We start from the raw sequence: 127,262 nt of genomic DNA, 5'->3' as shown, positions 1-127,262 counted from the left end.
AATGCTGATATTTAAACCCGTATTTATCGCGTAAAATGTCGCTGTTTTGGCATGACTTTATCGGACTGATCTGTACACAAGACTGATGATCTGTTACTGATGGTCCGATCATATTTTTTAAAAAGATTAAACATATGTTCCGATTTTACTTGGAGAACGTGGTTTGTTAAAATAAATAAACGTGCTATTTTTATGATAATACTCAATATATATTATTAGTAAGTTGACATAAAGATCTAACATTGTTGACCAGAGGTGGGAAATAGGCTAACTTGTATACTCAAGTACTGTACTTGTGATTTAGAAATAGCCTACTTGTGCTTTAGTTGAGTATGTAAATGGTATGTTACGTAGTAGGCTACTTACCCCACTACAACTCAGAGGTAAATTGTGTAATTGTAGCCTACTCCCCTACATTTATTTAATACGCTACCTTTAGTTACTTACTACAGATTCTGATTAATGATGATACATATAATCAAGTCTTAAATCAGACTTTATAGTTACTCCTGGAGTAAATTCACAAGATACCCTACTACAGTATACACAGTCATTAAAACTAGCTGCACCTTTACCAGCTTTGAGAACACTTTCATGATCAATCATTATAATGAAAACATGTAATATGCACTTTAAGTATATTGTTATGCTAATCATTTTTGCGCTTTTACTTGTGTAACATTTTAATGCATGACTTTTACTTGTAACAGAGTATTCCAACATTTAGGTTGGCTACTTCTACTTTTACTTCACACTAGAACCACAAGGGGTCGCTGTATAGCCTACCTAAAACCACCAACGTGTCAAATGAACGAATGCATTGATTTTCAAGGTACAATGTTATTTTATTTATCATACTAGAACACAATGAGTGTTGCCACTACATCGCCGTGGCATGTGCCTTGGCATTTGTGGCATCTCCCACAGAGGCCACTACTCTGTGGCATCTGTGGCAAGTATATGCCACAGATGCCACAACTTGCCGTGGCAAGTAGGCTATATGCCACAACTTGCCGTGGCAAGTATATGCCACAACTTGCCGTGGCAAGTAAATGCCACAGATGCCACAACTTGCCGTGGCAAGCATATGCCACAACATGCCGTGGCAAGTATATGCCACAACTTGCCGTGGCAAGTAAATGCCACAACTTGCCGTGGCAAGTAAATGCCACAGATGCCACAACTTGCCGTGGCAAGCATATGCCACAACTTGCCGTGGCAAGTATATGCCACAACTTGCCGTGGCAAGTAAATGCCACAGATGCCACAACTTGCCGTGGCAAGCATATGCCACAACTTGCCGTGGCATTTGCGCATGTTGAACGGGAGTTGCCACAAGATGCCAGAGTTAAGAGAAGTTTTACGGTAGCTGCCACTCGCCTTCAGTGGCAAATGCTGATATTTAAACTCGTATTTATCGTGTAAAATGTCGCTGTTTAGGCATGACTTTATCGGACTGATCTGTACACAGGACTGATGTGCGATCTCTATTTTTCAAAAAGATAATAAATTATCATTTATATTCAATTTTACTTGGAATAGCCTACGTGGTTTGCTAAAATAAACAAACGTGCTATATCTATGATAGTATGCTAAACATAGGCCTATATTGTAATAAAAAAAGAAATATTGGCAAGTGAGCGTTGCAACGCAAGCCCTTGGCAATTGTCGCTTCTTGAGGGGAATTTCCACTGCTTGCTACGATAACCAGGTGTATTGTTACTAGTAAAGACAAATAATTAAAAATAAATATCTGTATTGACACAGCAACGTGTACAATGGTGTTATTAGACTTGGCTACAGACTTAGGGCAGCTGTAACTGATTGCAGTTGCCACTGCTAGTGAGATTCTAAGATTTATATTTTATAAATGAGGCAAAGGACAGTTATATTTGATTGTACACATGTATAAATGTGTTATTTTAAATCCAGGCATATGTACTTAATTTGTATTATTTTCGTTGTTAATAAACAGATTAATGTCATTGTATCTGTTTTGTTGTTTAATATTTTAATTCTGGTTGAACATTTTTATTTAAATGCTTCAGATTATTCTTATTAGATATTGATATCGGTGAATCCAAACACACCATGTTATTCCGTTAAGACAATCATGACAGTATATTAAAATTCAAGACACAATGCATGCTTTTTTATCCATCCTTTTATCGCGTTTTGAAAGTGGTGAACAATTTATATTTTGTTCGAGTTCTTGACAGAACGCTGAGTCATGCTCATCCGGCTCCCCTTGCCAGCTTTGCAGTGCTTCTCGGCTTTGCGCTTGGTTGTCCTTATCCTTATCCTTGTCCTCCTCAAAAACTGTGTTTTGGCACCAAATAGCAGCAGCCTTCAGATGTGTTATCAAGATGTTTCCTGCAAGAATGAAATACATTTACTTTAACTAATGCTTAAAAATGTAAAATGTAAATCTAGTAAATAACCAGATTTACCTCAACTTCTAATTTCATTGAATAGTTCAAACAAACCTTTGCATCAAATATAACCAGAGATTGCTAATCAAGATTGACATATCATTGCTTGCTTTACATTCAATAACATTATAACCTAAGAAATGTTGTTGTTGTTGTTGTTGCTGTGTGTTGCATTTGAATTTAAATGAATAGTAGTTCCCTACCATTTTTATTGTGAATACCAGCAAATATACCATGATCTTTTAGTGAATGTAAGAAATCAAATCACTCCTAATCTAACTATAACATCTTCCTGTATCTTTGCCTACAAAGCACACACACTGCTTTTATATATATAAAAAGGTTGCCGAAATTCACATAATAGATTTGTTGAGTTAATCTTTTGTGGGTGCTTTGTAAAATCCTTACCTCTTCTGGTATGTGAGCCTCGTCTACTGTCATGTCAGCTCTGGAAAAAGGAAAATTATTTGTCAAGAAACTGGTGCCATTCCTTCATTACATTAAGGTAATCTTGATATGCAAAACCACTACATGTCCCTGGCAGAATGGATTTATTGATGTTGCACATAGGCATGTTTGCCTACAATGCAAGTGGGCTATACCTGGTCCTTCTATTGGATGTGCACTCCAGAAGCACACTTTCTGCCTGGTAGCGGCAGATTTTTTTTTTCCGTGACATCCACTCAATAAAAACCTTGAAACAAATATATTTGTAATTAAAAGCATGTTGAAATCTGACATTGAAATGAGGCTTATGCTGTGTTTTATGTTATTTAACTATAGTTATTTTACCAATACCTATCATCTCACCTCTGGCAAAAGGACCCCTGATATATAAAGCTGCTTCTCAGCTACAGTTCCAGGCAGTGAGAGGATATTTTCAATGCGCTGGATGATCTCCTCTGTCTGAATATAAAAAAACATAGAGGAAATTAACAATATGAGACCTAACAATGTGTGAAACTTGCTAATTGTAAACTAATAATGTTCCTTAATTGTTTTATGTATTTCTCCCTTGACCCCCTCTGTGAAAATATATGTATACAGATTTTCATGTCTGCCCGATTTTCACTGCGCAAGTGCGAGTTGGTCTCCCATATTATTGTACAGCTACGTACGGCAATCCAAGCAGGACATATGACAAAGCGGCATTTGGCAAAGAAGCAAAAAAAAAGACCACATTAATCTGAACGAGAGAGATGAGTTATTGAAATTACATCATCTTGTTAAGGCACTTAAAGACCTGCTTAAACCAAATATCCAAATGTATTTATATTAAGGACCAAAGTGCCTGTTTATGTGTAGCTGGCAATTGTGTTTGTTAACTATATTACATAAATCAGCTTTATCTGTCTGAGGTAATCATCATATATATATATTACACTGTGAAAAACAATGCGCTGAATGAATGTTACATTTGAGGCTTTGCAGACATACAATAACTTGCCAAACATACTGTATGTATTTGAAAATGTTATATAACATTTAAAATAACATGATTTAAAGATACATTTTAATTGAATCAAAGGCTATTGTTTGCCATGCTTGAAATATCAGGAATGATATGCTAATGACATAGAAATAGAACTCTACATACCTTCATGTCATTGAACAAAGTGAAATGTTCGCTGTAATGATGACGTAGGACTGGATCCAATCCTTTGTGTTTCCACAGATACATTCTGTTGGAGAGAACAGTCCCACTCTGCAGGTTTCTCTCCAAGTCCTGTAAAGATATATGTTTATTTAGATGTAGATAAAGTTGTGCCCAGACTACAAGCATGAATATTGAGTGCCATTTAGGTGACTCTTTGTAAAGTCCACTATAGAAATTGCATAATACAGGACTGTCTCAGAAAATTAGAATATTGTGATAAAGTTCTTTATTTTCTGTAATGCAATTAAAAAAACAAAAATGTCATACATTCTGGATTCATTACAAATCAACTGAAATATTGCAAGCCTTTTATTATTTTAGTATTGCTGATTATGGCATACAGCTTAAGAAAACTCAAAAATCCTATCTCAAAAAATTAGAATAGTTCCTCAGACCAAGTAAAAAAAAAAGATTTATAACAGCAAAACACAATCAAACATTTGAAAATGTCCATTAATGCACTCAGTACTTGGTTGGGAATCCTTTTGCACGGATTACTGCATCAATGCGGCGTGGCATGGAGGCAATCAGCCTGTGGCATTGCTGAGGTGTTATGGATGCCCAGGATGCTTCAATAGCGGCCTTTAGCTCATTAGCATTGTTGGGTCTGGTGTCTTTCAGCTTCTTCTTCACAATACCCCACATATTCTCTATGGGGTTCAGGTCAGGGGAATTTGCAGGCCAATCGAGGACAGTAATGCCATGGTCAGTACACCAGTTACTGGTGGTTTTGGCACTGTGGGCAGGTGCCAGATCATGCTGGAAAATGAATTCCTCATCTCCATAGAGCTTTTCAGCAGACGGAAGCATGTAGTGCTCTAAAATCTCTTGGTACACAGCTGCATTTACTCTGGGCTTGATGAAACACAGTGGACCAACACCAGCAGCTGACATGGCTCCCCAAACCATCGCTGACTGTGGGAACTTCACACTGGATTTCAAGCAACTTGGATTTTGCTCCTCTCCAGCCTTTCTCCAGACTCTGGCGCCTTGACTTCCAAATGAAATACAAAACTTGCTTTCGTCTGAAAAGAGGACTTTGGACCACTGTGCAACTGTCCAGTGCTTCTTTTCCTTAGCCCAAGTCAGACGCCTCTTCCGTTGTCTTGAGTTCAGAAGTGGCTTGACCATGGGAATACGGCTATTGTAGCCCATTTCCCGGACACGTCTGTGAACAGTGACTTTTGATACCTGGACTCCAGCTTCAGTCCACTGTCTTTGAAGCTCCCCCAAATTCTGGAAGCGACTCTTCTTCACAATGCTGTTAAGGCTGCGGTCATCTCTCTTGGTTGTGCAGCGTTTCCTGCCACATTTCCCCCTTCCAACAGACTTTTTGTGGATGTGCTTTGAAACTGCACTCTGTGAACAGCTTGCTCTTTGAGAAATTTCTTTTTGTGTCTTACCCTCCTGATGGAGGGTGTCAATGACGGTCCTCTGGACAGCAGTCAGATCAGCAGTCTTCCCCATACTTGTGATTTAGTTTACTGAACCAAGCTGAGTGTTTTTCAAGGCTCAGGAAACCCTTGCAGGTGTTTCGAGTTAATTAGACGATTCAAGTGATTCGTTGAACACCCTACTAGTATACTTTTTCATGATATTCTAATATTTAGAGATAGGATATTTGAGTTTTCTTAAGCTGTATGCCATAATCAGCAATATTAAAATAATAAAAGGCTTGCAATATTTCAGTTGATTTGTAATGAATCCAGAATGTATGACATTTTTGTTTTTTTAATTGCATTACAGAAAATAAAGAACTTTATCACAATATTCTAATTTTCTGAGACAGTCCTGTATATGTTATTACCTGGATCTCTTCATCTGTCATAATATCTCCTGACATGCCTTCCAGTGCCTCCAAGATGCCACTTCTGTACAAGACAAAATTAGGTTTCCAATAGCACAGACATTTTAACATATTTCACTTTAAAATGAGAAAAAAGCAAATGTCCAAGGCCTTACATTGTTAGACAATTTTTTATTATTTCTATTGTTTATTCGTTTAAACGTAATGGAGTAAAACATATTCTTTAACCTTTAATATGAACAAACTGAAAATGATTGACACTGACATGTGGGCATGTAAGAAGATGTACTTACAAATCACGTGTGTCGCATCCACAAAAGAAACTCTTCAAACTCAATTTCCCCTTTAAAGAAGCACATTGAAAATGCAGCCATTGTTTACACATTGTGCACTGGACCCATTTGTAGAGCTTGATGTGTTCATGGAAAAACCTGTCAAAAGGCAGAATTGGGACAACTTTATAAATATTCCACAATGCATTAGAAGTGCTTTCAATTAGTCTAGTAGTAACTATAGATAACTGACATTGTCAAGTATGTTGTGTGTAAAGTGCTATATAAAAAAAGTACTTAGTTGTCCCGCTTGCTCTCTGGAATAAACATGACTTGGTTTTCCAAGCCAGGCAATGGATGCTGGAGTGTGTTTGGTTGGCTTCAGCTTCCAGCAGTTCGATCTCCTTCTGCTTCATCTTTGCCAATTCTTCCGTGGTAGGTGGGAAGTCCTTTGTAAAAAATAAGAACTTGAGTTTGACACAACACTTCTCTTATTGCCAGTATTGAGTGATCTCAATGAATTAGTCTAACCTCAACATTCACAGTTTTAATCATCTGCGAAGCATGGTGCAGATGAAGAGTCCTGCACTGGTTGAGTGTCAGAGTCTCTGCAGTAACATCCAGATTTCTGACTTCATTTTCAGCTGCCTGGTTGGGAACCAAAAAAAAAACAATTGACTAATTGACTTTAAGTATTCAGCAGATAGCACATGAATTTAACAGGAAGACAAGCTAACTCACAGCACACACAAAAACTCCACAATTAACAGAGTCCTGCTGCTTCCACTGGGGAGGACATGTGACAGTCCATCCGTGAAGACCACCAGAAAATCTGAAGACATTTCTAAAAAAGAAAGTCAATACCTCAATAATAATATGTTGTCAAATAACCAGACCTAGTGAATTACTGTTGTATGTTAGGCTTTGACTGTCCCTTTACCTGAGTATGTCCATGTCTCTGTCACTGATCTTTGGGAAAAGCATCAGTGAATCGTAGATTTTAATCTGTTTAGCTTTGAAGTCCAGCACCTACGATGAAAAATAACTGTCACCACTTCATTGAGAATTCTAAGAAAAAAGGTTAAAGTGACATGTAAAGTGTTAAAGAATGTCATGGTCTGGGTTATGGCATTTGCATTATATGCAACATTTAATCTGGCCCTCTAGACATGAACTTGCCTGCCAAAAATGTAAATCTGCTATCTTTAATTATCCAGTTCCATAAAAATTTCATTTTTGAAAAATAATAATAAAATATTACTGATGGCTCACCCAAAGAATGAAGTGGTTTCCCCTCTCTGGAGAATAATCACCTACAAGTCTTGGAAGGAAGATCTTGTCTGACACCTAAGGCACAACAATAAATGGTAACATAATACATGTTAAAAACACATGTGTATTGTTGTTGTTCTTTTGTAGTATGCATTAAAAATAGTAAAAGGACCTACAGGGATGGACTTCAAAACCCTATCAGTGACTGCTCCACTTCGAGTCCATTCACGATGCCACAAAATGAAGTCGAAAGTACTGCACTGTAACAGAAAATGTAGCATTGATATTATAATAATCCTTAATAATATTTTTATAACATTATATTTAATGGGGAAAAGTTCAATCTATTACCTTGTTCTCTTGAGCCAGTTGTGCCACACGATAGTTAGCTGCCTGTCAAGGAAAATACATGTTATAATAAAAAATCTTTTTCATTGTTTCGTTTTTCACACTTTTTTGATCAGCATTAGGTAAACATTTCTGGAGCTTCCAAAGCAAGATTATTTATCTGCACTTACATCATCAGTCAGCCATGGCATGTTTACTGAGGACTGTCCCAACAACTCTGGAGGGCAAACACTCTGAATGTCCTTTCTGGATACTGGGAAACGCCTTGAGATTTCTGCCAGGTGTTGTTGTTCATTCCGACATCCAGATAACAATTCCATGAGTTTTTCCTTAAATACAAACATTATTACAAAATGACGAGTGTTAACTGCTTAATTAAAGTTATTTAAAGAAAAAGAAATGGTAGAGGGGTGTGTTTATTCACCTTGTCCTTTAAATCTGTTGCATATGACTGTGCCAGAAATGAAGATGTAACAGTATTTTGAAGATGGATTTTAGGATTGCTGGCTGGATTAGCATGAAGATTATCCTTCCCCTCTGTAAAAATAGCACAAAAAATATATATTAGTAATTGTCATAAAATAATAACAAAATAATATGATGAACATGTTTACTACCATGTAAGGATTATGCTTTTACACAATAAGATCCAGTCGAAGGTTATGGCACTTTTTTTTAGCACTTTCACAACTCGGAAATTATTATCAATTATTATGTTATATCATCATTTTCCAAAACTTAACAGCAGATTGCAATCCCAGCATTCCATGCAGTCCAATAGACAGCTGGGTGTTGCACATGGCCTCCATTTGTGCCTTAAAACTGTTGTTGATTTTGTCGTTGTGCAACTCAAACAAAACCCTCAGAGTTTGTTTGAATTGTGGCTCTTTCATTTGGCACAATGAATATTTAACAGCTGACAGTTCACGATTCAGTTGCTCTGCCACTGAAGAGTTCACCTCTGTACGGAGGGTGGGGCAAATGTTCAGGCTTCTCAACTTCTCTTCTGGGCGTTTTAGATTTTTCTGATGAAATCTGTCATACAGAGAGAATCGTTCACATATTCCTGTTATAGGATGTACTGCTGTGAATCTGTCACTATCTGGGCTTTCTTGCAGTGGTAATGGAGACCTCAGATTCTTCACCCACTGCATGTCAACGTGTAGTTGCCTGTTGGCTGCCAGTTTGATGTTATCAAGGGTTCGTGCACAGAGTCTTCCATCGTTTGGTTGGAAGAGAAGCTGTTTGGTGCGGTTGTTGGTGTGTCGAGCAACCTGACCTGCTACATCCGAAATGTAGCAGGTCGGAAAGTGCTTGAAACTAAGAAGACCATCAGTATGGTCTCTTGCCGACTCCGTCCAAAACAGAATGTTCATGTAGTACACTATGCCATGTACACAGGAGAAATGAAGGACACCACCTAAAGAATAGGAACAAAAGACACATCATGTTATTGGAAATCAAACAATGTTTAATAAATGTTTGTATTTAAAAATATCAGTCAAGCTCTTTCTCACCACCAGCTTTCTGTAACTTCACAAAAAGCTTCGGGTAAATGTCCTTAAAATTAAGGAGTTCCAGAAGCCTGTTCATCAAATCCGAAATGGATCCCTCTGAGGACACACCCAGAGCATCACAAGCATCCTGGAGTTCCTTTTTTTGAGGCTAAAAGATTGAAAGGGACCATTTAAATCAATTCAAACCACAATACATATTGTATTATCTTGCATGACAAAACCCAATTTCAATGACAGAACTGCATAGAGGGCTATGTCTACATTGTCTAAAGTCTGAGAGAAAAAAAGAAACATTAGCACAAGGTGTACCTTCTTTGAGTCAATGATTCCCAGTATGATGTCTTCATTTATGTTGATGTTGGGATGCTTGATGTCATCTTTTTTTTTTTTTATTGCCTTTTTGGCCTCAGTTTTAGGTAAAATGTTACCAACTCTTGTTTTTTCTCCCATCCATGGTGCCAGTGTCGAGTGGCGAACAGAAGTAGAAAAGGGATTGGCCACAGATGTTCCTAGTAAAACATATAAAATTGCAATGCAGGTATTAAAATATTTTATATATATATATATAAGTATCAGCTTGATGTCATTATACAGTTTACTATCACAGTGTAGTCCAAACCTGATATGAGGCCTTTGGCTATATGTGACTTGTCAAGCTCTGACCATGCCTTGACAATATCGACTTCCAGGTCACTTTCAGAAATGGTATCTGGATCAGGCCTTTTAAATGTCCCAACTGAAAGTTTAACATGATTTGTAATGCATGCAAATCATACAACCTATTGCAGAGTAGTACAGTATCTACTTAGCACAAAGTGTATATGTATATATATATATATATATATATATATATATATATATATAGCATTCAGGGCCCCCTGACACAATGCACATAGTCTGGAGCTCGCTGGGGTCCTGCATATGCTTTAATCACACTTTTGTCCATTTGCCTATCACTTTATGAAAATACAAAATAAATTATTAATTCACATATTATTATAGGCTAAAATAATATGAATCATTGAATTACATTAAGCAACAACACTTACGCGGGACATCAAAGGCAAGTTTCCAGTTGGCATCAGCTACTACCACAGCTGGATTGTGCCCACACTGGTGGCAATAAAAGTCAAACTTGAAGTTGGTCAGTGACAGAAAGTGATGGAATGCCCTCCTTACAATTTGGTGGTGGTACCGGTTGTCGTTGAACAATGACAGAGTGTCCAGCATGCGTCCAGTGGTTGTCTTGTTCTGTTTTTAAACAACATAGCAGGATATCTTCATTATCAAAAATGATTGCCAAAGATATGATTTTGCAAGATTGAACATCATGAAACTTGGATGTATTTATTTAGGTTATACACAAAGCTTACCGCCAAACCAGACAGGAGAAGCTCACAAAGTGGCAGTGTCAAGATGACCCGGTTGTTGAAGTTGTGGAAACCAGTGGAAAAATCTTGGAATCTGACCAGATTGGCACATGTTGGGCACTGTTTTACAGCAACTGAAACACCTGTTGTTTCAAAGACATATTACACATACAAATTACTTTCATGTGTTATTGTTACAGTTGTCATTAAATAAATATATTTATAAGATATCAGGATGGATATACCATGCTACGTATAAGGAATCTTTTTTTTAATGGTTTTACCTTTTTTGATATACTTAATCCCATACACCGTTGTTTGTGTGGTTACAATTTGTTGGGAATTAAGATCTGGAGGGGTGGGCCCTGGACAGTAGGGGCAGGTTTCTTCTGACGGGACAAAACAGGGGGGTGCTTGTCTCTCCTTAGTCCTCAGCTCCAACGGTAACTCCTGCAGGCACGGGATGCGCTTTTTTGTTGATAAATAGTCTGTCATCACAGTTACTTTTTGAGAAGTGAGATTGTGTGGCTCACAGAAAGGGCTGCTCTCGACCATATGTGTTTCCAAGTCGTCTATGTCCTCAATTTGTAAGTCAGAGGTGACTAGGGTGCCTGGAGACTCCTGGAAAATCCACCAAATTCCCATCATTCGATGTATACATCGATGTGATCTTCCAGTTCCCTGACACTGACAGTTCCACTGTCCTGCCACTGTGTCAAAGGTCACTCTGGTTCTTCCAAACCGGCACCAGTTGTCTCTTTCATCAGTAAAAACTGAAAAAAAATAACACCGTTTGGAGTAACCCTCGTCTCCAAAGAAAACAGGAACCACACTGTCCACACCATTGGTTTTTGCAGCAGTGTTTAGTCTTTCACATTTTGTCCCCCACTCAGAGGACATCAGCCCTTTGCTTAACATATCCTGCAAGGACGTGGATGTGAGGACTGCTGGCTGTGAATATGGTTTGGCACTTTTTGTTCTTTCAAGGTGTACACATTCTTTTCCAGGATTTCCTGAACACCAAGCAATCTGCATGAAAGTACGACAGTTCTCAACCTCACAGTCAATATTTGGTGGCTTTGTTGACTTGATGACATGAATGGGGAAAACTGGACTATGGTCATATTTTGGAGTGACATAGATTCCATTTCGTACATCTATGCATGTCATGGGTGTAGCATCAAGGTTGTGCACATCTTTGATATGCCGTCTTAAGTTTTTTGGTGCACTTAGCACAGATGTGCAGTGGGGACATGAGAAATCACTAGGATTAGAACCTAACCTCTTCTTGTGTTCCGCAGTGTCATCAGCTTTACGTTTTTGGATGCTTGGTGTCGCTGCAAAAGACAACAACAACAAAAACAGTTATTAACATTGGTCCAAATGTAAACTTATAAGAAATGCTTATGGGGAACAGCAATCTATGACAATGCTGGTGAATCCCCATCACTGATGATGACATGATACACCAATTTCAGGGAAAGATTTTAAGGAGAAGAATTCACATACATCATTAATATCTTATTTGAAATAACATTTTCATTAATCAACAGTAGTGCAATGGAGATGGTTCCAGCAGTATGACAGTGAAATCGTAAAAATTAATATCATGGCAGTATATTATCTTTCAGTTCACATGTAATTTTCTGAATTACATAGCAATGTCATCACAAGGGACTTCTAACATTTGTTATGAATGCACAACATAGCACTTACTTGTCATAAAAGACTCACTTCATAAAAATTGAATAAAAACACAGCAGATGATTGGAAAAAGGTGACTTGTATTACCTTTTTTTTCAGAAGTAAGAGCTGTAGGAGAAAGACAATGTGAATACAAATAATTAAATATGGCGCACAATAGCATTATGAAATTGAATAAGTAAATGCAATGCTTATGTTATTTTTGTGCAGAATGCAGTGATTTTATACAAAAATGATAAAGACAGAAATATTACTTATATTCAACATATTGGAAAACATTTGTTATGATATGAGTTTACTGCATCTAGCTGTGTATTAGTTTTGTTTTCACCTGACACACTAGGCACTATCATTTAACAGCATATAGTTGGATGATTAAGCTGCTTGCCATAAAGATTACATTTTTTTAAATGCAGAAAATCCTACCATGTTTTCTTTTAAAATGATTGATGATGGTGGAGGAGCGTGTGAAGGTTCTATAATGGCAAAATGGGCAATGGTAATGACTTCTGGATGCATTTTCAACGTCCTTGCAGAGGCAGGCGACCACACATTTCTCTGAAAAAAGTGAAATTGTTACCATGATGCATTAAACATTTTTCAAATATTAATGAATCAAAATGTACTGTTTAACATCTTTCTTTTATACTTAATACCTTGGTTATTTTCAAAAAAATAAACTGCTTCTCTGATATGCTTTATCTGAAGGTGATCCTTATTTGCAAGTTCATTTTGTTGACAGAAGACACACTGGCCACCAGCACTGGCCAATAAAGAAGTAACATCAGAGAACGTCTGATGTGAAGCTGTGAAGAAAAAAAACAATGGAGGTGAAAGAATCAAAAAGCCACCCCCATCCCCCATTGCCCACCGCATCATCTACTGTATGTCACACAAATTATACTTTATAACTTGAAATAAACCGACGAAAAGTACTTTAAATAAATGCCTTAAATTAAGAAAAAGATAAATCCTTTCACTATTCTCTGTCGTTTAGCCTTCTTGCCAAACGTTGATTTACTTTACACCATCCTCACCTTCCATTTTCCTTAAGATGGCAGAAGAACCATCGACCAAGTCCGGAGTCTGTTGACATATAGAGAATAGTCAACAAGAATTGACACTAAATATATTACGGTACTAAACTTTCTAGCTTTCAATGTTTTTTTTATTAATTTAACATAGGCTATCCAGTTTTAGCGTATTATGTGTCATGTGTAAATAAAGTAAACATTTGTTATTGTTAAATAAAAACTGAAATGAAATCATATTTTTATTTTTCCATTACATTTATCTGCAAAGACCGCTGAGTTTTTGGTAAAATTCTCACATCTACATTTTCTCGATCAAGTCAATGAGGAAAACAGCAATGGCGCCCCTGTAAAATAATAACAGCCGATGCGAAGTTTGCCATGCTAAAACACAACTTTCTTAGTTATTAACTTGAGTAAGAATCACTACATTGGTATAAATCTTATTGTCAATAACATTCATAACAATTAACACCATCTTCAAAAAAAGGCTAGGCTGAATATGTTAACTTATCTAGGTCTCACCTTTGGTTAATGACGACGGCAGCGATCTTCTTGTGCTAGACGCGTGGGTTTCCAGTTAAGGCCATGGTAAACAAATTCCATTTTGCTGATTTTTTTAAACTTTCAAAACTGGGCCGGATAGTGTTGTATTTGCAATATGTAAAAGGTTCTGCACCTTAATTCATAAGTTTAATGCGTAACCCTTTAATTGCCAGACTAAGACAAAATATATGGAACAATTAGTTATTTGCATTTTTTTATCAAATGGTATACACCAGGGTTGGAGTTATGTGGGAGCCAATGGGAGCTGAGCTCCCATAAGGAGGGTCTGAGCCCGCACGGACGCATACATCATACATCTGTGGGGGTTTCTAATACATTACCAACAACCATTACTTTAATCACAAATGAAATAACTCTCTGTTTTCAGTCTTGTTCAGTTGTATGTTATTATGCATTAGTAAGCACTCTTTTTATGTAGTTGTTAGAAAACTAAGATGGTGTTTTTTGTTTTGTTTGTCTTACACCATGAGAATGATAAATACTTAAAGAAACATGAAAAATGTTCTCTTAAGCATGATACTCCAAGCAATCCTCATTTAACCGTATAAAGTTGATTTAATATGTTGAGGAAAGAGGGTTACAATGTAATATAATTACACCCTTGTTAAAACTTTTTTTGTGCATCAGTAAAAAGGTTATATGTCATGCATGCAAATATCAAATCATTGTGTTGCTAATTAACATAAACAGATTTTGATATGATACGTTGTATTTACTTTATTTATCTAAAATGTTGAAATCTTTGCGTTACAGCAAATAATAATAATAAAAAGAAACAGGAAATAATTTACACATTATTAGTAGATATTTATCTACAGAGTATCTAAAGAATAAACAATATAGCCTACTGAATATGTAAGAATACACTACAATAAAAAAACAATAGAAACATATATTTGTCTTTCTTAACCCTTTCATCCATGAATTATGAAAGCCTCACTCAGGATTTTTTTACCAAGTGTTTTTATTGCTCTTGGGGCATGAAAAACAAGATTGTAACTTTAGTTTATTTTTATCTATTTTTTTCAAATTTTGAACATTTAAAAATACATTTAAAAAAATAATTTTAAGGATAATGTTTTCCTTATTAATAAGTCACAAATCACAAACTCAGTAAATGAACACTGACATAACAAAAACACAGAAAATGACCACTAGTTGTCATAAAGTAAAACAGTAACAATAGGAAATGACAGTCTTTTCAAGTGAATGTATATATTTATATATAAAACAAACAATAGAAGCACACTTACTGTCAAGTAGCCTATACCAACATTAACATAAGATAATCCTTATGTGTATTATGTATGATGGAAATCCATCAAGGGTGAAAGGTTATCATGTGCACAGCTATTGCTTATGGCAATGAAAATCGTATTGGTATTGGTTTTAGAAGGGGGATGATTTTAACCGTTTTTATTTCAGGGGGGATGCCATCCCCCCTCAACTCGAGTACCGACTATTATCATAAAAATAGCACGTTTATTTATTTTAACAAACCACGTTCTCCAAGTAAAATCTATAGAACATATGTTTAATCTTTTTGAAAAATATGATCGGACCATCAGTAACAGATCATCAGTCTTGTGTACAGATCAGTCCGACAAAGTCATGCTAAAACAGCGACATTTTACGCGATAAATACGGGTTTAAATATCAGCATTTGCCACGGAAGGCGAGTGGCAGCTACCGTAAACCTTCTCTTAACTCTTAACTTGTGGCATTTACTTGCCACGGCAAGTTGTGGCATATAGCCTACTTGCCACGGCAAGTTGTGGCATATATAAGTTGTGGCATATACTTGCCACGGCAAGTTATGGCATGGTTGTGGCATTTACTTGCCACGGCAAGTTGTGGCTGTGGCATATACTTGCCACAGATACCACATCTGTGGCATATACTTGCCACAGATACCACGGAGTAGCGGCCTCTGTGGCAGATGCCGGAAGTACTTGCCACTGCCCGCAGATGCCACGAAATGCGCTTGCTGTCTCTCCCGCCGGGTGCGGCTGGGCCTGGGGCCGCCGAGCCGGGGCCGCCGGGGCGGCCGAGCCGGGGGCGGCCGGGGGCCGCTGGGGCAGCCGAGCCGAGGGTGGCCGGGGCCGCTGGGGCAGCCGAGCCGGGGGCGGCCGGGGCCGCTGGGGCAGCCGAGCCGGGGGCCGCTGGGGCGGCCGGGGCCGCGGCAGTGGGACCCGGTCTCGCGGGGGCTGCTGCTGCACCCGCCGGGGCCCCGGTGGCTGCGGAGGAAGTAGGGATGAATATCGTGAGAGATGAAACAGGGACTGTAGAGAGTGTGGTGAGTGTGAGAGGAAAAAATGTGGAAACAGGTAAACGGGTGAGAGATAATGTAGCAGGACAGGTGAGGACTGGTGCTGTGGGACAGGTGGAGGCTGTTGGCACACAGAAGGAGCTGCCGTCTGGCTCTGGGCGGCAAAAAGAGCTTCAACAGGCTGCAGAAAATAATGAGGTGACAGAGATGGACACAGACGGTGAGGGGGATTCTGACTGTGGTTCAGTTGCAGATAGTCTCTCTCAGAACGCAGAGATATATTCTTTGGAAGAGATTAATGTCTTTTTAGAGGAGTCTTTTGGCAAGTCAGTGGAAGTGAGAGATTTTTTCCCTGACATTGAAAAGTTTCTTCATACAGTGAGAATTCTTCAGAAAGTTGTAGGGTTAGACCTGCTGGATGAAAAGAAACGTTATCGTCTCAGGAGGCATGTAACTGCTATGAAAAAAGATACGAAAGGAAGCAAAAGAGGGAAGAAACTGAAAAGGTCTAAATAATTTCAACATGATCATGCAACACTGGGTGTCTCCTCTCTGCTGTGTGTACCTGTCTGTTCTTTCTCTCTGTCTCCTTCCTCTAATGCAGGCTTTAAGGGTTGCTTCCTTGAACATGAACGGGGGTAGAAGTGCACAGAAAAGAGCTATGGTGTTAGAGGTCTTTAATCAGAAAAAATTAGATGTGATATTTCTGCAGGAAACGCACAGTGATAGCCTGAATGAGACGGACTGGGGGATGTGGTGGGGGGGTCAGTGTACTCAGTCATGGCTCAAACCTTAGTGCTGGAGTAGCTCTATTCTCCCCCTCTCTAAATGTAAAGATTTTATCCAGCACTGAGATAGTGGCAGGTAGAGCCTTGATGGTGAAAGTGGAACTGTTAGAGTTCATTTTCACTTTTATGAATGTGTATGCACCCAATCAGGGCCCTGCACGTGTATCTGTGTTTCAGCTATTAAAAGACAAGCTAGACACTAGTGTACAGGGGGAGTGTGTTATTCTGGGGGGGGACTGGAACGTTTGCACTAACGTCACTTTAGACAGAATAGGACGGGAGCCTCATCCTCAGTCGTCCCTTTTACTGTCACAGGTGATAAGAGAGGCTGACTTAGTGGATGTGTGGAGGATGAAGCATCCCTCCGTTAAACAATACACCTGGATGAGAATGCTAGATGGGGGCGTCAGTGCAGCCAGGCTAGACAGATTTTACATGTCTTCTTCTTTTATTACTCGTGCAGTGAACTGTCACATCCAACCTGTTGGTTTTACAGATCATCAGCTAGTTTCTTTGGATTTGGTTTTATCCAACACAGAGAAACCTAGATCGTTCTGGCAGTTTAATGTTAACATTTTACAAGATTTGATTTTCTGTGAGAATTTTAATTTGTTTTGGATCAACTGGAAATCAAAGAAAGAGTCTTTTCCCTCCCTGAGTCAGTGGTGGGAGGTAGGAAAGGCTCAGATTAGAGTGTTCTGTCAACAGTATACAGCCTACTCCACTGCAAACATTAGGAGAGCTATAGAGCAGTTAGAGAGAGAGATCAGAGAGTTAGAAAGTGTGTCTGCTCGAAATATAGAACAGTCCCTCCTAAAACAACAACAGCTTAACTGTTTTCTTCAGGAGAAAGCCAAGGGAGCTCTGATCAGAGCCCGTTTTACTTCCATGAGAGACATTGATGCACCAACCACCTTTTTCTTCAACCTGGAGAGGTCTGTGGGCCAAAGGAAGCAGATGGTATGTCTGCGTCTTCCCGATGGACAGGTAACCTCTGAACCTGCTGAGATGAGGAGACATGCAGTGTCCTTCTACACGGACCTGTTCAAAGCCGAAGGTTGTGACTTGGAAGCCGCTGATGAACTTTTTCAGGGTCTTCCACAGCTGAGTCCAGCCGAAAATGACACCTTGGGCTCTGACATTACGCTGGAGGAACTGACCTCTGCGGTGACACAGATGGCCTCCGGCAAGGCTCCGGGCATAGACGGTTTACCTGCAGACTTTTAAAAACATTTTTGGAGCATTTTAGGACATGATTTGTTGGATGTATTGATGGAGTCCTTTGGGAAAGGGACTCTTCCAGCTTCCTGTAGGCGTGCAGTGATTTCACTGTTGCCTAAGAAAGGAGATCTAACCCTGCTGAAGAATTGGAGACCTGTGGCTCTCTTATGTACGGACTATAAGATACTGTCAAAGGTTTTAGCTAACAGACTGAAGTGTTTTATCGGACTTCTTGTTGGTACTGATCAGACATATTGCATCCCTGGCAGATTAATTGTGGACAATTTGTTTTTGATGAGAGACACTTTTGATGTTTGCAAACTGTACAATATAAATGTTGGTATTATTTCTATTGACCAAGAGAAGGCCTTTGATCGTGTGGATCACACTTTTCTGGCTGCCACATTGCAGGCTTTTGGTGTTGGGGAGCTTTTTTTGTCCTGGGTGAAGTGTTTGTACAGTGATGCATGTTGTGTTGTGAAAGTGGGGGGAGGGCTGAGCAGACCTGTACCAGTTAAAAGGGGGATCAGGCAGGGCTGCCCTATCTCAGGCCTATTATATAGTATTGCCATCGAGCCACTTTTGTGCAGACTTAGAAACCGGCTGAGGGGCCTGAGTCTGCCAGTGTCAGCTCAGGCCCCCCCGGTGGTTGTATCAGCTTATGCTGATGATGTCAGTGTTTTTATCCAGGGTCAGCGAGATATCCAGGAGCTACAGGACAGTTTAGTTTTGTATAGGAAGGCTGCCTCAGCCAAAGTTAACTGGGAGAAGAGTGAGGCAGTTTCGGTGGGTCAGTGGAGTTTAGAAAATAGGCCCAGTCTTCCTGGTAACCTCAGCTGGGGAAACGAGGGTTTAAAGGTCCTGGGAGTTTGGTTGGGGTCTGAGGACATGGTGGCACAGAACTGGGAGGGATTGCTGGGAAAGGTGCAAGCAAAATTAGCCAAATGGAAATGGCTGCTACCCCAGCTGTCCTACAGGGGAAGAGTTCTTGTAGCCAACAATCTGGTTGCCTCATCTTTGTGGCACAGACTCCAGGTGTTAACCCCACCGCCGGGCCTCATGAAACAACTGCAGCGGCTCCACGTGGATTTCTTCTGGTCGGGTCATCACTGGGTGCCAGCATCGGTCCTGTACCTCCCTGTGGCGGAGGGGGGGCAGGGCCTTGTGGACATTACTGGGAGGACTGCTGCTTTTAAACTGCAGGCAGCTCAGCGGCTGCTGTATGGTGCCTCTCCCTGCTGGCTGGCTATGGCCCGGCTGTTGCTCTGGAGGGCAGGGGGCTTTGGTTTTGATAAACACCTGTTTCTGCTGAAGGCCCCTGCGTACAAGATAACTGGACTTGCACCTTTTTACTGCTCTGTCATCAATGCCTGGAAGATTCTGAGTTTTACCAGACCACCCGACCCCCGGCCTGGGATGTGGCTGTTTGAGGAGCCCCTGTTTGACACTGGTTTTCTTTCTGGAACCATTTTCTCTTCAGCCGCCCTAAAAAATGCGTTCATTGAAGCGGGAGTGGTAAAACTTGGCCATTTGACAGGGATCTCCACAGAAAAACTGGCTTAGGTGACGGGCATTCGATCAACTCGAGTTCTGGAGAACCTGGTAGAAGAGGTGTGGCAGTCGCTGTCGCCATCCCACCGGACTTTTGCTCTGGATGCAGATCTGGCCGACCAGTGGAGAAAGGGACATGATTATGTTTTTCCTGCCTTGAGTGTGGGTCCTGCGGTGGGGGAATGGAGAGAGGAGGATGGTCTCCTGCTATCACTGGGGACTCTAACACCTGGAATGTTCTGCTCCTGCAATGGGAAGAAGCTATATCTTAGCTGCGTAAAGGTGCTAAACCTCAGCTCGCTCGCAGGCGTCAGAGAGTCGAGGTGGACAGATGTGTTTGGTTTGGGCTCTTCCCCTCAGGGCAGCTGGCGGATCCTGTATAAGTCTCCCGTTGAAAAACGGATGGCTGACATCCAATGGAGAATTATACACGGTGCAATAGCCACTAACAAATACAGGGCTCATTTTGACCCAGGCACAAGGGGGGGCTGTCCGTTCTGTTTTTTGGCAGAAACATTGGAGCATTTAGTGGTGTCCTGTCCCCGGTTGGCTGGTCTTAAAAAAATGTTACAGGAGTGGGTGGAGGGGTTCGGGGAGGTTTTCTCCATACCACTTTTTGTCCATGGCCCCAAATACATCCTGAAAAAGAAGGAAATCCTACTATTGATGAATTTCTTGTTTGCTTATGCAAAATTAGCAATCTGGAAAAGTAGGAAGAACCAACTTGCTGGAGTAGGGTGGACGGATGCAGTGCTCTGTCTGAGGGGGCTGGTGGCAGCGCGTCTGAGGGTGGAGCATGCGTACTATACGCTGATCAATCATCTACAGGGGTTTCTGGATGTGTGGGCTGTTGGGCAGGTTCTGTGCTCACTGGGGGAAAATGACTCTCTAATATTGAAGTTTTAAAGGGTAGGTGAAGTTTTTTGTTTTTAAAGTGTGTAAAAGATGATGTTTTTAAATGGGTAAAACGTTTTCAAATGACATTTATTTGGTAGACGTGAAAATCTGTTTATTTATTTGATTTGTGTAATGGTTTTTGTTTTTTGTTCCGGTGTATAGTTAAAACAAATGGAAATAAAATTTGTTTTAAAAAAAAAAAAAAAAAATCTTCTTCTTCTTCTTTGCCTTCTTCTTTGCCTTCTTCTTTGCCTTCATCTTCTTCTTCTTCTCTCGGATTTTGGCGGATTGCAAACCACTTTAAGGTGCATACCACCACCTCCGGAGTCGGCTTGACTCGGTTTGCATTTATAAAGAATTCACACATGTGTTTAATCGTTAACGTCAGATATGTACTAAGTAAATACATTTGTTCCTGCTCAAGATTAGATTAAACTTTATTGTTATTGCACATATTACAGGTACTGAAGTAGTTATAAGACACCAGCAAATGTTCGATTTTGATTCATGACTGATAAGGAATGATTTATGACCCTATAAACCGGAAGTCCCGCCCCTATAAACCTGTGTAGTGTAACATGATTTATGTATTTATAATATTACTATGTGTTGCACTTTCATATTGGCATCCCGGCTGTTCCCCAGAGTTTGCCGCTTGGGTATACTACGAATCTAGTTCAACCTATCCTGGATATGTTTTTGAGTTATCCGGTTGACTTAATCCAAAACAAAGCCGTTCTCGCTAAACTGTCCTACAACGCTGGCTATCAACTCGTTCGCTCAAGCCAGCCATGTCCTATCTAGTTAGGTGCGCGTTCACATAAAAGGGGTGGTATCTGGAGCATTTGACCTATCACAAACATGGAGATGCGTACTGACAGCGCAGCGTCATACTTCTTGAATGAAAAGTCAACTGATATTAGTCAATTATGAAGAAGTTAAACTTTAAACATCCATGACTTAAACACTTTATCCAGGATAAAAGCCACATAGCTGCACCTGCAAGGTGAATACAGCTGGTAAAAGAAAAAGTGTTTGAATGCGTACATGAACAGGTTTATGATATCACTGCCCCGTCCAAGACACGAGTGGATCTGACTTTAATTACATTTGACTCGAGTGTTCGTCAACTTAATGTGTTGCTTAAAATAATACTTATGCATACAGTAGGCTTTGTGACACTGAGTGTTGCACAGCCAGATACGGCTCAGCTGACTCAGATAAGGAAATATATGATACATTATGATGTGATATTATGTGATATGAATGATAATGGGACACATCGACGTCTGCACTCACAGACTGTAGGCAACATAATGTTACGTTGATCCGGTTTCTTATGTTGTGGCAGATATTTAATTAAGCTTTGTTAACATAATAGTATAATAGTTATAATAGTCAGATTGCTCTGAAGATGGGAGGTGATGTTCTATTAATTTTCACGTTCACACAGTCGGTGATTTTGGCCGGCTGTCTTTCCTGCAACGGCAATTTAAACTGTATTTCCTCCGCACACTGAGCTCTGATTGGTCAGCAGGCGTGGTGCTTTCAGCGAGTTGATCTCTTATCCTGGAACCTATCCTGCTTCGGAGCACAGACTAGGTTCCAGGATAAGTCACCATGGAGATCTAGCCCACTAAAATGTAAACAAGCTTCGTAGTACCGGAAATCCCAGAAGTTATCTTGCTAAACGAAAATACTGCTTCGTAGTATACCCCCCAGGTTAGCCGCACAGCATAAGTTACCATGGAGGTCTAGCCCGCTAAAAAGAGAACCAGCGTTGTAGGACCGGAAAGCCCGAGTTTTCCCTGAAGTTAGCCGGCTACGCGAAAATCCTGCTTCGTAGTATACCCCCCAGGGCTCCGTAGGATAGCCCCCGTTGTTCTGTGTGTCAAAATGAAAGACAGCCCACACACCTATCAATCATCAAAACGTGGGCACTTATTTCATTACGTGTTGATTTATATCAACACGTAATGTTGTTTTGATGTATATAGAGATGTACTACAGCAAAAGTATTCTCCGTCGGGACTTCCTGTGACAACACGACCACGCCGTTATCTTGATTCTGATTGGCCAGAAGACATTATCAAAGATTCTCAAGTTCTATTGAGAAGACGATCACTACGTGACAAACGTTTTCAAAACCGTTTCTAGTCTTTGGTATTTCCAGACAAGTGGCTACTGAAATCAATCTTACTAACTGCTGTCTGTGCAATTTACTCCACGCGAGTTGGCGGACTTTATTTTGCTTACTTTAACATCATTTTTCATGGTGGGGCTAAGCCATTTTTTGGTATGGCTGTAGCCTACCCCAGCCATACCCTGGCACCGCCACTGAATGCCTCATAAACATTTATCCACGTAAACTACATCGTATTACATTAATAATAGGTATGTGCCACTCAACACGGTGTGTATACCAAGCGGCAAACTCTGGGGAATAGCCGGGACGCTAATACGAAAGTGCAACACACTGCAGTTCATACATGGGCTGCTAGGGACTGACTGCAGAAAGGAGCAATTTCCATATACCCCCATGTTAAAATGCCCAACTTTACAGCAGAAAAAAACATGTTTCTACCCATGGATGCAATAAATATTATTATCGATATAGTTAGATTCCACCTTCATGATTATGAATCTGTGAGTGAATTGTTTTCTAACACGACCCTTTTATTTATATTAGGTCTTAAAGTTGTTACATAAATTAGGGCGTGGTCACTTTGATGGACATGTCCATGCCTCCCTGTCAGCTAACAGCAACTTTTCCACTATGCTAGGCTACAACCATAGAGGCTACAACGTTAGTTAGTCATAGTAATGTACTTGAACCTTTAGCTTTAGCCGTGTTTGTGGTGATTGTGCCTTTTAGGGAATATTGTTACAAATACCAGACAATTAAAATGTCATGCTGTGCGCTTGAATGTACTAACAGAACTTCCAAGAAGTCTAAAATGATAATATTATACATGTTAATCCCGTTCGCAGGTGTTTGTGTGCTTGGTAGCTTAGCTTGTTACTTATTAGCAAGCTAAGGACGTAACCCTTTATACATACATATACATTTTAGTTTATGATTCAGCCTTGGTTAAGACTTTTATAGTCTATGGCTATGACGCCCATAATGCTAAACGGGAGCAAATGTTAATAGGGGAACCAATTATCCCAGTGGTGGCCACCGGAGCTAACGGAGCCGCAGGGGGCTAGCTCCAGCCGGCGTCCCGGAGCTAGCCCACTGCGGCTCCGTTAGGTCCGGGCGATGGAGTCCTTCGTTGTAACTGGAGATCAAGGAATGCAGCGAAACGCAGACTTGGTTCGCCTGCTGTAGTATTAGCTAAATAAATTATGTTGAACAAGACTTATTAAGATGAACATCGCCACAATTGTTCTGCTATGCATCGGTAGGCTACTTCTTTTCTTAACGTGTGAATGACAAACATTAAGAATGACAAAAGATAGCAAATTCTCTTGCAGATTGTCTTTTTGATTATGAATGTAACGTTTATATAGGGGAACTACACTGTTAGCAGTAACTTGGTATGCATGTATTTCATGTTAGCTTAGCTTCTTAGCCTGAGCTAGCTCTGTTTACTTCCAGTTCGGAGGCAGCAGGTCCCGCCTCGGCTCCGCCACTTTGCCCTTATTTGGAGCAGGCGGGATTAGACTCTGACGTCGCTGTCAAACGTTAGTGGCCGACTCCGCCTACTAAGGGCTTCTCGGGAACTCTGCAGAATCCTATGGGTGACGTCACGGACACTACGTCCATTTATATATACAGTCTATGGTATATACCCCTAACGGCCCGTCCACACAGCAGCTTTGAAAAAATCTTGAAAATCTTGGAGCTGGGCGTGTCTGAGAGCTTGGGGATTTTTTGCGAGCAACGCGACCAACAACCAATCACATGAATCACCCCCGCCCCCGACATACAAAGCAAAAAACCCCGGGGATTTTATGCGAGCAATATATATATATATAAACTCCCCAAACAGGCGAAAACCTACCAGTTTCACCCACTGTCTCTGCCACCTCCCTCCATGCCTGGTTCCTCCGGTTTGTATCCCGGTAAATAGTGGTCGTAAAGAACCGGGTGATTTGCTACCATAATTTCTCGTTTGGAATATGAGGAAATGAACTGCGGTCTGGCTCTCCCAGCTTGCACGCGGTTTGATTGGCTAGCGCTTGTACTTTCAGATTTGCATAAACGGGATTTGATTGGCTGACGCTTCCAGCTCAGCTTCAAAAGTTGAACATTGCTCAACTTTGGAATCCTGAAAATCCTGAAAATCCTGGAAATCTTCGTTTTGCTTCCCAACAATGCAGTTCGGCGAAAAGCGAGGCAAAGTGACGTCACCCCCATTCAAAGTCAATGGGCAGAGAAGCGTTGGAAGCTTTGGAAGATTTTTTTAAAGCTGCTGTGTGGACGTACCGTAATTTCGAGACAGGAGTGCAGACTCACTTGACGAGTGACTTAATGAGCAGCCATAATAAATATGCACGCAGCATGCACAGATCGCATGAGCACGGAGACTCTGTCTGCATTAAGCCACATCGGGATAGAAGTTATCACAATAATAATAAAGTGTAGAACAACATATTTAGGCAGCACTGTGGACAAACACAACACTTACGTTCATTTACATACACAATACGAAACTTTAGAATTGATATATATATATATACTTTATATATATATCAGTAACTATAACTTTGGGGCCTTTTCTACATTCAGCCTTCAGACCAAGGGCACCGGAAGCGGGGGGGCCATAGGCCCCCCTACTTTTCAGCCCTGCCCCACATTTTCGCAGCGGCGGATTCAGCGGAACACTGTACAAATGCCGTTTCAATAATTCCCCTCTACTCTAAAGTCGCGATCTGATCTAGCTGTGTATATTTTGTTATTTTTGATTGTTATATTCAATCTCATTAGCTACAGGCATTTTTGAAGCTTGTAAAGGGAAGATGACAGCTCGCCTCTCACTCCTCACTCTGCTCTTCCACAGCGCCGCTTCCCCTCCCTCCGCTGAAATTATAAATGTAAGGCATATAGTAATCATAGATAACACGGCAGGGTCCATTACAGTTTGTTTTTATCTGATGTAAAATAAAAAAAGTCTTGGCTTTCAGAATATTAAACTTGTTTCGGCAAATTCAGATGATAAATACAACTTTGAAGCTTGTAACGGCAGTTACAAGCGGAGAACGGAGTAACTTTACGTCACTGTAGGCATAACAACGGCCGGTGTTTCTCATGAGTGTTTTCCCCGGGAAACAAACACAATACACACAAATGCAAAAATACATAAACACACACACGTACATACACACACACACACACACACACACACACACACACACACACACACACACACACACACACACACACACACACACACACTAATGGGCTTCCCCCAGATCCAAACGAAAATATCTTCACTCTACTATTTTGATCATTTGCTCCACTAATAATCAATCAGATCGATCCAGAGAAGAGGAAACTTTAAAGGCTTTTTTCTCAAAATGATGACTCTGTAACAGTCATTATATAATGTGATATATTTTGCTTAACATTTGGAGTACAAAAACAATCTTGATATCATTAGAAAGCTAGGAATCTCCTCTTTCCAACAGTGTATACAACTCAAAATGCGTCTTCGGGTCAATGCGACTGATTTCGATGGAGCAGGTCACTTTGCATTAGGTAAAATAAAGGAGGCAGACATAACAGGAAGAATATGTACATTTTAACCCAATCAAATACGACATTGTCACACCATTCAAATGTATCCATGTAAATACAACCAATAAAAAAGCTTAGATTTGTTTATTTGTTATGTTGTTTACTTTATTTGTTACGTTGTTATGTGTGTGTCAGCCGTTAACAGTCTGTTAACATGTTTGCAAGTGTATATATTCTTTCTATATAGATAGAAAGAATATATACACTTGCAAACAGGTCAGAAGAACCAGTGCAGAAGAAAACTAAATACAGTCAATCTAAACTTAAATTGAACAACTGGAAGGTCACATCCCTGACATCCACATCTCTGGAGCCTGGACCTTCATCAGTCATAGAAACAGCGAAGCCAGATGAACCCAAAAGCAGCAGCTCTGCGGCCGCAGAGACTGTCAAAACCACCGCCGTCGTTGAACCGAAACAGGCTGGTTCCGACTGCATGAAGGTTTGTTGTCGGGACATTGAGATGGGTAAAGCTGTTGAGCTAACTGTCGAAAAAAAGGAGACCGCTATATTATTTGGGTAAAGAGAAAGGTACTTCAACGCAGAATGGTACAAAAACAGAGTGGTTAATTCTTTGCAAAACCACTAAACGGGCCTTCTGTGAAATATGCAGATTTGCTGCTGTCAAACGGCTTGTAACTTTCTCAAAATGTGGAGATGATAGCTTTGTTAATACCGGAGTTAATAGCTTGAAAAAGTGCCCAAGCCTCCTGGACAGCCACGAAAAGCCTCATTTCCACAGAGAGTGTGTTCAAAAAAAGTGCGCTTTCTTCAGTCAAACACCAGTCAACATAGGCTACAGCTTGCTATACCTGTGTTTAGTCTAGAAAAAGGTACATGTGGGCATTTTATTATAAAGTTGTGTATATTTACAGACTGTTGCAAAAACTAAGAAGCTTATAAACATCAGGTTTAAAACTAAAAGAGCTTTACAAAAAAGTAACACAATTAAAGATGTTTAGAGTTTTATTTGAGTTATTAATTTACATTCTTTGTCAAAGAGATGCTAATTTGAAACCGTTACATACAGTTGCGGCATTTCCTGTTTCTGCCGGAGAGAGGGGAGTTTGTCCCAAAGCTTGCCGTTGTATTTACCCCCTCCATCTGACAGGAGGGAGCCTCATGTGTCACTCCAAGGAGTTCACTCCATCACGGAGGCGGAGTGTGTAGGGTAGGTGTAGGGCGTGGTTTGGGATTGGGCCATACAAACGCATTTTTTTGCCCCCCCCCCCACTTCTAAAATGAATCCGGCGCGCCTGCTTCAGACATCTGTTTATTTCCACTTTTACAATTCATACTATGCCACTGGCCACTATTATCCATAATACTTTACAGGAATGGACACTGCTATACTTACGAGAATCCACCATTAGCTCACTTCCTGTAGCTAATAACTTTTTCTGGTGACTGTTAGGTTAGTTAATCTGTTAATCTGTGTTGGCAGGATCAGCTTCCTGCCAACACAGATGCCTTCATTAAAAAACCCTGATCACTCATTGCTGTCTACTTCTTTTATTTTTTTATATTACAAATGTTAACCACACACTCCTATCGTAATGGTTTCCAAACAACAGTGTTGAGCTCAGAGTGAATTAAGGTCAGTTTACCCTCGTATTTAATGAAGCTCAGCGCAAGTTCAGGCAGGAAGACCTATCACTTCGTATTGCACGTCATGGCAATACTTGCTCCCTTCACTAAATGAGAGGGAGCGCCACTTCTCAGCTAACCTATCACTTCCCTCCATTCACAAGCCTAATTATCGCACCTGTTAATCCCTCTATATATGCTCTCCCCTTTTCCATCAGCTGTCTTCCAGGTGTCAACGTGCAACCCTCCTCCACCCCTTCGCCTCCTGCTTCCAACTCAGGGCCAAGCTTAACCTTCTCCCTTCCAACCGGACCTAACCACTTATCACCACCACCAGTGTCTACCCAAAGGGGTTCATCGGAAACGGTTCTTCCCTTCCCGAATGATATCCTACAAAACCTGGGCGTAATCGCCAAACACCATTTCATTCACTTGTTATAACTGTCATCATTATGTTTCATTTATATAATGTGACCCGATAATAAACATGTATTCCATACAGCTCCTGATTGAACTGATATGCATGAGTGGGCGATTACTCACTGTGACGTTTGTCAAGGGAACAACTGATCATTATCGAAATAATAAATTGGTCAGGTGTGTCTTATTTACATTATATGAGACACACACTCTAAAACAAATGTTATACCAGGCAGTTGGCCATGAAGAACAAACACATACGTTTGTCAATAGTTAAAGACATCCGTCATGTTCTTTCCAATTTGAGTGAATTGTCCTAAACTTAAAACACCATGAGATGATAAAGTTGTGCCGCAATAAAAAGGAAAAGCTTATGCAAATAGTCATCACCAATCAGCATTAAATACTGTATAAATACAAAAGACATCTGTCGTTTTTCTGAATTAAGTTCATTTTGTCTGAAACCTAAATCATATCAAACCAAATAGAAATCATGACAATAAATTAAAGAATCATAAAGAATTAAATAAAATACAGTGCAAATCTGATCAGATTTTCTTGCCAAAATGTTATACACAGGAAGATGCAGTATGTTAAAGACAAAAGGATTTGGTGCGTGTGTTTTCCTATTTCAGCATTTATCAATCTGTACCATTGCCATGACATGCAGGCAGTTATCTGTTCAGGTTGTAACAATAGCAAAAAACCTCAATACCATCTTACGGACACCCATCTTCAAACGAAAACACTTACTCATAGAATTCATTATAACATAGCATATTGTTAATTTTGAGCTAAAACAGCTACCATGCAGTGGTTAGTATGTTTAGAAGAAAATGATCATGTATTATGCAATCCAGTACTACATACTAGAGCCAATGCAGTATTTAAAGTATTTTTATTACAGTATGTTATTTTCTCCATCCAATATATGAATGTGTCCTACATTTTTCACTGTGTGTGTAAAATGTTCCTTAACAGTTACTGTGTCAGCACACTCAGACCGAGATAAACCTCGAAACCGTACTACTTTTGCATGAATGATAATCCAAAGGGTGTGACAGACCAGAGCGGGGGGGGGGGTGTCACAGGGTCCGTTCTCACTGGTATCAATGCAGGGCTCTCACTGTGGCTGCCAACATTCACCGAATTGCCTCAGAATTAACAGATGGTGCCTGTTGTACGGTGGCTGAGAAGTGCAATCGACAATTACAAATCGTGACACACTTTAACAAAGCTTGAGAGTAATTTACATTTTATAAAACAAATTTACATTTTATAAAACAAAATTACATTAGCAAAACACTTTTACGAAAGAAAAAACTATTTAACATTAACAAAAATGAATTACCAAGATGCGAAACACTTTTACAAAGCTAGAGACACATTTACATTTTATAAAAACAAAATTACTTTTTATAAAAATTACATTAGCGAGACAAATTTACAAATGTCGAAACACTTTTTTTTTTTTACAAGTCTTTTTATTTAATTATAGTGTACAGTAATCGATGCCATTTCATTTATATTGTAATATTACAGTACACTCACTACACTCCCCCCTCCCTCCCTCAACAAAAAAAAAAACCACATCAAAGTAAAACAAAACAATAATTATACAATACAGCGACAATGTAGACAATGACAACACCACAACTAGTATTTCCGGCCGTCAGGAAAAATAACCACAAAATGCACCATTCTATCACTGGTCATATCTCAGATATATTTTCGAAATTAGAAAACAATGGCAACCACAGAGCTTGAAAAATATGTCCACGATTATATTTTTCCAATGTCATTTTCTCCAGAGGTAAAAAACGTGTTATCTGATCAATGAAAAGTTTAAATGTTGGGGGACGTTCATTCTTCCCGAGTAAAAGTATACATTTCTTGGCAAAATATGTTATTGTGATTAGTATTCTGTAATGTTTGGGGTTCAGATGAATGTTTGGCATGTCATTTAACAGGAAAAAAAAAAGGATTTAGGCTAATTTCGATATCTAAAACGGCTTTTGTGAGAGCATGAATCAAATCCCAGAAATGTTTCAAGAGATCACAGTCCCAAAACAGATGCATAAATGTTCCTTCTTTTACTTTACATCTCGGACATTTTGGAGAGTTTTCTTTGGAAATGTTATGCATCTTTATGGGTGTGAGGTAAAATGGGTTGATACATTTAAAGTTTGCTTCTTTGATTTTATTGCTTGTGAATGGAAAATGTGTTCTTTCACAATATTCCGCCAAGTAGTTTCATCGATCTGTATCAGTCTTTTTCCCAGATCTTTTTTAAAGTTAGAAAGGATGACTGAGCTCTTTTAGAAAAAACTGCATTAAATTCACAAATGTTACCCTTGATCGTGCTCGATGACATCAATATCTCCTCCTCTTCTAACAATCCCGATCTCAATGTATTGCCTTTAATAATTGATTGGATCACGTTCCTAATTTGCAGGTATCTGAAAAAAATCCTTATTTGAAATGTCAATATCTGCTCTTCAATCATTAAATGATTTCAATGTTATATCTTTGTGAAACAAATGTTTCAATTGCTTTATGCCTGATTTCTTCCATTTGTTTATATTGATTGACAACAAATGTTTGCTAAGATCAGGATTGTTCAAAATAGGAGAAAAGATTGAAATACCAGAGTTAACATGAACTTTTTCTGTACAGTCCCTCTAGGCTAAAAGTGTATTGACTACTGAAAAACATTTGTCCATATTTTTCACCTTATTGAAATCTCTAACAAATATAAGATGTGTCCTTGCGAAAAACGATTTCCACATGTTTCCCCAATCCCGATGACAGTTAATTGAGAGTTCGATTATGACTTATAACCGTTGCAACATGGGATGATAAGAAGAGGAGAACAAAGAAAAAATGATGTACATCGTACCTCCACTCCGGTAGGTTAGAAAAATAGCGACTTACTGCAGCTGCTTGACAAAGGTGTTGGCTTCTTTGGGGTCTTCAAAAAAAAAATCTTCTCTTTGTGAAGAATAAGGAGCCGATGAGGGTATACAAATCCTCTGAACATGCCTTTTTCGAGGAATCATTTGATCACCAGGTGGAACTCCTTGCGCTTTCGGCGTACCTCTGCAGACAGATCCTGGCGAATGGTGAGTTTAGCATTACCCTCGTGCATTGACATTTTCTTCGTAGACTTTCTTACTTTCTTGGAGGCTTCCCTGGGATATGGTCGTAGAGAGCGGTGAACCCGCTCCAACTCTAGACTCTGATCGAGGGAGAGTTTGAGCCAGCAAGGTAGTTTTTGTTGAATGTATTGAAGTAGTAATTGGCTGCCTTCTGACTTCTCTGGGAGCCCTAGTAAAACAAGGTTTTTACGTCTCCCTCTATTTTCGAGATCATCCGTCTTAGATTCCAGCGTCTTTATCAACTTTTTGGCTCGGTGAAGGTCCCGTGCTGTAGTTTGTAAGGTGTCTTCTAATGTTGAAATTCTTTGTTCAGCTTCATCCATACGCTGAAGTTGATTCTCAAGGGCCTGGTTTGTTGTAGCTAGTGCTTCTTTCATTGTTGAGACTTGACTAGTCACAATCTAAAAACGATTATCAATTCCATCGACACGATGAAGTATCTCAGAACGTTGAGATTTTAACTCGGACATTATCTCAACAAGCGAAGGATTTCTATCATCCCTTTGAGACTCAGCCTCCGGTTCTGGTAGGCCTTGTTTGCCTCGTGGGTTTTTTCTTGGCATCCTTCCTTCTTTCTTTTTGTAGCAGGAGTCTTTCTTTAGATGTCGACTCTTAACTATAGTCAATAAAGATGTTAAGCTTTTTCTCTGAGTGGAGGTAAAAAACTTAAATTAATCACTGAGGTTGTGCGGAGCTCTCAGCTCAGGCTGCCATCTTGTTCCTCTCGGCCCTCACCTCACATTGAAACACTTTAACATTTGCCGAAACGCTTTAACATTTGCCGAAACACTTTAACATTTTCCGACTAGAGACAACTAGAGAATCAAACCGGAAAGGGAATGCCCATCATACCAGAAGTGACGTGCAAGTGATTGTCACAAACTTAAGTTTGTTTTGGTGGAGAGACAACCGAGTGTCTTTATGGTCGTTAAACATGTTTTGTCCATTCTGTGGAAACCACCTGGGCCAAGTGACATGGTTTTGCTCATCACAATATACTTTCTTGTGTGCACGAGAACGTATCTCGTGCGCACAAGAAAGTTACAGGTTCGCCAAGTAGGAAGTGGAGCTGTGCCTTTTACACACAGCCTTCGCTGTGTTTACCTTCATTAGACAGCTAAAGAGTGACTGCAGGCTGCTTCGTTTTAACCACACACACCTCTACACACACACACACCTCTACATACATCGAACTCCCAGATGATTCCCTATTACTCGATTTATGAAGGAGATGTCCGGTCCACAAGGCGCATGACGTGTGTGTGTGTGCTCTGTCCAACATCAATTTCATGTAGAAATGTTTGCAAAAAATCATTTTATCCCTCATCAAATATACCAGAATACATTAATTATTGTACTCAGGAGGAGAGTTTGACAGAGTATTACTCAAAAAGTACCCAGTAAAAGTACCTCATTAGTATTTGTGGTAGTAGTCTAAGAAGTACTGAGTCCAACACATTTGATCAAGAACTTATGTCTAAAAATCTTTTTATCTCTCATCAAATACAGCAGAAGTGGCATGATTTTGTTGGGCATACTATATCATGACTTTTTAGTTATATTTTCTATACCTTTTTTCACATTTTCTGACGTTCTCTACTATTACTTTTTCTGACAAGGTATTCTATGACTTCATGATATTTCAGACGAAATATGTTTTGCCATTTTTCATATTTTTCAACATACTATATATACTATGACTTTTTATCCATATCAAATGTGACATGGAATTCATCAACTTCTTTCATGACATTTGAAACATACCATACTGTGATTTTAAAAATAATAATTTTCAACATACGGTAAAATGACTTTTTCAACAGAGTATACCATGACATTTTCCATATTTAACAAAAACCAAACTATGACTTTTTCCTTGATATTTTCAACATACAGTACTATATTATGTTTTTAAAGATTGTAAGCCTAATTTCAATTAGTTTTACACAGAATGTCTTTGAAAATAAAACCATTTTAGAAAGTATCTACTTAAATAAAGACTCACATATTATTCATGTGATATCAAGTAAAAGATAAAAGTTTGTTTAGGAGCGCCTCCTAGTGGTCAGTGGTTCACTCTGAACGATGTCAGTGCATCACACTTAACCTGTGTTTGTTTTAGGACCAATAAGGAAGTAGATACACCATCACTGCTGACAGGTGTTTTAAACAAAGACATCTGTATTGTACATGCAAAGCAAATATCCTCATTTAAATCAATAGACAGATTGAAACATTAGACCTTATGGGTATTTTACCTAAAATAACACCAATTGTTTTACAGATTCTAAGCACACCTAAATCTGAACAAACAATAATTATCAAAACCAGTCTACATGCAGTACGGTTTATTCAACACTGTGCAGGTCTAATAAATAAATCTGATTCAGCAGTGCTACATCCTTTAGTTAGCAAATGTCGCATAATAACGTTCCATTAATAAAGACAAACAGAGTTGAAGTTTTTATATCAATGTATTAATGTTTTATTCTAATTACAATAAACAGAATATATCAGTCCCTTATTTGTACAAAAATACCTGAAAAGGTTACAATTAAAATGTATAAGCCATTCAACTATTTACAGAATTAAGCAAAGCACATTTCGAATACAGGAGCTCTCTCTGAAAAAACGAGATAAGTTACTGTTTTCTTTTTTGCATTCCCTGAAATACATAATAGTTTATATTTTCATATATAGATATCTTTTTTCTTTACTCATTTGTACAGCCACAGTATCTTGCAATGTGACAACATAGTGAAAATGCATGAGTTGAGATGATAATTGATTAATCCACTTTTGCAGGATCGGGGCTAATTCACTTCCAACTCCAAAAACAAACTGAAACCATAAGGGGGGTGTATTTGTAACCAGAACTGATTGTGCCCTTCTCTATTAGGAATTGTATTTACATTTTTTGCATGATTAAATCGATCAGATAACATTATAATTTCGCCTGATTTAATTGAAATATTAAGATTTCTTAATGAATAGGTCACCTGTTGTTGCCATATGATAACTGTGGTTAAATGGTCAAAAATGTTAGAGATAGGGTTTAAATCAGCTCAGGTAACCAGGCAAGTGTTGTAGGCGCTTTCTTTTATAAACAGCCTAAACAATCAAATGAACAACACTGTCAAGTGTCCTTTTTAAATAGCACTGGATTTACTCCATTTTCTGCAAGGATATTTTTCAAGTATTCACAACTAGCAGAATGGTGGTGCATTTAATGAAAGAGAAGTATGTTGTGACCACAGAGTTTACCAAACCTAAGGTAATTATAAATCCCTCATCATCTTGTACACAACAGTCCAAGAGAGCTGATGGACCAGTAGTTTTAAAACGCTCCAAGTCAACCCTGAGCAACCCAGTTACATTCATTTCTGTTAAGTATAAAAACGTGGAGCTTTTTTTTTTACGTGTTCGAATTGAAGTTACTTTCTGTCTTTTTCATTCAGAGTAAGTGGATATGCAAATACTCACTCATCCTTAAAGGCTACCTTTCCCTCACAGGTTTGACATCTGCTACCATTCACGTCATTCAGTAACAATAATAAAATATTGGGACTTTAAAGATGATTGGGCAGGCTGAATCAAATCTTAGGGGATTTTAGACTACATCATTATTTATGTATTATTATGTTGTTCAGATTCTTAAAAAATATCAACAAATCAAACATCAGTGACATTATATGTACATAAAAAAAACTCAAAATCCACATTCATGCAAATGATAAAACCTATCTAGCAGATTAAGATGCTTCATTCTGCTGAAAGAAGGTTGACAGCGGTGCTCTGGTGTGGTTTGATGTATCGGTGTGGAATATCCACTTCCTGTTCATTGCAGTTTTAAGGGGATTAAAATAGTGACTATGCCTTACTGCGCCCATATGTGAGTAGGGACTGCTGTTATGCATTTCTTTAATTATATCTAATCTAATCGAAAGTTTAAATTGAAAGTAAAGGTTTTTTTTTCTAAATCTAAATTTCTACAAATCTTTTTTCAAGGCAAGTGGTTTAAACAGTGCATTATGAGAATGTTGATTGACCTAGTTTCCCAAAAATATTTGTGACTTCACTACTTTAAATAATTACTATTGTTCTAGTTTAGGTCACCACAATCGAGTGACGATGAGAGCACTTGAGGCCTTTTAAAGTAAAGGGGTTAAACATTTTAACAGAAGATATTTGAAGGTCTGAGAGAAATGAGAAAAGCAGGAAATACAATATTTTTCATGCTTTGGGAAACTTTTCAGTTTAACAACATTCCACTTGACATCTATTGGAATGATGTTTAAACTATGGATGCCAGTGTGCTTTTAAACACCAAGTATTTATGATGAAAAAATAGTTTTTGAATGAACCAAAACAAAAAAACAATAGATCCTATTTCATTACATCTAAACATTTCAAGTAATCAGTCACATGGAGATAAATAAATACATTTTGCTGCAACAATACTTTAAAAAAATGATTGAGTCATTGCATCTTAGATAAATAATGGTGACCATGCACAGAGTCAATATGGTGAGGCTATTCTGCATCACAGAAGACCAATAAACCTTGAGATAACCTGCAGGTCAATAAATCATGACTGTTGAGTTTGCACTACAGGTACGTAAAAACGGATATCTAACGGTCTGCTGGCTGGTGGCCAAATCACAGCTGACGCCAATGTTTTGACTACACACAAATTAAAATGTGAGTTTCTAGAAATATCCCAGATTGAGATTAAAAGTGTGTGGTGCAACTTTAAAAGACAGTAACTATGAACCGAATTGTGACAGACTTTGAGTAGGAATATCATCAAAAATACTTCCAATAACTGAGGCTATTTACTCCTGTCATCCTCAACCTAACTCAGTAAGAGTTTTGCCAAAAACACATCATGTACCAGAGGTCCATTTTCACAGCATGCCGATGAGAGTGTGATAACACCAGGTTAGACAGGCTGAGGAAAGAAAGAGATGACTAGGGAGAGGCAGATATCTTTTCTATCCGCTTCTCTTATTACATATTCTTCCCAAACCTTTAGCTTACTTTCTAAAACATTCTGCCTGATTTCATTAAGAGGTGGCGTGCTGAGGGCAAGAGGCTTATATGTGATGTGTCAGTACACACAGGTAATGCCAGGCAGACCAAGGCCGCGTTACATGTAATGTAATGAACAGTCACACTTAACCATGTATATCTAACTCTATCTCACAACTCCCAGGAGGTACATTTGTGGGACAACATTTGAATCAAGGACAGGAAAAACCAGATCTGATGTAATTATTTTGTTTCCTTGAAAAACACCTGAGGGAAATGCTAGTGGTTATTCTCCCCTTTGCAGGAGAATTGAATAACATATTGATACTCTCACCATGCCTCTTCCATACACATTTCCCACCAAATAAATACCTGATTCACTTTCCAACCTTCCACGCAACACATCTGTCTACATGGTTATAAACATCCTCTAACTTTATTAATTGTTTTTTCACCCTTCGATAAATGTTTTTCTATTTTTGTGGAAGTTACATCGGACATACTTTAGGGAAATGGAGCATGCAAATAATGAAGAGTTGCAAATATCCAGAACGCAAAAGGGGCAATTAAAAAAGAAATACTATTAAAGAGACTATTGATAGCAATACAAAACAACGAATGCATCAATAAGAAAAGAAACCCTGTGTGCTGAGAGATGAGCCTTTCTGTGAGGGCCGCGATGCAGCTTTTGTGTTGTCCTCAAATAAACAGTTCCAGATTTTTCCTCCAGCTAGTTTGACTTTGACAGACTTCTGTGTCTCTTTCTGGTGCTTCTAAATATCGTCCATGTTGAATTCTGATATGTCCTTGCATGCCTATGACACTAGAGGGCAGTGGCACCATCTCACACTTAAGACAGCTGAGAAGTCATGCACCATCAAAGGCAACTCCCAGTTCCATGAGTGCAAAACTAAAGAGAAATCAACTCTCCATCAACAGTTTATGTTTTGAGGACGTGTGATGAAGACTTGAATGCGATTACAGTCTGTTCTCGGAGAACAGAGAGTGGTCCTGCTGATTGTCCAGTTGAAAGGAAACACAGTCTACACTTTGTGAAGATAAACATTGAGGTTCACTGTGTGTCCAAGCTTATTGATGACTATGGGTAGCAAGATTGTAGAAGAATTTGCAAGAGCATTGACACACAAGGGCAGTGTTCATTTCCTTTATCTGTTCTCTTCTCGAGCGAGGAACCTTGTGAGCAATCTGTCAGTCCGACTCCTCCAACATTCATGCAAAAGGATTCCAACAATTCAGCAGTCTTCAGAGGACTCACAACAGAACAAAATGACTGCGGAACATCAGTCAATTCACCAGCTTCTTGTTTTGTTTGTTTTAGGCAGAGTCAGATCAAGTGACGGGGTCAGGTGATCTGACGATGTCATAAGGCCACGAAGGTGCACGGGTGTCTGAGTTTACAAGGCAGCACTCCTCTGTTGAGCTGGTAGAACTCCACCAGCTGAATCAGGTCGGTGAATTTGGTGGAGCCGTCGTCAAGGCTGAAGAAGATTTGGCTGTCCTCTTCACACTGCAAGCAGGGACACACCAAAGAAACAGAAAGAGAATATAAGTATTTTTAAAAGGACTGTAACAATGCATTTACATTATCCGACTCATTGGCAACAAATCAAGTATTGAAATATACAAGTATTGAATTTAAATATATATTTTAATATTGATTTCCTACATTGTAGATCCTGGATACAAGCAACCTTATTCATTCAAGTTAGACCAAATTCACAATATCCTCCTTTTGAAGGTTTGCCATTTTTGACGGACATAGCTCACAAAAAAATCTGTCCGCTATAAAGTTAGGTTAATGGGCTAACAGATGGAAGATTATTATACCTTTTAACAAAAATCATTTTGATCAGCACAACCGTCAAAGTCTAGGCTGCTTCTATTTTACATTCACTTGTCTCAAGATTTATTAATACCTAGAAAGGTTCTCACAATAACAAACATTCACTGTTCAAGGACCATTATTTATTAAAAGAAAAAGGAAATCAAAATCGAAGCAATGCATACCGGTAGTATCTGGAAATGTTTGATTTTCTGGTGATGGCACAACGTGAGCACGAACGCCTTGGGATTACTCTGACTGACTCTGAGCAGAAACAACCTGTGAAACAAGAGAAAGGAAGACACTGTGAGAAGGATCCACGGACTTGATTTTAAGTTAGGAAAAATATAAATAATAACTATTCAGTAAGGGTTTTTTTTCCAGATTCAGTTAATAGGAAAAGTGTGTAAAATCTGTTTTAGCTCCAGATCCCTTACCCATCGACTTGTCCCTGCTGGTGGATAATGCGATGCGATTCTTCTCTGGTTATTCTGCCGTGGAACCACAACTGAGCTATGTGGATGACTGCAGAGAATAATGGAAAACATATATCTAAATACGCTTTAACCGACAGAAAATGTGTAAAGAACAAGATCAAGCATTATGTAAATGCTTTTGCGTTTACCTGAGCTTAGTGAGGAGTGGTGTAGAGGACTGTGGGAGCCTAATACGTTCATTCGTTGACTCCTCTTCTGAGAGCGATGCCACAAACAGACAAAACAACTGGGATGAGTTCATGATCTGGTGTTCTTGATATTATATGAAAAGTCAAATATGTTATGGACACAAAAAAGTCAACACCTACAACCAGAGGAAAACTAAACCTGTATGAATAGTTAAGCAAACATAAATGGTGTCATCTGTAGTGACCATTAAAAGGCTGGCTCCATTTGAACAGAAGCTGTGTCTCACCCTCCATGCATGTCCCTCCTCCATGGCAGCGCTCTGAGCTTCTACAGGGTTGTCAATCACCCTGCCTATCCTCCCTGAGAAATCCATGGCCACAAGGGAGTTTTCCGATACACTCCGCTAGGGGGAGACAGAGTTCAACAGTCAAATGTTGGACAAAGGCAGGGAGAAAAGTGCAGCGATGTAAGACTGCAAACACAGGCAGAGCAAAAAAGTTTAAATTCTTCTTTAAATTATCAGACAAATATCTGGAGGTGTTCCTAGTGCTTGCATAACAATAGTATTCACGTACAATTCATGTTTTGCTTATTTCAGAAATCTGGGAGTTAGTAAAAGCAAAGTTCATCAGTAAACTTACCACAGGTGCCGAGAAGTGTGAAAGTAATGTTTTCCTTTGTTGGGGAATCTTGTAGTTCTGGTACAACAGAATTCCATACTGTAAAGGAAAGGAGAAAGCTGGTTAAGCAAGACTATCACAATTCTTAATGACTGTGGCGTACACTTCATCAAAAACGTTATTATATAGGACATTTATTATGGCTTATTTATTATGTTACCTTTAGGGCTGCAACAAACGACTAATTTGATAATCGATTAATCTATTGATTAATGAAACGATTAATCGACTATTCGGACTATTACTGTATGCCTTGCACAATTTCTCAAACGCTCTGATTTAGCCATCAACTTTTAGATTTAGCTTGAGGTTGTTTTAGGCACGTGGAAACTAACAATGAAGACAATAAAGATGAATACTTGATTAAAAAATATATATATTATTAAATTAACTAAACACATTTTGAACAAAATTAAAATTGCTTTTTATTTAAATAAAATAAATAATGTTTCACATCAAAAGAAACAACAGTGTTTTAACAAATCGTATTAAATAATCTGATGACAGAACTGGAAACAGAATAGCTGAAACTTTAACAAAATAAATAACTCAGTTACCTCTAATCATTAACCCATGTTTGTATAATTGTGTTAACTCTGTGTGTTGCTGCTAACATACATAACACCTGACGTGGAAACGTTACTCGTGGATGAGGCTACAGAGCTTCTAGAAAGACAGTCGAACCCGGTGCATTTCTCCGTCTGAATGTGGTGCACTTTTGCTAAATGTTTAGACAAATCACTCGTGTTACCGCCCTTACATGCTAAACTCTTATTGCACTTTTGGCAACGAGCATTGTCCACATCGAGACGGGTAAAGTTTAACCACACCTCGGAGCGCGTTCTCTCCGCCATCTCCGCAGTGTGTTGCTGCATGGAGCAGCTGCGTGTGTGTAAACTGCCCCGCCCCCTCGCACACAGACGGGGGAGAGAGATCTCGTCTGATCGAAAATACATCATAGACGCATTTGTTTTTCTTTTTGCATGTTAGAAACGAGTTGGCGACACTAAGACTGCGATATAATGTTTTTGTAGCAACAATACATGACATATCTTTTTTAAATGTCTCCAGTACCGATAAAAAGACCAATAACGTTGGAGCTTAACGGCGCGTAAAACACACGTGATGATGTCACCAACGAATCGACGACTGAATTAGTTGGCAACTAATTTGGTAATCGATTCTAATCGATTAAGTCGATTAGTTGTTGCACCCCTAGTTACCTTAAAGAGCCGGAAGGCCATCATCCAACACGTCCTGCCCTGTTCATCGTCCGCACACAGCATCCTCAACTCCTTGAGCTCCCCTCGACATTTATTGGGCTGTAAGTTAACATTTGACAGAATGAGAACACAGATCATTCATAATAATCGCTACCAGCACCCCAACAATAATACAAATGTAACAAATTCAGGGGGAGCAGCACAGGATGTCAATCATTCCTCACCCCATAACATTTAATTGGACATCAGCTTGATGTCACTCACCCTGATACAGAAGCCGTAGTCTGACGGTGCTCCGTGCTGCTTTCTGCCTGTGTTGACAGTGAAGATGTTACTGTCGTCAAGGTCTGCTAGAAACTGTAGATGTCTGGGCTCCTGGAGACAGAAATAATGAATAAGTCAGGAGGTGATAGAGAGACACAGACCAGAACAGGGACCTCCATCGATAAAAGGCGGATTTAAAGGTTATAACATTTCACATATTTATGCTGTTGAAACTTTAACATTGAGGTTAAGACTGTAGTTACAAAGTTAAAATAAAGAACATGCTAAAAAAAATGACACGGGAAAATATTCAGATTTTGAGTTTCTGTCACCTTTGAGGTTCCTTTTGTCGAGCAGTAGAGTCCCGAGCGCCGAAGGAATATGTAAACTTTCTTCCACGACTTCCTTCCCACCTCCTTCACATACAGATACCCCTGGATCTCTGGACAGCTACTGGTCGCTAGGAAGTTCTGAGGGAGGAAAGGAAGGGAGTAATGATTACAAAATGCATCTACAGTATATACACATTTGGAAAATATTATTGTGTATGTATTTTGGCCAAAAGCTGAATCAATGTGTTTTTCTCGACATGGAAAACAATAAAACAAATTCAGCTCAAAACATCAACCCATCCCTAGACATCTTCACCCCAAAAGTGACAAATGAAGATAGGGACCAACAGAAATCAGATAGGAGAACTTACAACATATACATATAATACATCAGTAAAAAGACATGCGAGATGTGAGACCTGGTGTAAATTAATCAGGTCGGTCTGATTCCCTCATGTCGGACTATGTATTCTCTCTAGAATGTCCTCCATCAAGGGCCCTCAGCCTCCGGAGGGCAATGTTGGATCACATCTGAAGCCTATAAGCTCTGTGTCCCTGTCACACTCTCAGATACTATCAGCTGTAGCGGACACCATCTGTAGAGGCATCACAGATGGTAGGCAATTGCTTTTTGTCAAAGAACACAGTGTCATTTGGGCTCCTTGCATCAGTGCAAAACTGACAGATGATGGTCGAGATGGGCGGCTGCTTGAGTGCTTACACAGAACGGTATTAACCACTATGAGGCAAGACATTTTGCTGTTGTCTGAACAATCTTAGGGTGTAGAGTCTTGAAGAGGGCAGAGGAAGGTAGACAGGATCTTGACTTTGGCATGTGTGTATACATACACAACTTAGTATATAGTTTAAGCAGCAAACAATCATAGTTTCTATTTTAAAAACTAAAGACAAAGTGTTGTGTTATACAATCCAGGAGAGATACTGCACATGCATTAAATCAACATACGGTGTATTCCGATTGGAAACCCCTTAAGCGTAAATTGTTGAGTAGGTGTATGAAATACTTTGAAATGTGGTTTCTATTTTTCACTAAAATATCACACCATGAAGTGGTTGAGCTATTAGAGGTGATTTGGAATCTGCGGCTTGTGGCTTGAAGGCAAACTGCTCCAGAGGACTCAGTATTTAAAGCACATGTTCCCCAGTGTTTTGGAAACACCCCACAGAGGGCCTCATGCATGAGCAAGTTCCGAGATTTTCGGAGCGCACGCTCACACGCGACGTTCATTCAAACCGCTTTCTTTTTGAGGTTCTACAGCCTTATGCTTTGCGTTCACAGGTGTTTCTTGCATAAATGGCAAATATTGCTAACACCTGGTTGAGCTCGGGTCAGAACCCTCTCGGTTTGGACAGCACTCTTACGGAGTGCAAAGATCTTGTGTTTAGAATAAGTCAAACACTGGGGATTCCTGCACAACTCAGGCTCAACACATTCCCCATTCATTTATTGACTCCTCTATGTAGAGCATAACGTATGTATGATCAGCAGGGGACTTAAAAGCTTTCTGTGAGTGGCAAGGATGAAGGGATGGATTCCACTTGTGGTTCTGTCTCTGACAGCTCCATTACTAGATACAGGAGAGAGCCAGACTGCATGTAAACCCTCCGTCCATTAAGAACAAAGCTCCTCAAAATCCAGAGAAACCTTTTGTCTGGTCTCCTCCCAGACTTTTCTTCATCTCTTTTGTGAAAGCAGTGGACGGCTCATGAGTGGTCTGTGATAAGAAGCATTAAGATACACAGGTGTGAATTTGTGCTGTGCAAACATACATGAGGTATGTTGTAGGTATGTTCTATTTCTGACTGCCTAATTCCATGCATCGCAAGTGTGAGGCCTGCGGTGCGTGTGCAGAGACAGCCGTGTGTCAACAGGGGATCAACGGTAGTTATTACTGCAGGCTCTGACGAGACACCCTGTCTCAGGGTCAGAGGTGAGGTATGTCAGCCTGATTGTACCGTATGCAGCGGGTGCTGACTCGGAGGTAAAGTAAGCTTTGTGCGTGTCAGGAGGAGGAGAGAGACTTAGAGAGTGACAGAGAGGGAAACGTGCGTGTGCTGCTCATACCTGGAGGAGCTGAGATGGTGGAATCGTACGGTTGGTTTCCTGGCACCATGCAACCATTTGCTCAGGGAAAAATGTCTGGGGGAAGAAGAAAGACGAGAGAGATGGAGACAGACAGACGGAGAATATTAGTGACTGACAATAACAGGGTATATGCAGGAATCCTGAAGTCAAATGTAAGACCTTTCAAGACCTTTTTTAAGACCCTTTCCATACATTTTAAGACCTCATCGCCACTTAGAGTTTTAACCGGTTACATTGGCGAAACACTTTACCTCCCATTGACTATATACAGTATTGATTGTCCTTCCTCCTTATCTTCCAACCATTTGGACGCAAACTTGCATTTCCTCATAACGATGTTGTTTAACAACCGGCGTAAACGGGCCTTCGCACGCTATCAAGCAGTGAGCGCGCGATGTCCTGTTCAGATGAAGTCAAATCCAACGGGATGCCATAAATAAACTACACAGAATCACACTGCACACCTATGCAATGATTACATTCAGGCACACTGTAGAATACAACCTCTTTGGACAATTGATATACTTATTGAAAACAAGCTACAAAATGTAATACCTTGGAAAATGCCGTTTAATACTTTTTAATAGCCTTCCTTTTCGCTAAATTGATTTATCAACTTGTGATACTTTTTAAGACCCAGCGGACAGCCTGAATAATTATAGGTTAATTAATAGGTAGGAATTTGTGAGGGGGAAGAAAACGTTGCGCAAATCTCATTAGTACGGTCAGCTGTCATAATATTTCACAAGATCCCAAAACCAAGTGAGACACTCGGTCCAACGAAATGTCTTTCTTTCCTTTGGACACTCTTTAGAGCAAATTACACGAGTAAACTCCTTACTTGAATCTTTAAAAAATTACAAAAATGCAAAGACACAGTCCACGAATACCTGCATTTTTTAAATGTAGGAGTATTGGTTTAACTTATATCAAAAAGACAACGCTGAAAGTGACACAACATGATAAGAAATGTTTTTTAAAAAGGAATGTACCAGGGGGTTTCTGAAGAATTCATATTTGGCATAGTTCTTCCTGAAGAGGAATCTACTGTCGCTGTTCATAGAGGCCTGGACCTGAACCACCAGCTCGTGGTCTTCTAGACAGCGCTCTGAGGGGACAGGCAGAGAGAGGACAACAAGGAATGAGGTTAGCCTTTATTATTCTATATACAATATATGATTACTATTACAGAATTGTCAAATAAAATGAACATTAATATGACAGTCAACGGAGCTAATGCAATATTTGAATATGTGTATTTCTCAATATACTGCAGTCTTAAATATTACAAATGTTCTGAGTAAGCAACACAAGCACCATGGAAAATACATTTGAAGATTTTAGAATTAAAGGACCAAAAAGTCAAGAAACACAACCAAATGAAACGGAAAGAAAAACCACACTGACAGCTTCGCAACAAGTAATTTTTACTTTAAAACATCAATACGGTTGATCTAATACGGTCCGAATAACACTGAAACAACACTTAAAACCAGTGCATTGTTTTGTTCAAAATGTTTCATCTTTCCATGTCAAGTCAGATATTTGTTCCATGTGTTGTTATGCCAACAAGATTCAAATAAGATTTTGGTCACAGTTAGCGACATTTGCACTTGGAAAGGGCAGACTTTAACAACACCATGTGTGGATAAGCCTGCTTGTGCCATAATAACATTGGCCAATAATCAATTCAACATTCTAAAACAAAATGTCTAGGGCTAATCAATGAATCTGAATTTTATGAAAAGCACACAATTGTTGTGCCAAAATACCATAAAAAAAAAATAAGTATGGTTGTGCTGCAGAGATGTCCCAGCCTATAAAATGAAATGAACAGACCAAACAAAACACAATCACGTTTTTTACAATATATTTTTCAAAATAGATACGAATATTTCCCCCAAATAATCAACCGTAAATGACCGTAAATTACTAAATGCTCTAAACATATACTTTGGCCAGCTCAGTGGTGTGACAGAATATTTAGAAATGCAGGTTGCTTTTAATGGCATGCACTCATTACACAAGTTGTGACTGATGATCACACTGGCCTTCCCCTTTCAAAGTGAGCAAAAGAGGCTGTGATTCCACTAAGAGTGTGTCCTTGTATGGACGTGTTCAGAGGTCCTGGTGATTTATATTCTGTGCCTGCCAATGCTTCGACCGGTCATGACTCACTCAATCCCAACAGCCTAACAAGTCTTCTCTGACACGTCTTTAATAAAAGACATCCTTCCTTTCCCCAGTAGATCTAATTAAAATGCTTCAGCTTAACTAACTTCTGCAATATCAGTGTTTTCTCTGATATTGGTTTCCTGATGTGGAATAGAGCACTTCAGAGATGTGTGAGTGCACAGCTCTCATCATTATCTCATTTCATGTTTTCCCCCTCTGTCACAATCTCTTTGACACTGTCACGACTCTTCTCTTTCTCTCCATTTCATCTTGTCGCCTATCTGATGAGTCACTCGTGCTCGTGACAGTGACTCACCCTGGCAACACTACCTCACTGTCCCAGAGCTGTTAACCTTTTTGGGGTTGACAAGTGGAGGTCAGTGTTGCTTATCTCAAAGGGCCATTTCATCCCATTCAGCAGCGAGTGGGCAGCGATGTACGGGAATAGGCTTCTCTATTCAAACACGCTATTGTTCGGGTCTCTCTGAAACTTCTATTCTCGTCTACCACCCAACCACATGTGCACACATGAAGGATCACATAACATGTATGTGCAGTGCAGACGTACAGTCTGCACACACGTTGGATCATGTACATACACAAGCAGTACTTTCAAAAAACTGCATAACTATACAAATATCTTTGAGAAGATACAGCATGTCAGCAGATACAGTTTGTTGATATCAACTATGATTCAGAAGATTCCTTTAACTTACGACAACTTTTATCTTTTAGGTGGCTCCGTGAACATACTGTACAGTATACACACTACTAGAATAAAAACATCAGTACTAGACAAATAAATAGGTTAACCTAATATCTTAGAATGGCAAATAATATGCCATACAATGCATTCAATGCACAAAGGGTTAAAAAATACCATTAAATAGAATTTGACATTTACAAAGACATTACAAATTGTGTAATGAGCATCATTTTTAGATGTTTTTGATAATTTTGTTGTGGACACAAACTCAATGCAAATGGATAACCTTTTGAAATTGAACAGTCAGCACACTGTTGCTTTATCACATCCCATCTTCTGAAACTCCTGAACATCAAATACGGCAAGAATACGGGTGCAGAGCAGGTGCCCCGGAATAGAAGGAGGGCTATAATAGAATAAGATTACTCAGAGCCAAAAGTGATGTCATTTACAACAAGCCCCGGTAACTGTGTTTGGCAGCATCCTTTTGGCAGCATTGATGAGAAATGTAATCAGATCATGATGGATGGTAAAATATTAGGCGAGAGTGTTAGGACCTGCACTTTGAATAATGCAAATATATTTTCAAAAAGTTTCCTGAGGTGACAGCACATCAGGCAAGAAAATTATGTTAGTCGTGACAGCAGAATTCCACTTTTTTCCACCATGTCTCTTCCTACAGCATGTACAGTAACAGGAAAACTGCTCTAAATAAAGCTACACCCCCTCCTCTCCCACATCTGTTAAACTGTAAAGACATGAGCACAGGCTCAACTTGTCTTCCATAAGTGCTTTATAATCGCCCTCTCCTCAGGGGGAGGTTGGGTTTTCTAACGTTCAGCTGACCACAGCTTTTCCAACGTACAGTTATACTGCCAAGTCTAACACAAAATCAGCCCGACAGAAACGCAAAACACTCTTCCGTGGTAATGAAGCAACACATAAAAAAGATGCTCTCCTCTAGGGATTGGTCAAGGGTTTTTAAGACTACTTTTCCTTACAAGCTGGTACAAAGACACCAAGCTCAGTGAGCGCCTCCACTTTCTCAAATATCAAACAGTATTCCTGAATCCATGAAGAATCTACTGTGTAACTTTCTACCCAGTGCTAATGTCAGGCCAACTAAAATGCAACAACTACATCTGTATAATCAAATGAAATGTTCTGCATAGAAAACGGTTCCTCCTTCCTGAGTATCATGGCTTTGATCTTATTATGCTGCATTAGTCATGAGGTCTGTGTCTGATGCACTGAGGGCTTCTATTTTAAGGAGAGTGTTGATAGTGGTATTGTTGCTCTTGGTCTGAAGAAACTTTGACTTGAAACATGGCCTTTTAAACTCTCCATCAATCTTTTCCATCACCTCTCTGCAGTGTCATTTATAGAACTGGATCGATAGCATTACACCAACTCTGAAACTCTGAGAAAGGCACAAGTCAGCCAAAGGTTTTGATACTATGTTCATCAGTTGCATCGTTTTATCAGTAATGCATCTCCTGATGCATAACCCTAAATGATTACCTTTACTTGAGTATTTCAATGTTTTGGTACTTTTTACTTCTACTCCACTACAACTCAGTGGTAAATCATGTACTTTTACTCCACTACATTTATTGTAGTCCTACACTCTGGTACTTCTTCTTTTACTTAAGTACACAGTCTGAGTACTTCTTCCACCTCTGTAGGAAAGGCTTTCTCCACGTATGGAAATTGTGCCAGAGCAATAACTTTTGGAAATAGATAATTAATTAACATAATTGTTCATGCTGCTTCAAGCATATTATACACAGGAGCCAGAGACTGGATAGGCAACACTCAACTCAGGCAGCTTGCACGTCATATTCACTTTACTCAACTAAAATGTTCTCCTAAATATTAAATCAGAAAATCATCCCTTCAACCCTGAACCCATGTGCAATGCCTCGTCCACCTTCATAATTTTATCCTCTGCACATGCAGATTTGACGTTTAACCTACATATTTTTTAATGACAAGCAGCTCAATATTTGTCTCGGGTTTTTCACAAGAAACTGTTTCCCTTCCTTGTATGCTTAATACAGCACTACTCCATTGACCTTTTACACAGCCATTGTGTTAGACATGATTAGATCACTGGACATTATGGCTCTGCGCATTTGCTGTAAAGCATGTGCATGCACTTGTGCTTGAAAACATGCCTGCGTGAGAATATGCGCCTGTCTTCCCAAGTATGCAGACATGCATACATTTATGTGAGTGCACCTGTGTAAGTCAGTGATTGTATTGCATGTCTCAGCCCACCCAAAAATCCATGATGTGCTGTGTGAGTTTGTGAGAGTTTGTCCATGTTCTTTGTGTGCGTATGTGTGCGTGTGTGTGTGTGTGTGTGTGTGTGTGTGTGTGTGTGTGTGTGTGTGTGTGTGTGTGTGTGTGTGTGTGTGTGTGTGTGTGTGTGTGTGTGTGTGTGTGTGTGTGTGTGTGTGTGTGTGTGTGTGTGTGTGTGTGTGTGTGTGTGTGTGTGTGTATTTGAGCCAGCAGGGCTCTGCCCCTTACCTAGTCCTAGCAGCGGGTGGTGTTCAACAAGTGCCCAACTGTTGTCGTCCACACAATGGCTTTTATAAACCAGGAGCTGGCACAGGTCCCTGGCTGTCATGTCCGCTGGGATCTCCACCACTTTACCCATGCCGTCTTCACTGAAGATCTTCACAATCTAGGAGGAGAAAAAATAATTTGAGTTAACTTACATTAAGAGGGATCATTTCAAGGAAGTCTGGTAAACTAGAGACGGAGGTGTTTCAAAAATGAAATCTTAAAAAAGGACAAGAATGCTGTCAAACCGGTTACAAGGATGTCCTTGATGTGAGGGAAATGAAGCTTAAGATTAATAAACTGTTACATCTGTCAAGGATACATTTAGCATGAGATGGTTTGAATTTACATTGTTATGGTAACCCCAGAAGGAACTCGCGATAAAGTCATTTAACACAAACCATTTTTTGAACACTCGGCCTAATAGGTGGGTGAAGCCAGCAATTTTCTTCAAACACTAGCACAGTATTTATCATATAGCGTCCCATACAATATAGAATACACAGGCCTGTAATTATAGCACACAATAGAAAAGAACAGACATTCAAAACTATGTAGCAATTGTGGTGTTAGAAATCACAGGCAAGCAGTTCTTATAGCAACTTGTTGGTGTAATATAGAAGCAAATAAAGTGCAGTGCATAACAAGCGTCTGCCCTTGTGAACACAAAGAAGGGCAGTCTACACTGAATGGATACTCCACTGTAGCTTAAGAGGAAGTTAGCATGGTGTTTCTAATTATAGCTTATTGGAAAAGTGTTTCTTTCTTCCAACTTCATAAACACAGGTATATGTTTTGAGCCAGTATTAATCCAATCCAGGAATTACAATCATTTTTATTTCAGTTTACATTAATAATACTGACTCAATACATACTCAGATACATATTTAGCCACTACTGACCTGTACACTGATAAACTGTATAGCAACAGTGCATCAGGCTCGGAGTAGGTTACACTCTAAGATCTCATCCGTGTAAGAGACATCAATTTACATCCAGATATATTATTTTATATACTGGGAGCCTTGACTTGTTGGAGATCAAGAAAACATCAAGGAATTATATTTCCCATAACAAATTTAAAGTGGTAAATTATTCCTTAATTTCCTTATCTTTGCTTTTCAAAAGAAAACTATATAATCCCATGTCCCACAGAAAACACAAACAGCCTCCCTAACCTGCAGATAAATCCAGCCTTGTTAGCCTACACAGGAATCCAGCCTACTAATCCTACGCATGTCATGTATGCACACTACTTCCCACATAATATATGACATTACAAAGAAATTCTGTTCCCTTGGAGGGCAAAGAAGAAGCCTGTAGCCTCACAGTTTGTACAAACCAGGCCTGAGGCTCCTAACATGTCCAACATGTTCAAGAAGAGAGGCAAAGGAGCCTCAATCATTGAAAACCGCTGTCCTATTTGACGCCTTATTTAAACTGCTCTGCTCACATCTCGAAAAAAGACAAATTGTCTTCAGCCTTTAATGTATTTACACATTCCATGTCTCGCCCCTGGCAGTACTTCAAAGAGAAATGGAAAGAGAGAAGGAGGCAAGGAAAGGCAGAGACACACAGGGAGAGATAAGAGACACAGAAAGAGAGCGGTCTTACCTCGGCCCGCAATAGGCAGCAGTCCGGGGAACACGAAGGCATTTTTGGAGTGAGCCTGGCTCCCCACACACACACACACATATACAAACAGTCACACTCACAGTCACTAATACAAAATCCGTTCAGTTGTGTAGCCCTGTGTCCTCCAGAGATACAGTGGCGACAGATGACAGTTGTGCTACCTGTCACATAGCCTGCAGACAGTCCTTCAGTCTATGTAGGCCGCCGGCTCTGTCTTTAAAAAAAAAACTGTCTGTGTGACCTAAAGCTGCAGCTCACAAGACAGACACAGAGACAGTCAGTGATTGGATGGCAGCAGGTACAGTGCTTCCAGTGCCGGTTGAGTCTGACAACTATCTTTCTTTTTCTCTCTCTCTCTCTCTCTCTCCCTCTCCCTCCCTCCCTCTCTCTCTCCCTCACAAAGGGTTACAGCCTCAGCCACGGGTTCCGAGGCACACTGAATCAAACCACACGCTCACCAACCAATCATAAGGCAGCAGCAGGCTGATGTAATCATTCCCACACAGACCTAGACACACACACAAACACACACACACACACACACACACACACACACACACACACACACACACACACACACACACACACACACACACACACACACACACACACACACACACACACACACACACACACACACACACACACACACACACACACACACACACACACACACACACACACACACACACACACACACACACACACACACACACACACACACACACACACACACACACACACACACACACACACACACACACACACACACACACACACACACACACACTCCAGCAGACACACAGACGCACAGTCATGGACAGGCAGAGCCAACTTTTTCAGACCTCTTGCAAGCTTCTCTGCTTCAGTTTCTGTGCAGAGCTCTGAGCGAGAGTTTTCATTTGAGAAGGGTGCGGGGCAGTGAGGAGGAGGAGAAGCAGGAAGAGAAAGAAAGGAGAAATGAAAGTTTCTCTTTGTTGCACTTCTTGTCTCCAAAATGTTCAGAAGTTTTCAAGTGAGGGCTAGTAGGTTTTTTCTTTCTCTTCCATGCTTCTCTTTTCCTCTCCCTCCCTTCCTCCCTCCTTCCCTCCCTCCCTGTGGCTTAACTTTGAACTCCCCAGTCAGATCTCTCTGCCTCTTACAGCAGTAACAAGACTCATTACAGAGCAAATGAAATGAAACAAACCTGGAGCAGCACTTGAGCACTCAGACCTTCTTCTCCTCCCCTGGTGGCAAGCTTCGTGCCAACATTCTTTCTCACTAAAGAACAAAAAACCTTAAGACCTTTGCACATGCACACTCACACAGACCCCCCCCAGCCCTCCTTTTAACTCTGATATTTAATACGGCATCTGAGAGACAAAAGCCTTGACACACCCCGTCTGGGAGAGGCGAGAACAGCTTTACTCTGTCGTTGAAGCAACTTTTTCTTGGTTTTCCTATTTTTTTTCGGAAGAAGGAAGAGTATTTGTAGATGTGTGGGTGAGGTGTAATCCAGGAATGAGCAAAGTTCCACAGAAGGAAGGAGGAAGTAGTGGTAAAAGTGGTAGCAGTCAAAGAGATACTACTTCATTTACTATAGCGGGAAACTTTGGGGAGGGATGAAGGAAGGGAAAGGGGGAGTCTGTAGCTGGGGGAGGGGAAAGAGAGACAAAAGTGTGTGTGTGTGTGTGTGTGTGTGTGTGTGTGTGTGTGTGTGTGTGTGTGTGTGTGTGTGTGTGTGTGTGTGTGTGTGTGTGTGTGTGTGTGTGTGTGTGTGTCTGTGTGTGTGTGTGTGTGTGTCACACACGTAGTCACACATGTGAGTGTGTGTATGGGATAGGGAGAAACAGGAAGATGAGAAAAGTGAAGGGAAAAGAGTGGGAAGCAGCAGCAAGAGGGAAAGAGAAAGACTGTCTGGTGACACACTGCAGCAGAATGTGTAGTGTGAATGCTTCCTACTGTTAACTACAGATCTGGCCTGCACAGCTGTCTGTCTCTCCCACCCACCCCCCTCCTGCCACTACACTCACACAGACGCACACCCAAGTGTACGTCACAGTTAGTCAGCCGGAGGGGAAAGCCCCAGGAAGGCTGCACACATCACAAATGCTGCAATACATGTTTTCACAGTTGCTCTATAGGGATAACCCTTAACCCTTTTAACATACAGTTGAATTGTCAGAAGGTTTTGGAAATCTTTTGATGATTGATGACGATGGGATTGTCATCCCCACAATTTATGTTTTGTCATAGTTGTTTTGGGGCATTCTGGACACTGTCATGTTTTCCATTGATGCATATTAATCAAAACACGCTGGCCTGGCTTTATTATGACAGGTTTCTATTCAAGAAAATGTCTGCAGGATTATCATAATCCAGAGGTGGGTTCAAACGTTTGTTTTGCCAAAACTGTTGTGTTATATCCAAAGTGAAGTTTCAAGCCCAAAAAGTCTAGCATTACGGGTTCAGTGTGGCGGGGTTTGCAAGTTGTAAGCCAGTGAGGGATCATCATCTTGTCACTGGAATGGCAGCTCTTACTTATTAGTCAGATTAACACTGCAAACAGAAGTGGGATCATGGAGACAAAATGAACCGAAAGTCACATAATGCACTCGCAGTAAAGTGCAGGGAGAACTGAGTATTCGATATTTGAAAAAACTGAAAAGGGTTTGTGAACAAATACATAATCATAGGAGATAAAGATACACATGGACATCCCCACTGTCTGCCATGTCCAAGCGAAGTCCTGTTTCATTTGATGGATGAGTAGAGACTTATACTTTCCATCCTCGTCTTAAGTGAACAGGGACAGTCAGATCTTTGCACACATGTCAAATGTTATCCCCTATCAGAGGTAAGGCTTTGTGTAAAAAGGAGATACAGTAAGAATAACTTGTTGCAAGTTATGAACAAAACTCAGTGCAAGTATGGTGATAAGAAACACAAGGAGGCTGAGCTAGTGGAGATGCACATCAGGACAGAGTGTAGGAAGCGGAAAGGAAAAGTAGCGTCTGCCAGGAGCAGCATGAATCAGCAGAAAAGTATCTCTTTGTGACATTATTAGAAACACCTGAACTGTGACACTCAGAGATACTGATCAGCTGAGAGTGTACATGGATAAGGCCAATGACTAAGTGTAGATGGATTTAGATGGGAACTGATCTTTCATTAGCTGTGGAACTCGTATCTTGCTGTGTGGCAAAATCATAAGACTGCCTCGTGAGAGGAAGGAATGAGAAAGCAGACAGAGATGAGAGCTGAGTGAACCATTTTAACTGGCCTACTCTAGTTCTTGGTCTTCTACTTAAAGGCAAAGGATAGTTTTGTCAGTAAAAATACGAGGTACATTAAAGGCAGGGTAGGCAAGAATGGAGAAACCAGCTCGAGTGCGCTAGAATTTGAAAGTACACAGCCGAAGAAAATCTGCGCCTTCCATCAGACTTCCTTGCAGAGCCCCTCCTCCAACACACAGGAACGCGCACATGACCAATGAGAGCACGAGATAAGTTTGTGCACAGATGGAAGGCTGACAGGCAGGTAGGCCATCCAGTTATTTTAGCCGGGCCAGCTCAGATGATTGGTCGTGCTATTTACAGTACTACGGCTTCCACAGATGACATTTTTTATGTATTTTTTATGTATTTATTGTCAAAGCATTTAATATATTCATTGCTATCGGGATGTTAAGAGCATTCCATGGAATATAACAAAAAGTGTTTCTGAAGTGAATTACCTACCCCACCTTTATGTAAGATAATATATTTTAAAAGAGAGAAGAAGAAAGAAAAAAGAAAGAAACATAAAGAGAAATAGAAAATGAAAGAAAGAAAGAAGTAAAAAAGAAAGAGAAATTGAAAATGAAAGAAAGAACGAAGTAAAAAAAGAAAGAGAAATAGAAAATGAAAGAAAGACCCTGATCATGAACTGTATATTATAATGTTGCATACAAAGGAGTAAGTAGTAGTTTTACTTTGTTAATCGTTATAAGACTTATACAGGGCCGACAGTACAATGAACTGTATTGGACAAGAGAACAGGCCAGCTCAGTAATAAAGACAACTAGTTGTAATAAGAGCACTTGTCATATAGAAATTAAACAAGATAAAAAGTAGAAAGAAAGAAAGTCTTTATCTCCAATGTGCTGAAGTGTGTCTTCATTTAGATGGAGGCGCAGAGAGGAACAGGGCCTCTCAACCTCTCTGATGACTCAGGTCTGATAACTGCCCTGTGATGTAATCCCCCAGGGAGAGACTGAACACACACACACACACACACACACACACACACACACACACACACACACACACACACACACACACACACACACACACACACACACACACACACACACACACACACACACACACACACACACACACACACACACACACACACACACACACACACACACACACACACACACACACACACACACACACACACACACACACACTATACAGTTCTAAATTACTATTAGCCATTAGGCATATAGAATCCTGCGCACACATCAGGATCCATTTAATGCGGGTAATGTTTTTGAACCAGTTAAACCAGAATAACAGGAAGAAAGTTAGTGATCAAGCATCATGTGGAAAAAAAAACTCAGGTATTAGGGCTCAATGCTAACTTTTAAAAGTGGCAACCAGGCATCAGCTTTAGGTTGCCAAAACTGAAAATACGGTTGCCATTTTTAGTCACCTTTATTTTAAATAATTAAGATACTATACAGTTATACATCAACTTAATAATGAAAATGAGACACAAAATAATGTTCAAAGGCTTTACAATAAGTAATTAACACAATTATTTGAAACCTAAGTGGTAGTGCAGCTGTTGTCATGTTCTTCACAGATCCACAAATGAATTGAGCAAGTCACTAGTTCCTTGGTCATCTGTTTCTCCCTTTCAAATGTGGGTTTTCTTGACCTTTGTGCTGATCCCCACCATAGATCCACTGGCCCTTCAGCATTGAAGTCTTGATTGTGGTTCTGTCATTTGCCAGACTAATACATTTCTAATGTTAAATAAATGAAAACCATTCACAGTTAAGAATTAGATATTAATTATTAATGCTGTAAATTACCTTTAATATGTGCAACTATATTTAAAATGTGTTACCTTTTTATAGAAGTTATTATATGTGCATGCCAATATTTTCCTATGGTAAAGTTTCGTTTTGCACTTTTATTTTGGTAGTAATAAGATCGGGACTCTTATTTTGAAGGAACTTTTACTGGAAGTGAATGGACAACATTCCTCTTTGCTTTTCGTTTGGGCTTTATCAGTTGAATCACTTTGAACATTCTTTTGAGATGCTGACGGGTTGGCCGAACTTTTTACCCCACAGTCAAACAACTTAAAGTGGACCTATCATGCTATTTGAATAATATGGTGTAGGACCATACCTATATAAGGCATATTTATACTTTTTACTTTTCAAAATACCAAACAGATCATGCATTTTAGCCATTCCTCATTTCGCTCAATTTAACAGTCTTTGCATGGGCTGATTCTGAGAGAACAACACCATCTACAGGCCTGGCATATGTACTACAGCGTCTCCAGCGCTTTCGAACGGCATTGTCCGTGGCTGTCTCCTCCTGATTGGTGGAGTTGGCCGTAGCCGTAGCGCTACTTCTGTGACGTCAGAGAAGTGTTCGAATCTGGATCAGTCTGTATCAGATCCGTTGCAGCCCCTTTTTAAGAGATTTGGGTATGGAGGAAAATAGAGAGGGTTGTGTTTTCTGACACTTGGTGAGTTCCCTGGAACACCGGGGACACATATTCATGTATAAAAGACGTACAAAAGTGCATTTTGCATGATAGGTCACCTTTAATTTGCTTCGCCATTTGTTGTAAAAAAAACACACCACGCACCACGCACGCGAGTAAACGTGCACCACTTTCTGGCTCTGTAATCACACCAATGCACGTGCAACTTAAGTATCAGGTTCCGACTGGTCACAACAATAATTAAATATCACTCTTAATACAACAAATAATTAACATTTATCTGTTTTGGGGTGCACATTTAGCTGTTTGCTGTCCTTGTTTCTTTATGTTAAAAACTGGTTGCCACTGATGGCAACCAAAGGCCAAGAAGTGGTTGACATTTTTTCTGAATGGTTGCCAATGGCAACCTGGCAACCGTTACTGTCGAGCCCTATTGCCTTTCACAAACTATGCATATGTAAATTCTAACCTGTTTTCGAACTCTACCTTAAATATCGTAGCAACAAAGATAATATTTTCACCCCAGTGCGTAATATTATTAATGTTCTTGTTCATAATTTAGCCTTTAGGCTGTGTACAACTATGGCCTACCCCCAACCAAACCACAGCCCTCAAATGAACCATAACCATTTATAACCTCAATATCTGATTAAAAGGCTTGTTGGTAGCAGCATTCTTAATATTTTGAGCATACTGAAATTAAATCGATTGGTCCCTGGAGAGAAACTTGATTGTACAAGCAGAAATCAGGATAAATCAGGATTAAATAGTTGTTGTTTTGTTTTTTTAAATACAAATGAAAATGGAGTTGAGAAACAGTACATTGTTGATTACTCTAATAGAAACAGCTCACAAGGAAATTTGAGCTATCAGTTAATTGGAAGATCTACGTAAATCTTTACATTTCTTATTCACATTTTCTTTTCCGCCTATGCTTTGCCAAGGCCTCACAGTTCCATTGCACAACTATCTACTTGTCTTTCTAAGTAGAGGATTACAATGGGCTTGCTTTTTGGAGGTCATCAGTCTTGCCTAGACAAACCGCTCCACTTTCAACATTTAGCTATATCTGCTCTGTCTATGTCCGACTAAATCCCTATTGGTGTTGCCAAAAAAGAACTGTAGCCATTGAAAAGCTGATTTGGCTCACACGACCCACCCCTGCTGCATATTCCCATTAACAAGTACTTTCTATAAAGCCCATCAGACTGTAATGTGGTGCTGTGTGTGGTCTCGCCCGCCCTTGGAAACTGATGTCCGGATGATGAGATGGAGACACAAAAACCTGAATTGGCCTCGGACAATTGGCCGTCCCAACTCAGCGCCTGTAGTCAGCAGTGGTGGGAGGCACTAGCCAAGAAAACTCTGCTGACTCATGAGGAAGAGACGGTGAACTGTCCCTTGTCATCCAATTACCGTGTCAAATTAAGTCCCAAGACATTGAGGCCTATCTGGGCTCAGCGAAGCAAAAGAAGGCAGAAAGGGATTTAGTAGGCAGGGGACAGAGGGGGGCGAGGGGGCAGAGAGAAAGGGAGGGATGGTATAGAGAGAGAGAGAGAGAGAGAGAGAGAGAGAGAGAGAGAGAAGCATAGGAGGTAAAGACTCCCAGAGCACACTGACAATACAAAGTCATGTATGGTGGCAGACTGCCATCACTGCCACTGTGTAGCCATGCATCAAACCATACGCTGTGTATTGGGGAGATAGTTATCCCACAGAGCTGCTCAGTCTGTAAATAATGGAGTCTTAACAATGACTCAGGGTTTTAAGACTCATCGAAGATTCAAAGTTATTTGAGCAGAGCAAGGTCAAATTCAATTAGAAATGCAGGTCAGGATATTTTAAGACAGACTTTTGGCAAAGCCACAACAAATAATGTATGCATATATTAAGGGTAACAGTCGATTTTTATGCTAGATGTGAGGTTAAATGTCTGGTTTGGTTTTATAGGGCAAAGTATGCTTCTTGGAAAATACCGCTATTTCATTTTTTTCTCAAAAGTCTATGCTCCAACTTATCTAGCTTTTCTCAACTTCCATTTTCAATGTTCTAGAATCTAGAAAAACCACATCAAGAACTTTGCTCAGTCATCCCTCCACAGCTGGACTGTTATCTTTCTAACTTATTCATGTATCATTTTCATTTCAAAGGATCACTATTTGTTAAAATGTTATACATATCCTTGTTATTTAAATGTGCACATGCAGAGTTTACACACACTTCTCAAAGGCCATCTAGACAGGGTTAAGATGATGCAAGAACAATCTCTTCCCCATATATTGAGACTACCTGCTGAGAAACATCCCGCATGGATCCAAATATTTTACCAACAGGAGTAAAAGTGGGGGCGGATGCTTAATTGTGTACCAGGGGCGATTGCCAGGAAACCCCAGGCGGCAAATGTCCTTTCCTGATTTGGAGCCATTGTCCAATTACAGCAGGGGGGCAGAAGCATGGGGCAGAGGAAATGTGATTGGGCAAACAAAGGAGGAAATCAGTGGCATGATTTTGGCAATACACTGGAAGTAGTCCACTGGTTGTACGGCAAGTTGACCAAAACTACCGAACTACAAGATATATTGTATTGCTTAAATGTTATACTTTATTCAAAACGTTCAGATTGCAGAAAAATATCAATGTACTCATAAGTAAACCATTGTAATAATGATGTGATAATTAAGCTATTTATTCAATTATATCAATAATAGAGGTAAAACCAATAAGATGAAGAGAAAGAAACATTTTTATGAAGTGAAAAACCTCTACAGGTCCTTGTGTCACATGAGTCTACAGTCAACTACAAACAATCATTTCTCATTCAAAGGAAAAACAGTATGTGCCTCAGATCCGTACAAACTGTCCCAAACAACACAGAGTATCCTCTTGAGATGCCAAGATCACAGCGCCACAGTTGTGTCTGTCTCTCTCTCCCCCTTTCTTTCCTCTAAAACAAATCCCATTATCTGAGCTCTTTGTATCAGGTCTCCAAAATCCTGTTTAGGCTATAAAAACCAGTAATTCAATATCAGCACTTTGAAGACTAATTGTCAAAAGGTACATCTGTAACATCATTACTGTATATTCTCCTCCTTTTTTGTGTGCCCTGTTTTTAGGCCTCAAATAAAAAATGGCACGTCCGTGATACTGATGTTTTATAATATTTAAGCAAGTAGAAAAAACATGTTTAAGCAGGAAAATAGAATAATTATTTTCCCATTTGTCTTCTGACTCTTTTGATTATTACCGTGAACTTTCTCTTGATATAATGTCAACACAAAAGCACTATCAAAGTTATAAAAAGGGTGAACATTTTAACAGCAGATAATATATATTTTGCTGTGTTATGTCCTGGGTGAGCCATACATTCATAAATCTAAATATCACTTTTTTTAACAGCTTTTAAATTCTTCATTCTCTATTCTTCTTTTTTGCCTCTTTCTTCCCATCTTTCGCAGCAGCAGCCTCAGAAATCCGAGCTGTCCTACTTTCCCGAGAAAGAGGGGGATAGAGAGAGGGAGATGCAGTCTCCATGACCTACATGAGTCCAGCAGCTCTGTTCAGCTTTGGCCAGATGAAATGCCTACAGGCAGCAACACATTGCTCTCTTTGTGAAACACATGGGCACACATTTACCTTAACGCATGCGTATACACCTATATCCAATATTCACGCACATATTGGTGGGCAAAATCACAATCTGGTGCTCGAAAAAGGGTCACTTGGGTTGCCAAAAAACACGTGAGCAAAGTTTGTCAGGCTTACCTAATGGGCCAAAGAGTTTTTAAATCAATATTGTTTTGCATTGTCAGTGGTTTGCCCAGGGTAGCTAAATGCAAAATAACACACACCTGATACTCTGAGCATCTCAAATACAGAGATGGAGGAGAGAGCTTACGCCATCAGGGATCCCCATTAGCTGCAGGAGTAATGGGATCCTGCTCTATTAGCCGGGTGAAAGTTGTGGCTTCTAATCTTACACTGCCTGCCTTCTGGGACACAGAGTGAGGGATGGACCATTAAAGGTGCATCATGGCCTGTATCTGGGTGGTCCATTCAGGTTCCTATGGAAGACATTTATTTAGCTGAATTCAATACAGAAATGAATTACGTAGGATATTAATAATTAACCATTTTTTGATATTCAAGGCTGGTACTTTCATACCATTACCTCATTGAACAATTGAAAAGGCTCTGAAAAGGATTCCCTCATTCATCTATAACTAATACATGAGCTGTGATGACATCATTTGATGCTGGGTTAAAACGACCTGATGTACATTGATATCTAGAGCAGGGATTTTCAAAGTGTGGGAAGGTGAGCCTCCCCTCAGAGAACATAAGAACAGCCGTGCCCCCCTCCCAATTATTATTGCTATTATTATTATTATTGTTGTTGTTGCTATAATGCAGGGGTATTCAATTGCATTTCAAAGAGGTCCAGTAAGAGAAAATGTTGTTAAATGCTCTGTTTTCGCTGTCTGTACCTTTCTCTTTTTTTGAGCACGCCATTTGAAATGACTCCGACTGTTTCTCTCCTCTTGTCTCGTCTCTGTGTGTGTGTTTGAATCTTTATATATACAGTCTATGGTTTGAATCTACCGTGCTGACTCACTGACGGCACCGATTTGATTGGCTGAGTAGCGTCACCTCCTTAAAACATTAAACAATAACTTTTTAAAACCTTTTTATCTTAATGTTTTAAACATTTTTAACATTTTCAACATCGTGGATAAATTCTTATATGCTCCCGGCAATACACTGAACGTCAACTTTGCCTCCTTATTACACTCACCCCTACTTTAGTGGGAACAATGAGTCTGCGTCTTTGATGCGCACAGGCGGATGATGCGGGGATGCAATGTAGACAGGAATAAACACTTTTATCCGGTCAAAGATATCGGACAGATAGGCCAACATTACAACCCAGCTCATGTCCTCATGAGAACTTCCTCGCGCAAATCACACAAGCGAGTGAGGACCTTGCCCCGGGACAGCCACTGGACCTCGGAGTGCAGCAGCAGCTGGTGGAAGTGAGCGCCCATCTCATTGCAGAGGATGGACAAGAGACGGGCATTCTTGGCGACTAAAGTTAGCTGAAGTTAACTAGCTAGATTTAATTGTTTCTCGCAATTTGTTTCTCATGCTGCGCCATGCGTTGTTGTTAGTTGAGTCGCACAGACACAGTGCCTGACATGGCCAATATTTTTGAATAGCTTAGTTCACTGCAATCCAATACTTTGTCTTGTCCTTAATTTAAAACATGGTTATTCTTGAAGGGAAATGTATGGCAGATGATGTTTAATATTTATGTAAGGCTGTATTTGCTCTTATATGCGGCAATGTCTTTTGAATGTCTCAATGCTTCCTCTGTGCTTGTATTATGTAGCAGCCTAGAGCAAAATTCACTTTACCATGCCTGTTAGAAACCAATTGTTGAGTATGTTAGAAGTGCCAACATAGGTTTTTATGCATTTACAGCTTTGTTTTTATTCTTATAAACTGATGCTTTTTCATTGGCTCGGAGCCATCATATGGTGTTTAACACATGCCATTTTCTGGTACAGACTAGGCGAGGATGTTAGCTGCAGAAAGCTTAGTCGCAATTAAACTGACCCATTTTACTCATAGGAAGGGTGTAAATTAAGTCATCATATAATAGGAAACCAACAATTTGTGTCTATGTATAAAGGATACTTCTTCAAGAGTCCGCAACTAAATAAATTCCTATAAGAAAACAAATTCCCCTTAACCACAAACGTCTTTATGCATGAACTATGCGATGGTAATCTTCTCCCAAGTGGCTTAGTCCTTTGCCAACTTTAAAGTCCTAGTTATCCAAACTGAACCACTACTCAGGCTAATTATGCCCTACCTTAATATTCAACAGCAGGCCATCTGTATGTGTGTGTCTGTTTGTGTGTGAATGTGTGGCAGTGGCAGGCCGAGGCATGTTTCCATTTAGCAACAGGGGATAAATATGTCCGTGACACATGAGATGTTCCAGACTTGACCACAATCTGCCTTTCTCTTCTCCAGGTAACATTTGCTCAACAGCAGTCAAACTATTTGTATTTCACAGCACCCAATGCTGCAAATCCTCTCAAGTCACTCAATGCAATGTGTGCATATGGTGAGATGCATGAGTCTGCTTGAGAAGGAGAAAGAGAGCAGGGACATGTGTGTGCTGACAAAGGGTCACTGTGCTGCCTGCATGCTCGCTTTACCTCTGCAACAAAGAGTATAAAATAACATGAAAGTGTTGTCTGTTTGCGTTTGTGTGAGGGAGAGAGTTGTGTGTGTGTAAATGCCGTGTGTGTGTATGGTTTCAGAGACTAGATATAATATTAGGAACACGGAGGCCAGCAGGCAGGCATGGATCAAATATACACACATGGGTACATGCATGCACAAGCTCAATAAAACATTCAGTTTGAGTGCATTATTTATATTCCCATCAGTTACAAATGATCACAATTACATAAACAATCCCAGTGGCATAAACATTGCAAATTACACACACACACTTGCATACAAAACATATTAACGTGACTAGCTGCTGTGATTACGCAATAGTGTCTGTGTGTTCTGTGTTTCACTTTAAGATCCTTTTAAAAGTACGCCGGCTGCACGAAGAGTGACCCAGCAGATTTCTGGCGCTGCGTCACCTTTGATCTCAGCACAGTGCGGCCTGCTGAACACATCAGTGCTACAATGAGAAGCAGAACACACACACATAAACAAACTGCCTAAAGCTATGACAGATGCACACACGTGCTTGTAAAGACACACATGCATACATTAAGATCACGCTTCCACACACACAAAACTAGACCGCCTCACAAACACACCCTTACTTTTCAATACACACGCTCGTGCACACGCCCACAGATGTTCCCACACACCGGGGCCAACAGTTTGGGAATCGACAGCATTCCAATCTGCTTTTCCGTTTACAGTGGAAAAATCTGCCCTTTGACCCGGAGTATTTCCAGCATTGAGGAAGGAGGCAGCCAAGGAATGCCATGATTCTGAGAGAGAGGAGGGGTGGATTGATGCCCGTCATTTATATACCGGGTGTTTCTTGTTTGAATCCTATCGCCTTCTTTCCAGCAACTTGAAGGGCTGCTTTAAGTTTAGAAGGTTCATATTTTACTCAACCTTCAGGTGTTACTTGGAAATACAGTGACGTCACTTTTTAGCAGCTAGAAAAACTGAATGTGTTTGTTTTTTCACATGATGGTAGAAAACCAAAATAGAGCAAAAAAGTGATTATTAAACTCATATTCATCAGGTGTACACACTCATCAAAATGCTAAAGTTGCTCTGCGTCTGCATGTTGTTCTCTAATGTGAAAATAAGCCATTGTTTGCCATACAACTTTGGAGTGACTTTTGAGGATGATGAGGATGACTGCTGCGGGTTTAATATACATTTTAAGAGAATAACTCACATTTTTCACACTGTGGGTGGGAAGCATACATTAACTAGGAATGATTTGAAAATATCTAATGTAATAGTTTGGCGACTTCATGCTTCACTAACTTTTTCCAGCTGCTGAGGGGCTATAAGTAAGAGTGTATGCAACATTGATATTCTGCAGCACATTAGAAGTCAAAATTATCATATTTTAGAGTATTTTCAGCCACTTGAACGGCGCAAAGATGCATTGGGAGAAATGATGTTGTCCTTTACTGCACCACGATATCTTTGTTGCTTGGTCGGTCCATAGTGAGTTAATGAAAAAAGCAAGTAGTCCTACTTTTTATAAAAAGCGTACTACATGTGCAGTGTGAGGGGAACCTAAGAGTAATGAATTTCAGCACATTGAAACACAGGACGCATGATTTCTTATTCACGCTTATAAGGAGGCAGATAACAACATCAGCTCATTATCTAAATGTTAACTTGATACTGTGAAACTTTTGAGATGAGTAGGTGTCACAGCTTTGAAGTCGCCTGGAGTAGCAGTCATCCAGAGAGAAAGGGAGGTGAGGAAAAGTGAGATGAGGTGAATAACTGATAAGTATCTTCCTTAGAGCAAAATGTTAATGATGCCTTCAGGGATACTGTAGCTCAGCAGATTCAGAGAATACATTCAGACTATAAAAAAGAAAGAAAAGGAAACTAAGTACAACTCAACAAGTAATATCCCTTTGCAAAAAACACATTTAAAATACAATTAACAAAGAAAAATGAACTACAGCTGTTACCATTATAGCAAAAACAAATATGTAAGGCTGTGTGTAGGCGTCTAAAAATGTATTCCACATGTTTAAATGTGATCTAAAGTAACTGTGTGCAGCACATGTGTATATTTATTTGTTTCACAACATGAATGGGAGAAGCACAGTCAATGCAAATATAGCATTATAACTATCATCACATACTGAATATGTGCCGCACATGTTGCTCCCTTCATTCAATCTAATGCCATAAATAGATGCAATATAACTTAATCATTTCTTAAAATTTGAAAAACACGCATGCAATATTGGAATTACCCTAAACCTTGTATGCAATGTACTTAGCTGTCTCCTCCTGAAGATTAATAATTTTGTTATTCTCAAACAGAAGATATAGAAAGCAGTAGGACGTTATTATGAAACTAGACACGATGCTGGCACGGAGCAGAAGCGGCTCATTTGCTAACACGATTAGTGCCAAACCAACCTTCGTGCACTGCTCGTCTGGCACCAGGCTCTATTTTAGGCGTCTTACTTCATAATGTGTGAATAAGTATTCTAGTGAGCTAATTTATGACAGGACACAGTGCACTTCCTAAGATCAACAGAAATGTTGACTGAACTAAACGTTTGGAGTTAAAGGACAAAGGGTCGACGGATGAGTGAGGAACATTTGTGAAAGACAGAGAGATAAACACTGAAATACAGTCCAAGAGACACAGAGATAGGCGGACCAATATAAAGATAATGAAACACAGACTGGAGAGGCAGAGACAGGGTTGTGGGGATCCGGCCATACCATTGAGCACAGTGAGCTACAGGGCTTCCAGTCCAAGTACAGTAAATCCTTCAAATCTGGCAACCCAGTGATCAAATCCGTGTTCCCATACTAGAATGACTGGGGTAAGCTATGGGAACAGAGTGTCCAAGTAAGTAAACAACAGCACTCTCTATTGCACCACTGAGGACAGACTGTCAAGGAACTAGACTGAGAAAATTAATGGATATACTAGCTATAACTGCCTTGCATTCAGGGCTTCTTATAGGTTTTTCCATTGCACGACATGGATTACACAGGCCAAGCTAGGAGAATCTTCTTAAGTGTAGCTTGGTTGTAATACCAGTTGGCTCTATATGGAATGTATGGAGTTTTAGAAATTAAGCCCATATTTAGTTTGTAGTAATCCTTTAGTGGGCACAGGAAGTCAGTATTTTGAAGGATATTGCCCATCTGTGCACACTTTCACACATAACACAATGGACTAGTGCCAGTGTTCATGGCAGCTTCCTTGTTCAATGTTCTTAATCATCCTGCAACTCCAAAATTAACTACCGGTAATTGCGTATACTCTGATGATCCTTGTATCTTTGATACATCATTGATGATGCACTTCAGAACAGCTCAAATAATAACTTTGGCACTCGGCAGAACTGCATTACATAACATTGCACTACCATTTGTTTATATTTATTTCAAATCACTGGGCAAACTTTTTCTGTATTACAGAGTTTCCCCTTTAGGAATGTACAGCTAAAGGACAAACTGGGAGAAGGAGGGGAAATGGGAAAAGACAGGAGCGAGAGGAAAGTGAGGTAATTGGGAGTCGTATGGCCATGTCAAACAGCTTGCCCAGAGATTCCTGACAGCCCAGCGCTGCGTCCTCATGCCTCCTGCACAGAGGCCAAGGAGTGAGGTAAGGAGGAACAGAGGGACAGAGGTATGAGAGTCAGAAAGTGCCTGGGGGTTGGAGAGTTCTGTAAACTAAACAGAGAAACTCCTCACCAGCAGGCTGGCTGGAGGATTTGAGGGCAGGGAGAGGGCTAAATAAAAACAGACAGACAATGACAGATGTGAACGGATGATAATCAGCACAAAACAGAGCACATTGGGAACAACTGTCATGATTTAGAGGTCTTTCACTGTGGGTGGACGGTGAATGATTGACCTGCTTACCAACTCACTTGTTAAACTAAACAGACCACCACCAACCCCTGAAGGGAGGAATATGTGTTTGCAAGAAAGCAGTGTTACCACTGTTCTACATGCCTCAGGGGCTGGACCCAAATGCACATGTCTGTGATGAGAAAAAAAGGTGCTGAATTGAATTTCCACTGAAGAACAACCACAGTGAGACATTCTTTCCATTTCCATCAACAATGGATAGACAGAGCCAAGGCTGTAAATAGCTTAAAGACCTCACAGAGACAAACATGCCTCTAAAAAACAAGTACATCATATACATTGTGGCTGAATACACAGCACACTCACAAAACTTGACATGAGTGTGAACACAGGGTGTGCAATGAGAACACACAAAGAGAATTACATTTTCCACGGCTCTTTCTCTTAATCGTCGTTTATGTTGCGAAAGTTTGGTAGTCCATGCCATACAAAACGGATTCAAACTTAGTTTTTTCAGCAACGGTATACCTTTGCAGCCATGTGTAGATTTGAGTACATTCTGAGCATATGTCAGTGTATCAACAGATGGGAAACACCCTTGTTACACTTCACGTGAATTCCTATTCTCTAATATGGCTGATAAAAAAAATAACTTATTCAAACTCAAATCCCCAAAAATTGTGCAAACAATCTCATTATATTATGGAAAGTAATGGAGTGTGGGTTCACGTACATTTGAGTTCTCCCCTCAAAAGCCAAAAATAAACCGTAAATGTTACATTCAAAGTTATCCAGGGAGAACAATAAATTATCATTTTTATGTGAGGTTAAAATTTGCATGTCAATAAACAGATCTAGTAGTCCCTTCAGGGGCACGAACAGCACAGAAATACTTTACCTCCACTGCTAATCTCCAACTCCCCTGCACCTCCTTTAATCCCCCACTCCACTTCCTGGTTTAAACTGCACTCTTAACGAGCCGTCTGGGAATTCAAAAACCAACAATATTCCTGCCCCGAACAGGTCACCCAGCCAAATAAATTGGTTTCGGAATATTTACCAGACACGCCTTCTTTACTTATATAGAGTCAAAGTTATGTAACAGCTAATAATTCAGTACAGAACTCATAACCCTTTAGTAAGGCATTCATCTTTGACCTTTTCATCGTATGAACTGAGATTTACCATCCAGTGTTGAATGTGTGCCACAGCTTGTGATTCAAGCCTGTGACATTCCCACAGAGAAAGAAATACCTTAGCTCATGAAGACTTAAGTTATTTCTAATCTTGAAATACTCTGGTAATTCAGAGCCACAACTTCCCATCTCTTAAAGCATTTACTGGATGCGAGGGATATATCTCTTCATCTTGTCATTTATGTGCTGACTTAGTAAGTCGTATTAAAGTCAGACTTAACTGGAACTGCTTTCTGATCTCGCACCATAACAGCCATGACCGGAACAGGCCAGGATCACAGTCAGGGAGAGTATTTAAGAGAAGTAGTCCGCCCTCACATTACAGTAACATGGTATGTTACTGTAAGCAGCATAGGCTGGCCCCATGTGAAGATCATTAGCAGTGACGATGGGGGACTCCGACTTCCAGGAATAGACAGACCAGTCTCTAAATCTTTGTCAACACATGAACTCACAAACGCAAATAGGCTCACAGAAATGCAGTCATGTGTGCAGGTACACACTGACACTGACACACCAGGTACACACTGACACTGACACACACGCACACACACACACACACACACACACACACACACACACACACACACACACACACACACACACACACACACACACACACACACACACACACACACACACACACACACACACACACACACACACACACACACACACACACACACACACACACACACACACACCCACACACACACACACACACATACACACACACCCACACACACACACACACACACACACACACACACACACACACACACACACACACACACACAGCAGCACCACGCTATCACATGCAAGCAATCAGCATGCTTCGGATGAGCAAAACATGGGGCAGATGTAGAGCGTGGAACATTCCTAAACGCTTAGTCCAACACACTTGACTAATAAACACAGCTGATTTACATTATTCAAATACAGCATAGTTCAAAACAAATATCTTGAATCACCAGTCTCAGTTATATAAGCAAATCCGCTAATGTCTCACATCCTGTTATTCTGACATGGTCTCCCATATCGTATGAAAACAATGTTTAGTATCAAGTTCAACCACACCATATAATAACGCCTTGTAAAAATATGAAACCCAAAAGAGGCCTGCTGGGAAAATTAAACCTTAATTAATTCCTGGAAAGTTTCTGAAAAGTTTCTACAGCGTGTTTTAGTGGGGTTGGACTTACATATGTGCCAGTGGAGGGTTCTCCTGGAGGTAGAGAGCCGGGGCTGAGGACGGGGGAGCTGGTTGGACTGCAGAGCTCGGGGAAGGGGTTCGGGATGGCAGGGAGAGAGGACGTCCTCAGCTGCTGCTCCTGTTCCTGCAACCTCCTGATGGACACAACACAGAGGGACGTTGATACCGTGTTCAAACATACTTTTAGCATTACCGTGTGTTCACTAATAAAACGATGAACGGAAGTTTAGGGTTGTGACCTAAAACAGCCCTCCCGAAAAGTGAGATGGGAGAACTTTGAAATGAGAGCCGCTGACACATGTGAAATATGTGCGCAAGAGAGCGCCGGAATAAATAAAGCTTTGCTGTGCAGTATCCAGGCTCATGTCTGTTTCCATCTGATCTACCCATAATGACTGTCTCCCAGCAAGTGGAAATCACAGACCCCCGCAGTGTGCCTGCTAATTTCCTGCAATATTCATCACACATCAATATTAAATCACGACATCACTTTAAATCAGTTTTTAAATTAGGCACATACAGTACAGTAAAGCTCACAGCCTGGGAGAGGAAGGAGGATTTGGCAGCTGATCTAACTTTGACAGCTGATCCAACCCTAACTTTTTAAGGATTCACTCAAGCAAGTTTGTAAAATTCTATCTAGACAGCTAGCTCAGAGAATCACTGTGGAAGACGCTTTTCTCTTAGAATCTTTCTCCGTCAAACTGTCTCTCTGTAGAAAGCAGCGAGTTCAAAAGGGAACGGGCCTTTTGATGTTGTCCCATCTGAGCTTGAGAACAGGGTTATTCGGAGGTCAGCCCTGAATAATAAGAACTTCAGAGCCTGAGTGTGTGTGTGTTTGAAAGAGAGAGAGAGCTCATAAGACAGAAGACACCATTACCTGATCAGCCCTCCTCTGTTCCTCTCATATACTCCAAAGGCGAATAATAGGAGCTGACACCAGCTCTGCTGTGGATGCCTTTGTGTTTGTGTGCACTAAACGCATGCATCCATCCATACTTATGGGGACTTAGTGTGTGAGTGTGAGTGAGCAATCCTACTTTTCAACGCATACAATAACAGCCTTAGGGAAAAAATGGGTTAGTATTCTTCAAATTGAGAGAGACATTTGTACTTGATACTCAAATAAATGAGATTTTTTACCTTTCTCCTCCTACTGGTGTAGTTTGAGACAAACAGGGAGTGACAAGGAGGAACGGGTCATTCAAAGGCTACAGACTTGGAGCGGGGAGGAAACGTTATGCCCAATTATTGGGAAGCTGGAGAGGAATGATAGTGTGGAGTGAGAGGATGTATGAAGCTGGAAGGAGTTAGCTTTAAGTTTGGTGCCATACTTCTGAGTGCATGTTTGAAGTCTTAATTACATTTTTAACTGCTGGTATATGTGCATGGTTAGCTCCAAGCGTCTTTAATTCTAATGGCGCCTGAGATGCGTTTGATGTCACTGTGAAACACCTGAGGAGAGCCAACACTTTCCTGAGGAAAGATTTATGAAAAAATACATTCAACAAAGGCTGAGCCAATTTAATATTATTTATTATTTAATATGTTTATTATAATTAATTGATTGGTTCCGTATGAATAACCAATTCATTTAGTTTGATAAATTGTTTATTGGCTGCTTTACATGAAATAAAAACTTAGCTAAAAATCACGTTACACTTTTTTGTCAAGTTTCAAGGACAAAACATTTTTGCACTTATTATCACAAGTGTTTCTGTTGCATCAAAAGCAACACAAGTTTAGGTATGAAACCGTTGGATGCAAGGAAAATGTATGTCTTGCTCAAGAGCACTTTGCCTTTCAAAACCAGATTGACAGACCCTGTTCGTGTTATACCAACATTCATGTGGAAGCACCTTATTATTCTATGATGCTGGTTTTTAGCTATGGTGCTTTGAAGGACACTCACTATGCCGTTCTGCAGACAAAAAGAATGTACGTACATTTTCTTGCATTCAAATTTAGATCTGTTCATCAAAGTATTCTGGTGCCTGCTAGGCAACCAATCCAACTATTAGCTGTAAAAGTGGGCAAATAAATATTAAGAAAAGGTATACCTGCATTTACTCCAGAAGCACGTACCTGACAGCGAGGATGTGCATGGGTTGTGACCGCCTGAGGCTGGATTGTGGGGAGTCTGCAGACGACGAAGAAGAGGAGGGCGGCTCTGGGGAGATGTGGCTTAGAGCAAGTGAGTGTTGACCCTGAAGAGGCTGGTTGTGTTGCACGTGATTGTGATGGTGCTGTTGGTGTGAGGAAGAGGTCTGTCCATTGTGCAGTAGTGGGGTTGACTCTGTCTGCTGACCACTGCAGGTGGAGTACAGGCTCTCCAGCGAAGAGTTCATATCATTCACCAGGGCCTCCAAATCGACATCATCCTCTGGAGGAGATATATAGAAAGGGAACACATTAGTAAATAATGTTAAAAGTAAGGACATAGTGGAGCAGAATACACAACACTAAAGCTTGGGAGAAAATCAAAACCGAAAGGCAATAAAACATAATAAAAAAGGAAAAATGAAATTCCTCTAAGCTTTCTGTTTTGGTTTCAAATAGTTGAGGCACACACTAAAACTAAGAAAGTCCCTGGATATTGTTGGGACTTTCCCTTTCTATTTTAGTTTCTCTATCATTTCATTGTGGCCGGATTCCAACCCTTGACCTTACTTTGTTGCACTACCTTGATTCTGAGTAATACTGAAAAGAAAAAGAAAAAACTGACAGGCACAGAACACAAGAGCTCACACACACACACCCAATCAGAAGAAGTATCTTGACTACGAACATTGTGCTCCTCTGTGAGCCAAATCTCCAGGGATAACAGGAACAAGCTCCAACCTGCCCCTAACACTTTTCAACTCTCACCGCTGGGGTTCACAGCGAAGGCACAGTAAGCATCTGCTTCGACTTCACAGCATGTTTTAAATATTGTGCTTTTAAAAGGTCTTTAAAAACTGGATTATTTTCAGAGGTGGAATCTATCCTCAAAGCCCCTGTGAAAACCTCTAGGCTCATTTAAATTCATGAAGAGAATTCTTCCACCGAAGGGAGCATGTTGTATCGAAGTTTGAAGTGAGCACAATTGAAGGGAAGATCTCCTTCTAATTGCTCTATGCTATGAAAGTTTTATCATCCGGGTAAACTGGGTGCATAACTTTGCTCTTTCTAAATTACAATCTCCAGTATTGACTCGTCCTATGATATATAATTCTCCATTATGAATGAATCATCAAATATCTGATCATCCAGATCCTGCCAACTGTACTGTAGGACACAAGTAAACCACTAGGGGGGGACAGGCTCTAATTGTAAAGTGTACTGTAGGGGCTCTCAAACTGACATGGTCTCACATATTAATTAGTGTTAGAGGCAGATTTAAATTAAATGCATTACATTGTAACCAAATAATAGACAGAGAATAAGTTGCATTGCTATTTGCAGTAATGGTAAGAGAACCATCTGATCAGATTTTTTTTAATGAACATTATTTAATTTCTTTAATATTTTTTGGGGCAACCAGCGCTCTTATTGTGGAGACAGAGTTGAAATTGGGAGACAGAGGGGTTGACATGCAGAAAAAGGTCCAGAGCCAGATTCAAAACCATTCATAAGAAACAGATGTGAAAAGATGACAAAAGGGATTTAAATGTAAGTGACGAGTAAAGATGATTGAGCTATGCTTAATTTGATGAAGAAAAGTCTAATTATTAAACATTTTACTAAGTGAACTACACTTTTTGTATTCATTGTTACAGCTATTCCAAAAGTAAAACTCTTTGACAGATAAACAATCAACTATTTCACATTTATTTATGTATTTATTTTTTCTAAATTCAAACCGGCTATTTCTCATTTCATCCTCTGCCCATGAATACAGTTAGGAAATAATTGATTTGGTGCTTTTTCATTATCTGTGCATTTTTAGGTTCAAAGCAAACACACTTTGAAAGCGTGTTTAAAAAAAAAAAAGCACATTTTTTGGATGTTCAATTGAACTTTTACCATGCAGTCCTTCTGTCCAGAACTACAAGGCTTAAAATGTGCCCTGCACTTTGTGACTCATGAAATTGTCCCACAGCTCAGAGTGCAGGACAGCTGACAGCTGGATCCTGCAAGGTGCTGTGAGGGTCATGCCACTCTAAAAGTCCCACTGCTCAGCGGAAAGCTGACGTTGGGAAAAAACTATTTGATTGACATAAAGTTTTAAAGCACTGGCTTCAAAGGGAGCCCTTAAGCCTGGGATGGAATCAGTTTCCGATGGAACTACTTGTTCCAGAGGCACAAACAACATGAGGAAACACAGGTGAGCTTGTCTTCAGCACTGAGGCTGAAAGCTATACTTAAGAACCTAAAGTGTCGCCTTTGCCAAGCTTTTCCTAAGGATAGAGGGTGTCGTTTTTTCTCATACTGATATTCTGAACAATTTTTGCTGTTGTATTTGCTGTAAAGTTTCTCTACTGTGGGCTATTTTTATTATATGCACAGCACTTTGGCTCGACCAAAAATCGTTTATAAATGTGCTATATAAATAAAACTTGATTTGATTTGATTTCCTGAAAACGCGTCTTTTAGCTGTATCACAGGTGGCTGTAAATCATAGGTGGTTAATCTGCCGGTATTAATAGTGACATGTAAGCTGGAGCAGCTACTTATAGTTAGCCTGCGGAGCTAAAGAGCTATGTACTACAGAACACAGGGTTCATACGTGGCCATACACAAGTTAAGAACAGACAGGGCAAGACACTTGTAACAGAGAACAGAGACACATAACCTAAACAAAAGAATAAATACAAATGTAAAAACAAAATCAAACAAACACTTATCTGGTTATGCTAGATAAAAGCAAATCAGAAGCAAAAGTCGAACAAAACATGTACTCATCATCCATCAATCACACAAGGTGAGACATGTAACCCCAGGCTAGAGAGAGAAAATAAGTTTCCTCCGAAATATGACCTAGTTTGGCATCTGGATGGGAATTGGCTTAGCTGTTTTCTTCCAAAGAAAAAACCCTTAAACTCACTCATGGTTGTGGGAATGCTGCGTCATTATCAGTCAAACGATCATAATCACCTGTGTATGTCACAATCAGGCAAACAAAGGCCTGCGTCATTCACCCGGCGGTAAGGCTGACAGATTGATGACACAGGCAGCATGCAGGCAGGCACGCACGCACTGTATTTAAACCCCTTAAGATTCAGAAGAGGGGAAAATAAACCGAACACCCACTCCACCCTCTTGTGCCAAGCGAAGTGGTTTAAACGGTAAAACAGAAACACGTCCTTTAGCTAGTATTGTCAGGTAAATGATCCAAACATGACGTATTTTAGCTTGTATTCTCAGGTAAATGATCCAAATTCAAGTTTCAACACTTAATTGTAATACATTTCCAACATGTTGTTCATACTATTTAAATAATGAGTTTAATCATTGACTGTCAAAGTCAACGTTTTGGGCCATAACTGAACTATGGAAGTCATAACCAGATATAAAACTTTGAAGCATCAAACGATATCATAGGCATTATGAGGGGTGAGAATGTCACGGTCCTGCACGTACACATACTCACTAAAAATTACACAAAATCAGCAGGTCTGCTACAGCGTGGAACAGGATTGAACTGCCTTGCCTCAGATATATTTAGCTAGTACATAACATTCTGAGATATTGGCAAATAAAAAATAAAAACTTAATAACCTCCACGTATGTCTCAAAATTGTATGCCACTAAACTAAAATCATGATGGACCCCAGGCCACTCGAATGCCTGGTTACGTCATAACTAAAGTAAAAGCAGTAGATTACATTTGATTTGAGCAACTCAACTTTTCCCAGTTTCTAATTTGTTCTCTTGTCTTTTTCTGTCCTTTTCCAGACTTCATGTCATGCCAGGGCACACGATGTCCTGAACTAAGAAAAGAGCAGGTTCCTAACTGCCAACTGTCTTGCTTATTCTGAAAAAATATGTAATCTTAACACTTGCTGTCTTTTTTCTCTCATATCTTATAAGAAAACAGATGGATGGGCCAACTGTTGACTCAATGATGGTTGGTGATTATTAAATGTAGTCCTTGAAGTATTTTTTTCGTATTTTCATATTGTATTGGCCTTTGGCAGAGAGCGAGTTATATAATCCTATAGACAATGGACTTGGCTATACGACTGAAGTCACTTTGGCGTGTGCAAAGAGGAAAACAACAGAGGAGAGGAGACAGCGTTTGCACAGTACAAGCCTGAGACATCGCATCTGTGAGTAACTGGAAAGGACTGCCGTGTGTGTCACACCACGACCCGGGAAAATGTGGTTTTGTCATTCTTCTATTTATTTAAAGAATACTGCATTTGGGCAAAAATATATTCAACTTGTATTAGAACAACTTATAACAATAACATTTATAATAATCAGCTCCAAAGTAAAATATAATTAATAGATTCATTGTTGGCAAGAGCAACTTATATTTGTCTACATCAAATGTTGGTTTACAAATGCTACAAAAGCCACTTGTGCAATAGCATCTCATTACAAGCATGTCAAATAATGGAAGACATGTTCCCAAAAGAAAACATACTATTCCCTCCAAAAATGAATTGGTTTATGACTGTTCTAGCTTATGGGAGCTCTCATAGCCTTCTAATAATTAACACATAGTTTATTGGTTTGAATTTAATAATGTCAGCAAAGATTACAATCCTACTAATAACACTACAGGAACTAGGCTAAATTAAAAATGTCTGCACAAATAATACAGACCATGAGGATGATATGTAACACAGCTTGTGAACAGGCTCAAATGGTAAAAAGACTTAAAAGTTGTAGCTTATTTGACACCTTTTTTTATAAATAAAAAAAAGAACAATACAGGAAAGGAGATCTGACAGAAATCTAAATGGTCTGCACAAATGAATCAAGCTCCTGACTACTAACAAACTATTGAAATAAACAAAAATAAAACATATTTCCCTCTAAAAAAATTATCATTCAGACAGTGTAAACTAAATGTCTTGGTTAAATTATTTCGTCTGTCTCTCTGGTCTTCTTGAGTTCCCTCCATCCCGGCTGATCCTGAAAAATTACAATGTAATTTCTGCTCCATTTATTTCCCATGCCAGTGCCAAGCGTTCTAATTCACTGGTTGGGACCTTGCAGACTCCCCGCCCTTACCTCCCATGCTGAGCCAATATTGTGCTTAAATCTCATGCTCCGATTGTCATGGATGAACCCTGTATGGTACAATTAGATAGACGGCGTAATTATAATGGCACCCTGTGTCTATGCAGATCATCCTTTGAACTGCTGAAATGTTTACAGCGGAAGAGGCCCAAATATATATTATCCCCCTTGTCGTCGCCCCCCCCCCCCCCCCCCGGCCCAGTGGAAGATAATGAGGAGCAAGCTGCTGTCCACACTGTACTGAAACACACACAAACCCATAGTACTACTACAACAATCCCAGGTAATTTCGATGACCTTTGTAGTCTTTATATATGAAGAGAAATGGACACTACACAGCTTTTGTTGCACCAAGTCAATGTACAGTAAGTCCCAGAAGAAGGAAATATCATATGACAAGTCCTATTGTGTAAAATCTATGAAATCTGATGTCAGCGCATTACCAAGTATGTTTTCCTGTGTCATACAACACCAATGTAAATCAAGAATAATGGATGGGTTTAATGTGCAAACATCAGCATACACACACCCAACCACCCCCACGCGCACGCGCACGCGCGCACACACACACACACACACACACACACACACACACACACACACACACACACACACACACACACACACACACACACACACACACACACACACACACACACACACACACACACACACACACACACACACACACACACACACACACACACACACACACACACACACACACACACACACACACACACACACACACACACACACACACACACTTCTTTTGATGGTCGGTGGTGTACCAACCTTGATGGTTAGGGGAACTCCGATTGGCTGATTGCTGGAAGCTCGGACCAATGAGGTCAGCTTGTCGGTGATTGGAGGACCGGTCTATATTGTCCTGCTGTTGGAGAGAGAAGCAAGAAAGAAAACATGTCATATTTCAAAATAAAATATTGCAATCAACATGGTAAACACAAAGAACAACTCCATGGAATGGCATTTTAGCACGGTAAGCTATACATCAGGATGACTGGTCACATATTGAAGAATTGTATGCGGGACTATTTTAAATGCAGACAAAACAAATAAAGTATAGAGTTTTCTAAGTGCTTATAGCCGCTGAGGTCATTGCAGTTGTACATGTGTTCATAAAAGAGAGGCAGCTGTGCTCGCAGTATTTGTTGAATCTAATGTGAAGTATTTGCCTTCAAATGTTTATATTTTTAATTAACCAATCATACCTTTTTTTTAAAATTATTTCTACATACCTTTTTTCTCAATTTGGAGATAATGCTACAAAATACATACATTTTTTTTATCAAATACAGAAAAATACAAAAAAGTTAGGAGAAAGATACTCTTTATACAGTGCCCGTTTGAAAACACTACTACATCCCACCAACAGTGTAAACACTGCCAGGTGTGTATCAGAGCACAATTTAAGATACCATTTAAAGACAATGTCCTCGTTTGACCTTTCTTACTCATATTATCATATCATATTTCCAATCACTGTAAGAAAATCCCACAGAGTATTGTAAACTATAAAACAAACCTAAAGCACAGGTACTTTTAATTGAATTTCAAAGGTTTTAGATACATTTTGTTAGATGTGTTCCCCTTTACAGGCTGCTTAAAGAATTGCAAGCTCAAATTTGTCCACAAAAACAACGTTATAGTGCTCATTTATTTTCTAAATCATCTGTAACAACATGGAAATGATCTTTACAAACAAGACTTATTGAGCATTTTGTAGGGATTTCACTCACTGTGAGAGTAAATCTTGAGGTAGAATTCCACTCTGATGACTCAATTCTTCAAATAAAATAATCTACAAAATAAAGAATCCATGATTTGCCAGTGAAGAAAAAGTTATAAGTGTTCCTCTCTGCTGCATACACCGTCGCCTACGTCCACACTAAAATGGATATAACTGGAAAGTCAAAGTCAGCATATGTTTCTGTCCACCAACACCCCCCCAACCCTTCTGCTATACCAACTAACCCAACCGCATCCAATCATTACATTGCATTGTTCCGTCTTTGTATTGTCTTGCATTCCAGACGTGCGCAATGGGACTAACCTTCTTTTGAAATAAAAAAAGGGAGGTAAAATAACCACCGCATCACCCGATGTATTCCCATTAAATAGCAAACCCCATCATTAACACATACTGTGTGGGGATCCAGCTACCAGACTGTGACTGATCCATACCCAGCCACCCAAACAGCACTGGGACACTGTTTGGTGGAGGGATGGTACGCTGTTAGTGTGTGTATGTGTGTGTGTGTGTGTGTGCGTGTGTGTGTGTGTGTGTGTGTGTGTGTGTGTGTGTGTGTGTGTGTGTGTGTGTGTGTGTGTGTGTGTGTGTGTGTGTGTGTGTGTGTGTGTGTGTGTGTGTGTGTGTGTGTGTGTGTGTGTGTGTGTGTGTGTGTGTGTGTGTGTGTGTGTGTGTGTGTGTGTGTGTGTGTGTGTGTTCTGGACAGGATGGTCATGGTTCAGCTCCACTGAGCAAAAATGCAGGGATTCTTTCAGACCATATACCGGTCTTGAAGCTATTTTGCATGTCTGGGAGTAAATGAGTTAACACACATGCACTAAAGAACTAAAGGATCTTTAAAGCACAACTTGATCTCTTTTGTGGATCTTACCGACAAAAGTCCCAACTCCCAGACAGCCTTTGATGCCACTATGGACGATTGACAAAACTTTAACTTGGGGGTTTAATCCTATAAATACCGACCATTTAGCATAATTCTCAGCCATGCCATTGGCTAACTCTGCGTTTGCGTTTGGCTAAGGGTTTACTAAAGCTTATAATGTTGAGACAACAAAGACTGAGGGGAAAAAAAGTCAACATTTCTTCTTTTATTGTGTGCTGAATGAAAAACCCAGATGGGCTTCATCTTTTATACTTGTTTTTACTTTTTTTTTCTCATACACTTATTATCTTAGACATATGCACACACACACACACACACACACATGTTGCTTACGTTAGAGAGGGGTCAAAATAGGACTGAGGGTAGGCCAAGTTTTGACAAGTAGCATATAAGGGCCATTTTATATTGATGAAGTTGAAAGGGACTTCAAATTAGGGGTCGAGGGTTTAGCTTTTAAAAAGGGGTCAGTGGAGGGCCAGAGACAAGGTTAAGTCACTGAAAGCAACACAGACACAAAAGTCCAGAGATCGGGGCTCAAACAAAAAGGAAAAGACTGAGACGCATGTCAAGCTACGCCTTTAAAAGAGGTCAGACTGAGGTTAAATGTAATGACCGGCTATTGAATATAGATCAGTACTTGGGCTTACTGATGGCCTTTTAGCTAAGAAAGACCAGCTGAGAGTGGACTGGATTCATAAGAACATTTAAAAAATGGCATGAAATGTCCATTATGGTTCGCTTAACCCAGAACTAACTTTTAGGAAATCTTACTCAACCTTCTAGCAGAATTATTTTGCTGACAGTAATATTGCTTTCTGTATACAGTCCTGGTAACACCTTCATGAATACTAGACAGCAAGTGGAAATCCCTTCTTACATAATTAACCAGAATGGGATCAGGAGGTCACACTAATGTCTGCTCTAGTGCTTCGTTTATCTGTTTGTTTATACAGTGGGACTCAGCTGCTTTCACAGCACAGCTGAGCTGCTGACAAGCTGGGCTTTGACATTTATTTACATAACATTGGCGGATAAAAATAATCATATTTTCTTTTAATAAAAAAATATCCAGTAAAGCATCCCTCATCCCTAGATTAATAAACATTAAACATGGAAGCATCTACCAGTGTGTATCAAATCATCCCTGTGGAATATATCATTCTTAATCTGGTGATCCTGCCTTGCCACTGCAGCCAGCAAGAAATTGAGGCATTCATTTGCCTAATAATGATTTAATACTAGAATCATAATGCATTACATTAAAATCTGTTGACGGACTGAGTAGAAGCTGCAAAGTCAACTCAATAACCAAAGCCTCAAGACCAAATCTACATTTACACACGACTGAAATTACCCACAAACAGAGCAGTGAAATATAAACATTGCAAAAGCTTAAGCAAAACAAATGGAATTGTGTGCCTAGTACACTAGAGGGCATACAACTATCCATGACAATTATTTTATAGGTAAACAGAGATTCCTTGAGCTCTGCTTACACAGCATTTTACTGTCTAATCGACTCAAGTTTTACTATACATGAGGGCCCAGATTGGTTTTACATGTATATACAGCATAGCATGTATTTATGGAAGTTTAGTTCTTTTAACAGCTATAATTCAGTGTGTGTGTGTGTGTGTGTGTGTGTGTGTGTGTGTGTGTGTGTGTGTGTGTGTGTGTGTGTGTGTGTGTGTGTGTGTGTGTGTGTGTGTGTGTGTGTGTGTGTGTGCAAACTAGAGTATGTACATTGCACACTGACTATAGCCTCAGTTGCTAAATTCAAAAACATGTAAGAACTAAATGATTCTTCACTGCAATCACATTGTATGGCTTTTAAGGCAGTGTCTAATAGTGGAATAGTCTATGTCTGCTAAATATAGTAGTATCAACAAAATACAACACATGGTGAGAGCTTGGTGTGTTTGAGAGATTGGTGACATTAGCACATTAGCTTACATACAGTATATTTACAATTCTCTTTTTTTGGATACTATATGTGTGATGATTCATCACAGGGGGTATAACTTCAGCTTCAACTCAGAACTTGTCCCCTGTAGTTTTATTTTTGTTGGGTTAGGTACCTGACTTATATGGATTTTTGGTTTCTGTCTCTCTAAGCTGTGGAGATACAAGAGAGTGTAGCAGACTGAACTCTCTGTCCTCTAGCTCTGATGTCAAAGGTCATATATAAAGCTGTTGCCCAGATGACCTGCAGACAACAGAATAGCTTGATTAGGCTAATAGTGCTACTGCCCTAATACAAATGTTTGGAAGCCCTTTGCTCTACGGAGGCTTCCGTGAAAATCCCACCCCTGACCCTAAATTAAAACCAATATTCCAGTTGAGTGCACCCTTGCTAAGTAATACATCGGCACATCAGGATTAAAACTGTTTAGACTGCCCTAACATTGTTGGTGAAAATTCAACCTAAGAAAAGATTTGATTAAATGACAAAAAACAATCTGCACCTCAGGTTCAGCTAGTGAGGCTGAAGCGATAGAATTTGGTCCCAGAGGACTTATTTCTGACAATGAGCCAACATTTGGTCATGTAGAAGCATATCTTCCTAATGAATGCAAAAGTTCTGTTTTTAAGATAACAAATTAGCACAACTCCCAATTCACATGCCTGGACAATAGTCCCATGGTCAATTCATTTGTGACAGGACCAAAGATCAACATTGCTTGATTTGTTGATTTGCTTTATAAAAATATGTAGCATCCTTTTCAATTGTAAATCTGCATTGATTTGCTCAGCCCATCCTTGTCCTGCTTTTTCTCTCTCGATCACTGTGAAGCAAACAAATGTTCATAACAAATGCTGTTGATTATCATGATTGCCTTGTCATTATATTTGGTTGAAGTTGGGTTCCTGTAATTGCTTTGCTTTTTCAATCATGTGAGCTACAGTCAATCAACACAAACCCAGGATAGAAATATAAAACTGTTGGCCTTTCTATGCATGTTTTTGTATTCATTGCTCATTTTCCACAACAATATAATAAGAGCTTTTGAAAACGCACTCAAGGAACATGAAATATGATTTCCACAGCGAGAACACATTAAATACCCTCGAGTACAAAATACCCTAGTGTATGTGTCTCTGTTTGTATGGGTACAAGCACATGGGCCGACCATAGAAAAAGAGACCAGCTGTTACCTGGGGGCTTGTCAGCCACAAGATGCTTTTGTACCTCTGTTGGACCAACACTCTTTTATAGCCCGTCCCCCTGCAACTCTTTGTGAACTCTATGTGTTCACAGTGGTGGAATGTTATGACCATATCACTGCCATTCACCAACTCTCTCTTTAGATTTGACTAGACTAAAAGGACAAACTGTAACAAAAGGCCATTCTTTTATTCCCCTCTCTCTTACAAGTAATCCAAATAGACTATAAGAGCATCATCAAAAGAGACCGGGACAGGCAGGATTTGGCAAGGGCCGACTGTTGGAAAGTACCGCAGTGACCTGATTCACACCCACCCCCACCGTTTCCTAGAATTCTTGGAAGCAAATCTACAGAACCTTGAGTACTTCTTGGCTGGTTTATTATTAGTTTCCCATGCTGAATAATAGAGTGTCTGGTGTGTAGAGGTCCAATTTCATAAACTCATCCAACTAAAAAATTCCAAGAAGTCTAATTTATGAGTTATGTTCGCCATGCCCTGGCGATAAACAAGTCCAACATCCGACGCAGTGACACGATCCAATGCAATGCAATTTATGCAGACAATGGCACTATTTCTAATCCAAATCTGGCTTCACACTTGATACTGACATCAACGCCTGGCTTCAAACTTTAGTCTAGGGTGTCTAGACTACAATGGCAACATTTCATCTCTACAAATTGAGCTGTTAAAGTAGCATATACATTCTTCCTACATAGGAAGGCTCCATTTACCTGATAATTTGGATGATGCAGGAAATAATCCGGACATCCGGCCACAGCCATGTTAAGTGTTTCTCAGCCCTTTTGTACAATTTGCTTGGCTGGATCAGTTTCAATACAAGATGAACAGAGAAGATGAACCTGTAGAGGAAGAAGAGCAGACAAAATGGAGGTTAGTATAAAACTACACAGGAAAGTGAGAAGGTTCAACTGAGAAAGGATGAAGGAAGGGGAGGAACATTTTGTTTAAGTTCTGTGGAGACAAATATAGCACAGAGCACTTGACTAAAAAAAAAAAAAATTACTTTCATTCAAAATGAACGTCAACACTGATACTTGTCCCTCCCTTTGTCCAAAAAAGGAACAGATTGTGACAGACATCTGAAAAAACAGGCTTTGCAACATGACCAAACATTTTGTAAAGGAACTAAAGAAAGTTACATTTTTGGTCACTAGATTTGCACCAATCTATTGTAAAGTGCACGTAGTGGAGTTGCACTACCCTTTTCTTTGTTTCCCTTTATTTTACCAGGATAAGTCTTATTGAGATTAAACATCATTGCAGCACAGACAGTACCTCAAAATGTTATCCAAGAACATTACTTGAGTTAATGTGCTTGATTATATTTTACAACAGTATTTTTAGAGCAAATATGAAGAAATCTGGCATCTTCTGCAATAATCTATTATGAATAATGGAACAAGAGATGCTTAACTCAATGAGAGTTCTGATGTTTTGGGTTTTGTTAATAATTCCACAGTCTAAGACCCGACCGGCTTATCTCACCGCACTTTGATGGCTTGGCGTTTGTAAATTAAAATAGCTGCGATAGAAGTGGCACCTCAAGGGACTTTAAAGGCGTTGTTCTGATCTATGAAGCCTCCCTCACGGACTTCCTTGAGTCAAATAACCCCAAATGCAACAACATGGACTTTAGTCTATTTGAACTTCTTAAAGTGGGTATCCTATTAACCTCTTGGCACTGCTGCCACTGAATAAACACCTGTAAATGTGGACCCAGAAATACCCTGCAGGCACCTCTCCAGGTCTTAAGTTAGATCCCAGGGTTATTTGAAGCCGAGCAGCTTGGGCTTGCAACTATAATAGTCTTTTATGCAGCAGTTCATGAACCTGTGTTGGTGTTTTAAAAATATGACCAGCCATTTTATAGACAGCTAATATTATCCCATGTTTGCATTAGTGGTGGTGCACGGCTGCCCGTGTGGCCTCAGAGTGTGTGTATATGTGTGTGCATTTCTGCCTGCACATGTGCTACTGCCTGCGTAAATGTACTGTGTTGGAATATGTTTGTGTGTATATGGACGTTTACATATGCTTTGCATGTGAGCCTTTATGTGGGTGTGTAAAAGCACTATTTTTAGGATTTTTAGGGCCTTTGAGAAGCTTTACAGAGTTGTGTGTGTTGCCGTCTTTGACCGGCCTGTCCGTGTACAAAGATTGGACCACCCTACCCCCGGAAGAGTAAAGTACCACAATGTACACTGGAAAAACTGTTAAACTGCAAAACCTTCTGAATAATTGAATGTGAGAAAATAAACAGGCAATACAATGAACCATCCTTTTAAGTCAAACTAAACATGACAGCATTGACTTTAATGTCCGAGTTACGCTTAAAGTGATTCATCAAAATTGAAAAAGGGCACATGAGAGATGTTCGAACCATTCCTACTATCCGACCAACAATTCAGCAGTTGTTATCCTGAAATGTTGTCAGCTGATGAGATTAAAAATAAAAATGTAGATGTTTTTTGAATGCCCAAAATGTGTCTTGCAACTAATGATCAAACCATGAATGCATTCTAAAGAAAGAACTTGGCACCACGATTACTGGGACCACTAAAAGGGCTTGCTTCAAACAAGTGTGTGTGTGTGTGTGTGTGTGTGTGTGTGTGTGTGTGTGTGTGTGTGTGTGTGTGTGTGTGTGTGTGTGTGCGTGTGTGTGCGTGTGTGTGTGTGTGTGTGTGTGTGTGTGTGTGTGTGTGTGTGCCTTATTGTGTCAGTCCATGTGTGTGGCCTGTCCGGCTGGCATGCAAGGACAGCTCGTCATTTACACATTATTTACAGACACACAGTTTACAACAAAAACAAAACAAATTAACATCCGCCTAAACTCTCCGAGCCTCATTAGGCGCAACACACACCGGCGGCCTAGATGTGGCTGAACTTCATGTTTATTATATTCAGGAGTCAGGAGGTTGTGCAAAAAGGACAACAGCAGACTTCAATGACCTGCATTAGAAGTTAAACATAATGGTCGCGCCTCACAAAAGCTTTAATCCTTATCAAAATTGCTACTCTCAATTCAGGAGGATTCAATTGTAAACATTTAATGCCACTGAAATAAAAGAAATATGTCCTTTCAACATTAGTGGTTTACATTTCTCTTTATCTGTTTGTGATAAAACATAGGAAAATCTGATGCATTACACAAAGAATTAAAATACCTAGCAAGTTTCAAAGTGCTCATAAGTGCCAAAGTGACTCTCAGTGACTGATATATTGACCAAACACACACGCACCTATGCTTAATTGCTCCTGGTCGCAATCAAAGCCATTCCATTGTGAGGATTAGACCCTCTGAGAGCCATTTGATTTGATTTCTTCCACTTCAATAGTGTACTGAAATGTAAGCATCTCTGACCTTGACAGTGCAATTATCCGGACAGTGTCGCCGCGCTAGAAAGACTAGAAAGGAGGACTTGGGGGTATGGCAGCTGTACCCAGCGGTGAGGTGACTGCATCTGGATTAATTAAAGTGATTTTTGCTCAAACTTCCATGAGGAAAGACGTTTAGCTGGTGGACTTCAAACCAGCTTCAAACACAACAGCCTTAAGAATGGCCATTATGAATCATAAATCCTTTTCAGCACTATCCTGCTTGAGACTTTACAGCAAATATTCTTCACATATGGTGTTCTACTCTGGTGTCACAGACATTGATGCTGGGGGCAATTCATACAATTTAAATTTAAAAGGTTTTAAATCATTACCTGGAAATATACAGTATGTATCTATAAGATAAGAAATCTGAAAGAAACATTTTTGAAAAACGTTGCCTCCAACTTTCAAATCTGATAATGTGCATCTACAAAACACACACACACTACACAATTGTTAACTAGTGATGGATTGGCATTTTATTTTCCACTGCAAAATAATAGATCATTCAAACAAACACTTATGCTTTAGAAAAGAGCCCGCACCAATGTGACGTGTATGAGATTTGTACTTAATGAGCTAGAACATGCAATGTTATACGACATTGCCGCTGAGCCAATAAGCCATAAACACTGAGACAATTATTAAGTTAGGGATTTTCTCTACTAAAAAGTTTCATTAAACTGTAACATGGGAGTGCACATGTGAACTTGTAAGACACAAGTAAAGATAAAAAAAGTAGGCGACCATGTCACCAAGTCACAATTGTGGTGAAACTCTATTACTGCAGTTAGGAGAATGAACACACCTTGACCTCTAAGTGGTACATGCTGTAATGGTTGTCACAACATAAAGAGGATGAGTCACTATGGAGGTGAAGCTAAACTTACGTGGGAGAAGAAAAATAGCCTTTGACCGCGCCACATTTTTGCTGAGTTCTGAAACTATAACCAACAAGTGTATCATGAAGTGGAGCAGCTGTTTTTGTGGGCCAGCATGCTTAGTCAGTCTAGGGGTTAATGTGCTGACATATGCTTACATCTCAAGGGTCCAGCTTTAACATCCCAGGGTGATAAGCCCTGCAGGGAAGCCAAAGGTGAGGCCTGGGATCAACAGAACCCTGGGCTATTTAAAGTAAAGCCTAATTGAAACCGTAGAAACATTTCCCTGAAAAAATGTGGTGTATCATTGGCTGACCGGCTCACCAGACCAAAGATGGATTATAGGAGGACTTTACAGGCTGCAGGCCTCTGTTTGCAACAAATATCATGAGGGTACTGTAAACAGAACAAATTATCCATAAAGGGATAAGGGATGGCAAAGCAAAAGTAACAATATAAAAAGCTTTCAAAATGTTTTTTAATTGAGACACTACATATTTAGGCTACAACTTCCTCCTATATTTAGTAAAAGGTTATTAGGTTCCATTCTGGGAGCCTTTTCCAAGGAGTCCAATAAAAATACCTAGAGTGGAAATGGAAATATTAAACTTTTAACCTCAGGTTTGTAGGTCAAACTTGAAATAAAAGGTGTCTTCTGAGTTGCACGTCCAAACATGTGTTGTAAACTTAGGAGTCAGTTAGGTTTTTTGACCCGTCTGCCAGCCTGTTGGTCTGGTTTGTCTGTCTCAACTTTCAACCTGTCACTCTGTTTCGGATTGCATTTCCGTCTGTCTGCCTGTCTCTCTCTTTACCTCTCTGTTTACTTGTCAGCCGTCTAGTGACAGTGAGTGCCAACCTCATACATTTCTGTGAGGCATCTGAACTATATATACATATATATATATATATATATATATATATATATATATATATGTCCTTTCCTAAATGGGAAAACATTCTAAATAGTGAGAGATATTTATAGCGGGCATTAAGGCTGCTCGATTATGACAAAAATCATAATCACGATTATTTTGGCCAATATTGATATCACGATTATTAAATACGATTATTCATTGACTTTGAAAACATCCATTTATTTAACTTTTTAAAAAAAATGTGAACAGTATGTTTTTAACGGTTGATTACCCTGAACTTTAGGTATAACTAAACTGAAAAAACTTTATTTATTTATATCTACATTTAAATAACTAATAACAAAATAATAAATACCAATAAAAATCAACAAATATTTTGGAGCGCACTTCCACAACCTACTAAACATATATAAATATGATAACTAATGTCACTAACAACCTGTAATGTTTATTTATACTGCTACCCGCAGTGCTCTTATTTTGGTAACCCCTTATCCGGAAACCGGAAATAGTGGTTAGTAAAAGCTGACTGTACCCTAGAGTCAACTTTTGACTCTAGGGCTTTTAGGGAAGGGCGAAAGCGCACGCGCGGGCAGGATGTATAACACAAGACAAATTGAGAGCATCATTGCGAAAGGGAATGCAGCAAAATAATAGTTTAATTTTGATTACGTTGTTTTCGTAATCGTTGCAAGAAAAATCGTAATTGAGATGAAAATACGATTCATTGCACAGCCCTAGCGGGCATCCAGAAACATTCAATTGCTTAGTAAGTGTGAGTAGGAAGAAAAAGTTGTCAGATTGAAAGGTCCCATGTCTTGGCCATTTCTACTGATCATAATTCCATTGTTGAGGTCTACTAGAATATATTTACATTGTTCAATGTTCCAAAATCACATTGGTTTTCTCATACATTATCTCTGTAAAGTACTTTCGAAACACTGACCCAAGCACACCTCTTCAGATTGGCTTTTCATTTGTGAATTATGTTGTGTTGCTGTTTTAATATTTTTTTATTCTATTTTATCTCGTTTTATCACCACTGTAAAGCGTCTTTGAGCACCTGAAAAAGCGCTTTGAAATTAAATGTATTATTATTATTATTATTATGTGTATTCAGTCTCTGTCCTAAATGCCTTGTTGGAGCTCCTGCCCCCCCTCTCTATGAGCCCACTGTGCTCTGATGTGTGTTTTATGTGTTAAAATGGCGTTTGTTAGCAACCAGAAAATGACACTAGTTTCTGTGTTAGAGTTTTACTCGCTACAGGGTGTACTTTGAGGGTTTGTGACTTTGCAGACCGTTTACATGCAGAAAAAGCTACATAACACACAAGAGGACGGGTAATAACCAGAAAAGCATATGATGGGACCTTTAAACCTTCAATCAACTTCAGTGTTACTGAATAAAATCATGCATTGTGGTCTAGGTATTGAAGGATTATGTAGATTCATGATAGCCATTCTGCCTTCGCTAAAGCTATTACTAGAGTATCTATTTTGAACAATAGAAAAACTGGATTACCGTGTCTTTACTGTGTAACTTGTTGGATTAGAAGACTTTCAACTCAACCAAATAGGGTTTCCAATGTACAGCATGCACTCTCAGGAAGTACGCATGCACGGTAAGATTTGCAGAAGCATTTCCTACCACTAATGGGGATTTACTGATATGGATACGGGTATCATGTGTCTCCGGCCGGAGCCTTCTGGACAAAAATAGTCAGAGTGATGAGGCATTTATTGTTTAGTATTTACATGCAAAATTAATGTCTTTTTTTGGATTAAAGGGAAAAACCTAAATATGTTGTGCATGTACGTGCATATAGTCATTGTTAATTCAGACAACTCATGATTTGATTTTCAATTAAACAGATCAAATCTGTAAAAAAAACTCGGCAAAACATTTTTCTCTTTACATTTTGGAATAAAGTGATCCTATTTTACAAATGTAGCCTCAAACCCAAACTCAAAAGTGCTGAATGGCAGCATCTGTACATCTCATCTGTGCAGCTGTGTCAACTATATTCCCTCTGTATATATTTGTAAAATGTGTTCATCCCAGTCAACTTGCCTTCAGCTGATTGGACTGGACATAGCTTAACACCGGGCTGTTCAGCTCTGCTCAGTCATCTTTGGAATGCAGAGAGCACATTCCTTCCATATAGGGCACTCGGTGAAAAAAACATGTGCAATATAGCAAGACCTCAAATAGATTGATTTGTGAGCCAGCCAGGGATATGGTGCGTGGTGTTGAAACAAAAGTGAGGAACATATGGCAGAACTGGTGACTGTGTCTGTGCATACATAACACACACTGATTGTAAGCTTCCTAGTACTTAGGTATCATAAGGTCACAAGGGCATTTTCTTATGCTTCTAGGGGTCAGGTCGTGTCAGGAACCAAAGTGTTTTATCTTCTACACCCTGGGGCAGAGGTCCGCACAGGTCTGTTTTTTCTATCTCATAGTGCTCCTACAGGAGTTCCTATGACTATGGCCAGCTCCTGTAGGGAGGCTGATCACTCCCTGGTCCCTTGTGTTCTATGTAAAACCCCTCTGCCCCATCTAACAAGGAACATTTTTGCAAAACCTACAGATTTGATTACAGTTTGATTTTGATTGGGGAAAAATCGATCTGTGTGCTGATGTAGAAACTGCATGGTCTTATTTTTATCTTGGTTTTATGAAAATTATAGATAAACATGCACCTCTGCGTAAATTTAGAGTGAAGGGACGAAACAATCCCTGGTTTTCAGCTGAACTGTCAAGTCTCCTTCATGAGAGAAACAATGCCTGGGCAAAGGCTAGGAAATCAGGCTCAAAGGTAGAATGGCTACGCTTTAGGCAGCTAAGGAATAGCTTCACTTCACATGTCAAAAGTGCTAAGTCAAAGTACTATTTGTCAGTTACCACAGAAAACCTGAATAATCCTAGGAAATTTTGGAAAGCCATAAAATCGATTTCCACTGGTGATATCCCAAATGAGCTACCTCCGTGCCTCACCACAGCATCTGGCATTATATCAGACAGGGCTACTATGCTAAATTGCTTTAATAAGCATTTTGTCTCTTGTGGCTCTCTGTTTGATTCTGTTACTGACTGTGCTTCTGCTTCTGTGAACGCTCCAGTCCTTGACTCTGAACAATGTGGTCTGGAAAACCCTTTCAGTTTTACTCCTTTAACTGTTGGTATTGTTCATGAAGCTTTATCCAAGTTAGATCCTAGGAAACCGGCTGGCCCGGACAACGTAGAACCTTTCTTTTTAAAGATAGCTGCAGATTTTATTGCTCCACTTCTTACTTCTCTTTTTAACCTCTCCCTCAGCACAAATACAATTCCAAAAGTAAGGAAGTCTGCTTATGTCCTGCCTCTACTGAAAGGAGGGGAGGCAACTATTTTAAATAAGTATAGGCCAATCTCTAAATTGTCAGTTCTGGCTACGGTGCTCGAACGACTTGTGAGTGAACAAGTAAAGGAGTTTTTATGTATAAATGATATCCTGTCTAAACATCAGTCAGGCTTCAGGAAGAAACATAGCACCATCACTGCAACAATGAAAGTGGTAAATGATATTACTAGTATGCTAGATAATAAACAGAGTTGTGCAGCTCTGTTTATTGACCTTTCCAAAGCGTTTGACACCGTTGATCATCGCGTTTTAAAACAGAGGCTACTCAGTATTGGCATATCCAGCCATGCAGTGGGGTGGTTTGTGAACAACCGGTACCTCTCTGAAAGGTCCCAATGTGTTCACTTTGATGGGCTGTCTTCTGAGTGGTTAAACATTGCTAATGGTGTTCCTCAAGGTTCTGTTTTAGGTCCACTTTTATTCTCCATACAGTATATATCAACAGTTTAGGTGAAAATGTGGATGAAGCTACTTTACATTTCTATGCGGACGATACCGTGATGTACTGTGCAGGTCCCTCCATTCAGGAGGCAGTTGTTAAATTACAGGCTGTTTTTAACATTATTCAGAATCAGCTCTCTGAACTAAAGCTTTTTTTAAATGTGGATAAAACCAAGATAATGCTCTTTTCAAAAGCTAAAAAGACACCAGAGCCTGTTTTAGATATCGTATCTACGCAAGGAACAAAACTTGAAGTTGTTGCCTGTCACAAATACCTTGGTATCTGGCTTGATGACTGTCTCTCTTTTAAACTTTATGTCAATAACCTGCTTAAAAAACTGAGGGTTAGGCTAGGTTTCTTTTTCAGGAATAAGTCCTGTTTCTCGCTTGAGGCCAGGAAAAGGCTAGTCACTGTGACCTTTTTACCTGTGCTGGACTATGGTGATCTGATGTATATGAATGCACCTGCCAACTACCTGAGCAAACTAGATGCTGCGTATCATAGTGCTCTGAGATTTGTCACAAATTGTAAAGCACTTACTCATCACTGTACACTGGTTTACCATCACTCACTGTACGGAGGCTCAGTCACTGGTACACTTTTATCTATAAAGCTATGTTGGGCAAACTCCCGTATTATATCTGTTCATTGATAAAGCAGAAAGTTGCAAGCAGCTATTGTCTGCGATCGCAGGATATAGTCTTGTTAGATGTACCAAGAGTAAGGACTGTCTTAGTTAAGACAGCTTTTATGTCCGCAGCTCCACTTGCTTGGAACAGTCAACAGGCAAAATTGAAATTGAGCATTTTTATTTCTCTGAATGTATTGAAGGCACGTCTAAATGAAATGAAAACTTTCTGACACTCTGGGTATTTGTAAATGTTGAATATGTAAATATGATATCCTCTGTTGTTTGTTTGTATGTTGTTTTTATGTTTCATGTGGAACTAAATGATGCAGGTCTCCCTTGTAAATGAGATCGATGATCTTAAGGGACCAATCTGTCTAAATAAAGGTTTGAAATTAAATTAAATTAAACAGAGAAGCTTTGCTTTTTTATAAGATATGTTTATTAGTCTTGATCCAAAATAAATGCCATTCAAGTAAAGAATGGCAGCTTGAGGCATGGTAAAGGAAACGTGTATACATGTAACATCATGGGTCATGTCCCTTTTCTAAGATGGTTACTGTAATATCCTTGGTGCATATCTTTTCTTGGCAGGTTGCATATTGCTTACTGGAAGCCGGGTTCATTTACATACAATGCTTAGACTAATCATTCACAGGCCTTCCTATTTTAGTATATGAAATGTCATCCTTGATAAAGAGGCTGACTGCACAAGATGAAATACGTCCCACGCCTGCCACATTTGTGTTGGCTCCTGTGTGATCTGTGGAATCCCACTGCAGCTCGGGCATCACTTTGTAGTAGGGCTGGGCGATATATCGAGTTTACACGATACATCGTGGATTGCACTACATGCGATGTCGTAAATGACCACATCGTGAACATCGAGTATTATGTTGTCAAATCAATTTCCCGCCGCGGCCAAAATGAGCTTTCCTTTCTCCCTCATAGACACAGTCACACACGCAGGCCCCGTCTAACTTGCACACAAACATTACACACATGCACAGTGACAGAGAGCAGGGCTCAACATTATAAATGGCCCGCTGGCTCTGAAGCACTATTTAGACACCCCGGGCCATCATAATGTACTTTCCACTTGCCCGCTCGGGCCATTAAAAATATTGCTTAAAAAAAAAAAATGGTCCTGTGGTATAGGTATTTTGACAAGAAATGTTGTTAAATTGTTTCGTTTATTAACGCTACACCATAGCGTTTCGTGAGGCGGTTGTCGTTGTTGGGTGAAAAGCAAACAGCTGTTTACTGCGGAGCCAGCGAGAGCAGGCTCCCATTTGCCCGTGAGCGCCGGGCAAAAAACTATCTTCAAATAAAAGAAAGTCACCGGAGGAGTTAAAGGAGAGTGACAGGTAGCATGAGAAGAAGAGGGAGAGAAAGTTTCAGCCAGCTTGATCGATGGAGTTGTTTTCTAGTGGTGCAGTGACGCGTCCTAAAACCCTTTTATAATCTATCGATTAGATTTATTATTCGAAAATTATAAAAGTAGGGAAGACATGTGGATATTATCCGGCTGAACAAAACGTGCATTTATCAGACAGGTTTGTTTTCCACAGACCTTATTTCCAGCTATTTTCAAAACCCTATGGAGAAATCCCATTGCTTTTTTGTCGAGGGAACCAGCAGCTTACTTCCTGGTTTTAGGACGCGTTACTGCACCTCTCAATATGATGCCAATATAAACAAGGTCTTCTGTCGGCTCTGTACATCAATTGCGACCTATGCAGACAAGTAAGTGAAGAGTAGAAAATATAAAAGGTATTAGCTTTAGGGAAATGTCCCAGCAGTTTAGGATAATGATGGTTCTAGTCTAATCTAATACATAGCCATTACATGTCTAACTCCTGATAATGACAGGAAGACAGAAAGCGCATTATACTAATAATAATAATACTACTCATAATAATAGCAGACATTTTTGAACAATGACCACATTATCCTTATTTTAATAAACCAAATATGAACAATTGAGGAAAATGAGGAAGAACTGATGATTCAAATGTTGTAGTACAAGTAGTAATGTAGTTAGTGCATAAATTACTATTGCAACAAATGTGTTAATTTTCTTCATTATTAGTCGATTTTTTTAAAGCAGACATATGTTGCAGGGACTACTAGAATCATCATACTGGCGTGACTGTAAACATCAAGGGGTTAAATATTTTTTTTAATTTGTTTTAGAGTACATTTCAGAATATCGCGATATATATCGTATATCGCGATATAATCAGTAAATATCGCGATATCATTTAGAGACCATATCGCCCATCCCTACTTTGTAGTAGTTTGAAACGTACTACCCTTCATGAATCCGATAAAGTGAGAGTGTGGATAGTTGGAAGTTATGTTCAATGAGGTATTTATCCATCAACATTGACTTTCCGACCGGGATTTGAAGCTGTTATCCATGTTTCGCCAAAGTCCCCAGACACTATTTAAAAAACAGGTATTTTAAATCTCAACACAGGGGTTTCTGGTAAATGTTTCTCTACAAGCCAGATGGTTATTTAGCAGGCAGCTGGTGCTTGTATGACCCTCTGCAACTCTAGCTCTAAACTTGATACATTTTAAGTCCGAAACCCAGAGCCAGAAGAGAGCAGCCTGTCACCTCAATAGACCAGCGTTTCTCAAAGTGTGGGACGGCAGAAATGTGATAGGTGGGTCGCGAATGTACGCGATGAATGGGAGTTTAAAAAAAAAAAAAAATGTTTAAGATTACTTTTTTGGACCTCAGGCCAGAATCGAACCTGGGTCCTCGCGGGCGTTAGTGGACTGTTACAGCCGGAGACTCGCAACGGCGGTGGACTTTCACAGCGCCGGATCCGCCGGAGCCTCGCAACGGCGGATGTTTGCGGCGGCGGGTGCGGTACCGGCGCAGCGGCGCTGTGAAAGTCCACGGCCCACCTATGTCAGAGCCAGCGGCCCACCAAAGGCAGCGACCCACCGGGAAAAGTCCAGAATCTCCCGATGGCCAATCCGAGCCTGCTCACACACACACACAACTGAAACCAAAATCATTTACAGCGTTGCAGTCGGGAAGAAAAGCAATGTGGAGTGGCACCTCACCACTTCAACAGGAGTTTAACCGTGCCCCTTTTCGAAATCCCGTTTATGTCCCCCCACTTTACAAATAGGCCTATGTTTATTATAATTTTTTAACGCAAGCCGTCATCGCCACGGAGGAGCACACAGCCTCTGTGAGCGAGCGAGACAGAGAGAGAGAGAGAGAGAGCGAGAGAGCTAGAGAGAGCACACATTTACCTATTTAATATAGCCTAGGTGTAAAACATAAAGTAATAAATCATTCCAATGTGTGCTATAGGACAGTAAAAAAATATAAAAAAGTTTAAAAGGGGAGTGATTAGTAAAATATGCATAAATAAAAAGAAAGAATGCTAACTAGGTAACATAAGATAAGAATAAACAAGTTTAAATTATTTGTTATTGGTTTTGATCATATTCTAAAGATGTTTGGATTATTGAAAAGTATACAGCTCCCTTTCAGTGTGTTGAGAGCTGTATCCATAAATTCATTTTTTGCTCAAAGTGCACCAGATTGAGGCATTTCACTTCAACATTAAAAAAAAAATCTTCCCGGGGGTGCATGCCCCCGGACCCCCCTAGAGGAGGTGAGGTCCCCCCGTGGAGGAGGTGAGGACCCCCCTAGAGGATGTGAGGTCCACCCCCACATAGGTTAAAATAATTAAATTGCATACATTTTCTTTTAGTTAACATTGAAAACGGGTCCCACAGACCCAAACAGCACACAAACGTAAGCATATAATAATGTTCAATGAAATGTGCTAAATATATACAGTGCAAAAAAAATAAAAAAGAGGAGTAAAAGTAGTAAATTGTTTTATTTTTTGAAAGTAGCTCTCATCCTAAAAAAGGTTGGAGACCCCTGTTATAGAACGATACAGTTGACAATTTTAAGCTTGGCCTACCATTTTATTGGAGCGATGAGGAACAGGTGGGGCTTGAAAAGGCCCACCTGTTCAAAGTGGGGAATGACAGAAAAAGTTTGAGAACCACTGCCATAGACCAATCACAGGTGGAATTAGTTGTGAAGGAGGATACAGGATAGCTGAGGGGCGGAACAGAGCATGTCAATCACATGGTGTTTACATGACTTGTTAAAAAAAAAGACACATTTAAATGATGCTTTACTCAATCGTATGATTTGAAGACACCCTTGTGGTGGGAATTATTCCGTGAATGCAATTCCCATGAGCTCTATGGAGCGTTTTAGTATCTATTAGCTAAGAGTTTGGTAAATACAGCCTAAAGGCAACTTACTTGAATTCACACTCTACGCTACCAATCCCTGACACTGTTCACGACCCTCCCTTCAGTACCACACCTGTCAATATCAATTCCAACTGATTCCCACTGATAATGGTGCGCTTTAACCAAATAGCTACCTCCCTCTTCCCCCCCCGACCCCCATCCTCAGCCAGTACTGCTCCAGTCGAGAACATAAACAGCGTCTCAATTGAAGAAAGGGCACAGATCCAACTCTGTGTCTGGGTACTTGTGGAGAGCCCATTGAAGTGAATGTACTGACCGTAACCCAACCCCTCGAGAGGGGAGGTCAATTATTCTACTGTATATGTGTAAACTAACCGAACAGCTTAAGTGAGAATATTTAGCCGGACACTGTGAGTTATCAAAACGTCCTACTGCGAGGCGACCTATAGATTCTCTGGGCTGGTGATTCCCCCTCAGACTCCCACCAGTCCTCACCTCTCTAGGCAGCCTTTAAAATGTATATATGCAAATGTGTTGGATTACACCAATGAACAACTGGACAGAATTAGGTCTTCATACAACTAAATAAACAGTTTAAAAATAGTCAAATAACGGTAATAATAATGGTCTTACACTAACCAACAACCCTGACCACGGCTCAAAACTATTGTTCTTCCAAGTGAAAAATGGGAGCGAGAGTTGAACAGAGCATCTCTGTATTCTGTTTTAATAAGCAGATTAGATGGTAGTCACTCCTCACTGGATCTGCTTGTTGCACATGTTGATTAGTCATTAATTGGCAGCTTTCATTATTTGAGAGCAGCAGCGTAAAGTGGGGCTATAAGAGAGGGCCTGATGTCATGCCGGGGGAGGGTGAATAGCACCAGTCTATGGGAGAAAGGCCTTTTAGAAAAGTAGACAGTTCCTAATTGGATGAGGATTTCATTGGGCTGCCTGGGAGAACTGGTCTTATGCAATGGCATAGAATGATGAATGAACGGAGCTTGGGACCAATTGTTCTTGTGCACAAGTAATGGTGGTCCGGAGGGCTGCATTAGATGGATATGCCTTCTCATGATGCCATCTTTACTACAACTGTTGGTAGCACATATTGTATTTAAATGACTGATGCTGTAAAATGCACAAAACTGTTGCATTTGTGCTACACACAGCAAAATGGCAGGTCGCCCTACATCTTGAGCAAAAAGTAGCACTTGAACACATCGCAAAGGATACAGCCAAAGGCCAACTAGCCATATGTTCTGCAAATAACTCTCCATACAAACAGGTCATAATAGTCCATATTAGTCATTAAAAAACGGTAACTTTTTCTAAGAATGCAGATGAATAAATGCATTTTCCCTCCTTACTTTAGTGGTTTGCCCAACACTGGTCTCCTCGGCCTTATGACCTCATTTTAAGCACCATAACACTGTGTTGTCGTATTGCATCATTAACATCTAAAACAAGAGGAAGTGTCAAACCCAAATAAAAGTGACCTTGTAGATAACCATTTAACTACGGTAGTATCAGAAGTTCTATGTGACCACTTGGTACAGGATTTATTTTACCTACTTACTCTTAGGAATGCTAACAAACTTGGCTGGCTGATATTGCTTCTAAGTCTGAGTATAATACCAGAAAACCAGAGGGAAGAAAAATGCCATTATGTATGACAAAATAAGTGCCTACATGGTGTGTGATTAAGTGATTGTAAGAGGGAATCAGAATGAGGTTTAGGACAGTGCTACGACTCAAGAAAATAAATTGCTGTGTTCCTGAAGTGGGAATTTTTCTAGGGGGGAAAAGCCCCTTATGTTTTTAATCATAAGGTATCAGATCCAGCAAAGCCAACTAACCATGTTTTGTTTTCATTTTGCATTGCAGATTCCAGCTGGTATATATGGTACAATAGGAATCGGGGCAAAAAGTGTGTACATATGTGCTAAAGAGATCATTTGGTCTGGCACATCACTGTGTGTCCACACCACATTACCTGCACCCACACGAGCATGTGCTCCCTCAGGTGTTCTGTTACTTACAGAATGGAGGCAACATTCCTGCCTCTCACACAGGCTGGTGTTTCAGCCACATTTGGTCCAATAACAGACAGTGAGAAACCCAACCCACTGTACACTTCAATGGTTAAACAAGCAAGCATTGCATCACCTTAGGTCACAAGTGGAAAGCAGTGAGAATTGGGTCTGTATAGGTCCATATTTACAGTATGAAAATTGGGGAAGATGGGGGATTGGTCCATTTGGGTATGGTTAAGCCACACCCAGGAAGAAGAATAATACCACAAAATGTTTCATCTGGCAAAGCTTTAGATTCTTAGAAATGACTCCTTACAAAGCAAAACACGTTTACTCAGCGGTTATAATGGAGAAAACAAGGACATAAAACAGTAATTGGGCTCTAATGTCAATATGGACACATGAGTCTTAAGGACTGTTAACTTGTGGAACCAAGTTGCTTTTATTTTAGATCAAGGCAGAAAGAGTCAACAGACATGAACTGTGCTGAGGTCCCCCCAGCAGGCTTGGGTTGATTGTGTCATGACATCAGGGAGGGGGTATTAACAGTGCATAACCCTAGTGCTGATTGACTGCTGGTTGACGCAAGACCCAATGGAATGCTGCCTGGAGCACGACCCCAAGCTCTTATACCACCAATACCAGCTAATAGGATACCACTGCCCCTTTTCCCCATGGCTGGCAGCTGAAACTATAAGCATACACTCAAGGGAAAACAGGGCAACAAATCTTATCTGCACTTGTATATCAATAAAAGGACTTGTTTTTCAAGTGAAGCTCGGGTTTTTGGTTATGGTTACGCAACACAGATGCTTAAGACTTTCTCAAAATACGAAAGACACAGGTCTGTATCCTAGAGCAAGTTGAGTATAGCTTATTGTAAGTATAATTATGTGCAATATGTGCAGTCAGCAGCCTTTGGCAGCCTGTAGTCTTGCAGAGTTCATGCCCCGTCATGCCTGTGCTTACTGAGCATAGACTTGAAATAGCAGGACTGGTGCTGAGGGGGTGAAAGAAACCGCAGCAAGAGCGGTTGCCATGTGCACAGAGATGTGACCACAACATAATTAAATGAAAGAAGGCAAGAAATAATGGCCAGGGGAAAAGAAAAAGAGAAATCTTCTTTGGCTATGAATGGGAGAGTGTCAAAAAAGACATGTTTGAAAAGACAACTAACATGTTTTAGACTGTATGCTGCATTCAGAGTGCCATGCCGTTTGTGTATCTACATGTTCCAGAGCAGGTTGCCAGGTTGAGTGGAGTATCAGCAGTTGGACAGATTGTGTGTTAGGCTTTAGTGACTCCAGAAAGGTTGCTGACTGAGCTTTGCTTGTCTTTACTCTGAAAAGTTTTGATGAGGTTACATTAAAGGTCCCATGACATGGCCATTTCTACTGATCCTAATTCCATTGTTGAGGTCTACTAGAACAGATTTATACTGTGCAAATTTCCAAACTCAAATTGGTTTTTCATACAGCATCTCTGTATAGTATGTGTATTCACTCTCTGTCCTCAACGGCTTGTTGGAGCTCCTGCCCCCCCCTCCCTGTGAGCCCGCTGTGCTCTGATGAGTCCACCACCGGTACAGCGGAACATCAGTGATTATGTGTTACAATGTTAGCAACAAGAAAATTACACCAGTAATTACAAACAGATGAGAATGCTGCGTGGGGTCTGGGTGCCGTGTTGGCGGGACGTTGCGAGGCTCGCTGCTGCGAGGAGCGGACAGTGTGAGCTGGCTTACTGGTGTGGTTTCCTGGTTGCTGCTGGACACAGCGAAACCCAGCCCCAGCACACACACACACCCGCAGCCAGTCTGGCTGTGAGTCTGTGTGTGTGCTCACACACAGACTCACAGCCTCGCCGTGTCCTGCCGTCTCAGGCTGAGAAATCCGCGGAGCTGAAGCTGAGAAAAAGATTGAGTGTGTGTGTGTGAGGAACGTAACATAATGGCTCCGTGGATTGGTCCATTTGATAAGAAAAAAATTGAAAAATGAAACATCTCCAACGAGGGGTTCTGGGGCAGCATAGACAGGTATTTTCTGTGTTAGAGTTGTATTCGCAACAGGGTGTACTTTGAGGGTTTTTGACTCTGCAGACCGTTTACATGCAGAAAGAGCTACATATCACACAAGGCGACGGGTAATAACCGGAAAAGCATGTCATGGGACCTTTAAGGTATACAGAGTTTTAATTAACCAAATAGTAATTAAGGCAGTATGTATTTAATGCCTACATGGACTCAAAACCACCAGACACTCTTTAACCATTAAAGAGATAATGTTATCTCAGCATTTCAACTAGTTTTTCCCAAGAAAGCTTACTCTGACAGGACAGATTTGGGATGCATTACTTACAAAGTCTTAGCATTTATATCAGTCCCTATGTTCTTCCTTCATCCGCAACTCCACTTTTTCAATGAGAAACCTGATCTGCATTCAAAACCTACAGGCCAACATCGATAGTTCCCAGAATCATAAATCCGGTTGGTTATGCAACTTTCTGCAGAAGCTGCATGCAGCCAATAAAGAAATTGATTTGGAAGAATGCCTAAAAGACAGGACGGATTAAATCTTAGATCTATGAAGGGTTGCTTTCTCGAGACTTTTACATATAAAGTTGGTCTAGATCAGCGGTTTTCAAAGTGTGAGGCGCGCCTCTCTGGGGGGCACCAGAGAGCTTCAGGGGAGGCGCAGCGTGAGAAAAAAAGAACGAGAAAAAGATGAGTAAAGTGTCACTTGCACACTTTTGGCTGTCTATGGAGACAGAGTTCCCCCAACTCGCCAAAAATGCTGAAAAAGTGCTCATTCCCTTCACCTCCTCCTACCTGTGTGAGTGCGGGTTTTCCGCATTGACTTTGATCAAACGCAAGTACCGGTCAAGGCTGCAGCCAGAGGATGATCTGCATTTATACCTGTCTACATTGCATCCCCGCCAGAGTCCTGCACGGGTCTGATTTTCAAGACCCGCTCCATACCCGCGACGTGCAATATCGAACGTATTTTGACTTGATATGAGATTACATTGCATGTTAATTGTTAGACGCTTTTATCCAAAGCCACTTACATACTTAGTACTGTGGGCGATCCCCACAGGAGCAATTTGGGGTGAAGTGTCTTGCCCATGGAACACAACGACATGCTGACTGCAGTGGGGTTTGAACCTGTGCTCCCCTGATCCGAACACCAACGCACTAATCCACTGCGCCACACACTTCCTACCTCCAGTTATCATTTAAAACAATCTAACAATAAACTAGTGGTGCACTTACAGAATGCATTTACAGCATTTGTCTGAGTGACAGCTTGAAGGGAGATAAGTATCCAAGAGATTCCTAAATATTTTCACATCAAACCCACTTCAGTTTGATAAGACTTCCCAACACGCTCCCTCTGGGAGCGCTCTTGAACTTATATTCATTCAGTACTCCAGAGCTGCTTAACAAGTGCACTGATAACACTTGTTATAGTCAGTTCAGTAATTACAAACATCTACTTATTGCATTACTGTGCTCGCTCCAAAAACTGAAAACCTCTCAGTTCCTCACTTTACCAGGATCCCCTGGAACCCACCCAAGAACCCTCTGTGGGGCCCTGGAGCCCACTTTGGAAACCACTGCAGTAGGGCTAGTAACCCTGGGAAAACGCCTCTTTCTCCCACTCCCCGCCCCCAAAGCAAATGCTGCCAAAAGGATAAGGCGATAAGACGAGACTGGCGGAACTCTCACAGAATTGAGTCTGTGAATGGGTCGGGGGGGGGGGCTGGAGTCCAACGGGGTAGAAAGTAGGCTATGGGCCACTGTAGTGTAACTGCTGTTACGCAATCGTAAACAAGGCAGGGATCAAAATAGTGTTGCCCATGCCATGAGACGCTCGAATCACAGTAACGGTTGAGAAAGGTGCAGCAAGGTGCACGAGACTCAGAAAAACTAACCCCGGAACAGTGCACGGTGGAAGTGTCCCACTAGAAAAGATAGAGTAGAGCAAATATTGCTGAATGCAACAGCCTGACCCGATGAATAAAGTTGTTTCCAAAGTTCAATAACTGGCCGCTACGTTGTCAGAGAGAAGGGCACAGACCGGTCCCGCGAGGCGGTTAACGCGCAGTGCGCACATGTGTTCAGACCCGCAAAACATAATCACAACAGCATATTAAACTTTTATTACACGCGCTAATGCCAACTCCCCGCGGACTTGTTATGCCCACCCCCCAACAAGAGGCATGGGAACAGCGTCTTCATCCGGTAACATGCACTCACCTTATAACCAGAGGCAGGCTACGACCCTCAGAGACGAACACGGAGTGGCAGTCAGGAGAAGAGGGACACTCGGCGGCGTTGGATGGATCAGGCCACGGTGGTCAACATTCCCGGACTGGACAGATAGACAGAGGCTGGAGGAAGTGGAGAAGGTGGAGGAGGAGGCGAAAAAAGTGGCCGCAAAGAAGACTGTAGGCAGCTCATACAGTCGGGCGGGGAGCAAACACACACACAAACACACACACACACACACACACACACACACACACACACACGCGCGCGCACAAAAACACGCACACACAAGCTCTCAAACAACTCCTCCCCCTTAGAACAGACCACGCCCACAAGTGAGGTGATTAATGCGGCGTTCAAGTCTCATGGGAATAAGGGCGTGTTCAGAAGATTCTGCTGTTTTTTCAAGAGCTCAGTTCAGTGTGTGCTGTTCATAGTAGCCTATCTGTACCTTTAAAGTGAAATAAAGCGAATTAAAGAGGGCGTTGCCTACTCTATAAGAATATATATTTGACCAGGTTGTTATATATTCAAGTTATCTTAGCCCATATAAAACCGATACCAAATATTTTTTAAGGAAGACAAGCAGTTGCTCAATAGAAAATTGTTCTTCTCTTACCTTTCTCCTAAATCAAGTTGTTGCATAACTTCATTTTCATGGAAAATATAATACAACCTCTAAATCTTACTGGTATTTAGAAATTATATTGATAGAATTGGTGACAATGATTATAGGCCTACTAATTTACCTCGCAGTTTTCATTCGCTTTGAAGATAAACACCCTTTAAAATATGCTAAGAATACTTTAACAGCCCTAACACAATTAGCATAAAACATTGGTTCAATTCATACTTCAGTTTATTATACTTTACTCTTTTAGGCAACAGGTTATTTTAAATACACTTTTATGTAAGAAATTAAACCCATTGAACATTAATGTTGAGTCATTCAACAAACATAAGCAACATTAATGGCTTGACTTTGGTCGGCCCAGGTTTAAATAAGGTTAAATAGGGGGGCTTTGAGGAATATCTAGGTAAGATGGTAGTGTTATGCACACTGTTGTTTACTGAGGACCATGTTAATAAAAATTAAACAAACTTGAATTCAGCTTCAGCCTTTCATATAAACATGGTAATCGTATTTGTTAACTGGCTTAATAAGGGCTAAGGTTACTGTATTGTATATGTAAGCTCGGTTAAGATTATTACCATAAGATCCTTTAAGGACATCAATGGTAAACCAAAGTAGTCACATGGTAATAATGCCCTGCTCTGACGTGCACAATCACAAATAAAAACACTGTGAAGTATGCATATTGCCCAACGGGGTGTCAAATCTCATTGCACCAGAGTAACCTTGGAGCACTGTTGTACTTATGAGCCTTGTGAGGATATTGCATAAGACATTCTGATGTGTATATGACTGACAGCAAAAGGTGTACATTCACCTAGTGGGTTATTGTAATTTAAACTGGAGAAACATAAAACATGTAGGAGGAGTGACATGCACCAGCTTGAATTGAAGCCCACAGCAGAGTCAAAAGTCAGTCTCAGGCAGAAATAAAAACATGGAGAACTAGCGTTGACTTTTTTCCCATATTTCATGTGATATTTCAGACTTGGGTAAGCTTAAATTATGTGAACACACCATGGGAATCTGAAGTACAAAAGGTCATCAGTCCTGTGTGTATGCATCTGGTTTAAGAATAACAAGGGGCTCACACTGTGGCCCATCAGTGTTAACATGCACTCAAAGAGCACACATTGTGCAGTCATTGCATCACAGACATACAAACACACATTATCACATCACTCATATTCAGTGTGCCACCATGCAACAAAGCATTCTTCCTGCGGGACTGCACTGAGACATAAACTAAACACACATTATGTTGATTTCCCCTCATCAGACATTCAGCATCACACATAGGCCTTTTGTTAAAATTGATTGATCAGATATATAGTAGACTGCTTAACATCGTAAAAACAAATTCAAAACAAACCCCTGCTGATGATCGATCTCACTATCTCCATCACTCATAAGTCAACTTCAACAAAGCTGAGTAATAGAAGTCAAGGCAGTGAGGGAAAGGCTTTCACTAAAGTGGATTGCCTCAAGCCCTACGTAAAACTGTTATGGCAACAAACTTACCAACATGTCTATAAAGGCGTAACCAAAGCCAAACCTAAATTGTATAACTGCTGTTGTCTTATGTGGTATGATTTTCTGGTAATTCTTGAATTAGAGGTTGTTTACATTGTCGGTAGCTTAAAATGTTTTGGAACCGTATGTTTCAACACACGTACAGACTCACGACAAAAATATCACTCACACCCACAGGGAGACAAGAAACCACACAATTTGTAAAGTAGATCAACTGCAGAATTTGTACCCACAAAAGAAGAGCCTGTGGTCCTTTGCATGTATTTACAGCCAAGATCACTCTTACAAACTCTCAGACATATTCCACTGCTACGACAGTACCCAGTCAATGACCAGTCGCCCTTCATTGGTATTTAAAAATCCCACCATTTACATTTTACCTGGTTACATCTTTGCCACGAAAAGGGAATATTTATTCAAAGAGCATTTGTTTATAATTAAAGACTTGAAATTGCCCCACCAATATGTGTATCTACTGTGTTTACGTATGATTGCACAGCTAATGTAGATATTGGCATCATTCTAAGGGAAGGAAGAAAGGCACAATGACTAGTGTTTCAGGAATAGAGGTTAGGTTGAAGTTCTGCGAAAGCCATTTCATGTGACCACATAGTGATGAGTCAGGGTCATGAGTGGCTGACTGGAATATAGCTCCTTTGTATTGAGGTAAAGAGAAAGAGAGGTTACAATATATACATATTTGCTGCAAAAGGCTCAGGCACATTGGAATGACACTAAAAAGAAAGGCACATTTTTATTGTAGAAAGATCAAATACAGGAATATCAGGTGCAAGTCACTTTGGAGTTGATTGCAAAATTATTTATTGAATCAAAAAGTAAGGCAGACAAAAATAACCGTCCCCAAAAAACAATGTGCACTTAAAACTTAAAAAGCAATAGCTTATAAAATGTTCACACTATCAGTGAAATAGCTCTCTATTGAGGATTTGTATCAAATATTTTACTGTGATTCTCGTGTACAAAATATACAATGCTACAGTAGGCTATTGCGTGAATGAAATAATCTCTTCTAGTGAAAAAAGAAAATATATCTCAAGGTTTTCCCTCTCAGGGAAAAACAGGTGAGCATGAATTAAAAATAATCTCTATAAAACTCCCTTTACTCAGATTTCTCACAATCCACAGCAGCAAGCATTTATACCTGAATATGAATGCTCTAGGTTTCTCATAGCCATCATAGCTACTCCACACTGTAAACTTATAATGGAGCACAATGGAATGCAACACCATGTGCCTAAATTAAGGCAACCTAAACTACTGCCTTCCTACAGCTTTCCTACGACCAATCGCCATAGTAACTTGTTGGTTAGTTAACTTATATCTTTGCCCATTGATATCTTTCCATAACAGTGCTTCAAAAATGTTGACATTTTAAGGAAAGAAAAGGTTCATCTTAATTTCTCAAATAGATCTAACATCAAAGGCACGGTCAATCGTATCGCTGCTGTACAAATATATGTTTTCTGCAGGCCACTCACGCATTAAAATGTCTTTATAGATCTTAAACAGCAGCACTAAATGATGATTAGAAGCTACATTAGAAGTATATTTCGATAAAAGGCACAAATCAGTCATCACCATCTTTTTCTTTCTCAGAGCCAAGAAATGCAGAAGTTGGCATACTGTATGGACCAGATCTGATTAAAATACACTTTTAAACAAAAAAATCAAACATCATCAATGGATATATCCATTATTTTTGAAAATGCACTTAAGTTTTCAGTTTTTGTAATTTGTTAGACAAATAATAAGTAGTTGAAATCTGGAAATTCAGCAGATTCAACTTATTGCATCCTATATAGAATATTTAAAGCAAACATCATGTACATAACACTGAGTGAGCAACAGTTTAAGGCATCCATAACTTAACTGAGGGGAAAAAATCAAGGAAAAAAAAAAAAAATTCATAAACCATTTAAATCTGCTTTCATTGGCACACACTTTGTACAACATTCCAGTTAAGACTACTGAATTCAAGTACAGATGGCAAGATATGTTTAAGAACTGCGAAATGTTGTAAAGATGGACATGAACTCTCTCCAGCAGGCTAACGCTAACTGATAGAACTGATATTATACATGGAATTAACTGCAATCCTTTCACCTGTGACACAATTATCAGAGAGATCGTATTGGTTTGGCTACTAAGAACAACTTTCACAACATAAATACATAGAAGTAGTATTTAAATACTCTCCTTTCATACGAAATCTTTTAAGCATAAGGCCCTGGTTGGTTGTCAGAGGTGCGAAACCCTTTATGAACAAACGATCATATCTAGATGGCATGTAAAAACCATTCTTTCTTTCTTATTTTTTATATTGGAATTTGTGTCACGCCTTTGATAAGGTTCCCCACAACTTTCAAAAAGCATCCACTCAAAATGTGACTCAAGTTTTCCAAAAGTAATTTGCAAAAGCACAATGGCAAAACAATAACGACCTGAAACAATATATTAATAGCGTTAATATGTCCTTTGTTACGGTGGTGTGGGCGTCCCCTCCTATGGCTGAGGGAGTGTTGAGGAGGTTGTCTGGATTGTTCCCAGTCTGCCATTCACTTGGACTGTCTTTCTGGGCGCAGCGACCTATTAAAAGGAACACAACAAGTCATGTTTGTAATTCTCCACTTTGGTGGCAAATGTTCATGTATGGTGGGCAAAACATAGAACCAATGCCTTAACTAAAGAAAGTTTTATATGTACCCTTTTTCTTTAGCTCATGTCTGAATGTGGTGAACATGTTTTACTTTTCGTCTGACTAAAACAATGCAAATATTAATGAGAAAACGTTCAGTCAACTCTACTTTTACACAGCTCCTGACCTGAAATTCAACTTTATCTTCTTTAAAATATTCATACAGCAGTACAGTGGGGCTGTCAGTAGAATCTGTGAACGTGTTACTATGTGCGATTAGTTTCCAGATTCCCTGCTGCTGCACCGCAGGAGAGCTTTCTTCTGCCAGTGGTGTCTTTGAACGTTGCAAGACGTGAGGAACCAGACCGAAAGATGTGAGAAGAAAGAGGACACTAGTTCATATCATAGGCCTTTTTTCTTCTGTGTGTCTGGCTTTCTTGTCTCAATCTGTTCTGTCTGTCTCCCTCCTTTCTTCTTTGATAAGAGTCTCTATGGGTGAAATTAAGCTTATGAGAAAAATGGAATCTTTACGATATTCATCACTTGCTGTGCCAATGCTACATTTCAATCTCTTTGTTTTATTTTTAATGTCTTCACTAGTTTATATATTCCCCTAACTTTTCTGCAGACAGAACTGAGATTTTGAAGCCAGCAGCCTCTGGTAATATTTGATCATATGTGACGTGTGTGATATTTAAGAGAGTCTACACGCTTATCACTGCCTTTTCATGGAGCAACTGTAGAATTGAAATCCCCACAATGCAGAGTAGATAAAGGATGTAACAACTTTCACTCTTTGGTGTAAATGTATACTTTTGTTTCCGGTTATTTGTACCTTTTTTAGCCTCTCAGCAGCAGATCCAGTGCGGATAGCGTCCAGCATAGCCTCCCTGCTCGAGGCAGGGTTGATGGAGGCGTTAGCACCTGCCACAGTGCTACTCCTACCCTGGGCCAAGAAGACAGGAGGAGGAGGTGGAGGTGCCATCATGGGTGCTGGTGGGGGCGGTGGTGGGGTGAAGACAGAAGGAGAGGGAGAGGAGGGAGGGCCTGCCTCCTCATATGTCACGGTCCTGAACTTCTCAAGCTCATCAGCAGACCCAGATTTAGTCTGTAGGAAACAAAAGAGTGAACAATGGTAACTTTAGACATGTAAACATAGACAGGGGCTCTCACATATGGTCTAACGTCAACCTCTGAACCATATTCTTTAATCTAAACATCATTTGTTCTAATCTTTCTGCATTGAATGTTTTTACTTATGATTGTAACATTTATATATTGTTGTAACTCCATTGTGCAAAGTGGTTTAGTTTTCTTTATTTATCTTTTTTTTTCTCTAAGAGAAGTTTTTGTGTCTGATTTAGTCATGTACCATTCCAGGGATTCCACTTCTGGTAGGAACCTCCAGAATAAAACCGCAGATGTTTTAGCTCCAGAAGCACTTTTTCTGCCCCTTTCATTCCACATTCTTTCTTTCTTACATGAGAGCAAACCACAGCTCACAGTCCACACAGAGGGATGGAAATAGACACCCGTGCTTGCATAACTTGGTTCATGCACCCTTCTGTGAGCTGCTAACTAGCTTACAATACAGAAAGTTCAGCAGTCACATTTTCTAGTAAACATCCTTCTTGTCCCACCTGTAATGCTATGTGTTTGATCTCTATTAAAGACTAAGAGTTTATAACAGCCTAATGCTACAGGCTAACATGCTAACAATGACAATGCTAAATGCTAATTTATGTTCCTCATCTTTTAGCTTGTTAGCATGCTGACATTTTTCTTAATAACATTTAAAAGAAGCATCCCTGTTCTATCTGTAGCTGGTGGAGTGAGTTTACAGAAATGTGGTCATAAACAAAATATATATAGAATGTTGATGTGGTGGTGACACAAGACGAAAATGATGAATCATCTCAGCGCCATCTTCCATGGAAATGAATGGTTGTCAAGACATTTCTAACCATACCAAAGATGTCATAAGATCAACAAAGGGGATGAGATTCATCCACTGGGTCGGACCATTTATTTATGTGCACAAATAATATAAGCAATGTAGGTATATTCAATGATTCATTTAAGGAGGTTAAAAGTGGATGAGAAACGTATTATGAAAATAAAAAAACATATCATACTGTGACTTTAAAGGCGTGGTTCAGCTCCTTACCACACCCACTTGATATGGTCAGACATGGGGTGATATTGCGTAAATAGCTAAGAGTGTTTTACCTTCTTCAGCCTCCCTGAGCTGCTCTGGGCTCTAATGGCAGCCAGGAGAGCAGATCTCTCATTCTCCTCCTCTACATAGGAGGCTTTCTTTGTGATGCTGGGACCAGAAGTGGATAGCTAATTAAAAGATAAAAAGAGAGGAATTATTATTATTCCAATATAGTCTTCCAGACAACAACTTCAGCTGTAATGGCAAAATTGTTAACATAGTGCATTTCTATTATTTCCAAAATGTCATATCGTTATCATAATCGCTCTGTCCTCGACCATCATCCATGTGCACTGTACAATGTGTATCTCACCTTCTTGAGCCTGTCCCTGGCTCCACCTGTCTGGAGGGCCTCCATCAGGCTGCCATGCAGAGACGAGTCTTTCTCAACAGACTTAGAGATCACTGGTCTGAACTTTTTTACTGGCCCAAACAGGGTAACGGGTGGAGGACCTGTGTAAGCACTTGTGTCTGTCACTGTGACAGAAGGCTGGAGTTTTGCATCAGGTATCAGATTGGTGACTGCCTTGGTCGTGCCCCTCGTGTTCTGAAGACAAGATGAGAAGTTGTAAATAACTAATTGACAGTGATTATTTGTATGTCAAGCATTTGTTTAACAGTAAAATATTCCAATACTGGGTTTACTCACAGTTGTCTGGTCTTCAGACACAGTCTTGGGGGCCGTGGGAGGTTTGGCAGATGAATGTGGAGTTCTGCTTTGTGCAGGGCTGAGGCTTCTCAGACGAATTTGTTTAATATTACCGTTGTCATTACTGGCATTCATGTCATTTTGGATTGGCCTACTAGACTGAATAAGCCTATTCCTGGCTGTTTCTGTTTCCAGCGAATTAAAACTTGCTTTGGTGGATCCGACAGAGCTTCCAAATCCTTCCCTGTCCGGTCTCACTCCTGCAAAATCTCTCTGGCAGTCAGAAATATACTCCGGGTAGCTCATAGACCTCGTAGGACCGGGCGGGTTGGATTTAGAAGAAGAGTGATTCTCCTTATTATCTGACAAAGATGACTGGGAGGATTGGTTTGGATTCACTTGTATAGAGCGACCTGACCTCTGGAAACCGACAGTCTGTGACTTCGAAGAAGAATAGGAGTCATGTACATTAGAGATAGAGCTGGGTTTAGCTGAGGTCTGTGGGGTGTATTTAGTGATGGCAGACGCCACATATTGACTGGAGGTCCGCCTGGATGGTTTCAGGAAGGACAGGTCTCTCTTCAGGTCTGGAAGCATGGGAGGGGGCAGTGTAGGGTAATTACTTGGCTGGTGATTGTTTTTGGACACTGAGATGTTGCTCTCCACCTGTACCTGCTCTTCTTTTGCAACTTTGACGGCTCTTGCTGGTTCTTTCGCTTCTTCTCTAACCATCTCTTTAGGCTGCGTCCTCTCTGCAGGTTTATAAACTGGAGTTTGAGTAGTTTTCAGGTCCTCAGTGTTACTGCTCCTTAAAGTAGTTACTGAGATTGCAGCGGGACTACTTTTCAGGCCATCTGTGGTCTCTTTAACCTTATCACTGAAATTTTTGCTGTGAGGCACAGAACTTTCTTGTCTTTCGTTTGAGCTCCAAAAAGCTTTGGCTTTTCCAAGAAGAGGAGACCCCTCACTGGAATTAAGTCCAGACTCACCACCGGCTCTGTTTCGGGAGGTACCCCCTTTCACCATGTTTCCTTGATCGTCAATCTTAATGGCACCGACAGTTAGTTTGACAGCTGGCTTTTCCATAGAAGCATGCACAACAGAAGGTTTGGGAGGGACCACAGTGAAAGTTTTCATACCGAAGCGGGATGTGACGTTACGAGTTATTTGACTGTGTGAAGTATTAGAGCTGCGGCCCTGGCTAACTCTGTGCATCTCTTCATCTCTCTCTACAGGCAGTACTGATATCTGACTGGCTGGTGGAAAAACAGGCTTCTTCTCTTGAAAAGATTGAGCGTCACTTTTCACGGGGTCAGGCTTGCTGTGTTTCTGCTTGTCTACATTGGATTTCACTGCTGATGTTCTTTGTTTTTCCTCTTTCAAACTGTTGGTATCAGTGACACGCATCTCTTTAGTTTTTGTCTCTTGTATCTTGCCTTCCTTCTTCTCAGAGATAGACTTATTCTCAAGAGACTTTCTATGCTTCTCAGATTGAGGCAGCTGCTTAGTGTTTGCACGGCTGCTTTTATTACTGTCAGCAGCTGTACAAGCATTGTTGTTTTTGTTTTGTGGCTCCACACTGGACTGCTGACAAAAGCCTGGACCTGTGATAAGAAGGGATAAGAAAAGGTCATTTAAAATATATTATAATAATACAACTGTCAACAGTGGCAACGTATCAGCTCTTCCATATCGTTCTTCCTACCTTTGCTGCCAGCCGTCCTGGTTAGTGACTTTGTCTCAATCTCTACAATGTGGCGTTCATAGTCCTCCAGTACTTCATCTATGGCTGTGACTGGCACATCCATGTCCACTACGGACACCGGCACCTCATTACTGTCTGTGGACATGGTATAAGGAGACTTCTTTGCTGAAGCTATATCTATGTGATCTAGAAAATGTGGAATACGTTAATACATCATACTTTGGGCACAGATTTATTTCTAAAAATATTACCATGGCTATAACTTCAGTTTGAAATAGTCCCAGTCATGTGAAACATTTCAAATCTACTTGACATCAAACTACATATATAAACGTATATATAAATGTGATGTTGTAGTGTTATGATGATCAACGGGTTTAATGCTTTACTGAACTGCAGAATATATTACTTCCAAGGTATGTAGAGCCTTGGAAGTAATATATTCTTCACCTCAATAAAGCAATAAAATATACCAGTTTAATATTATGGGTATGCGATGCTCACCCACCTGCAAGGTTCGCTTCAAAATCTGCAAAAGTCCGATGGAGCTGGGCTGTGAGCTCTGGGTCATGTTTTTTTTTTAACCTGCCAGACTTTGCTTGTGGACTGATGTCATTGTGCCTGAGGATAGAACACAAAAACATGTGTCAATAATACATATTGAGGGATGCACATGTGAAAACAAACACGCAGAGTCATGAAACATTTGTAATGCAAAAAACTGATTAGTGCGTAGGAGCAGCCATAAACTAGCACTGCCCATCATTCTTATTAACAGTCATCCAGCCACCAGCTGTTATGTGCTGCTTATTTGATGCTGTTGTTACATCTGGCTCCCTTACTTCCCCCAAACTGCCCCAGAAACCAAAAGGCTAAATGCAGTTCAGCAGTTGAAGAATGAAAATAAATGTTGGTTTCAGATATTTAAAATAAATTGGATTTCACTTTTTTTGCTGCCTGCTGGCTCTCAAACACGTAGCCGTGAAGATATTATCACCACAGTTTATACTTCCTTCACTCTTTTTAATGGTTCAACAGAGCATTCTCATGAGTTACTGGCATATTAGCCATAACAAATTGCAACAAGGAGGCCAAACCAAATATAATGTCAGTGATTTTGAGAAAACAAGGTTTTCCTGGAAAACAGAGCAGCCGGCCGCATCAGGCCAGTCCCTGGATTCATAAAAATGCTCTGAGTAATAGCAGCAATCCAGGTTTCTGGTCTGGTCACATTACCAAGCACATTTCACAACAACTTAAAAGGTGGAAAGTGATCTGGGGCTGCAATAATTTCTCACAAAAGCCTTTGAATAACGGCCTAGAAACCATAACGATGTCAGCCAGCTTCCAAAGGTTGAGGGTGCCAGCCTTGACTAGAACTCAAATATAACACATTGCGGGAACTGCTCTTGGTTATTTCTGCTAGAGCAGTTTAAACACTGGAAATACTTCTATAGTGTAGTCATCTGAAACAGTGAGGGTTCATTCTTCAGGTGGAATAAAGATGTAAAACTAAACTTGATCGGCAAATGCAATAATCTAATTATAAATGTTTATTAATGCAGGTAATACATATTGGTGGTTAGGTTGACTCAGACCCACAGCATGTTGACTGGCACATGTATTAACCAACCTGCCATGCAACCAGGATTTAAAGAAGAGGAGTAGAAGTCAGCAGAAAGCAAATTGAAGCACGAGGCCAGGTAGATGAATGAGTAAGGTAGAAGCTGTGAGTCATTCATATGATCACAAGGCCAGTTCAGATGCCTTAAAGGTCACCCATTGTGCGAAATCCACTTTTTCATGCCTTTTATACATAAACATGTGTCCCCTCTGTGTAAAGAGATTCTGAAAGTTTCAGGAAAAAAGATTCTCTCACTTTTTGTCCTGATCCATTTATATAAAAACCTGTCTGAAAATGAGCTGATCAGATTTTGGCCACTTTATGATGTCATAACGATTTTTTGGCTTGGCCATTAGCCAATAACCAACCCCCGCCCTCCTTATCACCTGAATCTCCTCCTAGAGCACCAGTGGGTTATTTTTAGCCAAATATCTCGCAGAGGGGCGTGGCTCCTTATTTTCATCTAAAGTAACAGACAGAGAATCCGCACTTTTGAAACAGGGCTGAAACAGAGGGGTTTACGGGATGCTACAGTGCATGATCTGTTTGGTATTTTAGCCAAACACTTCAGAGACATATTTGTATATATCTGAGACCTATAGTATATTGATGAAAAAGAGTATAATAGGAGACCTTTAATGGGCCTAAGCCAATCATCTTGAAACATTATGTAAAGATATACAGTTATTGCTTGTTAACTTCATTCTACTTTGACCCCCTACTTTTGTTAACCCTTACTTCCGTGCCTTTTGTTAATGTAATTTTTATCACTTCTTCTTCACTACCTGTGTCTTGATCCCCAGGTCGCACAGCCCTCGTCACTGTCACTGGAATTGTCCCGTGCTGGTCCAAGCAGCCTCTCTGGTCCAGGTCGGCTATTTCCATCCAGGGACAAACTCCCATTCGGGGATGTGGGTTGGGTGTCAGATGGAGAGCCGACCAGGCCCATGTCCTCGCCCTCTGCAATGCCTTCAGAGGCAGCGTAGCCCTGGTCAGGCAGACTGCTGCTGCTACTGCCCACAGACGCGGTCTCCTCGTCAGGCGTGCCCGTTTCTGGTTTCCTTGACACGGCTGCAGAGCTTTGCATGGAGTGGAGCCAAGCTGGGAGAGGATCAAGAACATTCTTAGCATCAGTATTGTGTTATCAGTTTCCTTTAAAAATATTACAATCCAAGTCAAAGGGTTTCAAATGGCCTAAGGTTAGTATGGTGAAATTAAAGACCTAAGAATGGGCATGTATCTGGGTAGGAAAAATATAAAATCCTAATCAAGACTAAATGTTTTGTTAAACCATGACATGCATTTACTTAAAACAAACGAGTTGACATTTTTCTTTGTCTTGTTTTAAACCAACACTAAAGACTTTTGATAGCTGGAAAAACAATTATAAAAACAGTAAGACATATCATGAGAGCATTTGTTTGAAAAAGAGCCTAGGATGCAGAGCGAGCAAAAGCAAGAAATAGAGGGGGAAGTATTTACATTAGGTTCAACATGTATTCTGACACTACACACACACACAAACCAGAACACACGCCGTCACATATACAAACACAAAGCCTGGAGCACAACCACTTGTGGCTTGATGTAACATCTTTAATGATGTGCGGGTGGATTCATTGTAAACAAACCCTTTCGATTTGATTCTTTTTAAGTGTTTAAGGGTCCCAGTGAAAGCCTCTCATCTCTTTAGTACAGTCATGCTTTGGTCTTTCTTGTGGAATTCTGAGAACATATTTAGTCTGTTACTGAAATGATTGAACTCGAGGCCAAAATAAAAGAAATGCACCAGTTGTTAGGTCAGCGTGTAACAGTACTGGGAAGCCATCAGGGGATTCTTTCAAATGAGTTTAAGAGTGAGTGACCTTGTTTGTAATACCATACTGTAGATGCATTTGTGCAAGCATTGTGCTCAAATATATCTAGTGTGTGTGTGTGTGTGTGTGTGTGTGTGTGTGTGTGTGTGTGTGTGTGTGTGTGTGTGTGTGTGTGTGTGTGTGTGTGTGTGTGTGTGTGCGTGTGCGTGTGCGCGTGTGTGTGTGTGTGCTTGGCATGTCAGTTTTGGGCCAGGTCCTAATGGTGTGGAGAGAACAGTCAGTTCCAGAAGATGTGGTGATGACTCACAGGGCTGTCCTCCCAGCTCCTTCCCAGCAACAGCTTAGTCACAGCCACAATCAGCCCACACACACACACACACACACACACACACACACACACACACACACACACACACACACACACACACACACACACACACACACACACACACACACACACACACACACACACACACACACACACACACACACACGCACGTACACACAGAAGTACACATGCACGTACACACACAAGTGCACATATACTCACACTGCCCTATGGTCTGTACACAAATATATCCTTGCATTACAAACAAATAGTTATCAAACTCAACATGACCTTAGGCACATGCTTCAGTTAATGCCAAACAAAAGGTGTCTGGAGCAAATCAATAGTGTGACCTGTTACAACACCTAACCATGGCAATCCATGCACAAACCCAAACCAAGGTACTTGAATCTTGATGCAGTCTTCAACTGTTTAATTGGAAAATGTCAGTCAAACATTTATTGTGTTTTTCAATCACAAAACAGATTGTCTTTACAGATAAGCATGTTTTCAATCTCACTACACAACCGGTTCAATGAGTACACATTCCCTTAACTAGGCTACACTTTTGTACCACATCTCAAAGGCTTTGAGCTTGCAAAGGACAAATAATATTTGATATACCTCAAAAAGAGTCAGTGACAACACAATAAAGCATCATATTGTGACAGAATCAGTGATGATGAATACAAGGGTTCCATTACCTTAAAGAGAAAATGTGCCAATCATGGTTGATTAAAAATATAGCTGATCAAAGTAAATATAATCTGTTTTTCCCTCAACCAGACATTTGACGTTGCAGGGACAATCCCAGAATAACTGCTAAGGATGTTATAGACAGAGCCAATCACTGCAACATGTACTTGTAGGTGCTGACAGCTAGGCTTTGTAAGCAGAACTAAGTGCTCTCAGGTGATATAGCATGTATAGCTTCAATTGACTACATTAACCATCAGCACACTGAGTCAACATCCACATAAATGCTAGTGAATGTTCCCTTTATCATAGCCACAAATAGAGCATTTACCATTTTCTGACATGCATCTTTTTCAATTTAATCATGAAGTGCTTAAATGTGTAAACAAGTAGTTTTATGCTACAATCTTCCCATAAGGCCAGGTGTCTTGCAGTTGTTCAGACCAAAATGATACACATAGGATGTCACAACATAAGGATCACTTTGGACCCCTGCCCAATATTTAAAACAAACTGTGAAGCATTCATGCAACTATAAGCGTCCAAATAATAAGTCAAACAACAAATCAGTTTGTAGTATCATTCTCTTCACCAAGTAAGCTGTTCGGAGCTTTCCTTTGAAGGTCTAAAAAAACCTATCTTTAAAATACATGAGGCAATACTACCTAAGAGCAACATGTCATTGATAGATCACCCTTTCCATAATATTGCCAAAGGCAGCATGCTTTCAAGTCTCAGATTTCTAAACCAAGCCATAACACCAAGCAGAGAGAGAGAAACATACGCTGTCAAACTATTGATCTGCAGATATCGCATCACCAAAATATTGACATGTAGATATCACATGACCTTGCCTCATAGCCGCATTTGAGCCTCCCACCCATCAATCTAGCTGTAACTGATACGTCCAGGGGTTAGCTCATCTGCCATTGTATAGCCCTCTGACCACATTCTCTGTCCACTTTTAACTCAGCTCTGATCTCATGCAAAATCAATAACAACCAGCTGATCAAGTTGAAATACAAAACCACCAACGCTATATACATACATTTGTAAAAAAAGATAAAGGAAAAAAAACATTGCTTAAGGAGAGAGATTGGATGGCACTTCTTGCTTTCACTTGTAGCATTTTGTGTGTCAAAAAACTGAAATCCAAAACATCACATGGATTAAAGTGGTTTTCTGTGAGGCACAGTTACTCCAAGTGAAAGCAAATAAACAAGGACGGTTGAAAATGGTGGTAGCAATAAGACAACATATACAAGAAGAAACAGAAAAAATACATCTCCAAAGAATGAAAGGAGGGTGGTGAAAGTCCAGCAGATGTAAGAAGGGGCCAAGAAGAAGCAAAGGAAACTGATTGGATGTGATTGTCAGGCGACGGGCGGGTCAAGCCAGTGAGACTTCAGGAGTGTTTGGAGCGCAGACGCAAAGGCCCACAGCAGTACACTATAAAGCAGGGTGGGGGGGGGGGGGGGGTAAAGAAAAGAACAGGTGAGAATTGAGATGGATAGATGAGATACATTGCATTTAGCAGGGATGACGATAAAACCAGCCTTTGGCGAAAACACAAAAAGTACACAAAAAGGTTTGGCAGTAGAGGATAGAACACATTCTGATTGGATGGAATTAAAGGTTAGCAAACCAGGAAGGCAGCTTCTCGGACAGAAAAGAAAGAGCAACAATGAAAGAAATAGAGGGGCAGCCCATCTGGAACCTACACTGTGGAGCCGCTTCCTCCGCCTCCATGGGAATCTGCAGGGATCGGCTTTCTGTGGGCTCAATGGGGGGGGAGGACGGGGAGGACGGGAGGACAAGCTGCGGGGGGCCTGGTGAGCGGTGAGGTTTGGGCGGCACTGGTCGATCAGCGGCTCCTATGGGAGAAATAGCAGGCAGGCAGGGCAAGATCTCAGGGTCATGTTTGTAATTAAAAGAGGGGAATGTGGGAGAAACATCTTACAAGTTATCAGACTGAAAGTAGCAGAGATTATGCAATCACAGTTATTTTGTTTTTTATTTATGCTGGCAACGTCTTTGCTTCTGTGTTCTTGTGCTCCACTTCTTAGAAACGGCTTGTTATTCAAACAGTGGTTTTCTTAATGTTCGGATGTTCTTGTTCTCAAACTCGAGTTTCTGTGGGTGCTGAGCCAAAGGGTTTATCACTTGTTAAAAGTGCTGTCAGACAATCTTATGTTTACAGTACATTTATTTGTACTTTAGGTTAATACCAACAATCCTGTTGATTTTCAAAATCTACTGTATGTATATTAGGCCAAATCTTGGCAACAAAGGTCTTTTGAGCTGAAAAGTGACACCTACCTCAGGTTTATGGCTAACTTTCAGCTTAGATAAATCCTGCAATAACCTGCATAACAACATGTGCGGCAGGAGCGGAACTCATATTTTATTTCTTAGCTGCTACTGTGGCTTTCAGTATTGCTTCCAACTTGTGTACAATCAATACAAAACATATTTGTAAATGCAGGACATTTTTAGGAGACATTTAGAATTGTGACATTTTAAACATTGACTTGATCAAAGAAGAAAAGCAATGTGGTTGTTAATGAAAGAAGAGGCAGCAAGAAAGGAAGTAAAGAGTATGGATGTGTAATATATACATTCACAAAGCACTGGAGGCGGGTGATGCTAACAGAATTGTGGACTGATGAAAGGGTTAAAGTTAAAATATTGGGTTGTAGGGGCAAAAGCAAAATTACTATAAAACAGCACTGTTGAAATACAGCTACAGAACTGTCCCTATGAGACTACAGATGCATCAGCGTGCTGTGTCTTAGTCAGCAGGTGCTTTCGATGTGCTGCTTTGTCTGTTTACACTGCTTTCGACAACAGGAAGGAACTGAGACGGCATGCAGGGCTGCGATGATGAACAACACCATCATAACCTTGACAGCTTCTGGAACACACACACCAGCGGTAAAACTCTTCTTCTCTAATCCTACAATTTGATACGTTTTTCCCCCTTGTGTTATTGTGTCTGGGTTTGCATACATTATGTTTCTCATAAAGAAATAACTAAACAACCACATAGACATACACTGCACTGATGCCTTTGGTGCTCAGCTAAATAACCATATGATTAATGTCTCAAAAACACAAGTACTATATCAATGCCAATATCAAACAGTGGAGGTTGCTAACCAGATTTAAAGGTAAGACAATACTTAAATGTTACTTGAGTTCATTTCTTCAAGCTGAACAAGCAGTGAGAAGAATATTTGCAGATTCCACAGATACATGTTTTCAAAGATAGGCTTAGGCTTCAGCATTACAAGAGTTTGAAGAGTTTATGTAAATATTGCATAGAAGCAATGATTTACAAATAGAGATTCAAAATTGTACTAACGAGCTATTCTATACTCCAGTATCCCTTATAGTTTGACTGTTTTAAGACTTTTTATGGTCTTTAGAATCAAAAGGCTCCCAAAGCAAAGGATATACAGTTTACCATTTGACATGCACACATTGTTTTTGCTCAAATGAAAGGCTGTATGAAGCACACATAAATGGCCAATCAACCCTATGTAAATACACTGTATACATTATATTAAATATATATTATATTGTTTCTGTATATATAACAGAGGGCACCACCCTGGATGTAGGTGTTTCACCCTATCCTGTGTACCAGAAATAACATTTAGTGTTTAGCTGCTGCATGTTGATGTGGAGATTGAGTGCAAGAATAAAAGCATTTTTTTAATTTAAAAGTTAAAGAAAGAAGATTTAAACCAAAGGTAGCTTTAAAGCAAGAGCAGAGAGAATGTGTTGTACTGTCAGCAGTGTCAGGATAGAGGAAACAAGAGTTCCCTGTGCTCTGTTCTATTCCTGACTAATGCAATAACCGCCTCATATTTCATCCTTTCTCTTGCTTTCATGTGCCTGTCCATCATCCTCCTCTTTTTAAACCCCCCTGCTCCCCTTGTTTCTACCTTGTCATCCCCACTGCCAAACCTTCCCATGCTCCTTGCTCTGAACTCCATTCTGATACCCTCACCTTTCTCATCCCTTTTTCTGAGGTCTACCTCTCTCTCATCCCTGCCCCCTGTCAGACACAGCAGCCCTCTTCTGCAATCTCACTTTGTTGCGGAGAGAGATCTAGGTTTTATAACAGATCAATACAAGGCCAGTTAAAGTTCAAGTTGATCCGGCTTAAATCTATGATGGATCTGTCTCATTGTATCTGCCGGCTTTGAGGGTTTCGGGTGAGTGGCTGCATGCACATGAGAAAGGGAGAAATGAAGACAGCAACTGAGAGAGAAAGTGGAAAAAAAGAGAAGATAAGAAAGTGAGGGATTGATAAGCACAGGCGAAAGACAAGGACTGTATTGTCTTGTAGGCCATGATGAAAACCAGCTCCACAAGTTCCTGTAATTCAGCCATGAAGTGTACGCACACACACACACACACACATTTACTCTTTCACCAGGTGATTTACGTCATTCTTGACAGTTTAAGTTTCAGAGGTTGCAGCAGTGTGACAGCTCATTCCTCGCGGGCAACTCAACTTCAGACTGTTTCACTTCATTAACCCACAGAGAGAGTGTTAAACATCACTAAAATCAACAAACGTTTATACACAGGTGGAAAGTAGTGGAGTACAAATACTTCGTTACTGTACTTAATTACATTTTTCTGGTATCAGTGCTTTACTCCACTACTTATTTTTCTGACGACTTTTTACTTTTACTTCTTACATTTTTAAGACAAATACCTTTACTTTCTTCTTCTTACATTTTCAAAACAGGCTGGTTCCTTTAGTTTGAATGTTTGTTTGGTGGCGTGATCATTATTATTTAGAGTCATTGCATGCCTATTGATTTTAACACGATCCGTGTATCCATCATTTCCTGGTCTTCTCTAAAGAAGAGGGACCAATGAAAACGTTGTCATTTTGCCGTTGTTCAGCATCGAAACATTCATTAGCTAACAATGACATCATTGTTCTATTACTATAAAGGGAGTTCAGGTACTCTTAAAACAGTAGGTAGTTATGGGTACTTTTTACTTAAGTACATTTCGAAGCCCATACTTCTTTACTTTTACTTGAGTAAAGAAGTTTAGTCAGTACTTCTACTTTTACCGGAGTATTTTTAAACACAAGTATCTGTACTTCTACTTGAGTAAAGGATGTGTGTACTTTTGCCATCTCTGCATTTATATGACTTGTTCTTTTAGTGACTGTGCTGCCATTTTATAGATATTTACCCATTGCGCTGTTTCTGTTGTGCTCAACGTCATCCAGTTTCAGGTTCAGGGCCGACTCAGTGTCTGATCTGGAGCTGCTGGTGGACATGACCTCTGGATCTAGTTTGGCCGTCGTGCTGCTGGCCTTCTGGGATTCCTCCACCCTGCCGCTGGATCTTTTCACAGCGGGATGGACCCGAGCAGAGCCGCTCTCCGTGCTGCTGGTCAGGGTGCTGCAGTACGACACTGCCTGGTCCAGGTCAACGTCAGAGTCCTCAAGGCTGTGGCTGAGTTCAGAGCTGGAGTCCTGGACCGCTAGGCTGTCTGTGGTGCTGCTGCCGCTGGGGGTCGGGGAGCTGGGGGTCGGAGAGCTGGGGGTGGGGGTGGCAGCGATCACGGGTGGAGGCTGTGCTACTGTTTTCAAGGGGACGGGGTTTACTGTTTGCGTTACCACAGTGGTATAGGACACAGGGTTTGACTGTGCCACTTTAATACGGAAGGATGGGGTAGGAGCTTCAGTAGCATCAGAGGTGGGAGAGTCGGAGGTCGAAGTGTCATCAGGGCCTGGGGTGGTGGAAGCTGGGGTGGGGGGAGGGGCCGGAGCCTTTCTCTTTCTCTGCAGGGTTTCTGTGCCAAGGCCCATCTAATAAAAAATAAGGGAAATAAAAGTTGAGAGAAGTTAATTATCTGAGCACCTTGTGCAAATGTGTGTGTTAGGTCTACCCATAAATCAGCCTGTCTTCCAAAACTGAAGTAGAGTTTACCACTGAGTAATTAAATGGAGAGGAGTCCTGGCAGGCGTCTGAGTCTTCAAATTCACCAGAGTGCCAAAATTCCTTTTAAATTATCTTACAAGACTTATAACATCTGGCAGTGACACAGTGAAAGTGATGCGGTTGTATGATGATAGTACATATTTGATACTTTGTTTATTTTTCTGTGGAGGTTCTCATAATATCTCAAGGCGACATGATGCATTATTGGACAGCAATTGTCTTGCTGATTTACCCTTAATACTGAATCACTGATCACTTCAGGGGATGAAGTGACAGCTCAGTTAACATCAAAATGATGTAATTTTGCAAACACTAAAAAAGCAAACACTTAGAAACTCTGTCTTGTCATGTTGTTACCGTTCTTCAATACGGTGTGCCAATTCTGTTCTAACATGATGTTGTCAAGGAGCATCTTTACCCACTTAAGCATGAAGTCAATGATGGGGTAAACATAAAATGATAGTTAATAACATCTTTCCCAGTGGAAACATCTGTCAATGGATGTTTCATAACATTAAGAGTTGTTTCTGTTTTTCACAATGATGACTGATGGAAAAATAAATACGTTCAGAATGGTTGGGGTGGACTTTTTTGGATAGAGGCTCACAGACGATAGAGTAGGAAAGAAAAAGCATAACACCATACATCGTCACAAAACTAGAAAATGGAAAATCATGTATGTTATTCCATGGGGAGATGAGACCGTTGACTACCGCCTGTGAAAGTTGATCTCAGTCCATGTGAAGTCAGTTTTCTAAGAATCCATTCAAAGGTGCTATGAGCAGGTTTCAACAGTATAGATGTTTTTACTTCTAAGAAATCCCAATTACTGATGCTGTGCTGAGCTCACTGTGAGACTCAGCAGAGAGAACATGCCCGGGGCTGCATGTAGTGTTGCATCATGCAGCAGGACAGGAGAGATCAGGCCACCTGCCTTTCTGCAGGCAAACTAGCTTCACACATATGAACTCAGTGAACTCAATGCAGACTATTCAAACATACATGAATACAGACATACCAGTGGATGTGGGCCAAAGTTGAAGCTGAAATGGATGACTTGCCTATGAAGATGGATGTGTGTGACTACATGCAAGTGTGTGTGTGTGTGTGTGTGTGTGTGTGTGTGTGTGTGTGTGTGTGTGTGTGTGTGTGTGTGTGTGTGTGTGTGTGTGTGTGTGTGTGTGTGTGTGTGTGTGTGTGTGTGTGTGTGTGTGTGTGTGTGTGTGTGTGTGTGTGTGTGTGTGTGTGTGTGTGTGTGTGTGTGAGTAAGTATATGTGTGTGTTCCCTGCAGAGAGAAGACTGCAGTCAAGCTATGCTAAGAAAGGCAGAGAGCTGTACATATGCACACTTAACAGTATGAGCACATATTCTCCAGCATGTAAAAAGGAACAGTATATCTATGGATTGTGCAGTTGTTAAGGGTTGCAGGGTTAAGTGTGTGATGCTCTCATGGTGGTTATTGGCGCCATGACTGGGAACGCAGCATGTACTTAAGATTGTTAGAGGCTGAAGCCAAGTCTCAAAACTCAGTATTAAACCACATTCAGGGTTACACTACTTATTAGGTCAAGCTGGGTATGTGATATGAGTATGTGATATGATTACGTATACACTTTGTTTATGTGTGTTGTTAACTGATATTACATTTGCAGCTTTGAACCAATAACTTTACACCAAACATATTATTTTTGTATTAGTGTTTGAGATAAGATAGGTCTTTCTCATTTTAACAACGTGCATTGCTTGAAGCTCGAGGCAGGATCTGGCGACGTCTGCTCATGTCTTATGTCAACCTTGTGTCATGCCGTCACAGGTCAAGTCATAACAAAGCAAAAGAGAGCGAAAGTGTCAAGTGGATTCACAAGTCGTGACACCCCAAGTACAGTCGAGTCATGTTGCATCAGATTACAAGCAGAAACAATGTCAAATGGAATCACTGCAACTATGTGGAAGTGAGTGATGTATGCGTAGAGCAGTTCTCTCACATTACTCTTACATTATTTATTATGCAAACATTATACATCTTTATCACAAGGAGCCATATTTGTGGATAATCTCTGTGGTGTTGAATATCTAAAGGGCTCAAAAAGGCGAAGGCCTTCTATACTGATTATCTTGATAAACATTTACTGCAAGAAACACCATCAACAGGTCATTATGATTCTTTTGATTTCTGATGATTAACAAAGGATGTGAGGACGATCTGATTATCTGAAGTCTTTGTTTCCCCGCTCATTTTGTTCGTTTTACAGGAAATCCACTAACAAGAGTAAAATGGAGAACTTGATGAGAGCTGTTCAAAGCTTTCCTGTTCTCTGCTGTGTTGATTTCTTGGACTAATGACCACTTATTAACACGAAAAACTGTAAAAATGCTTTTCATTGTTCAATTATGATGACGAATAACTTTAACATAACTAATCACAAAGAATTATACAAATACATTGCACACATATTTTTGCCAATTTAAAGTATAACTAGAATCTCTCCTGTCAATCACAACTGGTCGGGGCAATGGTCTACTGGCTTCAATGCGCGTAGAGAACAAGCAGTTACTACAGTATCTACCAACAAGTATCTTCGCTTCACTTTTCTTGTTTGGTTTGTTAAGGCTCTGATAAAGAACGATTGAGAAAGAACGCAACATATGTGGACACGGGTATATCTTAAAAGGAATGCGCCTTTACACAAAAGTGCAAAGAAGGACATGTGAGAACAGTCTGGTGTGTCCATTAAATGTTCCATCTATGGTTTGAGAGGCCCCATGTTGGAGCATGTTGATAGATACGGCCACCCATGGAGGCTTTAACCTGGTGTCGTGAATATTCATTGGTGGTTTTGAAGGACTCTTGATGGGTGAGGGGCTTTAACACAGGGCAACATTACAGACAGTGCTAATGTTAAAGGGAATATGTGTCTATGAGAGGGGGTTACACTGTATATGTGTGTGTGCTTGTGCATGTCGGGCACATTGATATATGCATGTGCGTGTCAGGGATAATAAATGCAGCTGAACTGTCTCAACTCAGAGGGCACAGAGGTCAAAATCAGTTGACAGTAGGCTGGAAGACAGTTACCATGGGTGAGGGTGTGTGTGTTATAATGAACATATGTGGGATGTATGATGAAAAGAGTTCATGTTAAAAGTCTTAACAAATGTGTGTGTGAAAGGGGGGGCGTAGGAAAGGCTAGCTAAGGATAAGGAGACACATGGCTGACCCAGTTCCATTGTCGTCTACTTTGTCCTACTGACCCACTGAAGTTGAATGTTTTCTTCCCCTTTTTCCCAACACTTACTGTGATATACACAGTGAGCGTCTAGTAAGGGGTTTAGTGGAGTCACTGTAGAGTAACTTAGTAGCAGTTGTAAGTTCTCACATTTTAAAGTTTGTAGTCTTTTCCATTTTCCAACATTTAGTCCATGTGGTTGACAAAGTTATTCCCTGATTGCTCTCTAATTTAAATCTACAGCAGTTCAATGATAACATCTTCAAAATGGAAATACAATCTGGTCATTTGTTAGCTATAAAGTAAAAACCACAGGTTCAGAGGAATCTAACACTGATACACACGTATGCGTAGACACATTAACATCTTTCGTTTGTACCATCTAGTTTCATACACAAGATGTTTTGATAGCTTCAAGTGCAAACAGATTCTGTCCTACATAGGTAGCATGACAGGGTGATGTGTTCCCCTATTCCGGGCCCCTAACACACACTTTCACTATCTTCAAGGTCAGTGCTTAAGAATAGAGGATTTATAGCTCCTACTAGAGATGTCCCGATCCGATCACGTGATCGGGGATTGGAGCCGATCACATGATTTTCAAAAGGAATCGGGAGAAAAAAATCAGGCATCGGGAATTTAAAAAAAATGTTTATAAAATATTTGTATTATTTTATTTAATGTTACAAAACAAAAATGACCATGTTCACGTCTTAAAGTCATCCTGATGCCTTAGTTTTAGTTTAAAATGACACAACATCATGTATGTGTTGCTTCTTTTGGGCTTGTTTTCATAGACCTGGTTGCTTATTTCTCTCAAATCTGGCAACATAGTGGGCAGGACGCAGTGTCTAATAGTAGCAGTAAGCTAACGAGAGGCTACGTTCAGCTGGTGACTCGGGAATCGGGACAGAGAAAATGTCAGGAGTTTGGAAGTATTATAACATTGAAAGTGAAGGCAGTGTAAAAGCCAGATGTAATGTTTGCAAGGCGGAGACTTTTAAAAGGAAAGAGAAAATGCCCCAGAACAGTGAAAAGGCCAAAAAAAGAACAGCCAAGATAGCTGAATTCATCGCGTTGGATGAATTTAGCCATTAACTGTTACCTTTTTTTTCTCTTAATGCATTGCATAAAGATCGTATCGGGAAAAACGGTATCGGCAGATTGTCAAAATCAAATGATCGGAATCGGATTGGGAGCAAAAAAAGGTGATCGGGACATCCCTAGCTCCTACTTACTTTACACTTCAGCCACCACAACCCCTAGGCAGACGTTCAGCACACAGGACATGTGTGTATTCATATGAATATCATTCATTTTATTAGTATGCATGTGTATGACAAAAGCCATTGTGGATATTTTGCTAGCCCAGTGGATTCAGTTTTAAAAAACTTTTATAAAAACATTACGAGAAATATGTGTGTTCAATTTGCATGGTTGGATCGACCTCATCCAACCAGAGACGCCACAGGTGAACAGTTAATCACCTCATCCAAATCAGTATGGTGTCCTCTTCTGAAAAGGCCCAAATCACCAATATGTCTTTCCAAAGTTTAGATTTATAATATGTATATTCTGGGCTGATATCACAATTTCATGTTCAATGCTAAAGCCGATTGCAAAGTATAATTTAATGAAATCATCCAGTGATGAACAAAAGACGTGGCAAGTGGCATTTTCTTTGCGGTGATTAGTTTTCTTTAACCTTGCTAAATGAAGCATGCTTTTTTATAGTAGGCCTTTAATCTCAAAGAGTATCCGTGTTTCATGAATTCACTTCAACTTCATTGGTGGTTCAGACCTTTTTAACTGAATATACATTAAGACCACTCCCCTGGTTCTGTAACTGTATTGTACCTATAGTGGCCTTATTATGCCATCATAGTTTTATTAACTTCTGTACTGCGCACATGGATAGAAAAAAAACCCTGCAACATATCTTCTATTTCCTTTTATAGTGTTACAGCACTGCTAATGGTTAAT

The 127,262-nt window shown here is 40.2% G+C and overlaps 4 protein-coding genes and 1 long non-coding RNA gene across 12 annotated transcripts; all 5 read right to left on the bottom strand.

Annotated features, from left to right (window-relative positions):
• Window positions 1–326: 326 nt before the first annotated feature.
• Window positions 327–7,692, bottom strand: LOC307046832 (uncharacterized protein). 6 transcript variants are annotated; one of them, XM_079693482.1, is made up of 12 exons: window positions 7,617–7,692; window positions 7,441–7,515; window positions 7,109–7,236; window positions 6,910–7,012; window positions 6,700–6,816; window positions 6,466–6,617; window positions 6,190–6,327; window positions 5,897–5,960; window positions 4,030–4,158; window positions 3,243–3,338; window positions 3,035–3,126; window positions 2,382–2,880 (listed from the first exon to the last, which is right to left on the bottom strand). In XM_079693482.1, the coding sequence occupies exons 3-12, from the start codon at window positions 7,150–7,152 to the stop codon at window positions 2,712–2,714; spliced, it is 1,104 nt and encodes a 367-aa protein (XP_079549608.1). In that variant the 5' UTR covers window positions 7,153–7,236; window positions 7,441–7,515; window positions 7,617–7,692; the 3' UTR covers window positions 2,382–2,711. The 6 variants fall into 6 exon arrangements, with proteins under 6 accessions (XP_079549609.1, XP_079549608.1, XP_079549606.1 ...); XM_079693483.1 differs by adding an exon at window positions 327–2,373 and having other exon boundaries at window positions 2,841–2,880; window positions 7,109–7,684; XM_079693480.1 differs by having other exon boundaries at window positions 7,109–7,515.
• Window positions 7,693–7,795: 103 nt separating this feature from the next.
• Window positions 7,796–8,795, bottom strand: LOC307046836. Its single transcript, XR_013810244.1, has 3 exons — window positions 8,213–8,795; window positions 7,959–8,117; window positions 7,796–7,833 (listed from the first exon to the last, which is right to left on the bottom strand). It is a non-coding gene; the product is annotated as an uncharacterized lncRNA (long non-coding RNA).
• Window positions 8,796–8,803: 8 nt separating this feature from the next.
• LOC307046354 (uncharacterized protein) lies at window positions 8,804–14,353 on the bottom strand (the record flags this gene model as incomplete). Its single annotated transcript, XM_079692752.1, has 6 exons — window positions 10,355–14,353; window positions 9,925–10,041; window positions 9,615–9,814; window positions 9,306–9,453; window positions 8,888–9,208; window positions 8,804–8,823 (listed from the first exon to the last, which is right to left on the bottom strand). Exons 1-6 carry the CDS (start codon window positions 10,533–10,535, stop codon window positions 8,804–8,806), a joined length of 987 nt encoding a protein of 328 aa, XP_079548878.1. The 5' UTR covers window positions 10,536–14,353.
• A 19,713-nt stretch (window positions 14,354–34,066) lies between these two features.
• On the bottom strand, window positions 34,067–102,480 carry grb10b (growth factor receptor-bound protein 10b). 2 transcript variants are annotated; one of them, XM_079693477.1, is made up of 17 exons: window positions 102,199–102,480; window positions 82,738–82,866; window positions 76,980–77,076; window positions 71,097–71,394; window positions 69,001–69,145; window positions 49,131–49,287; window positions 44,710–44,825; window positions 43,697–43,771; window positions 41,611–41,748; window positions 41,279–41,389; window positions 41,015–41,113; window positions 39,753–39,830; window positions 39,398–39,514; window positions 39,111–39,174; window positions 38,923–39,010; window positions 38,671–38,764; window positions 34,067–38,170 (listed from the first exon to the last, which is right to left on the bottom strand). In XM_079693477.1, exons 2-17 carry the CDS (start codon window positions 82,786–82,788, stop codon window positions 38,024–38,026), a joined length of 1,875 nt encoding a protein of 624 aa, XP_079549603.1. In that variant the 5' UTR covers window positions 82,789–82,866; window positions 102,199–102,480; the 3' UTR covers window positions 34,067–38,023. The 2 variants fall into 2 exon arrangements, with proteins under 2 accessions (XP_079549603.1, XP_079549602.1); XM_079693476.1 differs by having other exon boundaries at window positions 39,111–39,177; window positions 102,199–102,466.
• A 2,638-nt stretch (window positions 102,481–105,118) lies between these two features.
• Window positions 105,119–121,935, bottom strand: LOC307045743 (protein cordon-bleu-like). 2 transcript variants are annotated; one of them, XM_079691666.1, is made up of 10 exons: window positions 121,297–121,935; window positions 117,792–117,944; window positions 114,015–114,330; window positions 112,114–112,226; window positions 111,606–111,791; window positions 109,901–111,504; window positions 109,565–109,798; window positions 109,263–109,379; window positions 107,869–108,141; window positions 105,119–106,984 (listed from the first exon to the last, which is right to left on the bottom strand). In XM_079691666.1, exons 1-10 carry the CDS (start codon window positions 121,916–121,918, stop codon window positions 106,901–106,903), a joined length of 3,702 nt encoding a protein of 1,233 aa, XP_079547792.1. In that variant the 5' UTR covers window positions 121,919–121,935; the 3' UTR covers window positions 105,119–106,900. The 2 variants fall into 2 exon arrangements, with proteins under 2 accessions (XP_079547792.1, XP_079547793.1); XM_079691667.1 differs by lacking the exon at window positions 117,792–117,944 and having other exon boundaries at window positions 121,297–121,934.
• Between the last annotated feature and the right edge of the window lie 5,327 nt (window positions 121,936–127,262).

Source organism: Notothenia rossii (genome assembly GCF_949606895.1).
Source record: "Notothenia rossii genome assembly, chromosome: 7".
Lineage (NCBI taxonomy): Eukaryota > Metazoa > Chordata > Actinopteri > Perciformes > Nototheniidae > Notothenia > Notothenia rossii.
The sequence above is the reverse complement of the archived record's forward strand: the minus strand, read 5'-3'. Positions and strand labels throughout refer to the sequence as shown.

Coding starts and splice junctions, on each gene's coding strand:
- grb10b (XM_079693476.1), bottom strand. CDS start 82,788: ATGGCTGTGGCCGGATGTCCGGATTATTTCCTGCATCATCCAAATTAT. Junction 41,749..43,696: donor CACCATCTCAGCTCCTCCAG/GTATGAGCAGCA, acceptor TTCCTCCCTCAG/AACTTCCTAGCGACCAGTAG. Junction 39,178..39,397: donor AGGAGGGACATGCATGGAGG/GTGAGACACAGC, acceptor CATCGCTCTCAG/AAGAGGAGTCAACGAATGAA.
- LOC307046832 (XM_079693480.1), bottom strand. CDS start 7,152: ATGCTTTTCCCAAAGATCAGTGACAGAGACATGGACATACTCAG. Junction 7,013..7,108: donor AGAGACATGGACATACTCAG/GTAAAGGGACAG, acceptor TTTCTTTTTTAG/AAATGTCTTCAGATTTTCTG. Junction 5,961..6,189: donor GGATGCGACACACGTGATTT/GTAAGTACATCT, acceptor TGTCTTGTACAG/AAGTGGCATCTTGGAGGCAC.
- LOC307045743 (XM_079691666.1), bottom strand. CDS start 121,918: ATGGGCCTTGGCACAGAAACCCTGCAGAGAAAGAGAAAGGCTCCGGCC. Junction 117,945..121,296: donor CAACAGAAACAGCGCAATGG/GTAAATATCTAT, acceptor TTTCTCCCATAG/GAGCCGCTGATCGACCAGTG. Junction 106,985..107,868: donor CTGCTGAGAGGCTAAAAAAG/GTACAAATAACC, acceptor TCCTTTTAATAG/GTCGCTGCGCCCAGAAAGAC.